The sequence below is a fragment of the Salvelinus sp. IW2-2015 genome, linkage group LG11 (genome assembly GCF_002910315.2).
Source record: "Salvelinus sp. IW2-2015 linkage group LG11, ASM291031v2, whole genome shotgun sequence".
In the NCBI taxonomy this organism is placed as follows: Eukaryota; Metazoa; Chordata; class Actinopteri; order Salmoniformes; family Salmonidae; genus Salvelinus; species Salvelinus sp. IW2-2015.
In genome coordinates, this window is record NC_036851.1 from 25,070,114 (window position 1) to 25,202,597 (window position 132,484).

The window sequence follows — 132,484 nt, forward strand, 5'->3', positions numbered from 1 at the left end:
TCGGTTTTAGCGCGCAACTGTGGCCCGGCCCGCCAGCAGGAGTCCGCTGGAGGCGCGAATGGAGACAAGGAATACCCTACCGCCAAAACCCTCCCTAAAACCCGGACGGACGCTATGGGCACCAATTGTGCGTCGGCCCCACCGGACCTCCCGGTCGCGGCCCGGCTGCGACAGAGCGCTGGGCGCGAACCCCAGAGACTCTGGTGGCGGGCAGCTAAGCACTGCGATGCAGTGCCTAGACCACTGCGCCACCGGGAAGGAGGAGAAGAGACAGTTAGTGTGGTATGTCAGTGGAGGCTGGCTGGGGGAGTAATGGAGGTAATAAGAATGGTAATCAAAATGTTTTTTATATGGTTTGATTCCAATTCAACTCCATTCCAGAATTAACAACGGGCCCCATTTCAGCCATTAGTTATAAAGCCATCCTCCTCTCAGCAGCCTCCAGCTGGTGTGTGTGGTGCGCAACAGGTACCCCTGCTTAAATGCACCAGCGTGCGCATGAATTCTGAGCCAAGAGGAAATGTTTACATTCCCATCATACCTCTCCTTCTCTCTCTCTCTCTCTTCTCTCCTCTCTCTCTCTCTCCTCCTTCCCCCCCCCCCTTTTATTTCCCCTTTTTTTTTTTTTTTTTTTTTTCCTTTTTTTTTTTTTTCTCCTTCCCGTCATCCTCTCTCTTTCTCTCTCTCTCCGTCTCTCTTCCCTCCCCTCTCTCTCGTTCCTCTCCTCTCTCTCTTCCGTCTCTCCTCTCTCTCTCTCTTCTGCTCTCTCTCTCTACTCTCTCTCTCTCACACACCACAGCACACACACAGTCACACTCCACACAATAAAAGCAACTCCTCCATTCTAACAAACTCAGTTGTCGCCTCTCCACGCACTACTCCCAATTTCTCATGTCAAAGTGGCATTTTGACACACACACATCTTAATTTTGAATAGATTGGGATTCCCCTGAATGGTGTGTTTGGGAAGTGTGCATCTCTGCCTCTCGACATAAGTCCTTGAATGGCTCATTTAATACACATGCAATCACAATGTCAAACCTAGGTGACATACCAACGCAAAGGCGTTATGCACACACTCATAGACACAGACATGATCACATAACTGGCTGACCCAACAAATGCAAAGCACACTTTCAAAAAGACAAAGATAAAAAAACACAGCACACACACCAACACTTAACACATCTAACTGACTGCACAGCTGTGGTAAAGGGAGTGCACGGTAAACACACACAAACACACACACCACCACAAACACACACCACACACAACACACACAAACACACACACACACACACCACCACAACAACACACACAACACACACACACACATACATATACTGACTGGGGGAGTTTTTTCCCCTTTTTTAAACTCTATTGGGAGTTGACGAGATGGTCTTTATGATGGTGCTTCCCGTTTAATGATTAAGCTATGTCACCACTTAATCAGAGGGTAGAGCGCAACACACACACACACACACACACACACACACACACCAACACACACACACACACACACACACACCAACACACACACACACACACACAGGGTTGGTAGGGTCATTCACTGCCTACATTTACCATGGCACAGTCAGTTCAAACAGGTACATGCTGTCCATTTTATACAAACCACAGCTTTCTTCTAAACTCTAGGGAGTCAAGGACTGATTTGTAAAGCCAATGTTAGAGCCATTTTGTATGTTAAACCAAATGTGTATAGAACTTTTTGGGGTGATTTATTATCCTATAGAAATTGTATGAAAACTGTTTTATTTATGTGGAATCTCCCTTTAATTGTTATTTCGACACCAAGTAGCCACATTCCTTTCAATCTTTTACCCAGATTTTAGCAGTGTGACGACCCACCCATTCTGTCTGCTGAATTCTTTCTCTTTGCTGTTTTCCTTAATAGGATGTCGGTGGGCAGAGCCACGAGGGTTGTCATCAAAATGGGACACACCTGGGCTCTGGTGTTTCCCGAGGATAAATACACCTTTACCCCATTCATTGAGGAGACTCTCTCCATGTAGACACACTGTATTTTTGGTTGTGGCATTTTGCACCTCTCAACACCCCTCACCATCTATGCACGCACCCACTCACTTGCACTACGGATTACTAACTACACACACCATTGTTAATTGTATATAGTTTAGTTAATAAATATATTTTTGTCATTCCTTGATCTCTTCATTGTCTCCCTTTTTATTACGGGCTACGAGCCAGTTCATGACAGCAGAGATGCAGAGAAGCATATTTAGTGTCTATAAAAAAGGAATCAACAATCAGGAGAATACAGACAGCGCAATATGTATGCTGAAAAATAGATGAGGGGTGGGGGTGGGGGGGTTCTAAGCTGACATATGGACTTGTTTTAAGGTCATATTATATGTAATTTAGCTATTTGATTCAGAATTTTAGGACCCCTTTTGGTATAAAAAAATATATACAGTACCAGTCAAAAGGGTTTTCCTTAATTTTTTACTATTTTCTACATTGTAGAATAATAGTGAAGACATCAAAACTATGAAATAACACATATGGAATCATGTAGTAACCAGAAAAGTATATATTTAGTAGTAACCAAATCAAAATATATTTTATATTTGAGTTTCTTCACAGTAGCCACCCTTTTCCTTGATGACAGCTTTGCACACTCTTGGCATTTTTTCAACAAGTGGTGTAAAGTACTTAAGTAAAAATACTTTAAAGTACTACTTAAGTTGTTTTTTTGTGTAGCTGTACTTTACTTTTACTTTACTACATTCCTAAAGAAAATATTATACTTTTTACTCCATACATTTTCCCTGACACCCAAAAGTACTCGTTACATTTTGAATGCTTGGCACACTTATCAAGAGAACATCCCTTCTCATCCCTTGCCTCTGATCTGGCAGACTCATTAAACACAAATGCTTCATTTGTAAATTATGTCTGAGTGTTGGAGTGTGCCCATGGCTATCGGAAAATAAAAAATAAAATGGTGCCATCTGGTTTGCTTAATATAAGACATTTGAAATTATTTTTACTTTTATTTTTGATACTTAAGTATATTAAACCAAATACTTTAAGACTTTTACTCAAGTAATGTTTTACTTGAGTCATTTTCTATTAGGGTATCTGTACTTTTACTCGAGTATGACAAATGGGTACTTTTTCCATCAATGCTCTCAACCAGCTTCACCTGGAATGCTTTTCCAACGGTCTTGAAGGAGTTCCCACATATGCTGAGCACTTGTTGTCTGCTTTTCCTTCACTCTGCGGTCCAACTCATCTCAAACCATCTCGATTGGGTTGAGGTCGGGTGATTGTGGAGGCCAGGTCAACTGATGCAGCACTCCATCAATCTCCTCCTTGGTCAAATAACCCTTACACAGCCTGGAGGTGTGTTGGGTCATTGTCCTGTTGAAAAACAAATGATAGTCCCACTAAGCGCAAACCAGATTGGATGGCGTATCGCTGCAGAATTCTGTGGTAGCCATACTGGTTAAGTGTGCCTTGAATTCTAAATAAATCAGAGAGTGTCACCAGCAAAGCACCTCCTCCTCCATGCTTCACGTGGGAACTTCACGGAGATAATCCGTTCACCTACTCTGCATCTCACTAAGACACAGTATCAAAAAATCTCAAATTTGGACTCGTCAAACCAAAGGACAGATTGCCACCAGTCTAATGTCCATTGCTCATGTTTCTTTGCCCAAGCAAGTCTTTTCTTATTGGTGTCCTTTAGTAGTGGTTTCTTTGCAGCAATGCGACTATGAATGCCTGATTCACGCAGTCTCCTCTGACCAGTTAATGTTGAGATGTGTCTGTTACTTGAACTTTGTGAACCATTTATTTGGGCTGCAAATTTCTGAGGCTGGTAACTCTAATGAACTTTTCCTCTGCAGCAAAGGTAACTCTGGGTCTTCCTTTCCTGTGGCGGTCCTCATGAGAGCCAGTTTCATCATAACGCTTAATGGTTTTTGTGACTGCACTTGAAGAAACTTTCAAAGTTTTTGGCATTTTCCGCATTGACTGACCTTCATGTCTTAAAGTAATGATGGACTGTCGTTTCTCTTTGCTTATTTGATCTGTTCTTGCCATAATATGGACTTGGTCTTTTACCAAATAGGGCTATCTTCTGTATACTACCCCTACCTTGTCACAACACAACTGATAGGCTCAAACGCATTAAGAAGGAAAGAAATTCCACATATTATCTTTGAACAAGGCACACCTGTTAATTGAAATGCATTCCAGATGACTACCTCAAGAAGCTGGTTGAGAGAATGCCAAGAGTGTGCAAAGCTGTCATCAAGGCAAAGGGTGGCTACTTTGAAGAATCTCACACTTTTTTGGTTACTACATGATTCCATATGTGTTATAGTTTTGATGTCTTCACTATTATTCTACAATGTAGAAAATAGTAAAAATAATGAAAAACCCTTGAATGAGTAGGTGTGTCCAAACTTTTGACTGGTACTGTATATAAAAAAAATATTTGATAAAATATTGAATTTGGCCTTTACTTCTACACGCCATAGAAACACATTGAATAACACATTCATAAATGTCAAAAAGCACAGTCAAAAAACGTATCATAAGGTTTTGAAGTGTCTCTGTCCTATATCTAGAATATATCTTGTAGCTTTTTTTTACACATATTTACAGTAGCACCCCTCCAGACCATCCCCCCAGCCCAGCCAGGTCACCCGTGATACAAGTGAGTATTCGACGTCCATCCATGTCTGAGGACGTTGGGAGATGACGTGGAAACCGGGCACAAGGGGCAACAGTGAACGCTGTTACCTTCAAGTAGGTTTCGGTTTTACTAGGGCATTGTGGACGTGGATGGGGATCTGCCTCTGCCTCTGCCTCTGCCTCTGAAACCAAAGGTTGCAAGTTCAAATCCAGTTTTTGAGATTTTGTTTTAACCCTGTACCAAACCTTAACCCTTACCGTAACCATTCAGAGTTAATGCCTAACCTTAAGATTTCAGAGTTAATGCTTAACCTTAACCTTAACCTTAACCTTAAACACTTCAAAATTTGACGTTTGCAACAACTTTAAAATGTGATGTTTGAGAAACATGGATGAACGTCTAATTCTGACATGAGACTGTGAGAGCTAGTTGCCCAGCCATCCTCACATACTTTGTGGCCCCTCAAGTTTTGGTGGTGCATGAAACCCCTGCTTGTAAGGTTTCTAAAGGAAGTGGCTTATTAGAATGTTGGGACATTGTTTTAAGCCACTGTAGCCACTGCTAATAGGTCACCAGACTGAACTATCCAGGTTTACAGGGTAAAGACAAACTAACCACAGTGGTTTCACACAAGATTAGCATGCAATTTCACGTACAATCATATCTGAGCTGGGTATGACAATGCAGACAAATATATGTCTAATGCATAGCTAATCAACAAGTCTTTTACACAATACAACACTTCAAAACAAACATCGTGTCTGTAAACATGTTATAAGGCTGTCCTATTGTGTATCAAGGCATGCTAATGTTATACAAAGCATCTGCCAAGCTATGTTGGCCATCTGGACCTTACAGAGCTCTGGACTTTTATAGGGACCCCTTTTCACTAGTTCCTCTGTATGCCTTTATGTCCTGTGCCCCCCCTCTTACCCCATGGATAGCCCATGCTCTCTCTCTCTTTCTCTCTCCAACTCTCTTTTTTACTCTTCTTTAACACACTCTGCCATTTCAACTTGAACTAACTTCTTCCTCCTTTTCCTTCTGTCTCCTGTCTGTCTCTTTTATTTTTCTCCTATCTATCCTGAACCTGCCAGAATGGGGATCCCACCTCACCCACACACTCTGCTTCAGAAGGGCTCCAACCCAACATGCACTGCTTAACCTCCATCTCCCTCTCTTTCCCTTTCTTACCCCCCTCTACCCCCCCTCCCCTCTTACCCCCCTCCCCTTTGTTTTCTTGTTGGTTTCAGTGATTTAAGTGTAATGACATTTATGAGCTTCATTCAGTTCAGTCCCAGTCTCATGTCTCTCGCATGCCGTATGTGCTGATTTAAGGCCGCTCCTATAGGAGAGAGTCCCAATACAGGATCAGTGATCTAGATGGACAAGGAAAGGAAGCAAGTTAAAGACATTCTCCGGTACTTTGTATACTTTTTAGCTTGTAGTTCTGAAAGTATCACTCACGAGCCAAAAGTGGTCCCTGAAAATTGGTACTACATCACATACATTATATCAAGATTTCAGCACCACGTCATTGTTATTGTTCTCGCTCTCTGCTGTCTGTGCGTCATGTGCCTCTTGCTAGCTGTCACTCAAATGGTGAGGGGCTGAAGATCATTGGTTGAACTCGAATTGCTAGGGGGCTGGCCCTTGTGGGAAAATGTAGGGAAAATGGCATTGGACCGCTTCCAGAAAAACAGTTGCTTTAAAATTTAGGTTTTAGGTAAGACAATAATTCTGCTCATACTGTAGATTATGCATGTATGAACAACCCATTGACACACCCAGTCCACAGTGGGAGTTTTGAAAAATACTTAGTAGTCGCTAAAGTTCCGGAGTGTGTCTTTAAGGCAGAAGGGACACAATCAACAAGTTCCCTCTCACACACACCCTCAACACACTGTGTAAGAATCTCCGACCTTGACATGACACAGTTTGCTGAAACACGGAGGGCATCAGAATGCGGTCGGTGTCTTGGAGTGAGTGTGTGTATTACGATGTGTGTTGGGATGTGTGTGTGTATTTGGGCATTGGCATTCTCCCAGGTTTGGGTCAGTGCACAGATATAGGGGCTCTGACTGAGGGAGGGAGAGAGAGGGGAGTGGGAGGGCAGCTATAGGGTCATTGTAACAACTTCAAATAATAAGCATGTGGTCGGTGGATGAGGGAGTCTGCGATTGTGTGGGTGTGTGTGTGTGTGTGTGTGTGTGTGTGTGTGTGTGTGTGTGTGTGTGTGTGTGTGTGTGTGTGTGTGTGTGTGTGTGTGTGTGTGTGTGTGAGGTCTGGGTGAGTGACCACGTGAGTGTTTGTGCATATCTTGAACTATTGTTGAACTCAGTGGGCCATATGGTAGTGGACACAAAGACTTAACTCAAACCCATTAATAGACAGCAATAGTATGACGTCTTTTTGTAAGCACTAACGGAGGCTAACTTCGCCATGGCTTGGTGTTCAGACCTATGGAGAAATGAATGGGTTTTTTGAGGGTTTTTAAAAAACGCCGAAAATAAGTTTAGTGGTATACACAGGTTTAGGAGATCTTATACAGTACATTTTGTTCTAATTTATGAGGTAATCTTCATCAGCGAATTTTGAAGCATTTATGACACAAAACAAGCACATAAGACACATGAAGGCTTCATAATTCATAAAGGTCATGTTAACTGACTGATATTATCTCATAGAACAAAACTTTTATAAGATTCCCTAAGCCTGTGTTAACCTCAGACCTTATTTTGGCCGTTTTTCCAAAAACCATATAAAAAAAACACATTTATTTCCCCGCAGGCTTTGACCAACGAGCCATGGCTAACTCATTTCCATTTTTTAGGACTAGCAGCTAGCGAGCTCTATACTGTTAACCCTTACCCTAACTCCACCCCTTAAAGGTGAACCTCAGGCCACATCTCCTACACCTCCATCTTCTGCTCTTCACAACAACAACACACACACACACACACACACACACACACACACACCACACACACACACACACACACACACACACACACACACACACACAACACACACACACACACACACACACACACACACACACCACACACACACACACCACACACACACACACACACACACTGCTCGTTCTTCTTTCCCCATCTCTTCTCCATCCCCATGCCCCCCTTCTTCTACTCCCTCTCCTCCACCCCTTCCTCCATTTTACCTCTTCGTTTGTCTCCCGTCCTTTCATTTGCAGCCCAGGCCTTTTCACCTTAAACAGACAGCAGCTGTGTGGTGAGGGCTTAGAGCCACTGCAGGCCTGAATGGACTGTTACTCTCAACTGGGTTGGACAAAGATGTGCTTCCCCAGCAACACATCAGCTACAAATTTGCCTCCAGGCTCTGGGTTCTGCAGGGGGAGAGACCTGTGTGTGTGTGCATGTTCCAGGCTGGGGGATCCTTTCATGTCTACCAACAGTGATGGGGTGGGGCTAAGGGGAGGGGCTAGAATTTTTTGGGGACCACTGGTCTGCTACAGTATGAGTTGACAGCTGGGAGTCACCAGGTTTAAACCCCCCAGCTTCTCTCTGACAGGTAAGGGTTAACAGGCTGAAGGGGGTTTGCCTTTCCCTGTGGGTGGGCATGGTGTGTGTGTTTGTACGTGTGTGTGTACGTGTGTTTGTTTGTTTGTTTGTGTACATGCATTCGGGAGTGTGTGTGGGGGAGTGTCTGTGATCTGAACTGTAGCCCATCCCTGTACAGTAATGTGATTATCTTCTCAGAATGAGCCCTGAGGCTGGGATTTTACTGGCTGAATCTTCCCTCGCTAGCACTATGGGACACCTCCTTCCTTCTTCACTCTCTCTTTTTCCACTTGCCTCGTTCTTTTTTTTCTTTCTTCTTTTTCTTTACCCCTTTATTATTATTTTTTAATATTTATTTTTTACCCTTTTTTTTTTTTTTTTTTTTTTTTTTTCTTTTCTTTCTTCTCTTTCTCTTCTTTCTTTCTTTTTTTCTTTCTTTCTTTCTTTCTTTCTTCTTTCTTCTTTCTTTCTTTCTTTTTCTTTCTTTCTTTCTTTTCTTTCTTTCTTTCTTTCTTTCTTTCTTTCTTTCTTCGGACAACTCTCACCTCATTACCCCTTGAGAGAATCATTCATTGATGGGACATGCATTGCACTGTAATTCCCTAACCGCACTAAGTCACAACTGATTAAACCATGATTACCATATTAGCTGCCATTGGATCACCAATGGTGATTTTACTTACAGATCTGTGATCTCACTTAGCTCTCAGTCAGACTGTCAGAGATTAAAGGGAATTGCTCTGATGAATGTAGTTCAGTAAACCCCACAATCCAGGTAAAGAGAGAGACAGAGAGACTGAGAGATGGAGTTAGACAGAGAAAGGTATATGGAGCCCACTGCATGTCTTCAACTTGTCCATATTAAAATAGGTCATTCCGTTGATCTTGTCTTCGTGTGAGTGTGTGCTTTTGAGTGTGTGTGTGTGTGTGTGTGTGTGTGTGTGTGTTGTGTGTGTGTGAGTGTGTGTGTGTGTGTGTGTGTGTGTGTGTTGTGTGTGTGTGTGTGTGTGTGTGGTGTGTGTGTGTGTGTGTGTGTGTGTGTGTGTGTGTGTGTGTGTTGTGTGTGTGTGTGTGTGTGTGGTGTGTGTGTGTGTGTGTGTGTGTGTGTGTGTGTGTGTGTGTGTGTGTGTTCCTCTCTCTGAGATGCCAGATAGCAGAGTGTCTGTGATTATCAGGGGATGTAATACTGTAGATGTAGGCCACAGTAGCCCGGACCAGACTTCTGACATCACCCACTAGATGGCCTGCCAGACACAACAACAGTAAACAACACTACAGTAAACAGGCCAGGCAGACGGACAGATGTCCTGATCACTGGAGGGAGGTCACAAAACAGAAACAACTCCATATTTCAGTCATTTAGCAGACACTCTTATCCAATTAGGGTCAAGTACCTTGTTCAAGGGCACATCAACAGATTGTTCACCTAGTTGGCTCAGGGATATGAACCAGTAACCTTTTAGTTTACTGGCCCAATGCGCTTAACCACTAGGCTAATTCCTATAAAAATATAAACAGGATGGATTTGCTATAACTGATTCCAGACTCTTAATAAACCCATATTCAACTTCAGCTTCCTTTACAAAGCATAAAAATATAAACATTTGATTAAAGCGTGTCTAACGTCACATTGAATCTGAAACTGAAATTGAGCTGTAGAAAAGGAACTCCACAGGCATACTTTTAGAAGTAAAGACAAAAGTGTCGCTGAGTCAAGGAACAATGAATGCCTTTACCGCAGCCAAGTGACTCACCTCTCACAGACTTTTATATTAGTTACAGCCAGTGTGTTCGTGTGTGTGTAAGGTGTGCCTCTCTCATCTTATGACCCTAGCACTATAGGGATTTTTTTCCTGGTAAGGTTCATTCCATTGGTGGTATGTTACAGCAAACACATTAAGGCTGAAATTAGAGTAGGTTGTGTGTGTGAGTGAGTGTGTGTGTGTGTGTGTGTGTGTGTGTGCACTCATGCACATGCATGTTGTAGCTGTCAGGTATGTGATGAGTAGACATGAGGGTGAGGAAAGGTATTTCCGCTCAGAGGTGCTTGTGTCCTCTGGGATTCAGTGGAAGTGGGAGAATGTGTGTCTTACGTTTAGCTGAAAGAACGTGTTAAGTTTAGCTGAAAGAACGTGTTAAGTTTAGCTGAAAGAACGTGTTAAGTTTAGCTGAAAGTGTGTGTGTCTCTGTGTGTATATGTGTGTTGATTGGGTGACAGTGAGTGTTGGCATGTGTCTCTCTGATGTGTTTGGTTATCAGGTGTCCTGTCAGATTGTCGCACCCTGTGACTAATACACAGGTTGTAGCACTGAAACAGAAAACCTCATGACTCAATTAGCTCTATTCTCTTTCTTTGAATGGAGGGACACCATCTCTGTGTGTCACACATTTAGCAAACAGGACACTATGAGATCCAGGTCTGTTATCCAATACACAACACACACACACCATGCCCATAGGGGGCACAGGGGCTTGTGCCCCCTCGGACTTGTCCTGTTTAAAAATGTTTTTGTTGTTTCTCTGTAATACTACTAGCCACCTCGCAATTTTATGAAGTTGGCTTTAGCCAGCCCAGATAGGTTCCCAATCTCCCAACCTCATAAGTAGCTACTAAGGAGCTTTTACCAAGATTTTAGCAGAGATGCAGGGAAGCACATTTAATTTATTTACAGTTTTTTCCAACTGCTTACACACGTTTTACACACGTCTCCTTTTTTCAAAACTCTACACACAATTCCCAAAACTGCACACACAAAATGCAAAATGCCTCACATCTCCTTCAAAATGTAACACTGCATTCAAAATGCCATAAACACATGTCAGAATGAAGCATTTGCATCAAATGGCAAACACTGCTTTCATAATAGTACATTTTTGGATATACCATGTAAACACTGTTGTTCTAAATCTAAAGCTCTTTGGTCTTTCATAGGCTTATATCTACATTTCAATACAATGTTCTACAGTGAAGTATCGATGCCTGAGAGGGTAACAAGTACACTGTAAACACCAATGCAATGTAGAAACAGAAAATATTTATTAGGCCAAACATTACTGTTGTATACAGTACCATACAACAAACCATAAACATATGTAACCAAAAGTATAATTTTAGAATACTGTAAAGAATACAATTGTGTGTGTGTCCCGGGGGGCAGTCCAGGAATTGGTAGGGGGGGGGGTCAGTCACCAGTGCCAAGCTACGCTTCATCTCTTCTCCGGCCTGGGTCTGGCCACAATACTTTGTCCACATCACAAGATACGTTTTCTCTTGCCAAACATCGAGGGAAGTATCTCCTAGCATGGCGTATCCAACCTTGGACAGAGGCAACCTCTATGTCCCCACATGCGTCCTCCATTGCCTGGAGAAGCGGCATGCGGGCATAGGGTTGGCGATCATACACTTTCCAGCGCCAGGCTGAGAAGAATTCCTCTATGGGATTTAGAAAAGGTGAATATGGGGGTAGGTACAAAACTACAAATTGTGGATGGGTGGCAAACCAGTTTTGGACCAGAACAGCCTGGTGAAAACTAACATTGTCCCATAAAACCACAAATCTAGCAGGCTCCTGATCTGGATCAGGGACAAGCACTGTGTAAATTGCATCCAGACAAGTGAGCATATGGCCGGTGTTGTACATTGTGTGGCATTGTGTGGCATTGTGATGGAGGACCCCGTTTTGAGTGATGGCAGCACACATAGTTATATTACCCCCGCGCTGTCCAGGGACATTGGTAATTGCCCTCTGTCCTATTACATTTCTTCCGCGGCGCCTGGTTTTGGTGAGGTTGAAGCCAACCTCATCCACATAAATAAATGAATGGCGAATTACATGGGCATCCAGCTCCAATACTCTCTGTAACAGACAAAAAGGATATACAGATGAGTAAATATGGTATGTCTGAAGTACTGGAAGTAGTGTTGCATACATACCTCTACAAAGTCATGTCGCATATTCTTGACTCTGTCAGAGTTTCTCTCAAATKGCACCTTGTAAAGTTGTTTCATCGTCACTCGGTGCCGTTGGAGGATGCGTTGTATGGTCGACAGGCTTACAGCATTGATGTTGTTAAATATGGTGTCATTATTCAAGATATGCTCTCTTATCTCTCGAATCCTAATTGCATTGTTGGCCAAAACCATATTTATAATTGCAGTCTCTTGTACATCTGTAAACAAGCGTCCTCGTCCTCCATGATGTCTTTGCCTTTCCACTCTGTACAGAAATCAAACAGAGTATGTGTTCAGCATAGGAAAAAATGTAGTACAGCATGATAACCAACCTCATTCATTCAATGCAGTGCAGTAAATGGATGACTTAGAGTTACAAATGTTTATGCAATACTATGCAGTCATACGTATTTTACAGTACATTACTGTAATGCTAAAATAGTCATTAGATAGTTGCATACCTGTTCTCATTTCTGAAGGTTCGAATTATGGACGCCACTGTAAATCGACTCAAGTTGGGCTGGACTCTCAGTCCAGCCTCTCTCATGATCAAACCGTGGTTGATCACATGATCAACAAGTGTTGCCCTAATCTCATCAGAGATGGCTCTCCTTCCTTCTCTTCTTTGCCCTCGTCCTCTTCTTCCTCTTCCTCTCCCTCCTACTCCTCTTGCTCTCTGTCCATTGTTGGCATCCATTGTTCAAAACAGGTCATCTGACCTTTGACCTATTTATAGGCCTATACTACAGTAAAGCAGTGATTGGTTAGTGATCAGTTAAGCTATTAGTGTTTGCACATGTGAGGAGTGTGTGTGTGACCAGGTGAATAAGTGTAGCATTTTGATTGGTTGTGTTTGGAAAAGGAAAGCAAGTCACTTCCTGTTAGATTTTTGTGTTTTAGGTAGAGAATTGTGTGTAGTGTTTTGAAAAACGTGTTTTATGCAATTGACAACTGAGTCAAAGGCTGAGAAATAGCTTATGGTTTTGGATATTTGGTGTGTAGTTTTGCACTTTGAGTGAGAGGTTTCAAAAATCGTGTGACATGAAAAGGTTTTGTGTGTAAGCAGTTGGAAAAAACTGATAATAAGAACCATCAGTCAGGAGGATACAGACAACTCAAGAGGTATATTTAGATATGCAGAAAAATATACATATACAGTACCAGTCAAAAGTTTGGACACACCTACTCATTCAAGGGTTTTCTTTATTTTTACTATTTTCTACATTGTAGAATAATAGTGAAGACATCAAAACTATGAAATAACACATATGGAATCATGTAGTAACCAAAAAAGTGTTAAATAAATCAAAATAAAGGGTATATTTGTGATTCTTCAAAGTAGCCACCCTTTGCCTTGATGACAGCTTTGCACACTCTTGGCGTTCTCTCAACCAGCTTCATGAGTACAGTAGGTCACCTAGAATGCATTTCAATGTGCCTCGTTAAAAGTTAATTTGTGGAATTTCTTTCCTTCTTAATTCGTTTGAGCCAATCAGTTGTGTTGTGACAAGGCAGGGGTAGTATAGAGAAGATAGCCCTATTTGGAAAAAGTCCATATGTGTTATAGTTTTGATGTCTTCACTAATATTCTACAACGTAGAAAATAGTAAAATAATGAAAAATCCTTGAATGAGTAGGTGTGTCCAAAATGTTGACTGGTACTAATAATATATATATATATATATATATATATATAATATATATATTATATGTACCAGTGTTGACTGGTATGTTGACTGGTGCTAATAATATATATTTATAATATATATATATATACACTGCTCAAAAAAATAAAGGGAACACTTAAACAATACAATGTAACTCCAAGTCAATCACACTTCTGTGAAATCAAACTGTCCACTTAGGAAGCAACACTGATTGACAATACATTTCACATGCTGTTGTGCAAATGGAATAGACAACAGGGGAAATATAGGCAATTAGCAAGACACTCCCAATAAAAGGAGTGGTTCGCAGGGTTGCCACAGGACCCACTTTTTCAGTTCCTTATGCTTCCTGGCTGAGATGTTTGGTCACTTTGGAATGGTGGCGGTGGCTTTCACTCTAGTGTAGCATGAGACGGAGTCTACAACCCAACACAAGTGGCCTCAGTAGTGCAGCTCAATCCAGGAGGCACATCAATGCGAGCTGTGCTAAGAAGTTTTGCTGTGTCTGTCAGCGTAGTGTCCAAGCTGGAGGCACCAGGAGACAGGCCAGTACATCAGGAGACGTGGAGGAGGCCGTAGGAAGGGCAACAAAACCCAGCAGCAGGACCGCTACCTCACCTTTGTGCAAGGTAGAGCAGGAGGAGCACTGCCGAAGCACTGCAAAATGACCTCCAGCAGGCCTAAAATGTGGCATGTGTCTGCTCAAACGGTCAGAGAACAGACTCATGAGGTGGTATGAGGGCCCGACGTCCACAGGTGGGGGTTGTGCTTACAGCCCAACAACCGTTGCAAGGACGTGTGGCAATTTGCCAGAGAACACCAGATGGCAAATTCGCCACTGGCGCCCTGTGCTCTTCAACAGATGAAAGCAGGTTCACACTGAGCAACATGTGACAGAAGTGACAGAGTCTGGAGACGCCGTGGAGAACGTTCTGCTGCCTGCAACACATCCTCAGCATGACCGGTTTGGCGGTGGGGTCAGTCTCATGGTGTGGGGTGCATTTCTTTGGGGGGCCGCACAGCTACCTCTGTGCTCGCCAGAGGTAGCCTGGACTGCCATTAGGTACCGAGATGAGATCCTCAGACCCCTTGTGAGACCATATGCTGGTGCGGTTGGCCCTGGGTCCTCCTAATGTAAGACAATGCTAGACCTCATGTGGCTGGAGTGTGTCAGCAGTTCCTGCCAAGAGGAAGGCAATTGATCTATGGACTGGCCCGTCCGTCCCCAGACCTGAATCCAATTGAGCACATCTGGGACATCATGTCTCGGCTCCATCCACCAACGCCACGTTGCACCACAGACTGTCCAGCGAGTTGGCGGATGCTTTAGTCCAGGTCTGGAGGAGATCCCTCAGTAGACATCCGCACCTCATCAGGGATGCACCCAGGCGTTGTAGGGAGGTCAGAGGCACGTGAGAGCCACACACACTACTGAGCCTCATTTGACTTTGTTTTGGGACATTACTCAAAGTTGGATCAGCCTGTAGTGTGGTTTTCCACTTTAATTTTGAGTGTGACTCCAAATCCAGACCTCCATGGGTTGATAAATTTGATTTCCATTGATACTTTTTGTGTGATTTTGTTGTCAGCACATTCAACTATGTAAAGAAAAAAATATTTAATAAGAATATTTCATTCATTCAGATCTAGGATGTTATTTTAGTGTTCCCTTAATTTTTTTGAGCAGTGTATATTGGACACACCTACTCATATATATATATATATATATACCTGAAACAGCTTTTTCCTGCAATCAGGAAAAAGCTGTTTCAGGTATTTGAAGAAAAAAAAAATCGCAACTTTAAGGAAGGGGGTACCCCCCCCAGCCACCCACACCTACTTTGTGCCCCCTCAAATTGCCGGGTGCATGACGCCAATGCGCACACACACAGACACACATACAGTATACACACACAGTTAGCTCTGCGCGGGTGGAGCCTAATTGTGTCTTGAAGGATTTCACCACCCGAGTCCTGGCGCGCACAACACAACACACACACTTTGCTGTTGAGGGTGATAGAAGTCTTCACGCAATGTGAAGACACGACTTGGATGCAAAATATCTAATATACGACGAAACGTTAGAGCATTATACGGCCTACGTGAGTTCGATGGTGTATTTTAATCATATTAGATATATACCTGCGTTTTAGTGGAAAGTTTGGGATCTCTCGCTCTAAGTGAATGAACTGGGAAAGCACTGTATTACAACTTGGATGAACAGGTTCTCTCCTCGCGCCCCGGGACATGTTTTATTGGTGTTGGGTAGGGAATTATTTTATCATATAATTAGGTGGCAAAACACCTCGCCTCCACCATGAAGAGCTCAAGAGGTACAGTAGCGACGCCATCTTTCCAGTCCTCTCCAAGGGCTGCGCGGCAGAGCGAGTGGCTGCGGAGCGCTCTGGCCCACCATCACTGCCCCGACCCCGGCGTGGAGAACGAAATAGTGGTCCTGGCCACGGGGATTGACCAGTACCTCCAGGAGGTGTTTCACCACTTGGTTTACCCCAAACAAGACGACGTGGTCTCGGCAGAGGACTTCACTGTGCTTTGCTCAGTGCTGGGGCTTACCGGAGAGGAAAGTGAGACAAGAGATGGAGAGGAGGGAGATGATGATGAGGAGGGTCAAGGTATTTGCTCGGGGCTCCCTCGCGAGCTGGCCTTTAGGGACTTCCATTCGCGGCTATGCGGTTATTTCCGCGTCCGAGAGCGCGATGGAACTGGACCTGGGGTCATGCGCCTCCCAGTTACAGAGGAGACAGAGCACATTGAGCGCGAGATCCGGCTTCGGTGGCCGCGGGTCAGGCGAAGGAAATGTGTCAGTTTCGACCTCACAAGAGAACAAACCGGGAGGAGGCCCGTGCCCAAGGCGCACAACCGTGAAACGGGTTCATCAGAACTACATCATAAAACAGGTAAGCAATTGGCTATAGCATATGAACTGGACTCTAAAATGTCTGAACTGTTATGGTTGCAGGTTCAAACTCTGCTGTGCTCCAGCTGCCCTCACCCCTCAATTGCTACACTGTCTGCTGAGCTCACTCATTAGGAAGGATTCCTCATGCGTTATCTCCAATTGAGGATACTAACACCATTCCTTATGAACAATCCTCATCTCTCCCACCTCTAGGCCAGACAGAAACAGAGTGTGTGGCTCTGAGGGAGCTGGTTGAGGACCTGCGCTCTGCTCTACAGGGCAGTGATGCTCGCTGCCTGGCTCTGGAAGTCGCATTACGACGACAGAGGGGCCCAGCCAGGCTTACCATGCACCACTCCAATGTAGCGACTTCAAACACACATACACCCTCAAACATACCAATTCCAAATGCCCAGGGACGAGAGAGGGGTGCACCTAACCCCCCAAAAGAAGTGATCCCAAATCCAAACCCCCAGGGCCGAGGGTGCGGGGTGGGGGAAGAGAGGGTAGCAGGGAGACGGGGCTCCAAAGACCCTATCCTCAGGGAGCTGCAGCTGATTCGCTCCTCACGTGACGGACAGCTGGAGGAGGCAATCAGGTTCAACCAGCGGCTGGAGGAGGAGCTTGGCTGGGCATATGGGGAGGCTCGCAGGCTGGAGGCGGTGGAGTCTCGTCTACGGCAGGAGAACGCTGAGATCAGGTTGGTTTTGGTTGACTGATTTGTTTGTTGATTGATTAATGGAATGCCTGGTTGATTGGTTTGTTGACTGATTGATTGTTTGATTGACAGGCGGAGAACAGAAGAGGCGAGGGAGGCTCTCAGAGAGGGGCTCAAGAAGGTGAGACTGATCCAGAAACAGGCTCAGGACGTCCCTCAGCTCCAGAGCAGAGTCACACAGCTGGAAACAGACATTCAAGAGTACAGGTAGGTTATACAACATCCCCGTCCCCGTCCCCAAGTCTAGGCCTGGAGGTCCACACAGGGGGCTGAATAAATGGGATTATGTTTGGTTAATATTCACCTCTATATCACATCACTGTAGCCTATATCACCAACAGCAACAACATAGCAACAATCCAGCTTAGGTTCTGTCCTCTATACTGCTGATACAGTATATTAACCACATAAACGGCAAAGTATTATTAATTGAGGACACATTTATGACTGTGTTGAAATGTAAAGTAGTCATTAGTGGGGTAAGTCATTGGCCCTGCCTCTCTCTGGTAGTGGTATCTGCAGTGGTTTAACAGCTTGGCTAACAGTGTGAAGCTGTAATGCTCTCACCGCGAAACATAAGAGACCTTTACTACTGTAGTGTACACACTCACACTCACCAGCAACGTGCACAAACAGTAATATTTGACCCATACTGTGCCTAACCTTTGACCTCTCAGATCACAGTGCACCTGCAGAGGAAGCCACGCCTCACCGCCTCGAGAGCCCATGGACGACACCTGCCTCCAGCGAGCGGTGGAGGGGAGAGCTGCCTCGGACGAGGAAGAGGAAGAGAGGGAGAGGAGGAAGGAGGAGAGGGAGGAAGGACAGTGCTGCCTTTTGGAGGTGAAAAGGCTCATCAACAGACTGCACAACTGTGGTAAAGGGTGTGGCAGGACACACAACACAACACACCACCACAACAACACACACACAACACACACAACACACACACACACACACACACACACACACACACACACACACACACACACACACACACCTGTAGCTGACTCTCTTCTCCTCTTCAGGTGTCAGAATACAACAGCCCACCACTTGCTACTCTCCCAGAACCTCCTCCTTGACAACCAGAACAATCTCCATGGCAATGACCTCCTCACGATCCCCAGGGGGCGGAGCCGCAGAGGTCACACTTATCAGGAGGAGAGGGAGACCGAGTTAGAGAAGGTGAGAGAGAACTAGAGGGGTTCTTAGGGCCAATTCCATTTTTATTTAGCTCCCTCCAGAGAGAAAGAAAAAAAGTAAGACTTGGAATTGATCCTGGAACATATAGAGAACTAGTGGCCAGTGGGAGGCAGTTATAGATACATTTCCTTGTTTACCATATCTGAAGTATTCAGCAGATGGTGTCTGTGAGAGTACTTTAGATACAACTAATACTGTTTTAGCTCTATTCAAGCAGACTAATGGAAGCCTGTCTGGCACAGCTCACTATCCATTTTTTATTGTGTATATTATTATTTCTTCATTGACTGACTTCTGCTTTTTCTCTCTTTCTCTCAATTCAATTCCATTAAATTTGCTTTATTTGCATGATGTAACAATGTACATATATTGCCAAAGCTTACTTTGGAGATTTACAATATTAACATTCTCTCTCGCGCGCTGTCAGAGGCATGAGGAGGTGGAGGGGTTGAGGTTGGAGGTTCAGATGGTGGAGACAGAGAGAGTACGTCTGTCACTTTTGGAGGAGAAACTGACAGACACACTAACACTGCTACTGCAGCTACGCATCAAGGTACACATATACTGTATACACAAGCAAGAACAGTAAACACAAACAGATCCTCGGAACATTCTGATTGTTTGTTATACCAGCTTTTCTAGTTCTGGAGTGCCACCTAGTGGTATAGTGTGTGTAAAGACCTGTGTATGAGTCAAGCCTTTCCCACGCTGACATTTCTCGCTCATCCTCTCTGGGCAGGGTGTCTCTCGTAGGTCTCTGGGGAAGATGCTGATGGACACTCTGGATGTCTGCAGCAAGAGTGGACATAGCCCATCCCATGTGCTGCAGGTGGTCAATGCCTTCTGTGCCCAGCTTTCGTCCAATGAGCTGCTGCAAGATGGGGTAGGAGTGGGAGGGGAAGGTGGCTGGGTAGGAGGAGAGGCACGAGTATCTGTGTCTACAAGCCAGAGACCCTCAAGCACCGCCAAACCCCTTGCGCATCTCCTGTTTAGACAACACACAACCCTCTCTTCTCACCAAACTCCCCAACTCCCCTCCATGAACACTACATAACTGGTCTACAGCTACAGTACACTCCTAAACCTCCTTCTGATTATGCTACTATACCACTTCCTCTTGTATACCACTTCCTCTTGTATACCACTTCCTCTTGTATACCACTTCCTCTTGTGTACCACGTCCTCTTGTGTACCACGTCCTCTTGTGTACCACTTCCTCTTGTATACCACTTCCTCTTGTGTACCACGTCCTCTTGTGTACCACGTCCTCTTGTGTACCACATCCTCTTGTATACCACGTCCTCTTGTGTACCACGTCCTCTTGTGTACCACATCCTCTTGTGTACCACGTCCTCTTGTGTACCACATCCTCTTGTATACCACGTCCTCTTGTGTACCACGTCCTCTTATAAAGGGAAAGGTAAAGGGGGGTACCTAGTCAGTTGTCCAACGGAATGTATTCAACTGAAATGTGTCTTCCGCATTTAACCCAACCCCTCTGAATCAGAGAGGTGCGGGGGCCTGCTTTAATCGACATCAACGTCTTCGGCATATACCACTTCCCCAGGAGTAGGCCTAGCTATGATTGTATATATGAGAGGAAGATACTACAGGTTCATCTCTGTTGCTCTGGGGCTATAACAGTTTCTGTCTGTGTACTGCTATATGTACACAGCAGATTTAGCCTTTCATCTCTGTATATCTATTCTGTTGTGTTTGTTACTAACATGGCACTTATGACACAATCATGATTATTTATGCACATTTATATATTCATATTTATACTAATGGGACAAGTTTGATTAGCTATGTATTATGTTTTTGTCTTTCTGTGTCATTTGACATGTTTTGTTAGTTTAGTTTAAAGCTTTGTAGAGGAGCACACTAGTGTGATGACTGTGTGATGACTGTGTATGTATGTCTTCTGATTGTACATTAGATACACTGCTTACTCTACATCAGGTACAGTACTTTATACTCTATTCATTATTTATCAAATCTCTCATTGAGATTACACATCTTTTCACATGAGGGACCCAGGAGCCCTGATTTATAAACATGTAACATTCTAATTATTGCAGTTATTGTAGAGGACAATTAATACATGAATTAATAAAACCTCATAAAATGTGCATATAGTACTATACTATAAGTGTTTTTTTTCTCTATACAAATGCATATCTACTGTGGTTGATTATAGGGACTCAACAGGTGTCTTCACAACATTCAGCTGCTACATTGTACTTAGTGCTCAATATGAGCTCAGAGTTCAGACATTTCTATCTCTCATATGACTGTGAGAACCAGAACTCAGGGTGTATGTGTGTGTCTTTGTTTGTGAAACAGCTGAAAGCACCAAACGTGAGTGTGTGAGCGAAAGACAGAGGTATAAAGCTACTCTGACCTTTGTATGATATCCGAGCAAGGCCACTCATATCCATGATACATTTACATTGTATCCTCAGAAAGGCATAACCGCACCTGACACACATACTTGACGTCCAGCTCTTAGGTTCTCTTAATTCAGGTATAGCCCCCCATACAATCACACACATAGTGACTCACAGTAGACTACAGCAATACAGAAGAGTGGTACAAAATAATATAGTCCTTTATTTCCAGCAATTTATAAAGTCCTGCAGATTGTGAACCCCACTACAGTTACAGGGTTACAGAGGGGGACAGCAGGGGGAGCACACAGTTCCAAATACAGTGTATGTGTGTGTGTTTGTGTGTGTAACCAATATATCTGTATGGACATTTTGTGCTAGTAGTGTGTGTGTGTGTGTGTGTGTGTCTGGGAGGTGGGAGGTGGGGGTTGAGGAATGGGGTTATAGAGAAATGATCCATCCGTTATACCTCTGTGTTGTCTGACCACTAGACTGTTCTAGTCAGAGCCTTCTGTTTACAATATCCATCTATTCATTTATGTTCTCAATTGAAGGTTCTGGCCTTAGTGATTCCCAAACACCGCAGCCATTGCAACCATGCAGCCTCTCTCATAGACTATTTATTCATTCATTACATTACAACATCAAATCAAGGTATGTCAGTTATTAATAAAAGCTAATTAGAGAGATTCTACTCTGTGGTGAGCCTAGCTCCTGATTGGTTACTATGTGTTGAGCTTGGCTCCTGATAGGTTAAGGCCTTCTATGTTTGTGTCCCTGCCCGAGGGCAGGGGATGTAAGGTGTGTGAGGTTCATCAGATATTAGGCACCCACACTGTTGTTTGTTAGCCTAGGCGCTAATCTACCGTGGCAGCGCTGAAGCTCTACTGGCTGGATACAACCCCAAAAAAGGACGAACAAAAAAATAAAATGAGAAACAATTACAAAAACAGTGACACAGAACCGAGACAAAATTAAATGAAAAATAAACACCTTATTTATAGAATAAATATAGTATATACAATTTGCTTTGTGTGCATCTAAAAATAAATAGACAAAGCATTCCTTCCCCCTGGAGGAGTATTCACAACCTCTTATCCGTACTGGGGCAGAACGCTGGCACAGGTTCAGTAAGGCAGCAGAGAGAACCCAGGTTCTAGATCCAGGGTTCCGCTTCAAGAATACAGAGGACAGGTTTTAGAATAGAATCTTGGATACAGGCTCTAGAATCCAGAAGGTATGTATTCTATAATTATGGACACAGGTTCTAGAATCAAGAAAATACAAATTCTAGAATCTAGAAAACACAGGTTCTACATTAGAATCTTGGATACAGGTTCTATAATCTAGATGAAGCGAATAGTGAACAGCCTCTATCACTATCAGCACTGTCTCATATTCACTCATATGACAATGTCGCCCTCTGGTGCCTGTGTGTGTATATTACAGTACCTTCCAACAGTGACACTATACCCCACTGGGGCTGCCTCAATCATAAACATGACATAATCGCTCTCTAACACTTAAGATCACAGAAGGGTTAAGAAAAATTATGAAGTTAAAGAATACATCTAATAACGGACACAACTTCCACTTTGTAAAATGTGTCAAACCTAAGAAAGATACATTATCTTTTAAAGAGAAGGAAACTTAACTCATAATGCACAAGTTTTGCATATTCATGTTATGTGCCCTGCACATGCACTCTGCTGGCCCCTTAAAACAACATATAAATTGAACACCAGATAACAAAGCATCAGATGATAACACATGCATTTCACCATCAAGCTGGGCTCTGCTGCTTACGAGAATTAGAGTGTCTATACTGACAGTATGTAAATGTAATTATTATAGGAGGGCATTTTGAAGCATGGCATCTATGTGGCAGATATTGTAGGTCAGCTGCACAGTGTGTATGTACAATGCACAACAGACATTAAGGAAGTGTGGTAGTCAGCATGGACAGGCCTTGAGTTGCTTCAACTCAAGAAGATCGTTGATGTTGTTTGTACCATTGGAGAAAGCTTGAGAGGACAGAAAGAGAGAGCGAGCTGTTTGCATGATATTCCTAAGCAGGCAATATTGGTTTGACAATTCCTCCCTCAACATCCTGTCTTTCCTCACTAACTAATGAAGCCCATTAAAGCCTTCTAATCAGAACATACCAAACAGGTCTTGTCACTACAGCATTAGGCAACAGCGTGATCAAGTGGATAACTTTCACCACCCTATAACATATGCTCCTAAGTCCTTGCACTAGATAGGATGTCACCTGGAATGGCCTCTGTCTCAATAAGCACTCTGTCCCTACCCTCTCTGACCCCCCTCTAGCCTCCCAGTAAGGCCACTCTAACCTCAGTGAATCCAGTGATAAGCAGAGTTTTGTGTGTGTGTGTAACCAACAGGCTGCCACAAACAGATGGCCAGCCTGACAAACAAAGCACAATTTTCTGTCTAAGTGTTTGTGTGAAAACAAAGAAGAAACAAATTTAATTGAAGAAATGTCACAATCGTAGCCCTTTAGGAGGATTTAGGGGAGAACAACGAGGTGTTGAAACCTTGCTATTGAGCGTTGAGGCCTCAAGGACCACTAAGGACATGGTTGGCAAGAATTGGGGTTGACTTTAATTCAAGAAACAACCCTCCAACTGAGTGTGAAACATAATGTGGCACCTGACCGTACAATCTGGCACCTCCTTGGTGACCTATGAAACATAATGTGGCACCTGACTGAACGATCTGGCACCTCCTTGGTGACCTATGAAACATAATGTGCAACCTGACCGTATGATCGGGCACCTCCTTGTGACCTATGAAACATAATGTGGCACCTGACCGTATGATCTGGCACCTCCTTGGTGACCTATGAAACATAATGTGGCACCTGACCGTACCATCTGGCAGGACCTATGTCCATGGACTAGGTTGAGGTTGCCTCTAACCACTGATACAGGGTCAGTTATGTTTTCATCCCTCCCCAATGGTTAAGGTTAGGATTTGGGGAGGGTAAACTGATTCTAGATCTGTGCTTAAGGGCAACTTCTACCCAGAGTTGTTCAAACTTCCTGTTTCTGTTCAGGTTAGTGTTCAGACATTCTTTGACAGGGTTGGGGGGTTGTTACCTAAGCAGATTCAGGTCTCTACATTCTCGTTTGGGCCCCTGTGGAGCTGCCCCCACTGAATCACTACTCTCAAGGCAAGGCTAATTGAAAGGGTCCCTTAAAAATGTATTCATCTCTTTATACGTATAGCACTTGGTGATTAAGCATTTTAGGCTTGTGTGAGTTTTTTTTGCTGTCTGTCTGTCTTAATTTCAAGTCTTTAAGATTGATCTCATCTTTACAAATGCTGCCAATGTGACTGGCCCAAGGGAGAATGTCCCCATTGAAAATAATGAGGATTCACCCGCCCAACGGTAAAACAGATATAGATTCATATCAAATTCACTATTAACAAAAATAATCATAATCATCGTCATCATAATAACAATAAAAACAATAGTAGTAGAACTCTTATTTAGTCAAATAAAGAAAAAATGGCATAGTCTGTGACCCAGGGGGAGGGGTTTGGGGGGAGATTGGAGGTCAAGGGGTCAGGGTTGAGGTCTGGGTCTGAAAGTCATTCAGTTGTTCCGATGTCCAGAGGGAGATACTGTACAGTTCAGTTGTTCAGGTTGTTTCCGGTGAGCCGGAATTGATGCTGTGTATGTATGCTGTCCAGGTGTGTGTGTTCAGTCTCCCACGTCAGTGTCTCTGTCTCCAATGAGCCAGAGGACATGGAAGCAGAGGGCCAGGAAGCCGGTCCCCAGCAGATCTCCCAGGGCCGTCAAGTAAGGAATAGAGAAGTTATCAGGGTTCATCCCCCTACTCCACATCCAGTGGACCATCCAGTCAGCCAGGTACAACAGGATCAACACCTAGAGACAGAGAGGGAGAGTCGTGAGGGTGTGTGAATGTGTGTGGGGGTGTGAGTGTTTGTGTGAGTGTGTGTGTGTACCTGCAGTAATGCAGCAGCCATGTAGAAGGCTATGAAGATGGATGTTAGCGTGGTGTGTCCTCCCTGCATGGAGTTGATGGTGTAGAGGAAGACCAGGTGACCTGGAGCAACCAGGAGGAAGAGCACCCGTGCCGAACGAGAGTTCACATCTGGGAAAGAGAGAGAGAGTAATCAATTAAGTCAATATCAGTCAATATTGTACCTTTTTATAAAACAAATCAATACTCACTGGAACCAAAGAAGGAGGTGCAGGGGGTGGGGCATTTCCTGGGGTTGGGGTCAGGGTCTCCCATGGGGATACCATTCATGTGCAGATAGGTGGAGATTCTACTGGCCTGCACCGCTACCAGGTTACCTCCCACACCTGGCATACACACAATACAGCACACATATCAGACAGACATAGTGTACAGGGCATTCGGGAAAGTATTCAGACCCCTTGATTTTTTCCACATTTTGTTACATTAGAGCCTTATTCAAAAATTGATTAAATAAAACATTTCCTCATCAATCTACACACAATACCCCATAATGACAAAGTGAAAGGTAACAAGCCTATCTCTGAGCTTTTTAACCCATTTCTCCTCTCTCACGCTCTTCTAAATTTACATCAACAACATAGCTCAGGCAGTAGGAAGCTCTCTCATCCATTTATATGCAGATGATACAGTCTTATACTCAGCTGGCCACCACCCGGATTTTGTGTTAAACGCTCTACAACAAAACTTTCTTAGTGTCCAACAAGCTTTCTCTGCCCTTAACCTTGTTCTGAACACCTTTAAAACAAAGGTCATGTGGTTTGGTAAGAAGAATGCCCCTCTCCCCACCGGTGTGATTACTACCGCTGAGGGTTTAGAGCTTGAGGTAGTCACCTCATATAAGTACTTGGGAGTATGGCTAGACGGTACACTGTCCTTCTCTCAGCACAAATCAAAGCTGCAAGCTAAGGTTAAATCTAGACTTGGTTTCCTCTATCGTAATCACTCCTCTTTCACCCCAGCTACCAAATTAACCCTGATTCAGATGACCATCCTACCCATGCTAGATTACGGAGACATAATTTATAGATCGGCAGGTAAGGGTGTTCTCGAGCGGCTAGATGTTCTTTACTGCGACCTGTACGCTCTCGTTGGCTGGCCCTCGCTTCATACTCGTCGCCAAACCCACTGGCTCCAGGTCATCTACAAGACCCTGCTAGGTAAAGTCCCCCCTTATCTCAGCTCGCTGGTCACCATAGCAGCACCCACCTGTAGCACGCGCTCCAGCAGGTATATCTCTCTGGTCACCCCCAAAACCAATTCTTCCTTTGGCCGCCTCTCCTTCCAGTTCTCTGCTGCCAATGACTGGAACGAACTACAAAAATCTCTGAAACTGGAAACACTTATCTCTCTCACTAGCTTTAAGCACCAGCTGTCAGAGCAGCTCACAGATTACTGCACCTGTACATAGTCCATCTATAATTTAGCCCAAACAACTACCTCTTTCCCTACTGTATTATTCATTTATTTATTTTGCTCCTTTGCACCCCATTATTTCTATCTCTACTTTGCGCATTCTTCCACTGCAAATCAACCATTCCTGTGTTTTACTTGCTATATTGTATTTACTTCGCCACCATGGCCTTTTTTTTTGCCTTCACCTCCCTTATCTCACCTCACTTGCTCACATTGTATATAGACTTATTTTTCTATTGTATTATTGACTGTATGTTTATTTTACTCCATGTGTAACTCTGTGTTGTTGTATGTGTCGAACTGCTTTGCTTTATCTTGGCCAGGTCGCAATTGTAAATGAGAACTTGTTCTCAACTTGTCTACCTGGTTAAATAAAGGTAAAAAAAAACAACAACAAAAAACATTCGGCCATCAGATTTGCCACCAATGCTCCTTACAGGACACATCACTGCACTCTATACTCCTCTGTAAACTGGTCATCTCTATATACCCGTCGTAAGACCCACTGGTTGATGCTTATTTATAAAACCCTCTTAGGCCTCACTACCCCCTATCTGAGATATCTACTGCAGCCCTCATCCTCCACATACAACACCCGTTCTGCCAGTCACATTCTGTTAAATGTCCCAAAAGCACACATATCCCTGGTTCGCTCGTCTTTTCAGTTCGCTGCAGCTAGCGACTGGAACGAGCTGCAATAAACACTCAAACTGGACAGTTTTATCTCAATCTCTTCATTCAAAGACTCAATCATGGACACTCTTATTGACAGTTGTGGCTGCTTTGCGTGATGTATTGTTGTCTCTACCTTCTTGCCCTTGGTGCTGTTGTCTGTGCCCAATAATGTTTGTACCCTGTTGTCATGTGTTGCTGCTATGCTATGTTGTTGTCTTAGGTCTCTCTTTATGTAGTGTTGTGTTGTCTCTCTTGTAGTGATGTGTGTTTTGTCCTATATTTTTATTTAATTTATTTTTAATCCCATCCCCCATCCCCGCAGAAGGCTTTTGCCTTTTGGTAGTCCGTCATTTTAAATAAGAATTTGTTCTTAACTGACTTGCCTAGTTACAGTAAATAAAGGTAAAATAAAACAATCCTTGATGAAAACCTACTCCAGAGCACTCAGGACCTCAGACTGGGGGGAAGGTTCAGCTTCCAACAAGACAACGACCCTAAGCACACAGCCAAGACAACGCAGGAGTGGCTTCTGGACAATTTTCTGAATGTCCTTGAGTGGCCCAGCCAGAGCCCGGACATGAACCCGATCGAAAATCTTTGGGGAGACCTGAAAATACAGCAGCGGCGCTCCCCACCCAACCTGACAGAGCTTGAGAGGATCTGCAGAGAAGAATAGGAGAAACTCCCCAAATACAGGTGTGCCAAACTTGTAGCGTCATACCCAAGAAGACTTGAGGCTGTAATTGCTGCCAAAGGTGCTTCAACAAAGTACTGAGTAAAGGGTCTGAATACTTATGTATATTACATTTAAAAAATGTGCTAACATTTCTAGAAACTGTTATTATGGGGTATTGTCTATAGATTGATGAGGATTATAAAAATAAAAAAAATCAATTTTAGAGTAAGGATGTAACATAACAAAATGTGGAAAAAGTCAAGGGGTCTAAATACTTTCCAAATTCACTGTATCAGTGGTTGTGTATCAGTGGTTGTGTGCAGAGTATTCAGTGCCAGGAGAGAGTTTTACCGTTGATAACAGGAGTGAAGACAGCCATGCCAGCGAAGTTGGGGTTGGACACGGTCTTATCTAGGATCAGACCCCCAACACTGAGGAGAGCACAGAGGAGGGGAGGTGAAACACAGGACAGACACAGGTGAGAGATGAGAGGTAGGTGAAACAGGTAGGAAAACAGTGACACAGATGAGAGGAAGTGAAACAGGTAGGAGAACAGTGACACAGATGAGAGATAGGTGAAAAATAGGTAGGAGAACAGTGACACAGATGAGAGGAAGGTGAGACAGGTAGGAGAAGAGTGACTCAGATGAGAGAAAGGTGAGACAGGTAGGAGAACAGTGACACAGATGAGAGGTAGGTAAAACAGGTAGGAGAAGAGTGACTCAGATGAGAGATAGGTGAAAAAGGTAGGAGAACAGTGACACAGATGAGAGGTAGGTAAAACAGGTAGGAGAAGTGTGACTCAGATGAGAGGAAGGTGAGACAGGTAGGAGAAGAGTGACTCAGATGAGAGGAAGGTGAGACAGGTAGGAGAACAGTGACACAGGTGAGAGAGAGGAGAGACATATGTCTTGCACCTGCTGATTGCCATGGCAATGATGACAGGTTCCCAGCCTGAGTAGAGCACCTCTCTGGTGGAGGGGATCCTCCGAGCGATCAGCACCCACAGAGGGGTCAGCGCCACAAACACAGCACACACCAACGGGTTGGCATAGTCGTTAAACTCTATAAGAGAACACACACAGGAGTCAGCATCCTTGTTACGCTATACACACACACACACACACACTTCATCAGCTCAATATAAAAACGGTTATCAACGCATGGTACACAACGCTGTTTGTGAATGGGAAATGTGTTATTACTCTTCCAACATGAGTGTTTCCATCTTTTTATATGTGATGGTGAGGTCAATGAGGTGTGGTGTGAAAAACATGTTATTCTGCATCACACGTCACAGGGTTTGTTGACAGTGAAAACACTATCACTGAACTAACAGTAGATGGCATAGTTGTGGGGTCACACACTCCTACCACTGTGAGGTTAGTGGTGGAATCAAACCTCAAGTAGGCCTATGTTAAAATAAGATCCCTTCTATTAGTGTCAAGCCAGGAAGGGTCGAATTAAAGTGTTTCCATTGGGACTTTCACTGCCTGAAAAGGCCGTTCAGATACTCAGCCATACTCACACCCTGGGGTGAGACAGATAAGTATAATGCAGAGTGGGTGTTGGTGAGATGTGTGTCTGAGTGTGTCTGTATCTCAAGCATGTGTTCTATTTAGTTCTGTGATCTCAAGTGTCTGTGTGTGTGTGTGTGTGTGTGTGTGTGTGTACCCAGCTCCTTGTACAGTCCTGTGCTGATGCCAGCCAGCAGAGAGAGGGTGATCAGATCTCCCAGACTGGCAGCGATGGGCGTGGCCACATTGTCAGGGTTGATGCCCACCTTCCTGGATGCGATGATTACACCAATCATAATGATCCCTGCAGACAGAAGGAGGGGCTTAATGTTAAACTCACCAATCATAATCAGCTTTATGGAAATGTGTAACATATAATGTCCATTTTCATTTGATCACAGTTTAACCAGTGTTAAATCGTATCTGGGGTTACTATGTGCATATGAACAATTACAGTCTGAAAAATGTTTACAGTATTATTTATATAGTTATTCTTCTAGTGGTACCTAGTATCAGAGAAGCGATGAATGCGGTTGCCACACTGGAGGCACACAACAGGATAGCATGTCCCAGTCTAAAGTTCCCTTCTGGGATCCAGCCAAAGATCACTGCGGCGATGGACGCCAGGAACCCTACTACCGTGGCCTGGACCTGGGAGAAGGCAGAGAGAGAAGGGGTACTGTAAACTATACTGTACGTGTGTGTCACTGTAGTAAAGGTCTCCTCGACCTGAGGAGGATTAGTGTGTGTGTGTGAGTGAGTGAGTACTGTACTGTAACCCCCTGGTGAGCTGACCCAGCACACAGTGACCCCCTCTAGCAGGTTATGTGACTGACGGGGATCCAAAGTGCTGGGGTTAGGGGGCTTCCAGGATCCAGTCCAATATTACACATAAGAGCACTTGTATATCTGACTGTGTCCAATTATGGTAACAAAATGTCACCTTACCAGGACACACTGTGATTGGACTTATTTTGTTATTTTTTATGTCGGTGTTCCATCATTCCATGCACATGTTTTGTTTCAGAATGTGTTGAATGGTTTTCTGTTTCACAGTGTTCCATGCAGGTGTGGTGGGATGTTATAGTGTTCCATGTGCAAAAGAAACGCACACCTGTTTAGGCGAGGTGCTGGCTAGCGGAGTAGAACACTTGAAAAAGAAAAGGAGAGCCGCACACTCTAGGAGCTCAGATGCAATAATTGAATAACCCATTGACCAACGTTTCGACAGACAAGCTGTATTCATCAGGGCATAATGACGAAGACAGTTTGTCTGTCGAAACGTTGGTTATTAGGATATTAAATTATTGCATCTGAGCTCCTAGAGTGTGCGGCTCTCCTTTTCTTTCATAGAGTGTTCCTTACCTGGATGAGGGCGAGGTTTCCAACGATCATCTTCCACATGTCCTTGGCTGAGTCCATCTGACCAATATTAGCCTGCAGAGAGAGACGCAGGAGACCGTAAGAGAACGCAACACAACTATAACACAGATTACAATGAGACCAAGACCACAGCACTCAACTATGTCTGACTGGCCACGGTTTGAAAAGAGGAAAAGTAACCAGAATCATGATGTGTCAAAAGCTGAGAATCTGTACAATTGAGTATGTATACATGTACATGAAAACGTGTGTGTGTGCGCACTGTGTCATAGGCCCCAGGTTCTGTCAGAACAATCAGGTTTCAGTTCTCCTGACAAAGAAGCTCTGAACCCCTCCACCCTGCGGCCGACTCCACTTATCTCATCTCTCTGTACACTCCCACCCACCCACACCCACCCACCCACCCACCACCCACCCACACACACACACACACACACACACACACACACACACACACACACCTCTCTCATTCATGGTCTCAAGCATCAAGTGGCTGTCCAACAGAGGCACAGTGTGTGTCAGAGGCTATGAGCCTAATGACCACTCTGCTCAGAGGCGTGTGTGTGTCTGTATCTGTGTCTGTCAGTGAAAGAGGAAGGCTGAGCCTTCAGGGGCCGTGTTTCAAACCCATGTGTACAGAGAAAGATGAGTGGAGTCGGCTGCATGGTGGATAAGGGGGTGCAAGGCAGGGAGATAAGAGACAGGGCAGGTCACACTACACTACACACACTAGCCACCCAAACAATAAAGAAACCATACGCTCACACACACACACACATACACCACTGACGGCGTGATGATGGCAGCAAGCGTTCAGCCAGAATAGGCCACAATGTCACGTAGCCTTTAGCCTTGGTTGTTTTTCGGTTGGTGTGTGTTTTCCCAGGTGTTGAAGGCTATGAGCTGGTGGTGAGATAAGGCAGTGTCTAAGGGTTTAGTGTGTGACAGTAAATGACGGTAGCTAGCTACCCCGCTATCTTTTTGTTAGCCTAGCACTCATCCCTCTTTTAGGCCGAGAGAGAAAGAGAGCAGGAATAGCAGATATTATGTTTATTATGAACATTTATATTAAACCATGCAAATAATGGATGTCAGAGAGTAGCCTACAGCAGGCTGGCTCTAGACACTATGTGGTAGCTAATGCGGTAATGTCAGCCTGCCGTCATCCACTAAATATGATTATTCCAATAGTCAATTAGGCTCAAACGCAAGGATCACAGAGAGTCACGAAAACAACTGTTTGTAGAAAGGAGAGAGAGAGAGAGAGTGTGAGTTTAGCCCAAATTCTCCTCAACCCCTAAACAAAAACAACCATTTTCAGCAGACCAAAATAAGAAAGAAGACAGAGATGTGGTCATGTGGATGGCATTCTGCCTAAATTTTTCCTTGATAGGCGCATTAGGAAACTTACAGTGATCTTAATCTGTTGATAATTAGTTATTCCGTGTAAAGAAATGTGGCCGACTGGAGCCAGCCAAGATCCTCCAAGAAAAACCAAACAAATACATACACAGTTCATCTGCCAGATCATACACGATCAAGTCACCTGGCTGCCACCAAGTCGCAACAGCAAGGAAAGCAGTAAAGTAAGACTTTGCTACATAAAAAATGCATCCATCCTTCCTCCTTCCAGTCCTGGAATGGGGGTTACCCAACATAGCAATATCTGGGAGCCCTACACTCAATTCACCTGCATCACAAGTCAAAAGTCAGGACAAGAAAGAACTGGAAAAGCTTATCACATTCTGCTGTGTTTGTCAGCCTGTTTTCCCACAAGCCAATGGAAGGAATGTGTGGATTGATGTGCTTAATAGCAGCAGTGAGCTACTAATTCTAGTTACTACATAGTTCTAGGAATACATTCTTAGAAAAAAGGGTTTCCAAAAGGGTTATTTGGCTGTCCCCATAGGATAACCCTTTATGGTTCCAGGTAGAACCCTGTTGGGTTCCATGTAGAACCCTCTGTGGAAAGGGTTCTACATCTAACCCAAAAGGGTACTTCCTGGAACCAAAAAGTGTCCTTTAAAGGGTTCTCCCACGGCCGGCTATAGCCTTTTGGGCTAGAGCTTTTAGATCCCCCACCTTGCGGCAAAACATTTTAGTGGCCCCCCTCTTGATGGTGGAGAGAAATGTATTTTTTTCAAGGTTAATTTCCTGCAATTCTACACATTTTGCCATGGGGCGTAGAGAAAATGTTGCAGTTTTAAAGCAATTTTTATGCTCTTCTACTCATTTTGCCATGGGGCAGAGATAATTTTTTTTGCAATTACAAATGTGCACTTCCTGTAATTCTACACATTTTGTAATGACTAATGCCATGTTATAGAATATCTGAATGACTAACAAAATCAATGGGGGCCCACTGGAGGTCAAGGCCCCTGGGCACGTTCCCTGCGTGCCTGGTCGGTATTTGGCCATGATTACTTCAAGTTTAGATAGCTGGACCTTCACACTTAGACTTTTCGCAAAATACCCTGGGCTACACATATTACAGCAATGTAAAGTTGCGAACTTGTCACGTCTCGACCGCTACCTCGTACAACACTCGCCCGACAGTTGCCCCCCTTTAAGCAGCAAAGTGTAAACAGAATTATTTCGTTAAGCCAACACTCTTACAGTAAAAATTGTAATAGCAGAGCAATGTTTTAAAAAAAGCTGAAATGTAGACATTTTCCTTATATTTGAAACTTGTTTTATTGAATTACCTGTAATTGTAGTAACAGCCTGTTGCATTCTGAGATTATCACCGTAGCTTTAAATCTCAATTTTTTTTTCTTTGCTTGACTGTATTGAGCCACCAGGCAAGAAGCAACTCCCAAGGGAATTATCAATGTTTTCAGTCTCTATTTGCTTTTACCTCATACAATGACTTCTATGATATTGATAAAAATTGAGCTGTGGACCAAGAATGTTGCATTGCCAGCTACAACGAAAGGTAAGGCAATGATTTAATGTAAATTCAAAAGTAGATATCTCTTTCGCCACACCACTCCTCAGACTCTCCTTCATCTCTCGTAGTGTGAATATGGCCTAACTACCAATCAACATTTTTTAGTTGACATGACTAATTGAGTGACTGTCAGTGACTGATATAAGAGAAAAACTGCTGATGCACAACCATATTTTAAATTGCACCTGGTGTATTGTACTATTCTTACTCTCAATAGTAAGTTGTCTGTCGGCCCTGCATTAAAGACCAAAATTGTTTATATTTTTTTAATTTCACCTTTATTTAACCAGGTAGGCCAGTTGAGAACAAGTTCTCATTTACAACTGCGACCTGGCCAAGATAAAGCAAAGCAGTGCGACAAAAACAACAACACAGAGTTACACATAAACAAACGTACAGTCAATAACACAATAGTAAAGAAAAATAGAAAAATCTATGTAAAGTGTGTGTAAATGTAGAATAGTAGGGAGGTAGGCAATAAATAGGCCATAGAGGCAAAATAATTACAATTTAGCATTAATACTGGAATGATAGATGTGCAGATGATGATGTGCAAGTAGAGATACTGGTGTGCAAAAGAGCAAGAGGGTAAGTAAAAATATGGGGATGAGGTAGTTGGGTGTGCTATTTACAGATTGGCTGTATACAGGTACAGTGATCGGTAAGCTGCTGACAGCTGATGCTTAAAGTTAGAGAGGGAGATATAAGAACCCAGCTTCAGAGATTTTTGCAATTTGTTCCAGTCATTGGCAGCAGGAAAGGCGGCAAAAGTAAGTGTTGGCTCTGGGGATGACCAGTGAGATATACCTGCTGGAGCGCGTGCTACGGGTGGGTGTTGCTATGGTGACCAGTGAGCTGAGATAAGACAGGCTTTACCTAGCAAAGACTTATAGATGACCTGGAGCCAGTGGGTTTGGCGAGGGCCAGCCAACGAGAGCATACAGGTCGCAGAAGTGGGTAGTATATGGGGCATTGGTGACAAAACGGATGGCACTGTGATAGACTGCATCCAATTTGCTGAGTAGAGTGTTGGAGGCTATTTTGTAAATGGCATCGCAAAAGTCAAGGATCGGTAGGATAGTCAGTTTTATGAGGGTATGTTTGGCAGGATGAGTGAAGGAGGTTTTGTTGCGAAATAGGAAGCCAATTTTAGATTTACTTTTGGATTGGAGATGCTTAATGTGCGTCTGGAAGGAGAGTTTACAGTCTAACCAGACACCTAGGTATTTGTAGTTGTCCACATATTCTAAGTCAGAACCATCCAGAGTAGTGATGCTAGACGGGCGGGCAGATGCGGGCAGCGATCGGTTGAAGAGCATGCATTTAGTTTTACTTGCATTTAAGAGCAGTTGGAGGCCACGGAAGGAGAGTTGTATGGCATTGAAGCTCATCTGGAGGTTTGTTAATACAGTGTCCAAAGAAGGGCCAGAAGTATACAGAATGGTGTCGCCTGCGTAGAGGTGTATCAGAGAATCACCAGCAGCAAGAGCAACATCATTGATGTATACAGAGAAAAGAGTCGGCCCGAGAATTGAACCCTGTGGCACACCCATAGAGACTGCCAGAGGTTTGGACAACAGGCCCTCCGATTTGACACCCTGAACTCTGCCTGAGAAGTAGTTGGTGAACCAGGTGAGGCAGTAATTTGAGAAGCCAAGGCTATTGAGTCTGCTGATAAGAATGCGGTGATTAACAGAGGCAAAAGCCTTGGCCAGGTCAATGAAGACGGCTGCACAGTACTGTCTTTTATCGATGGCGGTTATAATATTATTTAGGACCTTGAGCGTGGCTGAGGTGCATCCATGACCAGCTCGGAAACCAGATTGCATAGTGGAGAAGGTACGGTGGGATTCAAAATGGTCGGTGATCTGTTTATTAACTTGGCTTTCAAAGATTTTTAGAAAGGCAGGGCAGGATGGATATAGGTCTATAACAGTTTGGGTCTAGAGTGTCTCCCCCTTTGAAGAGGGGGATGACCGCGGCAGCTTTCCAATCTTTGGGGATCTCAGACAATACAAAACTATTTTGGCAGATCATTTTAGAAGGAGAGGGTCCAGATTGTCTAGCCCAGCTTATTCGTAGGACCCAGATTTGCAGCTCTTTCAGAACATCAGCTGTCTGGATTTGGGTGAAGGAGACGCGGGGGGGGCTTGGGCAAGTTGCAGGGGGTGCTGAGATGTTGGCCGGGGTAGGGGTAGCCAGGTGGAAAGCATGGCCAGCTGTAGAAAAATGCTTATTGAAATTATCGATTATTGTGGATTTTCAGTGGTGACAGTGTTTCCTATCCTCAGTGCAGTGGGCAGCTGGGAGGAGGTGCTCTTATTCTCCATGGACTTTACAGTGTCCCAATAGTTTTTGGAATTAGTGCTACAGGAAGCAAATTTCTGTTTGAAAATGCTAGCCATAGCCTTCCTGAGTATATTGGTTCCTGACTTCCCTGAAAAGTTGCATTCGATGCCAATGCAAAACGCCACAGGTTGTTTTTGTGCTGGTCAAGTCTGGGGTGAACCAAGGGCTATATCTGTTCTTAGTTCTACATTTTTTGAATGGGGCATGCTTATTTAAGATGGAGAGGAAAGCACTTTTGAAGAGCAACCAGGGATCCTCTACTGACGGGATGAGGTTAATATTCTTCCAGGATACCCGGGCCAGGTCGATTAGAAAGGCCTGCTCGATGAAGTGTTTTAGGGAGCGTTTGACAGTGATGAGGGGTGGTCGTTTGACCGCGCACCCATTATGCACGCAGGCAATGAGGCAGTGATCGCTGAGATCCTGGTTGAAGACAGCAGAGGTGTATTTAGAGGGCACATTGGTCAGGATAATATCTAAGAGGGTTAAAGGAAATTGGGAGAAATAAAAAAATATAGCAGTTTCATTTCAGGACAAAAAAAATTGACAGCTGTGCCATAACAATTGCAAAATAGTTGGGAAGAGATATTCGATGTACCGATTCCATGGTACATTGTTTATGAACTGATAAGCGAAACGACGCCGGATTCAAAATTTGAGGCGGGTCATGAGAAATCAAACTGGATGGACATCAGAAATAGATGGGAGAGGTTGAGGGTAGAAAGAGGACAGGACTAAAAACAAACAAAATATAACTTAATGTAAAATAGATTGTGTCCGTAAAATGTATATAGTGTGTATAAGCTAGAGGTAGAGGCCTAAGTGTTTTTCATTAGTTTACTCCAATTAGGGGAGTGGTAGGGTTATCGAAAGAAAAAATATATAAAAAATAATAATAATTGAGAACTTCTCTTTTTCTCTAATGAGTAGGCTTGCATTTTGATTAATTCATACAACAATCACACCTGTGCATATTATTAAATGACACTGATGTTTAAGATAAATCCATGTTATGTTGATAACTAATATTGAAAGGAGATATGAAGCAATCTAACTAGATTAGAAGGCCTAGGCTACTTCCTCCTAATGTAAGCTAAATGCATTGGACACAAATACTGGCATGTGATAAAGGATAACATGTCCAATATAATTATATAAATGGATATCAAACAAGAATATACACTCAGTGTACAGTTTATTAGGTACACCACCCTGTTCACAAAAATGCTTCGCCACGTGGCCGTGGCTTGGTATATAAAGCGTGCAGACAGGCATCGAGGCATTCAATTACTGTTTGATTGAACGTTAGAATGGACAAAACGAGTGACCTAAGCGACTTTAAGCGTGGGTGCCAGGCGCGTGGGTTCCAGTTTCTCAGAAATGGCCGGCCTCCTGTGTCTAGGGTTTATAGAGAATGGTGCAACAAACAAAACACATCCAGTCAGAGGCAGTTCTGTGGGGAAAAACAGGCCGTTGATGAGCGGTCGAAGGAGAATGGCAAGAATCGTTCAAGCTAACAGGCAGTCCACAAACAGACAAATAACAGTACAACAGTGGTGTGCAGAACGGCATCTCGGAACGCACAACTCATCGGTCCTTGTCACGGATGGCCTATTGCACCAGATAACCACACCGGGTTCCACTCCTAAAACAGGAAAAAGTGGCTCCAGTGGGCAAGCGATCACCAACACTGGACAATTGAGGAGTGGAAAAACATTGCCTGGTCTGACAAATCCCGCATGCTGATGGCAGAGTCCGAATTTGACATAAGCAGCAGGAGTCCATGGCCCCATCCTGCCTGGTGTCAACGGTACAGGCTGGTGGCGGTGGTGTAAGAGTGTGGTGAATGCTTTTCTGGCACACGTTAGGTCCCTTGATACTGAAGAATTCAGGCTGTTCTGGAGGCAAAGGTGGGTCCGACCAGTTACTAGATGGATGTACCTAATAAACTGGCCACTGAGTGTCTATTCAATTAAACAAATACAGCATTGTAATAGTATTGATGCCTTTGTCTCCTTACAGGGGATTAGACAGATGATCTGCGGTCACCAGATGCCCAAGCCTCAAAACCAGAAACATGTGGAGACATCAACATTTGTAATTTGAATAAATGTTAAAACATTTATTGGTTTTCTTGTATCTGTGCATGAGTCCTTAAAACCCAGTCCATTGTACAAAATAAGTCATTCCCAAGTGAGGGACAGGGAGATTAACCTCCAACATTCATAAACTTGTTTGGTACATGAGGACAAATTCAATTAATTGTGGTCTAAATTGAAGACTTGCACACAGTGCAATCCCCTGGGACAGAAATCACATCTGTATTTTAGAATGAGCTTCATAAATTACAATGTCCTGACAAATCTGGATGATAAACAATAACATGGGTAATTCGGACTATTTCTATCTAACATTGTGATGTTACACACTCCTAAATAATATCCTGGGATATGGTGATTATCCTGGTGGCTGGGAGGTTCCCGAGAAGTTCTTTACATCTGCAGGGTGTCAGGGTGAGATGTCCTTCAACCTGGAACAAGCAGACACAAGGGGGAAGAAATGAACCTCACTGCTCAAATTTCAGTGCTGGTTCAAGTTGCTGAAGCCGCAACAATGTCCCTCACTTAGGAATGACTTATTAATGTACAATCGTTTTGTTAACAGTTTTGCATATTTTTTCAGGCTTGGTAAAGTTGTTAAAAGTAAGAGTAGAATAACTTAGTGTAATGATTCTCCTCTTCGTCTGAGGAGGAGTAGGAAAAGTCGGACCAATGTGCAGCGTGGTAAGTGTCCATAATTAGATTTTTAATAAATCAACATGAACACGGAACAAAAATAACAAAAAACACGAACAAACAACCGAAACAGTTCTGTATGGTGGAACACAGACACAGAAAATAACTACCCACAACCCATAGTGAGAAAACCGGCTACCTAAGTATGATTCTCAATCAGAGACAACGATCGACAGCTGCCTCTGATTGAGGACCATACCAGGCCACACACAGAAATACAAACATAGAAAAAACAACATAGAATGCCCACCCCAGCTCACGCCCTGACCAAACACAGAAATAGACAACCTAGACATAAAACATAGAAACATACAAAGCAAACTATGGTCAGAACGTGACACTTAGCCTCTAATTTTAACTAGTAACACCAACCAATGTTGCAACACAATATTGGAAGGGAAGGTGGCAAGATAAAGTTAGCTAACATTAGATAGGTAAAAAGACAGTGTATGCAGCTAGTTAGCAAAACAGAATGCACAAATAACTAGGCTGGCTAGCAAGCCTAGATTGAACAGAACACATCTAGCTGCATTTCCTAAGTCTTTCATCAGATGTTGTTAAAATATATTCCGTTCAAATGAATCGGCAGGACTGTTTTCTCCTGCCGAGCCAATGCAATGGAGTGAAATGCGATTAGGTGCCCACTTCAGTCCCTGAAAACAAATGGAAGAAAACAATTTGTTACATGTGTTCAGCTGGCTAGCAAATTCACCATTTCATGATTTTAAAACTGTACGGGTCTTCACAATTGACACATTGCTGAATCTATGATTAGTTAGTTTAGTTGTTCATCTCTAAACAGCCAATAAGCAGAATGAAATTGCCTGCTAGCTAGCTATCACATCCGACATGTTAGCTAACTTGACAACGGGCTGATAAACAACAGTTACTCAATTTTTGAATTCAAAATTCATATGAAAGTTTGTACATAATTTGGTTAATAAATAAACGTTATACTTACATTTTGAAGTTATTCCTTATTCTTCTGGAAAATGTTATCCCAAGCAGGGACTTCTGTCTGCCATTATTTTTTTGTTTTTGTTTTGAAAGTATATTGGAAAGTTTCTTAGTAGCAAGCTAACTTTTTAGTTTGGATCCCATGACACATTTGGCATCAGTTGCTGGGACTGCTACACTGTCCAGTGATCCTGCCAACCAAGGCCGGGTCTGAGGAGCTATTTGGCGTAGCAGCTAGCCTAGCTGCTAGCTAGCTGCCTATCAAGCTAGCAGGGTTTGTTGAGGGCTTGAACACAGCCCGCAACGTGGTTAGCCATTGTGGCTGGGACCGCGGATTGTCCCGGGTTTGTGGCTGTCTAGATCCCTGCTGTTTGTTTTGTTCAATGTTCCCTGTGACCTACCCTGTCGGAACTTCAAAGCCGGCGGGAGTACTGTTGAGGACAGTGCTGTCTCTATATGACAGGTGAAGATTATTTTAAATGAACAAAATTAGTTCCACAAGAAGTTGTTACAACAACAATAAAATAGCTTCAAGTGTTTTGTCCAAATACTGGTCGATTCAACTAATAAAAAGAATGAACGACCTGACCAGAGAGGTCCAGGACCTGAAGAACCGTTTGCATTTCTCCCAGGGTCAGCTCGATGAGGTGAAACAGGAGAACGGCAAGATTTCGGCAATCTGTAAGTAATTGAGAGAGGACATCAGTTCTGTGAGTGAATCCATGATAACAATGACGGATACATCTCGAGGGACAATCAAGGCAAAACAACGGAATTGCAAAATCCTGAGATTCTGAGACCTAGACGGAGTCTGAGGACAAAGTGAGGGAAATGATCTGAGAAATTGATGATGGACCCCTGGAAGATTGAGGTGGAGCCTGCCTACAGGACTGGAAAACCCACCACCGGCCCAGGTGACAGGCCTAGGCCAATAGTGGTCAAGTTCCTGAGGTTCAAGGACAAGGTAGCTGTTATGGAAAGAGCCAAGAACTTGAGAGGAACGTACATATTCCTCAACGAGGACTATCCTGAAGCTGTGCGCCAGAAGAGGAAAGAACTTATCCCAGCCATGAAAGCTCCCAGAGCGCGTTGGGACATTGCTTACATCTGCTATGACAGGCTCATTGTCCACCCTCCCTCCCAGAAGCCTGGAAGGGATGAGAGAGCCAATCCTATGGGTTTGTTGCTTCAATCCCGCCTCACACACACACACACACACACAAACACACACAAACACACACACACACACACACACCAATTGATTAATGGAGAGCTGAATGTATATATATTTTTTTGCCTTGTTTGCTCTTTTCCATATTATGTTTATCTCTAATAAGCTACCAAGGAAAGGGCTGAACATAGCCCATATTATTATATGTGACCTTAGAAATAAGGTTCATGAAATCAATTACTTTAAAAAAAAATTCTTTATTGAATATCCGAAACATACAATATACTTGCAGTGAAGCCGCTAAACAACTACATCATACCAGTCATCCAACAGATTCCCAATCAGAGCGACACACACACATCCAGGGTCAATGCCCTGCTCAAAGGCACGTTGACAGATCTCCCAACAGGCCAAAAAACGTGAACCCGAACCCTCCAAGATCCCCCACAGTTCCCCAATAGCTGTCCCTCAAACATTCGAGACCTCTCCCACAGCCCCCCCCCCCCCAAGAAGAACAATATAAATAAAAAATACCATTAATTCCATTCCCCACCCCCAAGAACCCCCCAATGCACCATCAACCAAGAGAATGAACTAAAGAGAAAAAAGAAAAAGACAGAAGAAAGTAGCAAACAACAATGCAATTTTTTTTAATTAATAAAATGTATTTTAAACATAGGACATCAAGGACAACTAAAATCTTAACAGCAATGCCAACTGTATATGTTTGTGTGCATGTCTGGCACTATTACATGTATGTGTGTTCTTGTATGCGTTTATTTGAATGAGAGTGTGTGTTTATGCATGTGTACAAACACCTGCACGGCATCAGCCTCAGGCAAACCGGCATTAGTTGTAAAAACACTGCCCCTCAGTGTCATTCAAACATACTTTTTATTATGCTTAATTTAGACTTAAAAAAACAAAACTTTTATCTTTTACCATCATTTTATCTCCCGCACAGCAACTCCACACCCACTCCAATTCCACATCCCAACCCTCAGCTTCCCTCAGCCCATCCCATCTATCTCTGCTGGCCACCCACTTCGGGTTTCTACGCAACACATATCTTTCAACTTTGCTGTGATGTTTAACGTACAATTTCAATCTATCTGATCAAATAGAATCCACAGATTGCGAGTTGAAGATAAATACTTTTACTAAGAGTATTAGTATATTAGTAACTGACTGACCCGGTCTCTCCAGATCTCCTAACAGCACTATTTCTAGGGTAGATTTTAGATCAAAGCTACACATTTTCAGCTATTCCTGAACCTGAACCTGAGACCAGAAACAGGCTAACTGAGAGCAATACCAAAATAAATGGTCTATTGATTCTGTATCCTCACAACAAAATCTGCGGAGCTTCGATGATTTTATGCCCCAAATATTCAACATTTTGTTGGTGGAAAGAATTCTATATAATAATTTTTGCTGAAAAGCACGAAGTCTTGAATCTTGCGTTGTTTTATATATCAACTCATACCATGGAATTGGTACATCAAAAATCTCTTTTGCAATCTGTATGGCACAGTTGTCAACATCCTGGTCCTCAAATGAAACTGGTATACTTTCCTATTTATGCTATTTTTATTCCTCCGCTAGTTTTGATCCTTTATATTGGGCACACAGACCAGTTCCCTACCTCCTCCCGCTGCCACCTACCTCCTCCATTTTTGGGGTAATGTTGTAATCAATTGGTTGTACTCTTGGATTGAGCAGACATTCCCGTACAATTCTGATAACTCCATGAAGGACATAACTCTACCATTCTTCCAATTTACAATATCATTTAAGAACAAAATACCCTTTTCAAACATCTTTCCCATAAATACAGGTATTTTATCAACCAGCACATTTGAGTTCAGCCATAATATTTGTTCTATCTTTTCAGGAGGATGAAATTGAAATTGTAGTCAGCTCTGCAATGCTTGTTTGAAAAAGAGAGATACTTTGAAAAAAGTATAATTTTCAATTAATCAAAAATGAGAATCAATCTGCACAAAGGCAAAAAGGCCAATTTTAAACAATGGATGAGCTTTTCTTAGTAATCTACTTGAGAACCATTTAGGGTTCAAGTAAAACTTTTGAATAAGTGAAGCTTTTAGAGAGAGGCTTAGTGCTTTTATATTTAATAATCTCAACCCACCCAACTCATATTTATTATATAGATAGGCACGTTTTATTTTGTCTGGTTCAGCGTCCAAGATAAAATATTTTTGCTCATAAGATTTGAAAAACATCTCATCAGGAGTAGGCAGCACTATAAGTAAGTGTAACGGCTTTCGTTGGCGGCAGGAGAGGAGGACCAAGGTGCAGCGTGGTAAGTGGTCATATTTTTTAAAATAAAATACGAAAACACTTGACAAACAACAAAAACGACAAACGAACAGTCCTGAAAGGTGAAACAAAACACAAAACAGGAAACAACCACCCACAAACAAAAGTGGGAAAACAGGCTACCTAAATATGGCTCCCAATCAGAGACAACGATAGACAGCTGCCTCTAATTGGGAACCACACAAGGGCAAACACACAGAAACAGAAAACCTAGACCTACAACATAGAATACCCAGACATAGAATACCCACCCACATCACACCCTGACCAAACTAAAAATAGAAACATACAAAGCAATCTACAGTCAGGGCGTGACAGTAAGTAAGTAAACTGAGATATGACTAAGGAGTTAATCCATAAATAGACAGGTATTTACCTCTCCATGGTTGCAGGATCTTGACTACTTTTACACGTTTTCTATTGAAATTCCTTGTGGAGAGCTTATTTATATATTTTGTGATTTAAATACCAAGTATATCTACTTCACCATCAGCCCATTTTATAGGTAAACTGCAGGGTAATGTAAAAGTTGTATTTTTTAAAGATCTAATACATATTATTGAACACTCATAATTAGGTTTTAGTCCAGAGAGTACAGAAAAGGTATCTAGATATTCAATGAGACATTGCAGGGATCTAGCTTGAGGACTTAATATAAAACTTGAGTCATCGGCATACAGTTGAAGTTGGAAGTTTACATACACTTAGGTTGGAGTCATTAAAACTCGTTTCACAATTCCAGTGGGTCAGAAGTTTACATACACTAAGTTGACTGAGCCTTTAAACAGCTTGGAAAATTACAGAAAATGATGCCATGGCTTTAGAAGCTTCTGATAGGCTAAGCCAGACTACGGTTTGCAACTGCACATGGGGACAAAGATCGTACTTTTTGGAGAAATGTTCTCTGGTCTGATGAAACAAATATAGAACTGTTTGGTCATAATGACCATCGTATTGTTTGGAGGAAAAAGGGGAAGGCTTGCAAGCCGAAGAACACCATCCCAAACATGAAGCACAGGGGTGGCAGCATCATGTTGTGGGGGTGCTTTGCTGCAGGAGGGACTGGTGTTCTTCACAAAATAGATGGCATCATAAGGGAGGAAAATGATGTGGATATATTGAAGCAACATCTCAAGACATCAGTCAGGAAGTTAAAGCTTGGGCGCAAATGGGTCTTCCAAATGGACAATGACCCCAAGCATACTTCCAAAGTTGTGGCAAAATGGCTTAAGGACAACAAAGTCAAGGTATTGGAGTGGCCATCACAAAGCCCTGACCTCAATCCCATGGAAAATTTGTGGGCAGAACTGAAAAAGCATGTGCGAGCAAGGAGGCCTATAAACCTGACTCAGTTACACCAGCTCTGTCAGGAGGAATGGGCCAAAATTCACCCAACTTATTGTGGGAAGATTGTGGAATGCTACCCAAAACGTTTGACCCAAGCAATGCTACCAAGTACTAATTGAGTGCATACAAACTTCTGACCCACTGGGAATGTGATGAAGGAAATACAAGCTGAAATAAATCATTCTCTCTACTATTATTCTGACATTTCACATTCTTAAAATAAAGTATTGATCCTAACTGACCTAAAACTGGGATTTTTTACTAGGATTAAATGCTAGGAATTGTGAAAAACCGAGTTTAAATGTATTTGGCAAAGGTGTATGTAAACTTCCGACTTCAACTGTACATGGTCACCTTTGTTTTTAAGCCTTGGATTTCTAATCCTCTATTTTTGTTATTGGATCTGATTTTAATAGCTAGCATTTTGGTGGCCATAACAAATAGATAAGGTGACAGCAGACACCCTTGTTTACTCCTCTTTTCAATTCAACACTTTCTGAGAATTAGCCATTATTTACTATATTACACCTGGGGTTGCTATACATTATTTTTACACATTTTATAAGAGAATTACCGAAATTGAAAAAATCCAGGCATTTATAAATAAAATCCAGTCTTACTTTATCAAATGCCTTTTCAAAATCCACTATAAATACCAGGCCTGGCTTCTTAGACGTTTCATGATGTTCTATTATTTCTAGTAGTTGTCTTATATTATCTCCAATGTACTGTCCATGTAAAAAACCTGTCTGATCAGGATGAACAATACCTCGTAAAACCCTTTTAATTCTGAGTGCTATGCACTTCGCTAGTATTCTTGCATCACAACATTGAAGTGTAAGGGGCCTCCAGTTTTTTAGATACACTGGGTCTTTATATTTGCCATCTGGGTCTTGTTTTAATAATAGAGAAATCAGACCTTCCTGCGGAGTACCTGACAGACTACAATTTCTATAGTAGTTAAAACAATCTAACAATGGAGCTTTTAGTATATCAAAAAAGGCTCTACCTCTACCGGTATGTCATCAAGCCCTGGGGTTTTTCCAGACTGAAAGGATTTAATAGCCTCAAAGTTATTCATCTGTAATTTGGCCTTCGCACAGATCTTTCTGTACTTTGTTAATTTTCAATTTTTTATATTATTTGGAAAGAATTCCTTACCGTAATCTTCATTCAGTGGGAGAGGATGAGACGGAAAAGAGAATGTCTGCCTAAAATAATTAGCTTTGTCACGTTCCTGACCTATTTCTGTTAGTTTGTTGTATGTGTTAGTTGGTCAGGACGTGAGTTTGGGTGGGCATTCTATGTTGTCTGTTTCTATGTTGGTTTAAGGGTTGCCTGGTATGGCTCTCAATTAGAGGCAGGGTTTTGGCGTTCCTCTAATTGAGAGTCATATTTAGGTAGGTTGTTTCACAGTGTTCGTTGTGGGTGGTTGTCTCCCGTTTCAGTGTTTGTCGCACCATACGGGACTGTTCGGTATGTTTGTACATCGTCATTTTTTTGTAGTCTATTTTTCCCTGTTCGTGCGTTCTTCATGTTTTATTGTAAGTTCGTAGGTCTAGGTTTGTCTACACATTCGTTTTGTTATTTTGTTAGTTAATTCAAGTCTAGTTCGTTTTCTGTCTTAGTTGTTTGGTCGTGTCTTTATTAAATCATGTCATTTCACAAAGCTGCGCCTTGGTTCAATCACTACTCCTCCTCTTCGGTTGAAGAGGAGGAGGACTACCGTAACAAGCTTCCTCTTTTAAAATATAATTCGGAGAATCATAGATGAGTCTGTCTTCAGTAACGAGTTTCTGGAAATTATTTTTGTTAGCATTCCTGTACTGGAGATTCAGGAAGACTTTTGTGCATTTTTCTCCATATTCCATCCAGTTTTCTTTATTTTTGTAATAAATTACATTAGATCGTTATTGAAAAAGTTCCTCAAGTTGTTTTGTTTTTCCTCTAACTTATTTTGTATCGCTGTAGTATCGTTTTTATTGCTATCTACCTGTACTATTAGTTCATGGATTTTCCCATGTTAATCTTGTCTCTTTAGCCAGAAACTGCTTTTATATTATTGATGAATATTGAGTTGAATGACCTCTAAAGGTACATTTAAAGGTATCCCAAACAATAAGGGGATTTGCTGAACCTATATTATACTGGAAAAATTCAGTTATAAATTATTTTGTCATAGTTAAAAATAAGTTGTCCTCCAGTAAACTATTTCCAATATCCCCGTCCACGTGGAAAATCTATAAGAGTTATGTGAATGACAATTTGATGATGATCTGAACGCATTCTGTCTCCTATTAAAACTTTTTTAACCTTTGACGCAAGAGAGAAAGAGACAAGAAAGTAGTCAAGACGACTAGCATGATTAAGTCTCCTCCATGTATATCTCACTAGGTTGGGGTTTTTTAGTCTCCAAATATCCACTATTTCTAATGTGTCCATAATATTTGTGATTTCCTTAAGGGCACGGTGATGATAGTTTGTAGAGTGATTACCTTTACGGTCCATTGAGGTACTTAACACTGTGTTATAGTCTCCTACCATAATGATTTGATAATTTGTTGCCTGTAAGTTTAATAAATTGGTTTAAATGTTTTCGAAGAAGTAATTATCATTCTGATTTGGACCATATAGATTAACGAGCAAAATCTATTTTTCATCAACTTTCATATTCAAAAGGATCCACCTTCCGTGCGAATCATTCCTGACTATTTGCACATTCAGATCAAAATTTGTATGAATTAATATCATCACACCTTTTGAGTTCCTTTGTCCATGACAGAAAATTATTTCACCACCCCATTCGTTTTTCCACGCAACTTCATCTAAGGATGTAGAGTGAGTTTCCTGTAAACAGTATATGTTATATTCCTTTTCTTTTAGCCATGTAAAGACTGATGATCTTTTTTTATAATCTGCTAAACCGTTACAATTATAACTGGCTATACTTATTTCACCCCTTACCATGACTAGATACTATTCTCAGTCTAAATTGACCATAATTAGTGCTTGTAAAGTTACTGCCATCAGAGGTATTATGACGGTCAAAATTAGAGCTTTCAAATGTCTGATATTTAGAATTCGAGAAATAGGTTCTAGCAATATTTGTTTTATTCCCTTGCCTGTTTGCCTGTGAGCCAATGCCAGATGTTAGAAAATTGAGACAAGATATTATGTGTATAGTAAATCTGAGTAGGTTGATGTGTATGATATTGGATGTGATTTAGTGAGAGTGTGTATGATGTCTGTATAAGAGTAAGACTATAATGTGTGATGTCCAAATAAATAATAACTCTGCCAATTTGCATGGTTGCGTGTCTATGTGTGTAACATGTAGTGCGTATAGCCTTAATATTCATGATGATAATTGTAATCCATATCGTATCAACGTCGTAGTTTCCATAGCAATTGACGTTTCACATGATCATGAAAGAGACCTTGCATTACTCTAGAGACGGCTTCACTACAGTACAAATGTATTCCGTACAATATGTTATTATTCCCCAATGCCCCTATTCTGATATCTTCCCCTGGCTTGTTGTAAACATATATAAACTTGTAGACAAATACATAAGATAGACAAACAATAAAGACATTAAATTATAAAACAGTTCTCGACAATAGAGAGAGAGAGAAGAGAAGAGAAAAGAGAGAAAGAGAGAGTGAGATAAGAGAGCGAGATCAGGTGTGTATGTATAAATCCGTATGTGTAAGCAAGCATGAAATTGAGTACGTGTGTGTTTATATCCACTTCATAGTGTTCAGATATTTTTACAGTTCCCATACTTTCTTTTTTTCGTAACCTGAAGTCCCTGTAGAATTTAGTACAGCCATGGTGTTATGGAGCTGTCTCGGAATAGCTGTCCATCTATAAAGAGTTTGTCCACAATGAAAAAGGCACTCTTACCCTTCTCCCTTTGTTTCATTTGTACCAGATACAGTCTCTTACAACCATTGTTTATCTCCCTTGGAAATTGGTAATTGAGACCGAAGTTGGTCCCTTAAAGCTCCCTTCCCCTGCTTTTGATCAGCTCCTTTTGTTGGTGGTGTTCACATTTTGCGATGATCGGTCGGGGACTCTTGGTCTTGTCACTCTGAGCTCAGTCTGTGTACTCGGTGGAAAGCCACCTTGTTTACAGTCTCTATAGGAAGTTTCAAGGTGGATTGCACGAATTCTCTGATCGCGCCCTCTGGATTATTGGATGCGTCCTCAGGAATCACAGAATTTTGGGGGATTTTCATGCATGCTACAACTTTCTATGTCTAGTAGCGACTCCTTCATCACCCTGTTTTCCCTGAGTAGACAATCCATGTTGGAATCGTGGATTTTTACCTTGGCTGTGAGTGTCTTGTGTTCTCCTTGGAGTGAGAATTTCACTTTGGCTAAACTCCAAACTCCCCCTCAGCCCTGCTACCTCCTCACACAACTTTTCCAGTGTTGCATGGATTCCAGCCAGAGCACTAGCTTCTACTTCAACGGTAAGTAAATCGTCCGTGTCTGTAGATTAATCTGTTTTTCTTTTTTTTCCAGGTTAAAGTTCTTTTGTGAGGTAGTTGGATCTTTCCATGATCGAGTATGTTGTTCCTCCATAGCGTAAAGCTGTTGATACTCGTCGATTTCCCTCAGGATCTCCTTAGTATCCAGGTTGGCTCTTTACAACAACCAGTTGCTTTATGAAAAGATAACAATGAGTCTTTCCCACGACGACGACAGGTGTCTGTCATACAGCCAGCTAGCACTCGCGGAATCCACACAAAAAAATGGAACACAAACTTGCATTCCCAGCTGTAAAGGCTAACCGCGTCATGGAATCCTTAGCAACAAAACTTTAGTTCTGATTAAAATCGATTTAATGATTAAAAATATATATATAAACAACAAACCGAGTGTAGACAGTACAATGTTTTGTTACGCACTCTGATGACGTGTATGCGGCTCTAAACGTTTGGTCTTTCTAGAGACCCCCCCAAAAATCTACTTGCTAACATGAGATAACATTCATATATTAGCCATTTCTGAGACTCACTTAGATAATTAATTTGATGATACAGCAGTAGCAATACAAGGATATAACATCTATAGAAGAGACAGAAACGCTTATGGGGGAGGTGTTGCTTAATATATATATATTCAGAGCCATATCCCTGTAATACTAAGAGAAGATCTTATGTCAAGTGTTATGAATTGTTGTGGTTGCAGGTTCACTTGGCACATCTAAACAATTTTCTTTTGGGGGTGTTGCTATAGGCCACCAAGTGCTAACAGTCAGTATCAAAATAATATGTGTGAAATGCTTGATAGTGTATGTGATGTAAACAGAGAGGTCTAGTTTCTTGGGGACCTGAATATTGACTGGTTTTCATCAAGCTGTCCACTGAAGAGGAAGCATCTCACTGTAACCAGTGCCTGTAATCTGGTTCAGGTTATTAATCAACCTACCAGGGTGTTTACAAACATTACAGAGACAAGATTATCCACATGTATCGATCACATTTTTACTAATACTGTAGAACTTTGTTCTAAAGCTGTATCCGTACCCATTGGATGCGGTGATCACAATATTGTGGCTATATCCAGGAAGGCCAAAGTTTCAAAAGCTGGGTCTAAAATAGTGTAGAAGAGATCATACAAAATATTTTGCTGTGACTCTTATGTGGGTGAAGTTAAAAATATTTGTTGGTCTGATGTGATTAATAAGGAGCATCCAGACGCTGCACTTGATGAATTTATGAAATTGCTTCTTCCAATTATTGATAAACATGCACCTGTTAAGAAACTGACTGTTAGGCTCCATGGATTGATGAGGAATTTAAAAACGGGATGGTTGAAAGAGATGGGGCAAAGGTTTGACTAATAAGTCCGGCTGCACGACTTACTGCAAATTGAGAAATGATGTGACTAAACTCAACAACAAAAAAGAAGAAACTGTATTATGAAGCCAAGATCAATTATATAAAAAACTTGAGTAGTTTAAATGAAATTATGGGCAGAAAGACAAATTCAAGTCCATATTTTATCGAATCAGATGGCGTATTCATCACAAAACCATTTGATATTGCCAATTATTTGAATGATTACTTCATTGGCAAAGTGGGCAAACTTAGGCAGGAAATGCCAACAACGAACAGTGAGCCATCGTATTCTTGCATAAAAAAAAAAAATAATGAAAGAAAGAAAAGTTACTGCAAGTTTGAACAGAGCGGCACGTCTTCCTCGTCATTGTAACCAGAGGGCTGATATAAATACTATGCAGCCAGTCTCTCTTGGCTAAGAGTTGAGGAGAGACTGACTGCATCACTTCTTCTTTTTATAAGAAACATTAACATGTTGGTAAATCCCAAATAGTTTGCATAGTCAACTTACACACAGCTCTGACACACACACACTTACCCCACCAGACATGCCACCATATCTGGAGGTATTTTCACAGTCCCCAAATCCAGAACAAATTCAAGAAAGCGTACAGTATTACATAGAGCCATTGTTGCAAGGAACTCCATTCCATCTCATATTGCTCAAATGAATAGCAAATAAATAAATAAATACAATTATTGAAGTTGTTCTGTCCTTGACCTGTTCTTGTCTATTAATGTTATTTATTAAGTAATGTTTCATGTTTTGTGTACCCCAGGAAGAGTAGCTCTTTAAGGAATACCTAGGATAGGATAAAGTAATCCTTCTAACCCCCCCCCCCCCCTTAAAAGAGTTAGATGCACTATTGTAAGTGGTTGTTCCACTGGATATCATAAGGTGAATGCACCAATTTGTAAGTCGCTCTGGATAAGAGCGTCTGCTAAATGACTTAAATGTAAATGTAAATGTAGCTGCTGCTTTTGCAACAGCTAATGGGGATCCTAATAAAATACCAAATACCTGGCGCAGGATACATGGGATTGGGTCATGGCAATTTTGACATCCTGCCTACAAATTCTGCCTCAAAAGGCAGCAGCATTATATCTGATGTCTCGTTAAACAATCAATACGCACTAAATTCACCCGCACAGCTGATCTCAATTGCAACCATTATTGGTCACCCCATTACCGATCTCTAAAAGATGATGTCGGTGTCCTGCTTGCAACAAAAGTCTTTCATGGCTGCCCTCTAATTGGTATTTTCATCGCAACAACTTAGTCAATTTTGAACAGGCTAAGGGCGATTTATGTATTTGACAAGCATTCCGTGCAATAGAAATAAAGTATTTAATTGTTTACCACAGCAAATCTACTGTTAGTGTAATGTACTGACTAATTATTTTATTTGTTTCCTATTTATGTTAAACAAGTGTCTGGTACGGTCAGATTTAAAAAAATCAAGATCGGGGGTAAAATAACCCTGGACTGTCCATATTTGAAATGTATAACTACATCAAATCAATCAGGTGATTGAGTTACTTGTGCCAAAAGGGCGTGGGGACAGAATCAAACCCACGCTGAGACGTTAGGCCTATATGTGTGCACTGAAGGCAGCGGCCCTAACCACTAGACCACCCCAGGCCACAATTGAACAACATTGACAGTTCATTCGTAACCTTAGGATCCACTAGACCCCTCAAACTCTACTCTGGATCTCGAAGCCAGTTCCACTGCATTTTTCTATTGTTCCCCTCTAATCAGGGAATGATTTAGACCTGGGACTCCAGGTGTGTGCAAATATCAGGTAAAATAGACAACCAGCAGGCTCCGGACTTCGTAGGGTAAGAGTTGAATACCCCTGCACTAGACACTTGTATGTAGTAGCCTAGTGGAGACAAATATCTATCTTGTGTTATTAAGCTATATAAAATGACGGTTGTTGATGTGTATGGTTGCATTTCAGATAGATTTTTGTACATTTTAATGTTTGCAGTAATAGGATCAAGGCCTAGCATTTGAGCGAGTCAGAGAGAACATTATTTTAATAGCAAGCCCTGATCCCAATTACTCAACTGCCCCCTGCATGGACAGAAAGAGAACTGCTCATTTTTAGCCACTCACGAGGGTCAGTTGAATTTCCTGATGCATCAGGAAAATTCTCTGCGACAAAAAGTGATCAAGATAAGATCCAACAGCTGTACCATGCAGGGTGTGTACTTGTACATGAAGCTGCCTCACGCTACAGAAACAGGAGGTAGGTTCCTGCTCGTATTTGCGGTTTCAGCTCGCACTAGCCAAAGGCTACTTTAATTACTTACTTTACTGTTGGAAACATCAAATTAAACTCGCTCTCATCTGGTTTCATCAAGTTTATGCTGAATGTTTCCATGATAACTATGCCAAAGTGTCACGGCCGTCAAAGAGAGGAGACCAAGGCGCAGCGTGATGTGAATACATTCTTCTTTAATAAAACGAAGAACACTTAAACAAACTAACAAAACAACAAAACGAACATGAAGCTATAATAATAATAATAATAATAATAATAAATAAATAATAATAACCCACCCAAACCTAAATGGAAAATGGCAACCTAAATAGGATCCCCAATCAGAGACAACGATAACAGCTGCCTCTGATTGGGAACCAATTCAGGCCACCATAAACCTACATTACCTAGACATACAAAATCCCCATAGATAAACAAAAACCCTAGACAAGACAAAAACACACATACCGCCCCTCGTCACACCCTGACCTGACCAAAATAATACAGAAAATATAGAAAACTAAGGTCAGGGCGTGACAGTACCCACCTCCAAAGTGCGGACTCCGGCCGCAAAAACCTGAACCTATAGGGAAGGGTCTGGGTGGGCATTTCTCCGCGGTGGCGGCTCTGGTGAGGGACGTAGACCCCGCCTCCACCTCTGGTTGGCCCACTTAGGTGGCGCCTCTAGAGTGGGGACCCTCGCCGCCGACCCCGGACTGGGACTCTCTAGCGGCGGGCCCCGACTGGGGACCCTCGTAGCGGGCTCCGACTGGGAGCGTCTCTGGAAGCCCGCGCTGAAGGGCGCCCTCTGGAAGCTCCGGACTGAAGGCGCCCTCTGGAAGCTCCGGACTGAAGGGGCGCCCTCTGGAAGCTCCGGACTGAAGGGCGCCCTCTGGAAGCCTCCCGCGGACTGGAAGGGTGCCTCTGGAAGCTCGCGGCTGGAGGCCCCCGTCGAGGATTCGTGCCATGTCCCACCCTGGAGGCTTCGCCATGGATCATCACTGGAGGCTTCTTGCCATGACTCCTCACTGGAGGCCTTTGTGCCATGGATTACCACTGGAGGATTCTTGCCATGGATCATCACTGGAGGCTTCTTGCCATGGATCATCACTGGAGGCTTCGTGCCATGGATCACCACTGGAGCTTCGTGCCATGGATCACCACTGGAGGCTTCGTGCCATGGATCACCACTGGAGGCTTCTTGCCATGGATCATCACTGGAGGCTTCTTGCCATGGATCATCACTGAGGCTTCGTGCCATGGATCACCACTGGAGGCTCTCTCTGCATGGATCACCACTGGAGGCTTCGTGCCATGGATCACCACTGGAGGCTTCTTGCCATGGATCATCACTGTGAGGCTTCTTGCCATGGATCATCACTGGAGTGGAGAGACACACAGGAGGCCTGGCTCTGGGAGCAGGTACAGGACTCACCAGGCTGGGGAGACATGCAGGAGGGTTAGTTCTTAGCACAGGCACAGGACTCACCAGGCTGGGGAGACATGCAGGAGCCTTGTCCTTGGCCGAGGCACCGGATACACTGGGCCGTGGAGCGCCACTGGAGTTCTCGAGCACAGAGCCTGCACAACCCGTCCTGGCTGGATGGTGACTTTGGCCTGCACGTGCGGGGCGCAGGCACAGGATGCACTGGGCTGTGCAGACGCACTGGAGACACAGTGCCCAGAGCCGGCGCAGGATATCCTGGGCCGTAGAGACGTACGGAGGTCTGGAGAGCAGGGCTGGCACAATCCTTCCTGCTGGATGCTCACCCTAGCCCGGCAGATGCGGGGAGCTGGGATGTAGCGCACCGGGCTAAGAACGCGTACTGGAGACACCGTGCGCTCCACCGCTTAACACGGTGCCTGACCAGTACGACGCCCGACACGGTAAGCACGGGAGTTGGCTCAGGTCTCCAACCTGACTCAGCCACCACACTCCCCGTGTGCCGCTGCCCCCCCCCCCCCCCCATTTTTTGGGGGGGGGGGCTTTCTCCGGGCTTCCTTGCCAGCCCTGTTCCCTCATAACGCCGGGCTTCCCTTTTCCTGCTGCCTCCGCTCTCCTGGGTGCCCCCACCTGTTCCCATGGAGGCGATCCCTTGCCGTCCAGGATGTCCTCCCATGTCCAGTCCTCTCTTCCACGCTGCTTGGTCCTTTGTGGTGGGTAGTTCTGTCACGGCCGTCAAAGAGAGGAGACCAAGGTGCAGCGTGATGTGAATACATTCTTCTTTAATAAACGAAGAACACTTATTAAACAAACTAACAAAACAACAAAACGAACGTGCAGCTATAATAACAGAGTGCTGACATGCAACAACTACAGATAGACAACTACCCACAAAACCTAAATGGAAAATGGCAACCTAAATAGGATCCCCAATCAGAGACAACGATAAACAGCTGCCTCTGATTGGGAACCAATTCAGGCCACCATAAACCTACATTACCTAGATATACAAAATCCCCATAGATAACAAAAACCCTAGACAAGACAAAAACACACATACCCACCCTCGTCACACCCTGACCTGACCAAAATAATACAGAAAATATAGAAAACTAAGGTCAGGGCGTGACACAAAGCCCCTTCATACACTGAGGTGAGTGTGCGTTAAGGACAATCAGCAATTGATACATCAATTTTTAGACTTATAAATGAATTATATTTAACCATTGATTCTTGCAGAATATTACTTATAAATAAAAATGCCTCATGAGCTTAGTTCAACTGTCGTACCCCATCGGAACCCAAAATATGAGCTGTTTTACTACAATGTTTGTAAACAAAGTAAATGAAAGCAAACACTGTATTAGATAAAAAACATGGTTAAAACTAATTTTGATATCATGGATGGTCAGTCCTTGCATCCATAGCTCTGTCTTGGAATTTGAGAGTGGTTACATTTCTCCAGCCCCATCCCCCCTACTATATACCGAAACAGTGTTGTTGTTTCAACTTCTGATTGCTGCTTTACCTGTGATTAATGTTTGTTCACCTGTAGCCCTCATCAGTCAAACTCTCTATTGTGCTCCAACAGGCTGTTTTGGTATTTTATTAGGATCCCTATTAGCTGTTGCAAAAGCAGCAGCTACTCTTCCTGGGGTCCACACAAAACATGAAACATAATACAGAATGACATAATACATCATTAGACAAGAACAGCTCAAGGACAGAACTATATACATTTTTAAAAAGGCACACATAGCCTTCATATCAATGCATACACACAAACTATCTAGGTCAAATAGGGGAGAGGCGTTGTGTACCACGAGGTGTTGCTTTATCTGTTTTTTGAAACCAGGTTTGCTGTTTATTTGAGCAAAAGGAGATGGAAGGAAGTTCCATGCAATAAGGGCTCTATATAATACAGTACGTTTTCTTGAATTTGTTCTGGATTTGGGGACTGTGAAAATACCTCCAGATATGGTGGCATGTCTGGTGGGGTAAGTGTGTGTGTGTCAGAGCTGTGTGTAAGTTGACTATGCAAACAATTTGGAATTTTCAACACATTAATATTTCTTATAAAAATAAGTGATGCAGCCAGTCTCTCCTCAACTCTTAGCCAAGAGAGACCGGCATGCATAGTATTAATATTAGCCCTCTGATTACAATTACAATCTGGGCCAGCTGCAGCTTAACAAGGTCTTTCCTTGCTGCACTGGACCACACGACTGGACAAAAATCAGGATTAGACAAAACTAGAGTCTGCAGAACTTGCTTTTTGGAGTGTGGTGTCAAAAAAGCAGAGCATCTCTTTATTATGGCTAGACATCTCCCCATCTTTGCAACCACTGAATAGCAAACTGTTGTTTGTGTTTTGACCATGACAGTTTACAATCTGAGGTAACGCCAAGTAATTTAGTTTCCTCAACTTGTTCAACAGCCACACCATTCATTACCAGATTCAGCTGAGGTCTAGCACTTAAGGAATGATTTGTACCAAATACAATGCTCTTCGTTTTAGAGATGTTCAGGACCAGTTTATTACTGGCCACCCATTCCAAAACAGACTGCAACTCTTTGTTAAGGGTTTCAGTGACTTCATTAGCTGTGGTTGCTGATGCGTATATGGTTGAATCATCAGCATATATGGACACACATGCTTTGTTTAATGCCAGTGGCAGGTCATTGGTAAAAATAGAAAAAGAGTAGAGGGCCTAGAGAGCTGCCCTGCGGTACACCACACTTTACATGTTTGACATTAGAGACGCTTCCATTAAAGAAAACCCTTTAAGTTATATTAGATAGATAGCTCTGAATCCAAGATATGGCTGAAAAGCCATACACTTACGTTTTCCACAACAACAATAATATCAAAGGCTGCACTGAAATCAGTAGAGTCAGCTGGCTATAGAATCAGCTACCATCCTCCGTAGCTTTCCATCTAAGTTGTCAATGCCAGGAGGTTTGTCATTATTGATCGTTAACAACAAACAAAAAAATCCACCTTTTCCACACTAACTTCAAACTTGCACTGCTTTTGCACTGTATCAATCCATGGAGCCTTAACAGTTCTAACAGTCAGTTTCTTAACAGGTGCATGTTAATCAATAATTGGAAGAAGCAATTTCATAAATTCATCAAGTGCAGTGTCTGGATGCTCCTCATTAATCACATCAGACCAACAAATATTTTTTACATAATCCACATAAAAGTCACAGCAAAATATTTGGTATGATCTCTTATACACTATACACAATCATGTTGATATTAGTCATACTGATTTATCTGACTGGAATATTACAATAACATTATGGTTTCTAGAGTTCCACTCTGTTCCTCCTGATGTTGAGAAATTACTGAATACGCACACACCCCACACACACACACAAGCATACATGTCCACACATGTCCACACAAGCACCTACACACGCACAACACACACACACTCACCGCTGTGGACAGTCTGGAAGCCAGTGTCATCTCCAGGTTGCCCTTTAACCCCAGCAGCGCTGGGACCAGGATGAAGACCTCCGTCACCTCTGTAAACACCGTCCAGTGCTGCAAAGCAAGAACACAACACACAGTTACACAACAAAACAATACAACACGCTGTCAACTACACATCAGGTTCCTGAATGCTCTTAATATTTACATTCAAACAAAAATAACCTTCAATTCAATTATCATGATAAAACAGTTATCGTGATACAGTTATTACTGAGTTATTATGATACAGAATCGTATTACGTTCTCAACCCAACAGCATATCACATTGGGCATTTCTGAGGTCGAAAATGTCTTGTTGACATTGAGTTTCAACTTGATTCAGTCTGAAACCTGATCTCTGCCTTTTCTCAGTGACATGCTATCTGTTCAGATCGTGTTGGAATCATAATCATATTCACTCTGGAGAGGAGCAAGGTCATTTTGACCTTACACTGTAACCATTCACCACCCTCTTTCTGTCACTTCTCTCTCCCTCTCTTCTCTAAACATCCACCCACTCCTTATCTATCCCTCTCCTCTCTCTCTTCCCCTGCCCTTTCTTGCCGTTCTCCCTTTCTTCAACAACACTATAATAAAACACTGTAACAAGATTTATTTTATTGATATCACCTTTCATACAGTACTTGCAGCCCACATTGTTTTTACTGTAACCCTCCATCTGCCTGCTAGCTCTTGTGCGGAGGCAGAGAGCTAGCAGGCAGATTGGCAAAGAGGAAGAGAGTATTTAAATGCCTCTGTTACCTCTCCACAGTGAACGACTTTGCCCCAGACTAAGTCAGCCAGGAGCAAGGTCAGCTAAATCTAAAGGGTAATTTAGATATGCTGTAGGGCCTGGGATGGGAGACATCAGAGAAAATGAATAAATTACAAATGCTCACGCTCACGCAGCTGAGTTGCTGTAGAATCAAATGGAAATTCACAGTTGATGACTCTGTGGTCCTGGAGCTGATTACTGGCTGATTACTGGTCTCTATGAGTCCCTGAACTGATGACTGTGGTAAAGTGCCTCTCTGATGTTTCTCCATTAGCCCAGTGCAGTGGCAGGAGCAGCAAAGTGGAACAGAGGATAGACTGGGCTAGTGCATAAGGATGAGGATGATTTTGGGGTACACGGCTAAGGAATGACTGGGTTAGACTCACTACTAGGTTGGGGAAGTGGTACAAGCTGGGGATTGGAGCTGGAGTATAAGGCTGGCGACATTAATCCATCAACTGAGAAAGCGCTTGCCTTCAGAGTCAGTCCCACCTGCCCCCAGCACTTGCAGCTCATCTCTCAGCCCACAGCTAAATCAATACTGAGAAGGCTGTAGGGGAGAGGAATAACAGCTAGATAACGTTATCCTGCCTACAGATCCCTACAGTGAGAAATAGCAGTGTTTCATCAGCAGTCTGGGTGGAGGTGATAGCACTGTTAACCTCCTCTCTGTCTGTCAGCAGCCTGGGCTCTTTAAAACGGTTGACTCTACAGGGACCCCACCACCCCACCTTCTGGCCCTCTCCCACCCCAGCTCTGGTTAGCCAACCACCCTAACCCACTTCTCTCTCTCTTCTATTAAACTACCTCTTTCATCCCTCCCTTTTCCTTTCCCAACTTTCACCCTGTCCTCCTCTCTCTACTCTCCAGCTGTTATATATGTTGTTGTCTCCAATGGAACAGTGGAGACCAGCCATCAACACCTCACCCCCCAACGACCAGCCCCAGTTCTGCAAACTCTGTGGCCAGTCAGTCAGTATCATGGTGTATCAAGAGGAAAGGAACGCAGCCCCGTTTGCCCAGTGTTGCTCATGTGGAGTGTTTCCTCTGGAAATGTTATTAGCAGTGGGAGGAGGGGGTTCACCGGGCATGCCCCCCCACAATAATTATTTTGTAGAAGATCTGGTGACCTTTTAAAAGGATATTCTTCCCATTATTTTGGTTTGTGGGCCCCCTAAAGCTGCCGAGCATATGAACATGTTGTAAGCCATGGCAAAATGCAAAATGTTTTGAATGACAGGAAATTAGCTTTAAAACTGCAAAAAAAAATTGACTTTGCACAGGTTCAACACTGCTTGCGAGCTGGGGGTTGAGGGGGAGGGGGGAGCGTTGAGGTGGTTGGGTGATACTTGACTAGTACAGTGTTGAGACTTGACTAGGTGAGGGGTGAGGTCAGAAGAGAAGGAATTACAAAAGTTCCTAATATGTATTGCGAACCAGTGACGGGCTTGCTGTCTCTCTGGGTCTGACTAGCACGCTGTCTCGAGGACAGTGCACTGTTTCGTACACAGGCAGGTTTGGCTGTCACAGTGGCACAAAGAGCTAAATAACCTTTAGAACGGTGTTGCACCCAAACAGAGCTAAATAACATGTAGAACGGTGTTGTACCCAAACAGAGCTAAATAACATTTAGAACGGTGTTGCACCCAAACAGAGCTAAATAACAATGTAGAACGGTGTTGACCAAACAGAGCTAAATAACATGTAGAACGGTGTTGTACCCAAACAGAGCTAAATAACATGTAGAACGGTGTTGTAACCCAAACAGAGCTAAATAACATGTAGAACGGTGTTGTACCCAAACAGAGCTAAATAACATGTAGAACGGTGTTGTACCCAACCAGAGCAAATAACATGTAGAAGGTGTTGTACCAAACAAGAGCTAAATAACATTTAGAACGGTGTTGTACCAAACAGAGCTAAATAACATTTAGAACGGTGTTGTACCCAAACAGAGCTAAATAACCTTAGAACGGTGTTGTACCAAACAGAGCTAATAAATTAGAACGGTGTTGTACCCAAACAGAGCTAAATAACATTTAGAACGGTGTTGTACCCAAACAGAGCTAAAATAACATTTAGAACGGTGTTGTACCCAAACAGAGCTAAATAACATGTAGAAGGTGTTGTACCCAAACAGAGCTAAATAACATTTAGAACGTGGTTTGCACCCAAACAGAGCTAAATAACATTTAGAACGGTGTTGTACCCAAACAGAAGCTAAATAACATTAGAACGGTGTTGCACCCAAACAGAGCTAAAATAACCTTAGAAGGGTTGTACCCAAAACAGAGCTAAATAACATGTAGAATGGTGTTGTACCCAAACAGAGCTAAATAACCTTTAGAACGGTGTTGTACCCAAACAGAGCTAAATAACATGTAGAATGGTGTTGTACCCAAACAGAGCTAAATACATGTAGAATGGTGTTGTACCCAAACAGAGCTAATAACATGTGAATGGTGTTGTACCCAAACAGAGCTAAATAACATGTAGAACTGGTGTTGTACCAAAACAGAGCTAAATAACATGTAGAATGGTGTTGTACCCAAACGAGCTAAATAACATGTAGAATGGTGTTGTACCCAAACAGAGCTAAATAACATGTAGAACGGTGTTTGCACCAACAGAGCTAAAATACATTTAGAACGGTGTGTACCCAAACAGAGCTAAATAACATGTAGAAACGGTGTTGTGCCCAGACAGAAGCTAAAATACATGTAAACGGTGTTGCACCCAAACTAGAGCTAAATAACATTTAGAACGGTGTTGTGCCCAAACAGAGCTAAATAACATGTAGAACGGTGTTGCACCCAAACAGAGCTAAATAACATGTAGAACGGTGTTGTGCACAGACAGATTATCAAAAGTACTGCATGTTTGGTAGAAATACTATGATGTTAAAAAATGTATTATATTTAAAAACATTGCAGATTTTACCATGGCGCAGTTCGACAGCTAAATGAATGCAGCAGAAACACTGCTCATATGAAACTGCTGTGTATATATGTACACTTTGTACAGGCAGGATTCCAAACCCAGCAGCATAAAACACCAACACAGTTGATGACTGTGCAGTGGCACCAATGGTTGGAACACATATGACATTACAGGCAGTCACACTGATGGCACACAGCAGTGTTTCTCCTAGATTATTTTCCTAGGGGGGAGCCCCTGGGCCAATAATGCTGGTTGCTAACAACAAAAATATTCAATTTAAATTAATTGACACTGAATGCTTTCAGGCAGACAGCCACAAATCTTGGAGGGGAAGGGGGACCATGCCTAAGTAATGTTAAGGGAAAATTTTTGTCATAGCAACTCACATTATGTCAGTGACCTCCAATACTGAAGAGTACAAAGAATGTTCCTGAAAGTTCTAAAGCCTCCGATGGACACTAAGTGAAAGATTAGCCTAGGCTTCAAATCAAATCAAATTTTATTTGTCACATACACATGGTTAGCAGATGTTAATGCGAGTGTAGGGAAATGCTTGTGCTTCTAGCTCCGTCAGCGCAGTAATATCTAACAAGTAATCTAATAATTCACAACAACTACCTTATACACACAAATGTCAAGGGATGGAATTAGAAAATGTACATATAATTATATGGATGAGCGATGGCCGTGCGGCATATGCAAGATGCAATAGACGGTATGAAATACAGTATATACAAGTGAGATGAGTAATGTAGGATATGTAAACATTATTAAAGTGGCATTATTTAAAGTGACTAGTGACACCTTTATTAAATCCATTTATTAAAGTGACCAGTGATTTGGGTCGGTATGTTGGCAGCAGCCTCTCTATGTTAGCAATGGCTGTTTAACAGTCTGATGGCCTTGAGATAGAAGCTGTTTTTCAGTCTCTCGGCCCCAGCTTTGATGCACCTGTACTGACAGCGTGGTAAACAGGCAGTGGCTCGGGTGGTTGTTGTCGATGATCTTTTTGACCTTCCTGTGACATCGGGTGCTGTAGGTGTCCTGGACGGCAGGTAGTTTGCCCCCGGTGATGCGTTGTGCAGACCGCACAACCACACCCTCTGGAGAGCCTTGAGGTTGAGGGCGGTGCAGTTGCCGTACCAGATAGTGATACAGCTCGACAGGATGCTCTCGATTGTGCATCTGTAAAAGTTTGTGAGGGTTTTAGGTGACAAGCCACATTTCTTCAGCCTCCTAAGGTTGAAGAGGCGCTGTTGTGCCTTCTTCACCACACTGTCTGTGTGGGTGGACCATTTTAGTTTGTCCGTGATGTGTACGCCGAGGAACTTTCCACCTTCTCCACTACTGTCCCGTCGATGTGGATAGGGGGGTGCTCCCTCTGCTGTTTCCTGACGTACACAATCATCTCCTTTGTTTTGTTGATGTTGAGTGAGAGGTTGTTTTCCTGACACCACACGCCGAGTGCCCTCACCTCCTCCCTGTAGGCTGTCTCGTTGTTGTTGGTAATCAAGCCCACTACTGTTGTGTCGTCTGCAAACTTGATGATTGAGTTGGAGGCACACATGGCCATGCAGTCATGGGTGAACAGGGAGTACACACCCTTGTGGGGCCCAGTGTTGAGGATCAGCGAAGTGGAGATGTTGTTTCCTACCCTCACCACCTGGGGGCGGCCCGTCAGAAAGTCCTGGACCCAATTGCACAGGACGGGGTTGAGACCCAGAGCCTTAAGCTTAATGATGAGCTTGGAGGGTACTATGGTGTTGAATGCTGAGCTGTAGTCAATGAACAGCATTCTATATACTGTACTCTATACCATCTACTGCATCTTGCCTATGCCATTCGGCCATCACTCATTTATATATTTTTATGTACATATTCGTATTAATTCCTATAAGGTAGTTGTTGTGAAATTGTTAGGTTATATTACTTGTTAGATATTACTGCATGGTCGGAAATAGAAGCACAAGCATTTCGCTATACTTGCATTAACACCTGCTAACCATGTGTATGTGACAAATACATTTCATTTGAAGAGGACAAAGAAGGTGTTTAACTTGTCCGGAAGCAAGACATCGTTGACCGTGACATGGCTGGTTTTCTTTTTGTAGTCCGTAATTGACTCTGCCACATATGTCTCGTGTCTGAGCCGTTGTGTTGCGACTGCATTTTGTCCCTATACCGACATTTCGCTTGTTTGATTGCCTTGCGGAGGGAATAACTAAACTGTTTATATTCAGCCATATTCCCCGACCTCTTTCCATGGCTGAATGCGGTGGTTCGCGCTTTTAAGTTTTGCGCGAATTCCGCCTTGTATACACAGTTTCTGGTTGGGGTAAGTTTTAATAGTCACAGTGGGTATAACATCTCCAATGCAATTCCTAATAAACTCACTCATTGAGTTAGCGTATAAATCGATGTTACTGTCTGAGGCTTCCCGGAACATTTTCCATCCCACATGATCAAAACAATCTTGAAGCGTGGATTCCGATTGGTCAGACCAGCGCTGAATGGTTCTAGTCACGGGTACATCCTGTTTGAGTTTCTGCCTATAGGACGGTATGAGCAAGATGGAGTCGTGGTCGGATTTGCCGAAGGGAGGTGGGGGAGGTCCTTGTATGCATCGTGAAAGTTAGAGTAGCAGTGGTCCAGTGTTTTGCTCGAGCAGGTATTACAGTCAATGTGCTGGTCGAATTTAGGTAGCATTGTTCTCAAATTAGCTTTGTTAAAATCCCAAGCTACAATAAATGCAGCCTCAGGATATATGGTTTCCAGTTTACATAGAGTCCAGTGAAGTTCTTTCAGGGCCGTCGAGGTATCTGCTTGGGGGGCGGAGGGGGAAGAGAATTCTCAATCAAAGAGAATTCTCTCGGTAGATAATGCGGTCGGCATTTGATTGTAAGGAATTCTAGGTCAGGTGAACAAAAGGACTTCAGTTCCTGTATGTTGTTATTGTTACACCATGAGTCGTTAATCATGAGGCATACACCCCTGCCCTTCTTACCAGAGAGATGTTTGTTTCTGTTGGCGCGACGCATGAAGAAACCCGTTGGCTGTACCGACTCTGACAACATATCCCGAGTGAGCCATGTTTCCGTGAAACAGAGAATGTTACAATCTCTGAAAGGCAACTCGTGACCTAATTTCATCCACCTTGTTGTCTAGAGACTGGACATTGGCGACAAATATGCTCAGAAGCGGTGGGTGGTGTGCTCGCCTTCTAAGTCGAACCAAGAGGCCGCTCCGTCTGCCTCTCCTGCGGTGACAACGTTGTTTTGGGTCAGCCTCTGGGATTAGATCCAATGTCCAAGGAGGAGGTCCGAACAAAGGATCCCTTTCTGGAAATGATTTTCCTGGTCATAATGTTGGTAAGTTGACGTTGCTCTTATATCCAATAGTTTTTCCCGGCTGTATGTAATAACACTTATGATTTTCTGGGCTAACAATGTAAAAAATAATACATAAAAAAACAAATTACTGCATAGTTTCCTAAGGACTTGAAGAAAGGCGACCATCTCTGTCGGCGCCATCTTGTTGAGCATTTTTTCAGCCACTCAATAGCAGGCTAACCCACTAAAACATTCAAACTCAATCAGACACTAACAAGCTAGCCATACACTCTCAGATAAAGGGTACGGTTAGGGTAAAGTATTGTTCCATGGGGCACAAAAAGATCAAAATATACACAATGTACCTTCAGAGGTACACATATGATCTCACATGGTACTGTTCGGTACCTTTTATGGTACATGTGCAGATAACCTAGTAGAATGGTACAGTACATTTGTGTGACACTAAAGAGCTGTAATTAATATTGTAGCAAACTTAACCCAACACTGAGCAACCTTGTCACGTGGTACGGACCTCTTGGTGTAATGGTTAAGGTCTGGCTGGACCCAGGTTCGAGTCCCGGTCGGGGCTACCCCACAAATTCATTCCATTGGTATCAGAAGTTGGATGGCGGAGAGGCGTATACTGTACATGTGAGGGACTTGATATAGAGAAGAGGTACATTTTTGCCACTTAAAAGGAACAAATGGTACACTATTGTCTCTTTTAAGGTGCAAACTGCAAGGGTACAACTATGCGCCTGTAACTAATGGTAAAATGGTACCACTACACTCGGCACCACTACAGTGATAAGCATTTGTACAATTCTGTACCTTTTTTTTCTGAGTGTATGCCAGTCAACGATTGACAGGATGTAGCATTGTTAGTAGGCTATTCCACAGTGTAGCACTTAAAAGGGGGATTTGGATGGTTAGAAAATGCACATTAATCAACTTCTGAGCATTTTTTTGTATTACCTTTGGGAGGATTGTGGCAGATGAATCAGTATTAGTTGGGTAACATAGATAAATAAAGATGTTTTATTTACATAATATGCTTATGTGAGATACTTGTCATTAGAATGTATCTTTTTGGACTATAATGTTGGCAGTTGCACTTTTTTCTTAGCTGGGGCTCAGTCATTTGGGGCCCAGAGAGGGTAGAGGTCAGGCTTGTCTTTTACATGTTTCTGGTGCTATGCAGAATATCCGAAAGGGAAGAGGACAGGATGGAACATTGTTTTCATATGTGAATGTATCTGTTAAACCATGTGAAGGGATGGCGTGATTAAGGGGGAACCAATTACTTGTCTCTACAATGTCTGTGAGCAAGTCACTCCCCTCAGTGAGCTTGTCCAGGAGTGGGGTCAAGAGGGTGTTTACTTGAGATGGGAGTATCTAGAGTTGACAATTGATATATGCCATTGGATGAGTTGGTGTTTTTGTACTATGAAGTACCAGGAATGAGTTTAGAACCTCGTCTTAGAGACCAAACTGAACGATAATTTATAGCGAATGCTATCTGGCTATGGGATACTCCTCTCTCAAGTATAAGTCTTTCTTTATGAACTGTTCCTAATATCTGTGGTTCGTCATGTAAGTTGAGAGGGGTGTATCTTGGCTATAAAAGATCTTTGTATTCATCTGTAGGGACTCTCAGAATTCATTACAGACACTGAATTGATCTGAGAGTCAAAGGGCTATTGTAAAGCTCATATTATTAAAGATGAAGTTTAACTTCTTTGGGATAGGGGGCAGCATTTTCACTTTTGGATGAATTGGTGCCCAAATTGAACGGCCTCCTACTCTGTCCCAGATCATAATATATGCATATTATTATTACTATTTGATAGAAAACACTCTGAAGTTTCTAAAACTGTTTGAATTATATCTGTGAGTATAACAGAACTCATATGGCAGGCAAACTTCCAAACAGGAAGTGAAAAATCTGAAATGGGTCGATGTGAAAGTCATCGCCTATTCAAATCTCCGTCATTTATGGATCTGTATGCACTTCATACGCCTTCCACTAGATGTCAACAGTCAGTAGAACGTTGAATGAAGCCTATAGCATGATGTGGAGCCGGATGGGAGCTATTGGAGTGACTGGTCTGGCAGATTTCGTTCAATTGCGCAAGTGTTTGGACACGTGTACTACACATGCTAGCCAAAGTTGCTAATTCGACAGAAGTAATGGACATTATAAAACAAAACAACGATTTATTGTGGAACTAGGATTCCTGGCACTGCATTCTGATGAAGGTCATCAAGGGTAAGGGAATATTTAATGATGTCATTTCGTACTTCTGTTGACTCCAACATGGCGGAGAATGGCTGAGTGCCGTCTCAGATTATTGCATGGTGTGCTTTTTACTAAAGTTATTAAAAAGTGTTAAACAATTCAGAATATATGTTATATTCTTCAAAGTAGACACCCTTGATGACAGCTTTGCACATCCTTGACATTCTCTCAACCAGCTTCACCTGGAATACTTTTCCAACAGTCTTGAAGGAGTTAACCACATATGCTGAGCACTTGTTGGCTGCTTTTCCTTCACTGTGCAGTCCAACTCATTCCAAACCATCTCAATTGGGTTGAAGTCGGGTGATTGTGGAGGCCAGGTCATCTGATGCAGCACTCCATCACTCTCCTTCTTGGTCAAATATCCCTTACACAGCCTGGAGGTGTGTTGTGTCATTGTCCTGTTGAAAAACAAATGAAAGTCCCGCTAAGCGCAAACCAGATGGGACGGTGTATATCTGCAGAATGCTATGGTAGTCATGCTGGTTAAGTGTGCTTTAAAATCTAAATAAATCACAGACAGTGTCACCAGCAAAGCACCATTACACCTTCTTCACCTTCTTCTTCCATGCTTCACGGTGGGAACCACACATGCAGAGATCATCCGTTCACCTACTCTGCGTCTCACAAAGACAGGGCTGGTTGGAACCAAAAATCTCAAATTTGGACTCATCAGACCAAAGGACAGATTTCCACCGGTCTAATCTCCATTGCTCGTGTTTCTTGGGCGAAGCAAGTCTCTTCTTCTCATTGGTGTCCTTTAATAGTGGTTTCTTTGCAGCAATTTGACCATGAAGGCCTGATTCATGTAGTCTCCTTTGAACAGTTGATGTTGAGATGTGTCTTACTTGAACTCTGTGCATTTATTTGGGCTGCAATTTCTGAGGCTCTGCAGCAGAGGTAACTCTGGGTCTTCCTTTCCTGTGGTGGTCCTCATGAGAGCCAGTTTCATCAAAGTGCTTGATGTTTTTTTGCGACTGCACTTGAAGAAACGTTCAAAGTTCTTGCAATTTTCCGCATTGACTGACCTTCATGTCTTAAAGTAATAATGGACTTTTCCTGTCTCTTTACTTATTTGAGCTGTCCCATCTCCACAGAGGAACTCTGGAGCGCTGTCAGAGTAACCATTGGGTTCTTGGTCACCTCCCTGACTAAGGCCCTTCTCCCCTGATTGCTCAGTTTGGCCAGGAGGCCAGATCTAGGAAGAGTCTTTGTGGTTCCAAACTTCTTCCATTTAAGAATAATGGGGGCCACTATGTTCTTGGGGACCTTCAATGCTGCAGAAATGTTTTGCTACCCTTCCACAGATCTGTGCCCCGATACAATCCTGTCTCGGAGCTCTACGGACAATTCTTTCGACCTCATTGCTTGGTTTTTGCTCTGACATGCACTGTCAACTGTGGGACCTTATATAGACAGGTGTGTGCCTTTCCAAATCATATTGAATCAATTGAATTTACCACAGGTGGACTCCAATAAAGTTGTAGAAACATCTCAAGGATGATCAATGGAAAATGGAAGCACCTGAGCTCAATTTGCACCTGAGTCTCATAGCAAAGGGTATGAATAACTTATGTAAATAGGGTATCTGTTTTATATTTGTAATAAATTTGCAAACATTACTAAAAACTTGTTTTTGTTTTGTCATTATAGTATTGTGTGTAGATTGATGAGGATTTTTTATTTATTTAATCCACTTTAGAAAATTTTGCTGTAACGTAACAAAATGTGGAAAAAGTCAAGGGGTCTGAATACTTTCCAAATGCACTCTATGTGATAAGAGCCTAGCAGATTATATCTGTGGATCAATGAAATGACTGAGAGATGACATAGAGATTTTATTTTTATTCACTTCTGTGGATAATACGACCAGACTACAAAAAGAGAGACAGCTGGAAGCCAGTATGATTTTCCAGATTATTAGAATAAACCAGATCCACAGGGGACCAAGTCCACGCTCTGGTTTCACACTGGCTCCTGTAGAAACCTGGCAACTGGATGTGGTTGTCCCAAAATGTCCTCCTGTGGGGGGAGAGAGTTAGCTGGTTTCAGGCTTTTGTGTTGATTGTGAATTCCTGTTTACTGTTTCCTGTATTTTTAGATTGTTTGTCTGTTTTTGAGGCGCTGAGACTGAACCAATGTCTTGCCTCGCGGTTTTATTTTGGTCATCTGCATGTCATCCGACGCCACAGTGTGGGGATGACAGACAGACGGATAAGAGACAGACAAACAGATAGGAGAAATCATACAAAGCAACAAACAAGTTACCCCACATTTTTACACTATATAAACTGTGAATGTCAATCAACTGTGGCTGAGACATTATCTGGTGTGGAGTGCTCTCTCTCTCTACTGGAAGCATGTCCAGCATGTCCAACATCAAAACAACCATTGCACCTGTCTTGACCTTTGACATTCGTAGGAATGTCATAAATCACATCTAACGAAGAACAAATCTGTGAACTGACCTACAGTAAGTGTCAATTTCAGAGGGTGTGAAAGTCTCAATTTCAGAAGACCATTTCAGCAGGCGCACTGCTCCTGTGGTTTGAGATTGACAGACAATATTGGGACACTGCGTCCTCGGGTTTGGGATTGACAGACAGTATTGGGACACTGCGTCCTCAGGTTTGGGATTGACAGACAGTATTGGAACACACTGATCTCAGGTTGGGGATTGACAGACAGTATTGGGACACTGCGTCCTCAGGTTTGGGATTAACAGACAGTATTGGGACACTGTTCTGCAATGTCAGCTAGAGTCCCTTCCTTCTCAATACTGTCCTGTGTTGTCTTTCCTGTGTGACAATGTAGGAATGGGGCCAGAGACAGGGTGTGTGTGTGTAGTGAGGAGGAAACTAAGGGAAGTTAAATAGATGGGTCACATTTCACACAGAGATTGGGGCTCCTGTGTTGCACAGCGGTCTAAGGCACTGCATCTCAGTGCTAGAGGTGTCACTACAGACCCTGGTTTGATTCCAGGCTGTATCACAACCGGCCGTGATTGGGAGTCCCATAGGGCGGCGCACAAATTGGCCCAGCGTCGTCCAGGTTTTGCCGGGGTAGGCCGTCATAGTAAATAAGAATTTGTTCTTAACTGACTTGCCTAGTTAAATAAAGGTTAAATAAAAAAAATAAAAAAATAAAAAATGATCGAGAACGCTGTGGAGAACGCATACATGCATCACCCTGGGCAACCATTCCTTACTCCAGCAGCTGAGCTGAGGGGCAACACACACACATTGAGAGGAAGAGGTATTTTGCATGTACCATACATCTGAGTCAGGGAGATAGAGATAAAGAGAGGAAGAGAGCAGGGTAATTGCCTCCTGCGAGGGCAGAAGGGGATTAGCTGTTAGCTGAGTTAGCAGTGTGTCAGGGGAGGGGAATTACAATGTGATAGAACCTACTAGAAAGGCTTCTAGAATCAATCACTATATTGAAGACATTGTCATTATCTATTATTTATCTTCACACAGGAAATGATATCACCTTCTCTTTTCTTTATCGTCATAGCTGTTGTTATTAACTCTTTAATAGGGTGAAAATAATTCAGTATTTAGCAGGGAAGTTCAGAGAACTACAGATGAATCAGCATGCTATGATTGAATGCGAAAATGAGAGGTAGACTGACAGGAAAAGAGAGAACGTCCTGGTTAGAGGGCAGGATATGGGTAACCGCATAAGAGTGCAGGCTATTAACCACAGTGAGGCACTAATCTGTCCTTATAACAACAGTTATAACCCCAGAACCAGAGTGGTGAGCACTTTCTTTCTCTTCACCCTCTTGCTCTCTGTGTGTTCCTCCCTCTCTCCCTCTCTCTTTCTTCAGAGTTCCTGGGTTACACTATGTTGGCATCAAAATGGGCAGTCAGTGCCAGCACTTGGTCTCCAAGCAACCAGACACCTCCAGCTTTATCTGTAGCAGAGGCTGACCTTAAAGAAATATATGACCTGTCAGGCGCCCAGGACTGTATTTTTACACTGCCAGTACAGCAAAAAACACGGTAACACACACGTATTGGCAGAAACATTACACAGTAAACTCTCACACATACAATCATGCACTAGTGTGCATGCTTGCATGCACACCACATGCACACAGACCAACAAATATCCACATATTATAATAATAATATACTGTATATCCAAACCCAGTTTACACCAGGCAAGTCAACAGGAAAGTGTGAAGAATTCTATTAAATTGTTTCCCCTGTGGCTCTCAGAACCCAGCGGTGCTCTGGCTGTAGACTGTTGTTTGTCTCCTGGTTACAGTCAGCTACAGTGGCTGAAATAAACATTATATTTTACAGCTGCATGCTCATACTATACTCTGTTCGAGGTGTTATTATATTCTATTATATGCTATTCTATTCTTCTATTCTGCTCAGCTCCATTCTATCAGAAAATAGAACCATGAGGATCTACTTATGTGTTTGAGTCTGCCTCAGCAGTATTCACAGATACAGTTGAAGTCGGAAGTTTACATACACTTAGGTTGGAGTCATTAAAACTAGTTTTTCAACCATTCCACAAATTTCTTGTGAACAAACTTCAGTTTTGGCAAGTCGGTTAGGATATCTACTTTGTGCATGACACAAGTAATTTTTCCAATAATTGTTTACAGACAGATTATTTCACTTATAACTCACTGTATCACAATTCCAGTGGGACAGAGTTGACTGTGCCTTTAATCAGCTTGGAAAATTCCAGAAAATTATGTCGTAGCTTTAGAAGCTTCTGATAGGCTAACTGTCATAATTTGAGTCATGTGTACTTGTGGATGTATTTCAAGGCCTAACTTTCAAACTCAGTGCCTCTTTGCTTGACATCATGGGAAAATCAAAAGAAATCAGCCAAGACCTCAGGAAAAAAATTGTAGACCTCCACAAGTCTGGTTCATCCTTGGGAGCAATTTCCAAACGCCTGAGGGAACCACAAACAATAGTACGCAATTATAAACACCATGGGACCACACAGCTGTCATACTGCTCAGGAAGGAGATGCCTTCTGTCTCCTAGAGATGAACGTACTTTGGTGTGAAAAGTGCAAATCAATCCCAGAACAAGATGCTTCTGAAGATGCTGGAGGAAACAGGTACAAAAGTATCTATATCCACAGTAAAACAAGTCCTATATCGACATAACCTGAAAGGCCGCTCAGCAAGGAAGAAGCCACTGCTCCAAAACCGCCACAAAAAAGCCAGACGGTTTGCAACTGCACATGGGGACAAAGATCGTACTTTTTGGAGAAATGTCCTCTGGTCTTATGAAACAAAAATAGAACTGTATGGCCATAATGACCATCATTATGTTTGGAGGAAAAAGGGGGATGCTTGCAAGTCGAAGAACACCATCCCAACCGTGAAGCACGGGGGTGGCAGCATCATGTTGTGGGGGTGCTTTGCTGCAGGAGGGACTGGCGCACTTCACAAAATAGATGGCATCATGAGGCAGGAAAATTATGTGGATATATTGAAGCAACATCTCAAGACATCAGTCAGGAAGATAAAGCTTGGTCGCAAATGGGTCTTTCAAATGGACAATGACGCCAAGCATACTTCCAAAKTTGTGGCAAAATGGSTTAAGGACAACAARGTCAAGGTATTGGAGTGGCCATCACAAAGCCCTGACCTCAATCCTATAGAAAATKTGTGGGCAGAACTGAAAAAGYGTGTGCGAGCAAGGAGGCCTACAAACCTGACTCAGTTACACCAGCTCTGTCAGGAGGAATGGGCCAAAATTCACCCAACTTATTGTGGGAAGCTTGTGGAAGGCTACCCGAAAGGTTTGACCCAAGTTAAACAATTTAAAGGCAATGCTACCAAATACTAATTGAGTGTATGTAAACTTCTGACCCACTAGGAATGTGATGAAAGAAATAAAAGCTGAAATAAATAATTCTCTCTACTATTATTTTGACATTTCACATTCTTAAAATAAAGTGGTGATCCTAACTGACCTAAGACAGCGCATTTTTATTAGGATTAAATATCAGAAATTGTGAAAAACTGAGTTTAAATGTATTTGGCTAAGGTGTATGTAAACTTCCGACTTCAAATGTATGTCAGATAAATAAACAGATAAGTCTTCATTTAACTGTCCAGCTGTCCTCTTTCTACCCCCCTCCACCCCAACTCCCCCTTAGCCACGCTAGCCTCGCCCTCAAGTGGGTGCTAACAAGCCAGCAAGCTTAGCTACAGAAGGTAGTGCTACGTATCAACAGCCATTCTCAGCCAATTCAGTAGGGGTTGGAAGCTATGGCAAGCTTGGATTGATTCCTTGCGTCGCGACATTACGGAGGATTTCAATAAAGTTCAGCTTTCTCCAACTTTAGTTCCGCCCGGTTCAGCTCCCTCGCCCATGCTCGCAATGCTCAACGGTACCCCCGCCCATTCCGCTTCTCTCGCTATCCTTCCATTAAAAGTGAATGGCTTCCGATGTTTCACCGCGTGATACCAATTGCTAAAGTAAATGGGGTATAAGTGGTGTAATATATTATGTAAATACCCCATATTCTCTGATGACCTCCCATTCTGTCCATACTCAGAGCTGAGATATCACATTGGCTGGCAGAGCAGTGATTGACATGTACAGGGCCAATCAGTTGACAGACCACTTCATTTAAACATGCCCAAGACTCACCCTTTAGTAGTCTTCATCACATGATGTGACCTCGCTAAGAAGAAGTTGTACCTTGATGACCACAGCGAAAGCCAAACATGTATGTGCTTTAGTTTGGGGTTTGTTATGCAGACTAATATAATAATATATGCGACTAGATCAGTCAGACAGCCAACCGTGTCCATTCCTCCCTTCATAAGGTCAAAACGTCCTCCCACCCTCTGCCAGTAAAAAGCCTTCTCCAGTACTTTCTATACTTTTTAGCCAGCAGTTCTGAAGTAGTGTTCACGAGCTAAAAGTGGTCCCTGAAAATGTCACATGTGCAGATATGTGCACCAAGTCATTGCTCTCTCTCTCTCTACCTTGTGTGCATCATTTGCCCCTTGCTAGCTGTCACTCATATGGCGAGGGGCTGAAGCTCATTGGTTGAACTCAAATTGCTAGGGGGCTGGCCCACATGGGGGAAGATTTAGTGATAATGGTGCAGCACAGCTTCTAAAAAAACAGTTGCTTTCAAACTAGGGATTTCATGGCTAATTGAGGTAAGACAGTAATTCGGCTCATATATTATGCATGTATGAAGAACACATTGACACATCCAGCCCAAAGTAGGAGGTTTAATAAAGACTTAGTAGTCGCAAAAGTTCTGGAGCATGTCTTAACATGACTAGCAAAATGCTGAAGACTGATTCCTTATTGTCTTTGACGGGACTGGGACTAAGGTGAGTAGAGGGTGGAGGAGGTAGCATAAACACATTACAGTACAGCTACTGGCACAAGCAAGGCAAGTGTTGTCTGTAGCCTACAGGTGGAACAGAACTCAATGCCTCAACATTCTGTTTCTGAGTCCATACTGCAGAACTAAGACGTTACATTATATTGACCAGATACTCCATTGGCTGCTCTAACAATGAAAAGAAATGTCTTCAAAAATGGAAGGCAGTCGGGAGGAAACAAAATCAGGTGGGACCATTCTAGCAAATGAGAGGGCAGATATGCGTGTGAACAACCACAATGGTCCTTGCAATGCAGTATCCTTGGGACATCCCCACCCCATTGAAGTTTAAATTTAAAAAGGTTAAGGTACGAGTTAGAGGTAGGTTCAGGTAAGGGTTATGGTTAGGATAGGGGTTAAGGTTAGGATATCAGTACACTCGTAACAACTTAAAAACAACATTAAAAAAACTATATTCGACAAAATAAAGCTCACGTAGCAAATAAGCCATTTGATTTTTCGTTGACCAAATTCGACACTCATTGACCTCCATACTAAAACTCCTTGCTTGGTTAATGGAAAAACCACCACCTGCTGGAGAATACAGATTTTCAGTTATCCCTCTCACTTTGCCTCTTCCTCTCTCTGCAGAATCAGATAGAATCAATATGTTCAGGAGTTTTGGTCTGACGACCATGGACCGATCACCTGACCCAAAATAAATTGGTGTGAATCAAAACAGTTTCTCCTCACCTGAACAATGTCCAGCACCATGCCCGCCGCCACCGTCCCGAACCCGGCCAGCAGGAACGGCAAGACCACCTGGAGGCCGATGGAGAAGGAGGTCTCTTTTAACGGCGCTGGTGGCTCTGGGCTCTGGTCAGTGCTTATGTCGTCGCTCTCGTTGCTCTGGCTGGCATTCTCCAGGAGAGCGTCCTCCTCGCGCTGGCCCTTGGCATTCACCCTGCAGTCTATCACCACTATCTCCCGGCCTTCATCTCCCGGTTCACCAGACCTGTCCGTGAAGGATGTCACTTCCGTGAGCTCATACTCGCCCCTCTCCTCCGGTCTCATCTCCTCCGGTCTCATCTCCTCCGGTCTCATCTCCTCCGGTCTCATCTCCTCGGGGTCATCTGTGAGGATGGCCGGGTGAACAGAGCCGTTGGAGTGGAGGTACACCGGTGGCACCACTTTCTTCATTTCTATCGCCCCGGATGACATGTCGGTGTCCGGCGGTTTGTCTTGTTCTTTCGACCAAAGTACCATGCGGAAGCGTTTGGGGACAGTAGACTGAATTACAAATATAGGCTATGGTAAAAAGGTGTGGGATGGTTGGTTTAGATTTCCCTTGATCGGTTTTTAATAACCTGATCTCACAAATGAATTTATCCCATTAAAGAATGCTGGTGAGTGGCACTCAGGTGTGGTCATGAACGCAAAATTAAGTGGTAAAAAACGTTTTGAAAGCGCAACTAAGCTCCTGCAAAGGCAGGTGTGAGTAGCTGCTCTCCCCCAGGCGTGTGTGAGAATTTGCCGGTGCTTCGGGAGAAGCTGGAGTATGTCCTCCATTCACTGCGTAGGCACGGTAGGCAGATGTATAGAAGAATGAAACATAATGATATATTTTTTAAAAGAGAGCAAAAACAAACAAACTAATGTTTATCTGGTCAACAACGACTGGTAACCAACAAGTCTTGAAAAGTTGGTATGAAAAAGTACATGAAGTATTGCAGGTCCAGCTAGTAGCCTGAAGTTATTTTCATAAAGTCATCCAAGAGCGCAGACCAGTCCTGCACGCGCTCTGACCGTCCTTTCAGACTAGCTCGCGCCAGACGGTGTCCTGGGCTGGGAAGGTCTCACCTTTCACCAAGTGGCTATTTTATGAGGAGTATTTAAAGGTCTGCAGCACAAGGATAGAGTTACGGAGCAGCACTACAGGAGAACACTTCCCCTCAGCGCTCTGGCTGCTGTTTACCTAAAAGAGAAGAAAAGAATAATAACTTTTAAGAATAGGCTATATGTTCTGTCTCTTTCACAGGGAACATCTCATCAGCTTTTAGCTTTTTTTGTAGCCAAGCTTATAAATGCGCATTATTGAGCACAAATGGCTGTCATGGAATGGACATGGCAATACTGGATTTATTTGGTATAGGCACTGGTTGGAATACTTATGTTTATGATATCCTACTAAATGATGAGACATACATTTTTGGGGTTATTTGCCTAAGTATGTTATTCTCAAACACATTATGTCCATCAAGGGAAAGTATATAGCCACAGTGTTACCTAATTCCACAATGGCATCCTTTCTTGACATTATCATGTTATATGGATAGACCAGGGCTCTCCAAACCTGTTCCTGGAGAGCTACCCTCCTGTCGGTTTTATTCAAGACCAAGTGTAAATAATCTGATTCAGTTTATGAACCAGCTAATTATTAGAATCAGGTGTTCTAGAATAGGGTTGGAGTGAAAATCTACAAGACGGTAGCGCTCCAGAAACAGAAGCTGAGTTGAGGAAGGGGTAGGATGTTACCCGTTAAAAAAGCAGCGTGTTGCGCCAACAACCCTCCACGCTATCCTCGGACTATGTTTGGCGTTATGAAGCGGGGTCACCTATGGAAGCGTTTACAAACGGTTTCATACAGCGCCAAACATCTAAATTCCTCTGGCCGGCTACAAATAATTATCCAATAGCCGAGGTGTAGGCTACATTCTCTAATGCTGATTCTCCCCCCGCATGTTACGACGTCAGATACTCTCCTGCGTTAGTGCGCATTTAGGTTTCCCCCCTGGTCCTGAAACAATCCTCTGTTTAGTAGTCAAGACCAATACCCCGCCGCCCAACACGGCAAGGCGTAAATTAGTACAAGCTTGGTCGTGGATGAATAGGGGGAAGGAACCCTTCTGTGAGTTTGTGATAATGCCGACACGACCGTTGAATTAAATTATAGATCGTGGGGATTTTTTGTTCTCCAAATATAGCCAGCCCCCCACATGTAGCCCAGCTATGTATAATGAAATAATTCAGGCAATTTACGTAACAGGTAGACTAGTAATAACATAACGGTAACATGAGGCAGGGATTATTCTCTAAAGTGGCAATGACAAAAAACAACGATTCCCTTCTTCACAGAGAAAGAGGGGCGGGATAGAAAGAGCAGCGAGGAATACAATAGGAAAATAGCCTGAAGTGAAAAGCATCCGTCCAATATGTCTGGATCGATACCAGCAGATCAGGTATAACAGACAGTTCTTTACCTAAAACGCAGAGGTCCACAGAGGAGACGAGAGAACAGACACAGAACAGAGCGCACTGCTGAACGCCTCAAAACGGTTGTCTCATATCCTGCACTCCGTTATAATGTGTGCTGCAGCCTGATGCGTGTGTGCCGGTATGCATGCCTTGTGTACGGTAACGGCCCGTACCTGGCTTAATCGTTAACCCCACACGGTTAAGGCTGTCACTTCCGACCCGTCACATTGTCCCATTTAGAACCCCGCGAGCCGCTACATACGCATAAAGCAATCTCATGGCATAGGAAGTCACAAGGCTGGTCCACCAGAGATGACGTGAGCGCGTGCGCGTGATAGCCCCCTGTGATTAGTCACGGTTGAGCCAGCCGCATTTATGTCCGATAAGCACGCGCGTGAATTGAACTGTCCCAGCTCTCTCTGTCTCTGTGTGTGTGTGTGTGTGTGTGTGTGTGTGTGTGTGTGTGTGTGTGTGTGTGTGTGTGTGTGTGTGTGTGTGTGTGTGTGTGTTGAAATGCGTGCCCATGACGTGGCATAGGCCAGCTACAGTGCCCCTACTTATTTAGGCTACCAGACTGGAAAATTAATTGGATTTTAATTGAACGATATCAGAGTTGTGATGGTTATAGCCTGGATTCTTCAGTGTAGCTGAAGTGGACTTTCAGGTAACTCATTCACCAATAAGTCCTTATATAACCTTATTGCTTGTCACATCACCCCACCATGCTCATTCAGAAGCACACTTAGCCATGCAGGTTGAGGATGATATTCTTATAGCCTTAATTAAAGCCTTACATTTTGTATGTATGTATTAATTTGTGGGTGTCCTTCAGCCATTTCCTATGATATGTTATGAATTACAAGTCATATGATATGTTACAGATTTGTGAAATGTGCGATTTGTACTAATTTGAAAAACATACTATATGTTACGAATTTGCAAAAAATATGATATGTTATGAATTTTAACTAGGTGGCTAAAGTTAGCTATCTGGCTAACGTTAGCTAGGCTAGGGATTAGGGTTAGGAGTTAGGGTTACATTTATGAGTTAGGTTAAAGGGTTAACCCCTTTAGCTAACCTTTCCCCTAACCCTTACCTTAACCCCTTTAGCTAACCTTTCCCCTAACCCTTACCTTAACCCATTTAGCTAACCTTTCCCCTAACCCTTACCTTAACCCCTTTAGCTAACCTTTCCCCTAACCCTTACCTTAAGGTTAGGGTTAGGGGAAAGGTTAGCTAAAGGGGTTAAGGTAAGGGTTAGGGGAAAGGTTAGCTAAAGGGGTTAAGGTTAGGTTAGGAAAGGTTAGCTAAAAGGGTTAGGTTAGGGTTAGGGGAAAGGTTAGCTTAAGGGTAAGGTTAGGGTTTAGGGGGAAGGTGGTAGCTAAAGGGGTTTAAGGTTAGGGTTAGGGGAAAGGTTAGCTAAAGGGTTAAGGTTAGGGTTAGGGAAAGGTTAGCTAAAGGTGTAAGGTTAGGGTTAGGGGAAAGGTTAGCTAAAGGGGTTAAGGTTAGGGTTAGGGAAAAGGTTAGCTAAAGGGGTTAAGGTAAGGGTTAGGGGAAAGGTTAGCTAAAGGGGTTAAGGTTAGGGTTAGGGAAAGGCTTAGCTAAAGGGGTTAAGGTTAGGGTTAGGGGAAAGGTTAGCTAAAGGGGTTAAGGTAAGGGTTAGGGAAAGGCTTAGCTAAAAGAGTTACGGTTAGGGTAGTTGCTAAGAAGTAGTAAGTAGTTGAAAAGTTGCTAATTAGCTAAAATGCTAAAGTTGTACGTGTTGACATTCGAACTCACAACCTTTGGGTTGCTAGACGTTCGCATTATACGCCCACTTCGGCCAACTACCCAACTTCTGTTTTTGCCGTAAGTAACCATCTGTCTCATATAACCATACCAAATGGAATATATCATTCTAATTTGAGTGTTCCGGATTTACTTTTACTATGTTAGTTCGAGTCTATGATAACAGGCTGAGCATAGTGCAGCAACTTTTGGGAAGCGCAGTTGCCCCAAACTGATTGAAGACATTGGTTATGTTTTTCTGATCATAGATCTGTGTAGCAGACAGTGTGTAATCCCATTGGTAGGGTTTGATTTCTGTATAAACAAGTTGAAGATGGGAAACCGTGTGTGAGAGAGAGAGACTATACATCGGCCTAAACATCAGCGCCACAGGTAACTTCCACAAAGCTGTGAATTATCTGAGAGACAAGGCAAGAAGGGCCTTCTATGCCATCAAAAGGAATATACAATTTGACATACCAATTAGGATCCCATTGCCCTTTATGGTTGTGAGGTCTAGGGTGCGCTCAACAGCCAAGAATTCACAAAATGGGACAAACACCAAATTGAGACTCTGCATGCAGAATTCTGCAAAGATATCCTCAGTGTACAATGTAAAACACCAAATAATGCATGCAGAGCAGAATTCGGCCGATACCTGCTAATTATCAAAATCCAGAAAAGAGCCGTTAAATTCAACAACCACCTAAAAGGAAGCGATTCCCAAACCTTCCATAACAAAGCCATCACCTACAGAGAAATTAATCTGGAGAAGAGCCCCCTAAGCAAGCTTGTCCTGGGGCTCTGTTCACAAACAGAAACAGACCCCACAGAGCCCCAGGACAGCAACACAATTAGACCCAAACAAATCATGAGAAAACAAAAAGATAATTACTTGACACTATGGAAAGAATTTACAAAAATACAAAGCAAACTAGAATACTATTTGGCAATAAACAGAGAGTACACAGTGGCAGAATACCTGACCACTGGGACTGACCAAAAAATAAGTAAAAATCTCTGACTTTGTACAGACTCAGTGAGCATAGTCTTGCTATTGAGAAAGGCTGCAGAAAGCAGACCTGGCTCTCAAGAGAAGACAGGCTATGTGCACAATGTCCACAAAATGAGGTGGAAACTGAGCTGCACTTCCTAACCTCCTGCCAAATGTATGACCATATTAGAGACACATATTTCCCTCAGATTACACAGATCCACAAAGAATTTGAAAACAAATCCAATTTTGATAAACTCCCATATCTACTGGGTGAAATACCACAGTGTGCAATCACAGCAGCAAGATGTGTGACCTGTTGCCACAAGAAAAGGGCAACCAGTGAAGAACAAACACCATTATAAATACAACCAATATTTATGTTTATTTATTTTCCCTTTTGAACTTGAACTATTTGCACATCATTACATCACTATATATAGACATATGACATTGTAAATGTCTTTATTCTTTTGGAACTTTTATGAGTGTAATGTTTACTGTTAATTTTAAATCGTTTATTTCACTTTTGTTTATTATCTATTTCATTTGCTTTGGCAATGTAAACATACAGTAAGTTTCCCATGCCTTAAATTAGAAAGAGACTGTACCTCCTTTCTGAGGATGTTACAGTGGTGATGGCTATTGGACTTTCTATCATGCACCATGAGAGCCTGTTTGTAGACAGACTGAATCGGCTTTAATGTTGTACATTAAGCTTGGGCCCAACTAATCAAGCAGTATGTTAAGTGGGGGAAGATCATAGCATTGAAGTACATTTTTGCTGCCTGTGTAGTCAAACAATTTTGTATATGAGAAATTAGCCAGGTTGAATTTGGTTATTTGGGTTACCATTTTCACCTGCTTTTTGAAAGGGAGATTATATGATTCCAAGGTACTTAAAAACGCGATACCACCTGGAGCTTCTCCCCTGACACATAGACGTCTGGCTCAGTAGCATCAGTTGCCCTCTTTGTGAAGAATATACAGAATGCTTTTTTCACATTGCGGTGCAAACATGAGTCACTTAGCCACTTTGTAACATTGACAATTGCTGCAGTGAGTTCTTGTGCAGCTTGCTGTTTGCTCTTTGCATGCGCATTAAACACTGTATCGTCTGCATACATTTGTACTTTAGACCCAGTACAAACAGAAGATAAGAGCATGAATGTGCAGGCTGAACAGGAGGGGCCCCAGTGATGACCCCTGGGGCACACCCACATCATAGCTGAGGGTGCGCGACATCTCACTGCATTTCATTGGGCGCATCTCATTGGGTGACAGCTCATTGCATCTCATTGGGCGACATCTTATTGCATGTACAAGATTAACCACCACACCTCTGTGTAGTGTGCATGCATTTGAAAAGCATAGATAAGAAGGTAGCAGGGTGTCACTGTGGTTTGTGTGATGGCTGCTAGAGATTCAGATTCAGAGTTTTTAATCGTCACATGTACAAGGTTGAAGTTGTGATTGCAGGGTACAGTGAAAATCTCAGGCTCCGAGCTACAAAATGCAGGACAAAGTGAAGTAAAACAATGAAAATGGTAATAAAAAAGCAACAACATAAATAGCACTATATACGTCATAACAACTGTGTCAGTGATGAATAAATAAATGTCTATTGGGGTGGAGGCAGAGTAAAGACTGTTGATGGGGTGGGGGTGTCATAGGAGGAGCAGCATGACCATTGAGGGGGTGTGGGGGCCAAGTGAAATAAAAACAATAACAATTATAGTGGGGGGTAGGAGCAGGTAGCTGACAAGTGGTGGACCGTTCAGCAGCCTGATTGTCTGAGGGTAGAAACTATTGGCCAGTCTTCCAGTTTTTGTCTTGTTGCTCCCGGACTGCCCGTGTCTGAGTGATTGAAGCGTGGAGAACAGGGAATGGCTTGGGTGGCTGGGGTCCCTGTTGATCTTGGCCTTCCTGCGACACCTGTTGTTGTAGGTGTCCTGTAGGGCAGGCAGTGTGCACCCAGTGGTGCGTTCGACTGAACATATCACCCTCTGAAGCACCTTGCGGTGGTGGAGTTGCCTACCAGCCTGTGATGCAGCCCAACAGTATGCTCTCGATGCAGCTCCTGTATAACACTATGAGGGCCCTCGGTGACAGGCCAAATTTCTTCAGCATCATGAAGAAATTCGGCCTGCTAGGGGATACATCCTTGTTTGTCATCATGACACATCAATTACCTCTGCTAACACTGCCAGGCTAGATGTTCCCTCTGTGCAGTGTGTGTGTGTGTGAGATAGAGATGATACTTTATTGTCTGCTTGTGCAGAATTTCCCCTTGCATTGCATGTTCCACGTCACACATATATAACACAGGTGTGTGTCCTCAGAAGATGGCTGATCCTTTGTCCGAGTCTGTTGTCTGTATCCAGGTGTGCTGTGCTCTGGGAGGACTCTGTTCTATTGTGGTGTGTAGGTGCAAGTGCTGGGTGGGGCTGACTGACTGGCTCTGAGAAGGGTCGGTTGTGTGACCTTTCTCACAATGATAGGGCTGTACGAGATAACCCTGTCAAAAAGACTAGCCGTGCCCAAGACCAGAAAAAACACATTGCTTAATCGGAATCTATGGCGGGCTGAGGTGAGTGGGACAAGTGCCAGGGAGGAGGAAGGGAGAACAAAGTAATGAATTGTGTAATACTGGTATTTAACTATTTATTACACAATTCATCACTTTGCTCTCCATTCCTCCTCCCCGCCACATGTGGAAATATCCTACTGTACATTTGTTTGAGTGCCTCCATGTTTTTCTATTTCTACAAAATGTACTACATTTTTATTCCATTCAGCAAATTTAATGTCATTATTCCATTGTATTATTCTTATCATGCAGCATTGTTGAGAGTGAACCTGCAAGAAGGCATTTCATTGTACTGTGCACCATATGTATCCTGTGTATACAAATACACTTGACTTGGGACAGCGGCACAGTCTAGACATGCTGAACTGACCTGAAGAGCAGTGAGACTAACATTTATGTGGCAGTTCTGAGTTGTGACATTCTTCTAAAAATGGTGTGTCTCTCATACAGAAATTAAACTTCAACGTGTGGGTCAATCAATGGTGCGGGTGTATCCGGAGCAAATGTGCGTCTGTAGGCTCCAGTCAGTCAAGTAGATTTTCATTAGAGTGTATTCAGGCGTCTGGGGGGCCTGATAGGCCTACGTAACACACATTTGAATCCTTGCAGGAATGCAAAAAATATGGAAACTCACAGGGTTCCCCTTAATCGTCACATTTAAGAGGATTCAGCTTTGGATTTAGACCATGATATTTTTTCATACTGGAATTATGGTCACATTCTCACATTTCTGAGCATTCATCAGAGCCCCATTCGTGAAATTCTGAATTTGGATGTTAGGTATATGGTAGAGTAGAGTAGATCTGATTGTATTGGGAAATATAGGCCATTTGTTAGTCAGCACGACAAAGAAGGCACTAAAATTCACATTAATTAAGGTTCACATGGTTACAAATGAATTGCCAGAAAGTTGTCTCTGTCTGGAGTTCCAGCAGACTTGGGTCACAGGAAGTCAGTGTAAGCTGTCAGAACAGACACAGAGAAAATGGAAAGATGTGACCCAAGTCAGTCTGTTAACCAGTCATTATAACTACTGGCGGTATGTGGGGGTTTTCTTTCTTGGCAGCCTCCATTGCAAAAACTCACGCCATCCCTCTGTCTGTCTGTCTGCCCGGTTACACTGGTGTATGGATCTTTGTTTTAGTATAAATACACTGAACAAAAATATAAACGCAACATGTAAAGTGTTGGTCCCATGTTTCATGTGCTGAAATAAAAGATCCCAGAAATGTTCCATAATCACAAAAAGTGTATTTCTCTCATTGTGTGCATAAATTTGTTTACATAACTATTAGTGAGCATTTCTCCTTTGCCAAGATAATACATTCACCTGACAGGTGTGGCTTATCAATAAATTGTTTAAACAGCATGATCATTACACAGGTGCACCTTGTACTGGGGACAATAAAAGCCCACTAAAATGTTCAGATTTGTCACACAACACAATGCCACAGATGTCTCAAGTTTTGATGGAGTGTGCAATTGGCATGCTTACTGCAAGAATGTCCACAGAGATATCCAGAGAACTGAATATTCATTTCTCTACCATAAGCCACCTTAAACGTCATTTTAGCGAATTTGGCAGTACGTCGAACCGGCCTCACAACCGCAGACCACGTGTTTGGCATCGTGTGGGCGAGTAGTTTTCTGATGTCAATGTTGTGAATAGAGTGCCAATGGTGGCGGTGGGGTTATGGTATGGGCAGGTATAAGCTATGGACAACGAACACATTTGCATTTTATCGATGGCAATTTGAATGCACAGAGGTACCGTGACGAGATCCTGAGGCCCATTGTCATGTCTTTCATCCGCCTCAATCACCTCAGGTTTCAGCATGATAATGCACAGCCTTACGTTGCAAGGATCTGTACACAATTCCTGGAAGCTGAAAATGTCCCAGTTCTTCCATGGCCTGCACACTCACCAGACATGTCACCCATTGAGCATGTTTGGGATGCTCTGGTTCAACGTGTACGACAGTGTGTTCCAGTTCCCACCAATATCCAGCAACTTCGCACAGCCATTGAAGAAGTGTGGGATAACATTCCACAGTCCACAATCAACAGCCTGATCAACTCTATGCGAAGGAAAGGTGTTGTGCTGCATGGGGTTAATGGTGGTCACACCTATCAATCAATCAATCAAATGTATTTGTTAAGCCCTTCTTACATCAGCTGATGTCACAAAGTGCTGTACAGAAACCCAGCATAAAACCCCAAACAGCAAGCAATGCAGGTGTAGAAGCACGGTGGCTAGGAAAAACTCCCTAGAAAGGCCAGAACCTAGGAAGAAACCTAGAGAGGAATCAGGCTATGAGGGTTGGCCAGTCCTCTTCTGGCTGTGCCAGGTGGTGATTATAACAGAACATGGCCAAGATGTTCAAATGTTCATAGATGACCAGCAGGGTCAAATAATAATCACAGTGGTTGTAGAGGGTGCAACAGGTCAGCACCTCAGGAGTAAATGTCAGTTGGCTTTTCATAGCCGATCATTCAGAGTATCTCTACCGCTCCTGCTGTCTCTAGAAAGTTGAAAACAGCAGGTCTGGGACAGGTAGCACGTCCGGTAAACAGGTCAGGGTTCCATAGCCGCAGGCAGAAAAGTTGAAACTGGAGCAGCAGCACGACCAGGTGGACTGGGGACAGCAAGGAGTCATCAAGCCAGGTAGTCCTGAGGCATGGTCCTAGAGCTCAGGTCCTCCGAGAGAGAGAAAGAAAGAAAGAAAGAGAGAAAAAGAGAGAGAATTAGAGAGAGCATACTTAAATTCACACAGGACACCAGATAAGACAGGATAAATACTCAAGATATACAGACTGACCCTAGCGCCCCGACACATAAACTATTTCAGCATAGATACTGGAGGCTGAGACAGGAGGGGTCGGGAGACACTGTGGCCCCGTCCTACGATACCCCCGGACAGGGCCAAATAGGCAGGATATAACCCCACCCACTTTGCCAAAGCACAGCCCCCACACCTTTAGAGGAACATCTTCAACCACCAACTTACCATCCTGAGACAAGGCCGAGTATAGACCACAAAGATCTCCCCCACAGCCCAACTCAAGGGGAGGCGCCAACTCAGACAGGAAGATCACGTCAGTGACTCAACCCACTCAAGTGACGCACACCTCCTAGGGATGGTATGGAAGAGCACCAGTAAGCCAGTGACTCAGCCACTGTAATAGGGTTTGAGGCAGAGAATCCCAGTGGAGAGAGGGGAACCGGTCAGGCAGAGACAGCAAGGGCAGTTCGTTGCTCCAGAGCATTTCCGTTCACCTTCACACTCCTGGGCCAGACTGCACTCAGTCATAGGACCTACTGAAGAGATGAGTCTTCAATAAAGACTTAAAGGTCGAGACCGAGTCTGCGTCTCTCACATGGATAGGCAGACCATTCCATAAAAATGGAGCTCCATAGGAAAAAGCCCTGCCTCCAGCTGTTTGCTTAGAAATTCTAGGGACAATAAGGAGGCCTGCGTCTTGTGACCGTAGCATACGTGTAGGTATGTACGGCAGGACCAAATCGGAAAGATAGGTAGGAGCAAGCCCATGTAATGTTTTGTAGGTTAGCAGTAAAACCTTGAATTCAGTCTTTGCCTTAACAGGAAGCCAGTGTAGAGAGGCTAGCACTGGAGTAATATGATCACATTTCTGGGTTCTAGTCAAGATTCTAGCAGCCATGTTTAGCACTAACTGAAGTTTATTTAGGTCTTTATCCGGGTAGCCGGAAAGTAGAGCATTGCAGTAGTCTAACCTAGAAGTGACAAAAGCATGGGTTCATTTTTCTGCATAATTTTTGGACAGAAAGTTTCTGATTTTTGCAATGTTACGTAGATGGAAAAAAGCCATTACACCAGATACTGACTGGTTTTCTGATAAATGCCACCTACCTTTTTTTATGGTATCTGTGACCAACATTCCCAGTCGTGTGAAATCCGTAGATTAGTGCCTAAATTATTTATTTCAATTGACTGATTTGAACTGTAACTCAGTCAAATCTTTGAAATTGTTGCATGTTGCATTTATATTTTTATTCAGTATAGAATGCCATTTGCTGCCAAAGAGGACAGCAGTGGAGGCTGCTGAGGGGAGGACGACTCATAATAATGGGTGGAATGGAGTCAATGGAATGGTATAAATCACATCAAACACGTAGTTCCTATGTGGTTGATACCATTCCATTAACTTCCTTCTAGTCTTTATTATGAGCCGTCCCCCCTCAGCAGCCTCCACTTTAGGACAGAAATGGGTAACCAAAGTGGATAGTGAGACTGCAGAGATGCATGGTGTTGGCACTGTTTGTGGGGGGGGGGGGGTCTGGTTGGGCAGTAGGGGTGCTCAGAGGGTTAATGATTCTCTTCCCTCTTTTTCCTCCCCTCTTTTCTCCAACAGGAAGTGAGGTGGCAACAGGACACAAAAGTGCTCACCCCGGCAACACTTCAAGAGAGCGCTTCTCCATAGCAACTGTGTGGCAGCCTATGCCAGTTCTGTCCCTGCGGTTCTTTGAGCCCAGAAGAATGTCAGGAGAGATTTGGAACTTTCGCTTGGGCTTGGATGAATAGCTGTCCATCGACTATCCCCTCCCCCCTCCACTATTTCCTTTAGTTGAGAGGCCTAAACAAGCAACTTCAACCGTCAGGTTTATGGGTCTTAATGCTTTTGTCTGACACCGCATTACTCTGGCTGAAAATACTTACTTGTGCTCTTTCAAAGTTTTGATAATGTAGGACTGTGTGCTTCACTAACTTTGTTGAAAGGTAATTCAATTGAATCATTCAATAGGATTGACTAGAAAATGTGTGCTATTAGGGACATAGCACAAAACACTACACAAATTGAATGCAAATTGAATGTACATTAAAAAAAATGTCCAGTACATATAATACAAATCTGAACACTACATTTGCACCATCTGCAACTATAGGGCTTTCCAGAGGGTGGTGTCCAACGCATCACCAGGGGCACACTGTCTGCCCTCCAGGACATCTACAGCACCGGGTGTCACAGGAAGTCCAAGAAGATCATCAAGGACCTCAGCCACCTGAGCCACGGCTTGTTCACTTCGCAACCATCTAGAAGGCAGAGACAGTACAGGTGCATAAAAGCTGGGAAAGAGAGACAGAAGCTGTTTTTCTATCTCCAGGCCATCAGATTGTTAAACAGTCACCACTAGCCAGCCTCCGCACAGTACCCTGCCCTGAACCTTAGTCACTGTTCTAGCCGGCTACCACCCGGCACTCCACCCTGCACCTTGGAGTCATTGAACACTGGCCACTTTGATAATGTTTACATACTATTTCGCCCACTTTAAAATGTATATAGTGCATTCTAGTCATGTCTCAGGTGAGAGCAAAATTACAAGATTATGTTATGATACTGTTTATGCACCGAATGGTTGTTTTATGCAGTAGAGTAGGGTTCTTAGAACTCTCTCTTCCTTTCTGAGTGAACTGAGAGGAGTATTTTGAAGCTTTGGCCGGCAACCGATTAAGTGATGGCTTGGTGATAAAAACCAAACAGCCACATTCCATTCTATGATTAGTGGTGCATGACAGAGATAGCCTGAAGGAATAGAACAAACATTTCATTGTTCTCATCCTTGTATCTGAGAAACTTAGCCTGGAGGAGTAAAATAGTACCCCCGTGCAGATAATGACAGGATGAACCCAGAGTGGCTTATGATGCCCCTTGGTCTGCACGGGAGGGGTGGACCAGCCATTACTAAGCATGCTTAGTGTCAGCTACATAAAATAAACAGCATTGTCTGTAATGTATTTTTTTTATTGCTAGGTATTACGGCACTGTTGGAGCTAGAAACACAAATATTTTGCTGCGATAACATCTGCAAATCTGTACGCGATGAAAAACAGATTTGATTTTACTTAAAAGCTATCATACTAACAGCATAATTTCAAGGAACCCAGGCCACATCATCACCGACCACAGTACAGTAACTGACAGATCTGGAAATCGGTCAGTCAGGACGGAAACTTGGATAGTGGTTGTCAGAAAGGTACAGTAGAGTTATGTCAGAAACCTACACAGTGACCATAATGAATATCTACGTTGGACGACATCACTCATTCACCCCAAACTCACTGACCAATAAATGATGCAGCTTATCAACCACACATCAACCTGCATCATGTAACATGTTAGAGAGTAACAGGGAACCTTACCCATTAACCACCACGTGACTCTTGACCTTAGTGGATGAGGACACACTCTGCCCTCACTCACAATGTCCTCTCATCTGTTTATCCTCAGGGAATAGAACTCGATGTTGCATAACTGTAAGATGACTGGTGACTGGCAGGTATCTCTGTATCTGACCTGTGTGAAAGGATCAGGCCTGTGCTGCCATGTACCATGCAGATGTAAACAGAGGGCAGGGACAGGGCAGGGACAGGGCAGGGACAGGGCAGGGACAGGACAAGGACAGGACAGGAAGGGAGATGAGCTGCTGCTTCAGCTTTTCCTGTTAGAAAGTTCAGACCACAGAGATGTAACCTACCAGTAAATGTTGATCTAGCAGGTCCCACACTATGTTCTGTAGCCAACTCAGGTGGGATGATGTACATACACTACTGTATATTGTTTACTGGAAACTAATTTAACAATTTTAGATTAAGTTGTGTGGAAAAAGGACTGGGTGGGGTGAAATATACTTCTCCCATGGGCTTAAAGGGGTGATGAAATGAATTAACAATTTTGATCCGAATGTGAAAATAGTCCAAACAGATTTGCAAGGTAGATGGATTATTTTAAATATGTTATTGGACCATAACTAGATTTGGCTCATTAATCTATGCAGTCTGTGGTGGCTAATTTCTTTACTATCAAATGAGGATGCACTTATCACACAAGTTAGAGTTATACTTAAACTAAATCTTTATTCACTTATTAATAAGAGAGCAGGTCAATACAACAAACACATATAAAGTGAATCGATTGAGTGCTCTACGATAATGATGGCTGGTCGACAAATCACCCTCTGTTGATTTGTTGAGAGCCCCGAGACAAAAGGTCAAAGGTCTTTTATAGCCAAGATACACCCATTTCAACCTACATGACGAACAACAGATGTATAGAATGGGTCACAAGGTTAAGATTTGTATGAAAGATACTTATAATTCACAGCAGACAATATCTGCTGTAAAAACTGTTATCTTTGTGCAGAGACCAGGGTCTGGCCCTGGGGTCATCTCTCCCTGGTACCTCTATAGAACAGAAACATTAACTCATGCTCTGGAATGCGGTCTCTTTAGATTTTATCACCCAAAAGACATTGTAAATCTGTCAGTGTTATCTCTCAGAGACCCATCCTCAGTAGAACACACACAGATGAACGTTAAAACAACCCCTTACTCTGTTGCATAAAACAACCATTTGATCCAATAAAAGTATTATAACAATCTTGTAATTTCCACCATAAGTCCAAATAAGTATGATACACGCTTCTTTGAAAATACATATAATAATTTATCAAGCCTACATGCAATACAAGACTCTGATTATGAGGGGAGATAATACGGTTTTAAATACCTCAATGGACCGTAAAGGAAATCCCACTACAGACTATCACCCTCATGTACTTAAGGAAATCACGAATATCACGGATATATTGGAACTAGTGGTTACATGGAGGCTTAAATAACCTGACAGTGAGATATACATGGTGGAGGCTCAATCAAGCTAGTCGTCTTGACTACTTGGCACCAAAAGTTAAGTGTTGATGGGGGACAGAATGCGGTTGGACCATCAACAAATGGGCATATACATTACTCTTACAGAATTTCCACATGGGCGAAGATATTGGAAATGTAATCAAAGCCTATTGGATGACAACTTGTTTTTAACAAGGACAGAAGAATTATAATTAACTTTTTCCTACATAACATAGGTACAACAGATCCGCTTATTGTACGGGACACATTTAAATGGGTGGCAGGGGCGGCAGGTAGACTAGTGGTTAGAGCGTTGGACTAGTAACCGAAAGGTTGCAAGATCGAATCCCCGAGCTGACAAGGTCAAAATCTGTCGTTCTGTCCCCGAACAAGGCAGTTAACTGTTCCTAGGCCGTCATTGAAAATAAGAACTTGTTCTTAACTGACTTGCCTAGTTAAATAAAGGTAAAATGTGCCTTTAGAGGCCATGGAATTCAATACTCATCTTTAAAACAAAAGCAATTTAGGTCAACAGAGTTCATATTAACAAAGGAGAGAGCGGGGCTAACAGTATAGATCAAAAGTATTAAAATCTGTACCATAGAGGCACAGAATAAATTTGAAGGGGAAAAAAAACTGGAGGAACTTATTCCAGAAACATCAATTGTAATATAATATATAAAAAAAGCAAACTGGATGTAATATGGGGAAAATGCACCTAATTATTTTTTAATCTTCGACATAGAAATGCTACCAAGAAGAATTTACTGAAACTTGTTACAAATGGAGACACCCATGATTCACCAAACAATATTTTGAAAGAGTGCAAAGTCCTTGAAGCATATGTTTTCATTTCAGTCTCCTCTGTCTCCACTAACTGAAGTTAATTGTAAGGATTTTTTTCTATTAACAATCTAAAATTAACAGGTATACAGAAATACTCATGTGAAGGCCAATCTACAGAGGAGGAACTTCTTGATACAATGAAAGCCTTTAAATTTAGGAAAACTCCAGGACAGGATGGCATACCAGTTGAGATATATCAAAACTTTTTTTAATATACTCAGAGGACATATTTTAACCACTTTATTAAAATGTTAAATTATCAGATACTCAACAAGATTTGATTTCACCATTACTGAAACAGGACCCAGGTGGTAAATAAACTCAGCAAAAAAATGATGTCCTCTCACTGTCAAATGCGTTTATTTTCAGCAAACTTAACATGTGTAAATATCTGTATAAACATAAGATTCAACAACTGAGACATAAATTGAACAAGTTCCACAGACATGTGACTAACAGAAATGGAATAATGTGTCCCTGAACAAAGGGGGGGTCAAAATCAAAAGTAACAGTATCTGGTGTGGCCACCAGCTGCATTAAGTACTGCAGCGCATCTCCTCCTCATGGACTGCACCAGATTTGCCAGTTCTTGCTGTGAGATGTTACCCCACACTTCCACCAAGGCACCTGCAAGTTCCCGGACATTTCTGGGGGGAATGGCCCAAGCCCTCACCCTCTGATCCAACAAGTCCCAGACGTGATCAATGGGATTGAGATCCGGACTCTTCACTGGCCATGGCAGAACACTGACATTCCTGTCTTGCAGGAAATCACGCACAGAACGAGCAGTATGACTGGTGGCATTGTCATGCTGGAGGGTCATGTCAGGATGAGCCTGCAGGAAGGGTACCATATGAGGGAGGAGGATGTCTTCCCTGTAACGCACAGCGTTGAGATTGCCTGCAATGACAACAAGCTCAGTCCGATGAAGTTGTGACACACCGCCCCAGACCATGACGGACCCTCCACCTCCAAATCGATCCCGCTCCAGAGTACAGGCCTCGGTGTAACGTTCATTCCTTGGACGATAAATGCGAATCCGTCCATCCCCCCTGGTGAGACAAAACCGCGACTAGTCAGTGAAGGGCACTTTTTGCCAGTCCTTTCTGGTCCAGTGATGGTGGGTTTGTGCCCATAGGTGACGTTGTCCTCTGGTGAGGACCAGCCTTACAACAGGCCTACAAGCCCTCAGTCCAGCCTCTCTCAGCCTATTGCGGACAGTCTGAGCACTGATGGAGTGATTGTACGTTCCTGGTGTAACTCAGGCAGTTGTTGTTGCCATCCTGTACCTGTCCCGCAGGTGTGATGTTCGGATGTACCGATCCTGTGCAGGTGTTGTTACACGTGGTCTGCCACTGCGAAGACAATCAGCTGTCCGTCCTGTCTCTCTGTTGCGCTGTTTTAGGCATCTCACTGTACGGACATTGCAATTTATTGCCCTGGCCACATCTGCAGTCCTCATGCCTCCTTGCAGCATGCCTAAGGCACGTTCACGCAGATGAGCAGGGATCCTGGGCATCTTTCTTTTGGTGTTTTTCAGAGTCAGTAGAAAGGCCTCTTTAGTGTCCTAAGTTTTCATAACTGTGACCTTAATTGCCTTCCGTCTGTAAGCTGTTAGTGTCTTAACGACCGTTCCACAGGTGCATGTTCATTAATTGTTTATGGTTCATTGAACAAGCATGGGAAACAGTGTTTAAACCCTTTACAATGAAGGTCTGAAGTTATTTGGATTTTGCTAATTATCTTTGAAAGACAGGGTCCTGGAAAAGGGACGTATTTATTTTGCTGAGTTCATAAAGATCGAGTCATTTAAAAAAAAAATTGAGGCTTCTTACACTTCAGTGTTGTGATGCAAAAAATTTAGCATAATGCATAGCCCATAGAATTAAAAAAGGTATGGTCGGATATTATCGATCCTAATCAGGTGTAAAAAAGTAAATAATGTTTTCTTCTCCGGAAGTATTACTATCGTGCGTAAAACAATGTTCTCCACGATAGGCATATCTATTTACAGCCATCGAAATGTTAGCCATTAAAATCAGATCCAACAATAATATCAAGGGGATAGAAATCCAGGGATTTAAAACAAAAAAGGTGTCATTGTATACTGAGTCATGTTATTTTAAATCCACAATTTGGATCCCTCCACAGCCTCAGAGGAACAACAATTTTTCTAACCTCTCTGGATTAAAACCAAATTGTGATGTGTACTATATTACGTACTAGATCACAAAAAACAAAACTTTTACATTACCATGTAGTTTACCAATAAAATGGTCTGATGGTGAAGTGGACATACTCAGTATTCATATCCCAAAATAAATTTTCACTACAATAAGACAGTTAACAAAAATAGATACAATCTTTACCATGGAAAGGAAAATACCTGTCTATTTGTAGGGGTGGAGGGAGAAAAAAAATAAAATCGCCCGGATTAACTCTTGTCATGTCCCCAGATTACCAATTTGCGTATGGCCCTGCTGACACCCAACAACTTGTTTAAATTATATGAAAAAAAAGAAAAAAAATCCACTTTATTTGGGACAGCAAGCCAGACAATTTAAATAGGCCTATTTATATAATGAATATGAATTCAGATGGCAGAAATGATTACATATTAAAGCATTAGACCTTAAAAGGTTTGTCATACATAAACTACATTTAAATCCGAATTAGTAGGACTTGCTCACCCAGCATTCAAAAATGGCCTTTGCTCTTCAATCAGATTACAACCTCTCACTTTAGGTTATTTGAAAATTAAATATCCACCATATCCCTATTTTTAAAACAAGGCGTAGAAAGTCGGTTGCAATTTCGGTTTAAACCACCAGAAAAGAGAGAACAAATATTATGGTTAAACATTTCTGGATAAAAAGAAAAAGTATAATCTGTGTAAATTATATCATCAATAGGACTGGTGGAGTTATTGTCTAACATGCAGCAAAAAAAATAAATGGAAATGTCTGCTCTATCCAAAATTACAAACTAAAAGCAGCATTACTGCAACAATGGAATGAAGCAAGTGGAACAGGGAGAAAGTAATCTGTCAGCCCTGCATTAAAGACCAACATTAGTTAAAGAAAATTACTAAAGAAAAAGTATACCAGTTTAATTTAAGAACCATACAGATTGCAAAATAGCTGGGAAGAGATTCGATGTACCGATTCCGTAGCACATTGTTTATGAACAGATACGCAGAACATAAAAAAATATTTTTCAATTATACAAAATTCATGCAACTAATAGATTTATATACAGTACCAGTCAAATGTTGACAAACATATTCATTCAAGGGTTTCTATTTATTTTTACTATTTTCTACATTGTAAAATAATAGTGAAGACACCAAAACTATGAAATAACATATGGAATCATGTGGTAACCAAAAAAGTGTTAAACAAATCAAAATATATTTTAGATTCTTCAAAGTAGCCACCCTTTGCATTGATGACAGCTTTGCACACTCTTGGCATTCTTTCAACCAGCTTAACCTGGAATGCTTTTCCAACAGTCTTGAAGGAGTTCCCAAATATGCGGAGCAATTGTTAGCGGCTTTTCCTTCACTGTGTGGTCCAACTCATCCCAAAACAACTCAATTGGGTTGAGGTCGGTTGAATGTGGAGGCAAGGTCATCTGATGCAGCACTCCATCTCTCCTTCTTGGTCATATATCCCTGACACAGCCTGGAGGTGTGTTGGGTCATTGTCCAGTTTAAAAACAAAATGATAGGGCCTCCCGGGTGGCGCAGTGGTCTAGGGCACTGCATCGCAGCGCTAGCTGTGCCACCAGAGTCTCTGGGTTCGCGCCCAGGCTCTGTCGCAGCCGGCCGCGACCGGGAGGTCTGTGGGGCGACGCACAATTGGCCTAGCGTCGTCCGGGTTAGGGAGGGTTTGGCCGGTAGGGATATCCTTGTCTCATCGCGCTCCAGCGACTCCTGTGGCGGGCCGGGCGCAGTGCGCGCTAACCAAGGGGGGCGGGTGCACGGTGTTTCCTCCGACACATTGGTGCGGCTGGCTTCCGGGTTGGAGGCGCGCTGTGTTAAGAAGCAGTGCGGCTTGGTTGGGTTGTGCTTCGGAGGACGCACGACTTTCGTCTCTCCCGAGCCCGTACGGGAGTTGTAGCGATGAGACAAGATAGTAATTACTAGCGATTGGATACCACGAAAATTGGGAAGAAAAGGAGGTAATTTATTTAAAAAATAAAAAATAAATAAAAAATGATAGTCCCACTAAGCGCAAACCAGATGGGATGGCGTATCGCTGCAGAATGCTGTGGTAGCCATGCTGGTTAAGTGTGCCTTGAATTCTAAATAAATCACTGACAGTCGCCAGCAAAGCACCCCCACGCTTCACGGTGTGAACCACACATGCAGAGATCCATTCACGTACTCTGTGTCTCACAAAGACACGGCAGTTGGAACCAAAAATCTCATTTGGACTGATCAGATTTACACCTGTCTAATGTCCATTTCTCATGTTTCTTGTCCCAAGCAAGTCTCTTATTGGTGTCCTTTAGTAGTGCTATGACAAAACATACAAAAATGTGTCAACTCCTGCAGCTCTGTACATAGTCAATGGTAGGCTTCGAAGAGACTCCTATGGTACGTACACCACCATCCCTCAGCAGTAGTACTGTAGATTACTTTATCACTGCCCTCTAACAAGAGTCTCTCAGAGCATTCACCATCATCCCACTAACATCCCCATCAGAACACAGCAAAAATCAGTCTACCTGAATGGAGCAATAGTCAAACGAGGCAAAGCCAAAGGAACTGCACAATATTCAGAAATGCTATAGATGGAATTAAAGTAGTGTAGAAATCTACCAAAAAACAATTAGGCAACAACAAATTCAATCCCTTTTTAGACAACTCCTTGGACAAAAAATTTCACTGTATTAGTGAAGGTGTAAACTTGGCAGTAGAAAGCCATAACAGTATATTTCACCTTTCAGCCTATCAAATCTAAAAACTGTAAGTGGACAACCTAAGAAAATTAACAACAATGACAAATGGTTTGATGAAGAATGCAAAAACCTAAGAAAGAAATTGAGAAACCTATCCAACCACAAATAGAGACCCAGAAAACCTGAGTCTACACCTTCACTATGGTGAATCACTAAAACAATACAGAAATACACTACGGAAAAAGTAGTAAAAAATCAGAAATCAGCTCAATGTAATTGAAGAATACATAGAATCTAAGCACTTCTGGGAAAATTGTAAAACACGAAGAGTTATCTATCCAACACGGAGATGTATGGATAAACCACTTCTACAAACTTTTTGGCTCTATAAACAGCAAAAACATATACATGATCAATTACAAATCAGCTATTAAAGACTACCAGAACCCACTGGATTCTCCAAATACATAGAATGAACAGGACAAAAACAAACCCTCCAACCCAATAAGTGGTGTTGATGGTATCCTACATGAAATGATAAAATATACAGACCACAATTTCCAATTGGCTATACTTAAACGCCTTATCATCCTCAGCTCTGACATCTTCCCCAATATTTGGAACAAAGGACTGATCACCCCAAATCCACAAAAGTGGAGACAAATTTGACCCCAATAACTACCGTGGGATATGCATCAACAGCAGCCTTGGGAAAATCATCTGCATCATTAACAGCAGACTTGTACATTTCCTCAGTGAAAACAATATACTGAGCAAATGTCAATTTGCCCTTTAATCCAAATAACCGTACGACAGATTATGTATTCACCCTGCACAACCTAATTGACAAACAAACCGAAACAAAGGCAAAGTCTTCATGATTTGTTTACTTCAAAAAAGCTTGACTCAATTTGGCATGAGGGTCTGCTATACAAATTGATGAAAAGTGGTGTTGGGGGAAAACATACGACATAAAATCCATAACAATTGTGTGGTTAAAATTAGCAACAACAAAAAGAATTCCACAGGGCCGTGGGGTGAGACAGGGATGCAGCTTAAGCCCCACCCACTTCAACATATCAACGAATAGGCAAGGGCACTAGAACAGTCTGTAGCACCTGGCCTCACCCTACTAGAAGCTTAAGTCAAATGTGTACTGTTTGCTGATCTGGTGCTTCTGTCCCCAACCAAGGTGGGACTACACTAACACCTAGATCTTCTGCACAGATTCTGTCAGACCTGGGCCTTGACAGTAAATCTCAGTAAGACAAAAATGGTGTTCCAAAAAAGGTCATTGGACCACAAATACAAATGTCATCTAGACAATGTTAACCTAGAGCACACAAAAAACCGACATACCTCAGAGCTTAAACATCAGCACCACATGTAACTTCCACAAAACTGTGACCGATCAGAGACAAGGCTAGAAGGGCCTTCTATGCTATCAAAAAGGAACAAAAAATTTGACATACCAATTTGGATCTGGCTAAAAATACTTGAATCAGTTACAGAACCCATTGCCCTTTATGGTTGTGAGGTCTGGGGTCCACTCACCAACCAAGAATTCACAAAATGGGACAAACACCAAAGTGAGACTGCATGCAGAATTCTGCAAAAAATATCCTGTGTACAACGTAAATCACCAAATAATGCATGCAGAGCAGAGTTAGGCCGATACCTGCAAATGATCGAAATCCAGAAGAGACGTTGAATTCCACAACCACCTAAATGGAAGCGATTCCTAAACCTTCCATAACAAAGCCTTGACCTACAGAAAAAATTACCTGGAGAAGAGCCCCGCTAAGTAAGCTTGTCCTGGGCCTCTGTTCACAAACAGACCCCACAGAGCCCCAGGACAGCAACACAATTAGACCAAACCAAATCATGAGAAAACAAATATAATACTTGACACAATGGAAAGAATTTACAACAAAAAAACAGAGCCAACTAGAATGCTCTTTGGCCATAAACAGTAAGTCCACAGTGGCAGAATACCTTACCGCTGTAAATGACCCAAAATTAAGGAAAGCTTTGACTATGTACAGACTCCGCATAGTCTTGCTATTGAGAAAGGCCGCAGAAAGCCTGTCTTCTCGAGCCAGGTCTGCTGTGTGCACACTGCCCACAAAATGAGTTGGAAACTGAGCTGCACTTCCTAACCTCTTGCCAAATGTATGACCAGAGACATATTTCCCTCAGATTACAAAGAATTTGAAAAAACAAATCAAATTTTGATAAACTCCCATATCTATTGGGCGCAGTGAAGAACACCATTGTAAATACAACCCATATTTGTTTTCCCTTTTGTAATTGAACTATTTGCATATCATTACAACACTATATAAACATGACATTGGACACGTTATTTTGGAACTGTTGACTTCATCCATGTCACCTGCTTTGGCAATGTAAACATGTTTCCCTTGCAAATTAAGCACCTTGAATTGAAAGATCTGAGTGAGAGCGAGCAAGGTTAGGCAGGGCGGAGAGCCTTCATGACACAGAAGAGCAGTCTCAGTTGAGTGACCGGTCTTAATTAAAGCCTAACTGGTTAGGGTCAAGAAGATCATTCTGAGAGAGATAACGAGAAAGTTGACTAGAGACAGCACGCTCAAGTGTTTTGGAAAGAAAAGAAAGGGATACAAGTCTATAGTTGTTGACTTCAGATGAGTTGAGTGTTGGTTTCTTGAGGGGAGCGACTCGTGCAACTTTGAAGTCAGAGGGGACACAGCCAGTGTTCAGGGATGAGTTGATGATGTAAGTGAGGAATGGGAGAGGGTCTCCAGAGATGGTCTGTAGAAGGGAGGAGGGGATGGGATTGAATGGGAAGGTTGTCGGGCAGCCAGACCTCACTAGTCACAGGATTTCATCTGGAGAGAGAGGGGAGAAAGAGGTCAAGGCGTAGGGTAGTTATGCAAGTGAGACCAGTGGACTTTAGGCTGAGTGAATGAGTAGCAGATGTCGTCAACCTTCTTTTCAAAGTGGTTGACAGTTGTCCGAAGGGGGGAAGGATTAAGGAGGGAGGAGAAAATGGAAAAGAGTCCCAGGTTTAGAGGCAGATGCTTGAAATTTAGAGTGGTAGAAAGTGGCTTTATCAACAGATACAGAGGAAGAGAAAGTAGAGAGGGCAGAGTGAAAGGATGATCAGTCCTCCGATAGTTTTCCTCCATTTTCACTCAGCTGCCCGCAGCCCTGTTCTGTAGGCTCGCATTGAGTCACTTAGCCACAGAGCAGGAGGGGAGGGCCGAGCTGGCCGGGAGGAAAGGGCCCAGTGCGAGTCATAGGATGCAGAAAGGGAGGAGAGTAGGGTCGAAGAGGCAAAATCAGGAGAGGATTTAGCAGAAGGGAGAGATGATAGGATAGAAGAGGAGAGAGTAGTGGGAGAGAGAGTGAAGATTGCATGGCACAACTATCTGGGTAGGGGCTGAGTGGTTAGGATTGGAGGAAAGGGAGACAGAAAAGGAAACAAAGTAGTGATCWGGGGGGGGGGGGGTTGCAGTGAGATTAGTCAGGGAGGAGCCTCTAGTAAAGATTAGGTCAAGTGTATTGCCTGCCTTGTGTGATTTGGAGGGGATTGGGGAAGGCAGACATCGGGAGGTTGAAGTTGCCAAGAACGAAGAGCAGTGAGCCATTGTCAGAAAATTAGCTTAATCAAGGTGTCAAGCTCATTGAGGAACTCTCCATCTATCACCTGATTGGTGATAGATGACAATAATGTTAAGCTTGAGTGACAGCATGGAATTCAAGTGAGGAGATGGACTGGAGAGAGGGAGAAAAGAGAATCTCCACTTAGGAGAAATGAGTAGACCTGTGCCACCACCACAACGACGACCAGATGCTCTCAGACTATGAGAGAACATTGTCAGATGAAGAGCAGCAGATTTCTCTGGGTTGATCCATGTCCTTGTCAGGGCCAAAAAGTCACCGGACTGAAGGGCAGCATATGCTGAGATGAAGTCGGCGTTCTTGACCGCAGGTCAGCAGTTCCAAATGCTGCCAGAGACATGGAATTCCACATGGGTTGTGCGTACAGGGTACACTAAATTAGAAGGGTTGCAACCAACGGGTGGGGAGGCTCTGTAAAGCCTACAGGGAGCAGTGCGAACAGGTTTAGAAAACAGTTGCCAAAGTTACAAAAAGAGCAAATATTTGATCTGAAAATAACTTGGTAAGATACTCAAGTGAGAGAGTGGTGGTAGGGAGCCTTCCTCAAACAACGCCAAAGAACAGTCTTCGTTTTGCAACAAAACTGACATAGCCTCCGCTTATAGCTACCGCTGCGAAACCAAGGGAGACTAAAGTACTAACACTAATTGCTAATTGCCAAGCAGAGGTGGAGAGCACGCCTCCCTGTATTAATTGCTGATTTCCTAGGAGAAGTGAAGCCACACCCCCTCCAACACAGCCACTGATTACCAAAACAGCCTGTTGGAAGCAGTCAATAACAAAGAGTTAAACATGCCACTAATCTGAGCTGAAAGTGGATGTCTGTCCATCCTAATAAGCTCTCTCCCTCTCTCTCTCTCTCTCTCTCTCTCTCTGCTGCAGGGCAAGGCCATAGAGACAGGCCTAACTGAGTTAATAATGTGGGAAAAGCAGAGGGGAGAATACACTTGCCACAGAGAACAGCCAACCTCTCCCCTCAGAATGCAATTAACCCATTTGACAGTGGTGATTCATATAGGATGTTTGTGGTGTGTGTATGTGTCTGGCAGCTCAGCCTGTGAGCAGGGCAAAGAGGGGTCATGGGGCAAATGTAGACCCAAAATGGACAACGGAAGTCATCATGCACAGGAAGTCTTGGTTACAGCATTAGAATCAATTGAAGCAACGTTTCCATTCACAACAAATCTCCTCCGTGGTAGATGAACAGAAAAAATACTATTTGGAAGAATGTTAATGTGATTGATGCGTATAACATGAGGCCATGTTTACGTCAACTGTTCACGATACATTCTACAACTCCACTTGGCGCCAACGTCGCCTATTTTTCTCACCTTAGTGAGGAAGGAGTATCATTTAAAGACAAGTGTTTCAGAGCACAGTGTGTATCCATGTATAAATCCACTGTATCATTGACTTTGAGGGGGAAGGTTCAGAACTGAGCGTGTGTTTGCATAGTTATTGTGAGGCTTTGATCTATGGCTATACTGTGAAAAAAAGACTGTTGAACAAAAAGATAAGTACACCATAAAGAGTCAGCCAGCCTGTTCAATATGTTTGGGTCAATTCTGTCCTAGAGAAGAATCATATTCCTCAGTTTATAGCTTATGTGTTGTGTTTAATTGTCATCTAGTGGTGAAGAGTGAGATTACAAGGCAATTTTCAACACCAACTATGCCCAGCAGAGGCTGAAAATAATTTTGGTATTTGGTACACTACATGACCAATGTAGACACCTGCTCGTCGAACATCTCATTCCAAAATCATTGGCATTAATATTGACTGGCCTGCACAGGGCTCTGTGCAGGCCAGTCAAGTTCTTCCACACCAATCTCGACAAACCATTTCTGTATGATCCTCACTTTGTGCAAGGGGACATTGTCATACTGAAACAGGAAATGGCCTTCCCCAAACTGTTGTCACAAAGTTGGAAGCACAGAATCGCCTAGAACATCATTGTATGCGGCGGCGTTAAGATTTACGTTCACAGCCTCCTGGGTGGCGCAGTGGTCTAAGGCACTGATGCAAGCTGTGCCACCAGAGATTCTGGGTTCGAGCCTAGGCTCTGTCGCAGCCGGCCTGTCAATTGCAATTGCTGTTCTCTGGAGTGATACTTCAAAATGATGGACTTTATGGAACAAATCAGTAATTTATTGTCGAACTGGGATTCCTGGGAGTGCATTCTGATGAAGATCATCAAAGGTAAGTGAATATTTATCATGTTATTTCTAACTTCTGTTGACTCCAACATGGCGGGTATTTCTTTGGCTGGATTGGGCTCTGAGCGCCGTACTCAGATTATGCTTTTTCAGTAAAGTTTTTTTGAAATCTGACACAGCGGTGTCTTTTTGATACTGTCGCAAAGCTAACTAAAAAGCAGCATGCCCCAAGAGAGGATGGCTTTCACTTCAGCAGTAATAAATTCATGAACTTCTTTGAGGAAAAGATCATGATCATTAAAAAGCAAATTACGGACTCCTCTTTAAATCTGCGTATTCCTCCAAAGCTCAGTTGTCCTGAGTCTGCACAACTCTGCCAGGACCTAGGATCAAGAGAGACACTCAAGTGTTTTAGTACTAAATCTCTTGACACAATGATGAAACTAATCATGACCTCTAAACCTTCAAGCTGCATACTGGACCCTATTCCAACTAAACTACTGAAAGAGCTGCTTCCTGTGCTTGGCCCTCCTATGTTGAACATAATAAACAGCTCTCTATCCACCGGATGTGTACCAAACTCACTAAAATTGGCAGTAATAAAGCCTCTCTTGAAAAAGCCAAACCTTGACCCAGAAAATATAAAAAACTATCGGCCTATATCGAATCTTCCATTCCTCTCAAAATAAAAATAAAAAGCTGTCACTGCCTTCCTGAAGACAAACAATCAAACAAACAGTCTGGTTTTAGACCACATCATAGCACTGAGACTGCACTTGTGAAGGTGGTAAATGACCTTTTAATGGCGTCAGACCGAGGCTCTGCATCTGTACTCGTGCTCCTAGACCTTAGTGCTGCTTTTGATACCATTGATCACCACATTCTTTTGGAGAGATTGGAAACCCAAATTGGTCTACACGGACAAGTTCTGGCCTGGTTTAGATCTTATCTGTCGGAAAGATATCAGTTTGTCTCTGTGAATGGTTTGTCCTCTGACAAATCCACTGTAAATTTCGGTGTTCCTCAAGGTTCCGTTTTAGGACCACTATTGTTTTCACTATATATTTGACCTCTTTGGGATGTCATTCGAAAACATAATGTTAACTTTCACTGCTATGCGGATGACACACAGCTGTACATTTCAATGAAACACGGTGAAGCCCCAAAATTGGCCTCACTAGAAGCCTGTGTTTCAGACATAAGGAAGTGGCTGGCTGCAAACTTTCTACTTTTAAACTCGGACAAAACAGAGATACTTGTTCTAGGTCCCAAGAAACAAAGAGATCTTCTGTTGAATCTGACAATTAATCTTGATGGTTGTACAGTCGTCTCAAATAAAACTGTGAAGGACCTCGGCGTCACTCTGGACCCTGATCTCTCTTTTGACGAACATATCAAGACTGTTTCAAGGACAGCTTTTTTCCATCTACGTAACATTGCAAAAATCAGAAACTTTCTGTCCAATAATGATGCAGAAAAATGAATCCATGCTTTTGTTACTTCTAGGTTAGACTACTGCAATGCTCTACTTTCCGGCTACCCGGATAAAGCACTAAATAAACTTCAGTTAGGGCTAAATATGGCTGCTAGAATCATGACTAGAACCAAAAGATTTGATCACATTACTCCAGTGCTAGCCTCCCTACACTGGCTTCCTGTTAAGGCAAGGGCTGATTTCATGGTTTTACTGCTAACCTACAAAGCATTACATGGGCTTGCTCCTACCTATCTTTCCGATTTGGTCCTGCCGTACATACCTACACGTACGCTACGGTCACAAGACGCAGGCCTCCTAATTGTCCCTAGAATTTCTAAGCAAACAGCTGGAGGCAGGGCTTTCTCCTATAGAGCTCCATTTTTATGGAATGGTATAACTACCCATGTGAGAGACGCAGACTCGGTCTCAACCTTTAAGTCTTTACTGAAGACTCATCTCTTCAGTAGGTCATATGATTGAGTGTAGTCTGGCCCAGGAGTGTGAAGGTGAACGGAAAGGCTCTGGAGCAACGAACCGCCCTTGCTGTCTCTGCCTGGTCGGTTCCCCTCTCTCCACTGGGATTCTTTGCCTCTAACCCTATTACAGGCGCTGAGTCACTGGCTTACTGGTGTTCTTCCATGCCGTCCCTAGGAGGGATGCGTCACTTGAGTGGGTTGAGTCACTGACGTGATCTTCCTGTCTGGATTGTCGTCCCCACTTGGGTTGTGCCGTGGCGTAGATCTTTGTGGGCTATACTCGGCCTTGTCTCAGGATGGTAAGTTGGTGGTTGAAGATATCCCTCTAGTGGTGTGGGGGCTGTGCTTTGGCAAAGTGGGTGGGTTTATATCCTGCCTGTTTGGCCCTGTTTGGGGGTATCATCGGATGGGGCCACAGTGTCTCCTGACCCCTCCTGTCTCAGCCTCCAGTATTTATGCTGCAGTAGTTTATGTGTCGGGGTGCTAGGTCAGTCTGTTATATCTGGAGTACTTCTCCTGTCTTATCCGGTGTCCTGTGTGAATTTAAGTATGCTCTCTCTAATTCTCTCTTTCTCTCTTTCTTTCTTTCTCTCTCTCGGAGGACCTGAGCCCTAGGACCATGCCTCAGGACTACCTGGCATGATGACTCCTTGCTGTCCCCAGTCCACCTGGCCGTGCTGCTGCTCCAGTTTCAATTGTTCTGCCTGCAGCTATGGAACCCTGACCTGTTCACCGGACGTGTAAACCTGTCCCAGACCTGCTGTTTTCAACTCTCTAGAGACAGCAGGAGCGGTAGAGATACTCTCAATGATCGGCTATGAAAAGCCAACTGACATTTACTCCTGAGGTKCTGACTTGTTGCACCCTCGACAACTACTGTGATTATTATTATTTGACCATGCTGGTCATTTATGAACATTTGAACATCTTGGCCATGTTCTGTTATAATCCCCACCCGGCACAGCCAGAAGAGCTGTGTACATAATCTCCGCTGGGAGTGTCCAGATGGATCCCAGGAAGGTGAGGGCGGTGGTGGATTGGCCCCAGCCTACGTCCATGGTGCAGCTGCAACGTTTCCTGGGGTTCACCAACTTTTATCGCTGCTTTACCCGGGATTACAGCCCCCTGGCTTACCCCGTCAGCACTCACCTCTCCCAAGGTTCCGTTCACGTGGTCCCCTGCTGCTGACCGGGCGTTCCGGGACCTCACCCACTGCATCACCACTGCTCCCATCTTGGTTCATCCTGATTCCCATCAGTTCGTGGTGGAGAACGATGCTTCTGATGTAGGAGTGGGGGTGGTCCTGTACCAGCGTTCTGCCCCGGACCTGAAGCTACTTCCCTGCACCTTCTTCTCCCACCGCCTCAACGCCACAGAGAAAAACTACGATGTGGGGAATCGTGATCTTCTCGCAGTGAAGATGGTGTTGGAGGAATGGAGGCACTGGCTGGAAGGGGCAGAGCATCCGTTCATTGTATGGACCGACCACAAAAACCTGGAGTATCTCCGCACAGCCAAATGCCTCAACTCCAGGCAAGGCAGATGGGCCCTCCTGTTCACACGGTTCAACTTCTCCCTCTCATATCGGCCGGGATCCAAGAATGTCAAGCCGGATGTACTGTCTCACCGCTATAGCCCCACGGCTATTACCCCGGAGCCCGAGACCATTGTGCCCACCTTGTGCCTGGCGACGGCACTCAGCTGGGGTATAGAGAAGCAGGTCCGGGAAGCGCAGGGTTCCCAGCCAAACCCCAGTGTCCCTGACGTCTCTCATTTGTCGCCGCTTGCACGGTTTGTGCACAAAACAAGACTCCCCTACTCCGGCTCGTTTCCTCCAACCTCTGCCTGTCCCTCATCGTCCCTGGTCTCACATCTCCCTGGGCTTTGTCACGGGGCTTCCCCCATCTGATTGCAACACCGCCATCTTGACGGTGGTGGATCGGTTTTCCAAAGCCGCCCATTTTATTCCTATCCCCAAACTACCCTCTGCCAAAGAGATGGCCCAGCTCATGGTGCAGCACGTCTTTCAGATCCATGGACTACTAGCCGACATGGTCTCTGACCGGGGACCCCAGTTCCCGTCCCGGTTCTGGAAGGCGTTCTACACCCTCATTGGGTCGTCGGCTAGCCTGTCCTCCGGGTTCCACCCCCAGTCCAAAGGCCAGTCAGAGCGAGCCAACCAGGACCTAGAGACTACTCTGCACTGCCTGGTCTCCGCCAACCCCACCACCTGGAGCTGGTGTGGGATGAATATGCCCGCAACACCCTTCCCTGCTCTGCCACGGGCCTATCTCCTGAGTGTTCCCTGGGGTATCAGACCCGCTCTTCCCTGAGCAGGAAGAAGAGGTCGGCATACCTTCTGGCCAGATGTTTGTCCGCCGCTGTCGTCGTACCTGGAGGAGAGTCCGCTCAGCCCTCCTCAAGACCACCTCCAGGCATCGACGACAAACAGATCGCCACCGGACCCCGGCTCTCCGGTATCGTCTTGGGCAGAAGGTATGGCTGTCCACCCGGGATCTGCCCCTCCGGGTGGAATCCCACAAACTATACCTTCGGTTTATCGGCCCGTTTCCCATCTCCAAAATCATTAACCCCTCTGCTGTTCGTCTTCTGTTGCCCCGGACCCTTCATATACATCCTACCTTTCATATGTCCAGATTTAAACCCATGTCTCACAGCCCTTTGTCTCCTGTTTACTTCGACACTGCACCTGGGTCTTACCTTCAAACCTGATAATATGGTTGAATATCATCATACACTACCGGTCAAAAGTTTTAGCACACCTACTCATTCAAGGTTTTTTCTTTATTTTTACTATTTTCTGCATTGTAGAATAATTGTGAAGACATTAACACTATGAAATAACACATATGGAATCATGAAGTAACCAAAAAAGTGTTAAACAAAGATTCTTCAAATTAGCCACCCTCTGCCTTGATGATAGCTTTGCACACTCTCTCAACCAGCTTCATGAGGAATATATTTTATATTTGAGATTCTTCAAAGTAGCCACCCTTTGCTGAGGGTACCAAAAAATACTGCAGATATTTTTTGGTACCCTCTCCCAGATCTGTGCCTCGACACAGTTCTGTCTCGGAGCTCTACGGACAATTTCTTCAACCTCATGGCTTGGTTTTTGCTCTGACATGCACTGTCAACTGTAGACCTTATATAAACAGGTGTGTCTTTCCAAATCATATCCAATCAACTGAATTTACCACAGGTGGACTCCAATCAAGTTGTAGAAACATCTCAAGGATGATCAATGGAAACAGGATGCACCTGAGCTCAATTTTGAGTCTCAGAGCAAAGGGTCTGAATACTTATGTATGTATACTTATACTTATGTATAAGATATTTCTGTTTATATATGTTTAATACATTTGCAAACATTTCTAAAACCCTGTTTTTGCTTTGTCATTATGAGGTATTGTGTGTAGGTTGATGAGCGCAAAAAAAACTATTTAATCCATTTTAGAATAAGACTGTAATGTAACGAAATGTGGAATAAGTCAAGGTGTCTGAATACTTTCCGAATTCACTGTAACTCTGAATCCATGATATGGCAGAGGATGAAAAGTTTCCTTAACAACAGGTTATGGTCAATAATATAAAAGGCTGCACTGAAATCTAACAGTACAGAATAAGAATGAAAGAAGAATGATATAGAAGAATACTACATACAGGTAGGAAGTGGATGCACTCCATGGAATTATTTTGTTAAGCTTCTTTTGTTTTATTTTCTAATCAAGTTAGAAGAATACCTCATTGAACCCATACTTACTGTAGAAGTATTCATCCAGTAGTTTGTGCTTTTTAAAAACATCCTGAGAATGAAGCTATTCATTAATACATTTTCACATTAATCAATTGTCAATACACAGTGCACTAATTACAAACCAAAACAGATTAACCGAAAACCAGTATTGCAGGTATCATGAGTATAACATATATTTTTTAAATGGGGATGTTAAAAAGAGCAGTCTCCGCAACAGATCTTAAATAGGATTAAAGAACCTACACCATTTGGTATATACTCTAAACCAGACATTACATGATTAACCTTCTCATTGACAAATTTATAAAAGTATGATATCACACCTATATAATTCCTATTGCCATAGCAATCCATAGGCAACCCATTCAAATATGTGGGTTTCAGTGGAGGCTGCTGAGGGGAGGATGGCTCATAATAATGGCTGGAATGGAGTAAATGGAATGGTATCATGGTTGTGTTTGATACCAATACATTCAGTCCATTCCAGCCATTCCAGTCCTCCCCTCAGCAGCCTCCATCAGTGGGTATAGTCAACTCCTGATGATTGCACACTCTGTTTCAGTAGTGCAGTTAATTCATATACATTATTTTGACTTGCTCCAGATATCTGCATGCTATGTCTGCATGCATGCTATATGCACACTCCAGTTAAGTGTATGCCTTCATTCTAGTCCAAGCCACTGCATACTGTACTGTATGTCAGGAGTTGACTAATTTAGGTCTTAGAGATGGGTGTACACTAACATGTCACTTGCATCTACAGTAACGAATATCAAACTGTTGACAAACTGCACACATTTCATACACAACAAATAAACAGTATTTATCTAAGTAACAATACAAAATGTATTACCTTGCTCTAGTCTTTACTCCCTGTTAAGATCACATCTATATGTCCAGTTTAAAACGTTTAAGGCAAGGCAAGCAGTAAGTCTACAACAATAGATGCAAAAGTAAAAAAATATTGAATATCTTGAGAATCTCTATTGGGAGATCACACACAGTGAAGAGGAATCTTTTCATTACTAAAACTCTTCTGAATAACTTATTTACAGAGAAAGCCAGCTCCTCATGTGTGTAGAACAGGGATGTGCAACTGGCTGCCTTTTTTGTAGAATACACAAGGCGCAATTTCGAAATGTGGTTGTGCACATGTGGGTACGCAGACCCGCGAGTAACTACGGCCCCTCATGATGAGTTCAGGTTTTTAGTGGGCCCCACGCCCATCAAAGTTGGCCATCCCTGGTGTAGAATATCTTGTACGATGTGAGTCAGTATGGTGATAATTGGGATCTATTCTCTGTGTGTGTAGCCTGTGTGGTATAAGTTCTCTCACTGTGTGTTGGAGTTGAGTGTGTATAGACAACCCAGCAGAGGGCACTGTTCTGTGTTTGTGGCATTATTTCCCCATCCTTTCTATTCCTCTGTAGATCTTAGGAAACATATTGCACTTGTTCCAGACCAGCTGCCATTATGAAAGCACTGGAACCACTGATCTTGAATAGAATGTTCTAGAATTCAGAATCTTCTTGTGGTCATCCTGCTGTCAATCATCCTGTAAGGGTCGTGTCCTCTAGCCTACAGACACTCCTCTTTCACATACAGGATCTCATGGGCTGAACTAGGGACCTTAAAGACAGTTAGACAGAGACAGATAGTAAATGACGTGTGTGTGTGTGTGTGACAACAAGCACAGCAATATTCCAGCACCTGGTTGACTCCTCCCACCACCAGCAAGCGGTCCCTGATGACGATGGACGAGGCAGAGCATCGCGCCATTGCCATGGGAGCCAGTCTCTCCCACTTCCTCTTCTGAGGGTGGAAGGCTTCCACAGTGTCCAGAACTGAAGGCTGGTGACCTGGGGACCATGCACGGTCATCATACGGTGTTCATACAGTCAATATACAGTGCATTCGAAAGTACATTATTCAGACCCCTTGACTTTTTCCACATTTGCTACGTTACAGCCTAATTCTAAAATGGATAACATTTTTGTTTTTTCTCCAATCTACACACAATACCCCATAATGACAAAGCAAGAACCTTTTTTGACTATTTTCTACATTGTAGAATAATAGTGAAGACATCAAAACTATGAAATAACACATATGGAATCATGTAGTAACCAAAAAAGTGTTAAACAAATCAAAATATACTTTATATTTGAGATTCTTCAAAGTAGCCACCCTTTGCCTTGATGACAGCTTTGCACACTCTTGGCATTCTCTCAACCATATTCATGAGGTAGTCACCTGGAATGCAATTCCATTAACAGGTGTACCTTGTTAAAAGTTCATTTGTGAAATTTCTTTCCTTAATGCATTTGAGCCAATCAGTTGTGTTGTGACAAGGTAGGGGTGGTATACAGAAGATATTTGGTAAAAGACCAAGTTCATTTATGACAATAACAGCTCAAATAAGCAAAGAGAAACGACAGTCCATCATTACTTTAAGACATGAAGGTTAGTCAATTTGGAAAATTTCAAGAACTTTGAATGTTTCTTCAAGTTCAGTCACAAAAACCATCAAGCGTTATGATGAAACTGGCTCTCACGAGGACCGCCACAGGAAAGGAAGACCCAGAGTTACCTCTGCTGCAGAGGATACATTTGTTAGATTTAACTGCACCTCAGATTGCAGCCCAAATAAATGCTTCACAAAGTTCAAGTAACAGACAAATCTCAACATCAACTTTTCAGAGGAGACCGTGTGAATCAGGCCTTCATGGTCTAATTGCTGCAAAGAAATCACTACCAAAGGACACCAATAAGAAGAAGATACTTGCTTGGGCCAAGAAACACGAGCAATGGACATTAGACCAGTGGAAATCAGTCCTTTGGTCTGATGAGTCCAAATTGGAGATTTTTGGTTCCAACCACCGTGTCTTTGTGAGACGCAGAGTTGGTGAACGGATGATCTCTGCATGTGTGGTTCCCACCGTCAAGCATTGAGGAGGAGGTGTGATGGTGTGGGGGTGCTTTACTGGTGACACCGTCAGTGATTTATTTAGAATTCAAGGCAAACTTAACCAGCATGGCTACCACAGCATTCTGCTGCGATACGCCATCCCATCTGGTTTGCGCTTAGTGGGACTATCATTTGTTCAACACGACAATGACCCAAAACACACCTCCAGGCTGTGTAAGGGCTATTTGACCAAGAAAGAGAGTGATGGAGTGCTGTGTCAGATGACCTGGCCTCCACAATCACCCAACCTCAACCCAATTGAGATGGTTTGGGATGAGTTGACCGCAAAGTGAAGGAAAAATAGCCAACAAGTGCTTAGCATATGTGGGAACTACTTCAAAACTGTTGGAAAAGCATTCCTCATGAAGCTGGTTGAGAGAATGCCAAGAGTGTGCAAAGCTGTCATCAAGGCAAAGGGTGGCTACTTTGAAGAATCTTTGTTTAACACTTTTTTGGTTACTACATGATTCCATGTGTTATTTCATCGTTTTGATGTCTTCACTATTATTCTACAATGCAGAAAATAGTGAAAATAAATAAAAACCCTTGAATGAGTCGGTGTGTGTCCAAACTTTTGACTGGTACTGTAAGTATTCAGACCCATTACTCAGCACTTTGGCAGCGATTACGGCCTAGAGTCTTCTTGGATATGACTCTACAAGTTTGGCACAACTGTATCTGGGGAGTTTCTCCCATTCTTCTCTGCAGATCCTCACAAGCTCTGTCAGGTTGGATGGGCAGCGTCGCTGCAGAGGTATTTTCTGGTCTCTCCAGTGATGTTCAATCAGGTTCAAGTCCAGGCTCTGGCTGGGCCACTCAAGGACATTCAGAGACTTGTTCTGAAACCACTCCTGCGTTGTCTTGGCTGTGTGCTCAGGGTCTTTGTCCAGTTGGAAGGTGAACCTTCGCCCCAGTCTGAGGTCCTGAGCGCTCTGGAGCAGGTTTTCATCAAGGATCTCTCTGTACTTTGCCCCGTTCCTCTTTCCCTCGGTCATGACTAGTCTCCCAGTCCCTGTCGCTGAAAAACATGCCCATAGCACGATGCTGCCACCACAATGCTTCACCGTGGAGATGGTGCCACGTTACCTCCAGGCCTTCAATCTTCAATCTTCCTTCAATCTTGGTTTCATCAGACCAGATAATCTTGTTTCTCATGTTCTGAGAGTCCTGTCAAGCGGGCTGTCATGTGCCTTTTACTGACGAGTGGCTTCCGTCTGGCCACTCTACCATAAAGGCCTGATTGGTGGAGTGCTGCAGAGATGATTGTCCTTCTGGAAGGTTCTCCCATCTCCACAGAGGAACTCTGGAGCTCTGTCAGAGTGAACATCGGGTTCTTGCTCACCTCCCTGACCTTTTTTGGTACCCTTCCCCAGATCTGTGCCTCGACACAATCCTGTCTCGGCGCTCTATGGACAATTCCTTCGACCTCATGGCTTGGTCTTTGCTCTGACATGCACTGTCAACTTTTGGACCTTATATAGACCGGTGTGTGCCAATGATCAATGGAAACAAGATGCACCTAAGCTCAATTTTCAAGTCTCATAGTAAAGCGTCTAAATACTTATGTAAATAAGGTATTTCTGTTATTTCGTTTTTTTATAAAATAGCAAAAGTTTCTAAAAACCTGTTTGACTTTGTTAACATGGGGTATTGTATGTAGATTGATGAGGATTTTTATTTATTTTATTTAATCCATTTTTCAATAAGGCTGTAGCGTAACAAAATGTGGAAAAAGTCTAAGGGGTCTGAATACTCTCCGAATGCACTGTATGGTCAACACACATTGTCATGACCAACTAACGTTCAAGAAAAACACACATATATGAGCACATATACACACACATTCACACTCCCTCACCGAGTCCTCCTGCTACGACCATCCTGCCCCTGAGGAAAGACGAGGCAAAGTCAGCCCTCTTAGTCTTCATGGCCACAGTGTCCTCTGACTTCAACCACAACCCTGGAGGGAGACAGGAGAGGACGATGCCAGAGTGTGTGTGTGTGTGTGTGTGTGTGTGTGTGTGTGTGTGTGTGTGTGTGTTGTGTGGTGTTGTGTGTTGTGTGTGTGTGTGTGTGTGTGTGTGTGTGTGTGTGCGTGCAAGTGTAAACCACATTTTAATGAGGGTAGGGGAGGCAGGGAAGTGTGTGTACAATCAACTTTGACCACTGCATAAAACTCCAGCAAGGTGACAATTAGATTTTTTCCATTTGTTTTTGAATTCTGCAAGTTACAATTTGGTGTGTGCCTGAATGCTGGTGGCACCACAACTCAATAAGAAATACTGTGCGCACCTTGAATACAAATGTCCACACACACACACACCAAGCTACCAGGTCATGGCCCCAGATATTGGAAATAAGAAAATAGGGTCCATTTCCTGTAAAACCATCCAATCTGAACACTTCAATTGATTCAAAGGAGAAAAACTAGTTATTTTCCTCCTGCAGTCTGGCAGGGGATGACTATTACAGTAAATTGGCATATTATTTACACTTCTACTTAGGCAAACATTTGTGCTGCTAAAGACAGTGAAACTATTTCAGAGAAACAGCGACTAGGGAGATTTTTTGGTTTTTCAAAGACTCTTTTAAAGCTTTTATGTTGTCTGTAAGAAACCCAAGCCTGCGTGAGTTTAGTGTCTCTGACTTCACAATCAGCTCCACAGAGAGAGAGAGAGGAAGAGAAATACAGAGGGAGAGAGAGAGAGACATAGAGACGAAAACATAACCAGAGCAGATAAAAGCACTTTGTTAATGAACTGTTGCCAATCCAGCCCATATTTGAGCTTGAAAGGGAATAAGGCAGAGCACAGCTGGCGACGGGCACACTGCTCTGCGACTCACTGCCAGGGCCTTTGTTGTTGAAGTGTTGGCTGGCTGGCACTCTCAGGGGCTTCCTCCAAATAACTTTAGAAAACATATCATATTCAGCACTAAGTTCCCTTTTTCCTTCAGATTCAGAGGGAGGGGCACACACTAACACACTAGCGGAAGAAAGGTTCAGAGAGTTTAGTTAGTCTACTGCAGATAGCTGAACTAGAAGGGACTGGAGATATTGCAGTTGTGTAGTTAATGTATGTGCTGGGCTGTGTGTGAGTGTATCTTGTATACAGAGAGTGTGCATTGGTGTGATGTATTTTCTACAGTTTTGTAGAGGCTTTGGTAGTCAGTGGATTTCCATTGAACAGATCATGATGAGCTACAGTCAGACAGACATGGAGAACACAATTCAGGATACTAGAAAATTCGGTGCTCTACTTTGTTATGAGTTATGTCATATTACACAATGTCTGTCTTTGTATATTGGAGTAATTTTAATATTCTACTTTTATCAATGTAATCTACACTCAGTGGACAGTTTTTTATTAGGTACACCCATCTAGTATCGGGTCGGACCCCCCTTTGCCTCCAGAACAGCCCAAATTCTTTGGGGCAAGAAAACATTGCTCAATTGGTATCAAGGTACTTAATGTGTGCCAGGAAAACATTCCATACACCATTACACCACCACCACCAGCCTGTGCCGTTGACACAAGGCAGGATGGGGCCATGGACTCATGCTGCTTACGCCAAATCCTGACTCTGCCATCAGCATGGCGCAACAGGAACCGGGATTCATTGGACCAAGCGATGTTTTTCCACTCCTCAATAGGAGTAGAACCTGGTATGGTCTGCAATAGCCCATCCGTGACAAGGACTGGCGAGTTGTGCGTTCTGAGATGCCGTTCTGCACACCACTATTCTGCGCCGTTATTTGCCTGCCTGTTAGCTTGCACGATTCTTGTCATTTTCCTTCGACATCTCATTAACAAGCTGTTTTCTCCCACAGGACTGCCTTGTTGCTGCTATTTTGCACACACATTTTCTGTCAACATTCTCAAAACATTCTCTCAAGACATTGAATTCTAGGTCAATCCAGAGCCATATATTCAGATATCTAAATAAATGGCTCTGGGTAAATCTAACAATGAGTGAGCTACAGAGTATAATATCCCAGTGTGAGAGTTGCAGACAGCATGACCATCTGTGGAGGAAGGCAGATAATAACGCAATCTGTTTCTGAATCCTGTAATTTAAACACCCTCCCTCCTCACTGTAGCTCATCTCCCATCTCATCTCCACTTAGATTAGATTGGGAGGGGGAGTGAATGGGCCTTATTGTTTACTGTTTGTGTGTGAGTGATCAGTGTGTGTGTGTGAGGGCCTTATTTGTGTGTGTGTGTGTGTGTGAGGAGGAAGGTATGGAGGAAGGTAGAGTAAATGTCTGTCTGATATCTCTGGAGTAAAACCCAGCCAGCCTGCCAGCTGGGCAGACAGACATTCTCACCGTGGTGTTAGATTAGTATTCAGACTCCCACTGCTTCTTTCATTTGGAATCGACTGGTAAAAATAGAAGAATCCAAATGCGTGACAAAACACCCTATTGTTTGAAATGACTTATCGATTTTTTTTACCTGGGTATGTGTCACGCTCGCTATGCTCAAACTCCCTGTCATAAATCAATCAAGGCGCAGCGTGCATGTCGTTCCACATCTTTTAATAGGAGTGAAAAACTTAACCAACAAAACAAACAGGTAAACAGCAAAGACCGTGACGCAACTGAGGTGCACACAAACACACACGGAAAATAATAATTACCCACACATTAGGTGGGGAAAAAGGCTGCCTAAGTATGATTCTCAATCAGAGACAACGATAGACAGCTGTCCCTGATTGAGAACCATACCCGGCCAAAACATAGAAATACAGAAACCTAGAAAACCAAACATAGAATGCCCACCGCACATCACACCCTGACCTAACCAAATAGAGAAATAAAACGTCTCTCTAAGGTCAGGGCGTGACAGTATGGCTCTTACTTTTCTCTTCCTGGTCTCTTTTCAATTTGACCATTTGATATTCATTTTCTGTAAGACGGAAGATAAGTCGTTTTTCCAGGGGTATGAGGTGTGTGTGTGTGTATGTGTGCAGCATGCAGCTAGCTTTTATTTGGAGAGAAATATAACTTTATTGTGTACCTGGAGAGGAAATCAGTGCACTTAAATGCATATGTATGTGTTTTGTGTATGTGTTTTTTTTGTGGTTCTTACCCTGGTTAGTATCAAAGATGTTGACATTCTTGGTGAACTTGGAGCTCTGGTGGCCCCCTCCCTTCCTTAGCCCCCCCAGCAGACACAGCCTCCCCGAACTGTCCCAGAACACGCCACCATACGAACGTTTACACGGCATGTTGGGTAGTGTACTCCAGGAGCGTGTCTCTGAATCAAATACCTCAAAGACCTTCAATGTGCGCTTACACTGACGCCCACCTAAAGAGAACACACACACACTTAGTATACACATTACACGTGCAAACACGCACACAAGCGTGAACAGACACCCAAACACGCACACCCTTTCCTTACCTGCCACGTAGATCTTGTTGCCCAGTAGGTGTGCTGTAGCATCATATCGCGGTGTGGGCATAGGGGGCAGTAGTGCCCACACATTCTTCCTCAGGTCATACTGCTGTAGTATACTACGAGGGAGCAGGTCTGAACCCATACCACCCACTGCCAACGCACGCCCATCTACAGAGAAGGGTGAGAGAGAGAGAGAGAGAGAGAGAGAGAGAGAGAGAGAGAGAGAGAGAGAGAAGAGAGAGAGAGAGGAGAGAGAGAGAGAGAGAGGAGAGAGAGAGAGAGAGAGAGAGAGAAGAGAGAGAGAGAGAGAGAGAGAGAGAGAGAGAAGAGAGAGAGGGAAGTGAAGAGAGAGGGGAGGAGGGTGAGAAACTGAGCCATTAACATGGATCTGGCCATGTCAGAATGCAAAGTATATATGTCCTTGTGTCACCTCCCACCCTACACACTTTTCACAAACAACGACCACCCCCCCTACACACCTTTCACAACGACGGCCACCCCCACACTACAACCTTTCACAGCGACAGCCACCCCTACCCAACACACCTTTTCAGTGACGGCCACCCCCATCAGTGCTTCTCTGAGGGCTCCTCTTCCTCCACCTCCCTCCTCTGTGTTGTACACTTCCACCACCTTGAGAGGGCGCTGGTCCTCCCCACACACACCCACCACCAGGATCTGCTTGCCCAGCACCGCCACCGGCCGCACCCGCCCGAGGGGTGGGCATGGGGGGCAAGCTCAGCCACTGTCCCCTGAAAACAACAAAAAAGTGTAATTAATTACATGGTCGATTAGTCCTGTGTAAATGTTTGAACCGATGCGTTCTGCGTTTAATCCTGTGTGTTTGTGTGCGTGTGCGTCTCGGTGTTTGTATGTTGTGGTGGGTTGTGGTGTGTTGTGGGTTGTGTGTTTGTGTGTGTGTGTGTGTGTGTGTGTGTGTGGTGTGTATGTGTGTGTGTGTGCGTGCGTGCGTCGCGTGTGTGTGTGTATGCTCCAACCTACCTCTGGAGAGTAGAGTTCCAGGGCTGGGGAGGGCCTCCCTGCAGCATCACAGCCCCCGCATGTACATCTGCCCCCCCTACCTCCGCCAGGGAGTGGTAGACACGCCCGCTGGGCAGCCGAGCCAGGCTCTGCCAGTGGAACTCCAAGGCCGAGGGCACAGACATCTATATCTCGGCCCAGGGAGGGGAAGGGTTGCTGGGGGAGAGGTGGGTCCAGGAAACCAGAGATGGAGGTGGACAGGGTTAGCACCCCTGGGTATAGTGCCGTGTCAACGGGAAGAGTCGAGAGAGTGGTGTTGTCAGGAGATCTAGAGAACTAGGTGGAAGACCAGAGAGAGCGGATGGAGCAAGGTCAGCAAAGCCCAACCGGAGGCTCTTCCCTTGGACCTAGGTCCTGGAGGAAATGAGAAGGAAGGATGATTAGTATGGAACAGGAAAGACAATGTAATATAATCGAATAGAAGAGTACTTATCTAAGTTCCCACTGACTCAGAATAATATGGTCATTTAGCAGATGCTTCTAATCAAAGCAACCTACAGCTATTTACTATTTAATAAATTGGGCCTTTGGCTGTGTGTGTGTGTGTGTGTGTGTGTCATGGCCCTCTTTAGCTGTGTACACAATCAGGATGAATTGGGCTTTACAAGCAGAGCAAAACATCCATCAGTAACCAGGCAACCAGCCTTCCCTTCCCCACATCCCCCTCCCTCTTCCTCCTCTCTCTCCGTGTCTAGTTCTTGCCTGTAACCTATTTCTTCTACCCACACAGACAGTGTGACTGAGCAGCAGCAGCCGCATGGTGGATCAGCTCAGTGTTCTCTCATAGTCCGAGAGCATCTGGTCGTCACAATGGGGGCACAGAACTACTCGTTTCTCCTGAGTGGATATTTTTTATTTTCTCCCTCACTCACCTGTCCATCTCCTCATTTGAATTCCATGCTGTCACTGTCACTCGTACCTTGGAGACCACCCTCTTGACTGCCTTCAAGTAATTTCTTTCCAACTCTGTTTCCCCTTCTTGCCTATTTTGACCTCACCCTTTGCCAGTCCCCTCCCACTTACAAGGCTGGCAATATGCTTGACCTCATCTTTACAAGATGCTGTTCGCCTACTAATCCTTCGCACTACTTTCCTTTTCTGTCTCCCTTTCCTCCAACCCTACCCAGATGGTCATGCACCATGTCGCAATCTTCACTCTCTCTCTCCCACTACTTTCTCCTCTTCCTATCATCCTATCATCTCTCCCTTCTGCTAAATCCTTCTCCCTCCTCTCTCCTGATTCTGCCTCTTCAACCCTACTCTCATCGCTTCCCGCATCCTATGACTCGCACTGTCCCCTTTCCTCCTACCCATCTTGGCCCTCCCCTCCTGAAACATTGTCTGAGTGTCTCACTGCTTACAGAACAGGGTTGCGGGCAGCTGAGCGAAAATGGAGGGAAACTACATTTCCAGAGGACCTATCATCCTTCCACTCCCTCCTCTCGACCTTCTGTTGCTCTGTATGCACTTTGTATTACTCTAAATTATAACCTTCTGTCTCTAACCGAGAAAACTATTTTCCACCTTCTCCTCCCTCCTTAAACCTCCGTCCCTCCCTTTCCCTCCTCCCTGTCTGCGGACGACTTTGTCAACCTCTTTGAAAAGAAGTTTAACGACATCTGCTCCTCATTCACTCAGCCTATTGAATCCACTGTTCACTCTCACACAGAACTACCCTGCGCCTTGACCTCTTTCTCCCCTCTCTCTGCAGATTAAATCTTGCGACTAGCGAGGTCCGTCCACCCATGAACCTGCCCACTTGACCCCATCACCTCTTCCCTTCCCTGGAGACCTTCTCCCATTCCTCACTTTCCTCATCAACTTATCCCTGACCACTGGCAGTCATTCCCCTTTTTAAGAAACCAACACTCTGACTCAAATTACAGACCGGTATTCCTTCCTTCTTTTCAAAACACTTGAGCATGCTGTATTTGATCATCTCTCTCGCTATCGCTCTCAGAACAACGTTCTTGACCATAACCAGTCAGGCTTCAAGATGGGTCACTCAACCGAGACTGCTCTTCTCTGTGTCACACAGGCTCTTCATACTGCCAAAGCGGACTCTCTCTCCTCTGTTCTCATCCTCCTAAATATCTCCATTGCCTTCGACACTGTGAACCATCAGATCCTCCTCTCCACCCTCTCAGGGCTGGGTGTCTCAGGTTCTGCACACTCTTGGATTGCATTCTACCTGGCAGGCCGCTCCTACCAGGTGTAGTGGAGAGGATCTGTGTCTGCACCACGTACTCTCATAACTGGTGTCCCCCAGGGCTTGGTTCTAGGCACTCTCCTCCTCTCTATACACCAAGACACTCAGCTCTGTCATATTCTCACATGATATCTCCTATCATTGCTATGCGGATGATCCTCAACTACTTTTCTCCTTCCCCCTTGTGACACTCAGGTGGCGACATGCATCTCTGTGTGCCTGGCAGATATCTCAGCTTGGATGTCGGCCTACCACTTCAAGCTCAACAGACAAGAAGAAGCTGCTCTTCCTCCTGGGGAAGGCCTGCCTGCTCAAAGACCTCTCCATCATGGTTGACAACTCCACGGTGTCCCCCTCCCAGAGTTAAAAAAGCCTTGGCATGACCCTGGACAACATGTTCTCTGCAAACATCAAAGCAGTGACTCGGTCCTGCATGTTCATGCTCTACAACATTCGTAGGGTATGACCATACCTCACAGAGGAAGGGCCACAGGTCCTAATCCAGGCACATGACATCTCCGGTCTGGACAACTGCAACTCTAGCACCACGTTCTGCCAACTCTGGTCTCTTGGCCCTTCTACACCTAAAGCTAGGACAGCAGAGTCCCTGCCCATCTTCTGAAAACATCTGAAACCCTAGCTTTTCAAAGAACATCTTAAATAAGAGCATCTGCTACAGTAAATTACTACAAAGTCAAATGTAAATGACGTAAGAGTCCACAGCTAAAACCCTGGTAGCCACAGGATCACTTACAAAATACCTATTTCTACTGAGCAGTGACAACCCATTAACACCCCCACACATCACACTGAGAGTGTGGCTGGGTAATATAAAACATGGATATCATTAGGCTTCATTGACAAAAAGCCTTTAGTAGACGAAGTGCTTGGGTCCACATCACTCAAACATAATTGGCTTATTTCAGTATGTATTTTTTTTCCTGCGAGGGAACTTGTGTGAGTTTGGCACATTCAACAATGGAAGTTTAGTTAGTCAATCTCTCAATCAATCAAATGTATTTATAAAGCCCTTTTTACATCAGCCAATGTCACAAAGTGCTATACAGAAACCCAGCCTAAAACACCAAACAGCAATCAATGCAGATGTAGAAGCACGGTGGCTATGAAAAACTTCCTAGAAAGGCCAGAACCTAGGAAGAAACCTAGAGAGGAACCAGGCTCTGAGGGGTGGTCAGTCCTCTTCTGGCTGTGCCGGGTGGAGATTATAACAGAACATGGCCAAGATGTTCAAACGTTCATAGATGACCAGCAGGGTCAAATAATAATAATCACAGTGGTTGTAGAGGGTGCAACAGGTCAGCACCTTAGGAGTAAATGTCAGTTGGCTTTTCATAGCCAAGCATTCAGAGTTTGGGACAGCAGGTGCAGTAGAGAGACAGAGTCGAAAACAGCAGGTCCGGGACAAGGTAGCACGTCCGGTGAACAGGTCAAGGTTCCATAGCCGCAGGCAGAACAGTTGGAACTGCAGCAGCGACCAGGTAGACTGGGGACAGCAAGGAGTCATCGGGCCAGGTAGTCCTGAGGCATGGTCCTAGATAAGACAGGATAATTACACCAGATATAACAGACTGACCCTAGCCCCCCGACACAAACTATTTCAGCATAGATACTGGAGGCTGAGACAGGAGGGGTCGGGAGACACCGTGGCCCTGTCCGACGATACCCCCGGTCAGGGCCAACCAGGCAGGATATAACCCCACCCACCTTGCCAAAGCACAGCCCCAACACCACTAAAAGGATATCCGCAAACCACCAACTTACTACTCTGAGACCAGGCTGATTATAGGACCTACTGAAGAGATGAGTCTTCAATAAAGACTTCAAGGTTGAGACCAAGTCTGCGTCTCTCACATGGATAGGCAGACCATTCCATAAAAATGAAGCTCTATAGGAGAAAGCCCTGCATCCGGCTGTTTGCTAAGAAATTCGATGGACAATAGGGAGGCCTGTGTCTTGTGACCGTAGTGTACATGTAGGTATGTACAGCAGGACCAAAACCATGTCACACTTTGTTTAGCAATCTCTCTCTCGCTCTCTCTGCAGACAAATAAAAGGAAGGATGCATGCACAAAGAGAATAAAGAAAGATCGATGCTTCTTTTAGAAAAAAAAATATTCTCCACTATGTAACTTTTGAGGGCAAGAGTGGGTTACCATAGAAACAGTGACACGTTCTGGAGTTGCGAGGCCAAGGTACAGATGGCCAGCCAGCCAGTATATTACTTGGTTTGGTTTTAATCATGGATTAAAGAAGGAAAGCATAACAGCAAATAAAAGCTGTGGTGTTGTTCTCCACTCTGACCCCGGCAGGCAGAGTCTTGTTAGTGAGACACAATTGCTTTCTCCTGGCGTGCCTTGCAGAGCGTATTAATTGCAATCAGTAACCGATTTGCTTCGCCACGTCTTTTTTTAAATGAACTGCTTGAACAGCTTGAGATCAACAGTAGTCCCACCAGAACCCAAGGAAGTCATTCACAATCAGCATGTCTTTTCATACTTTTAATTAGTTAGTTAGTCTCCTTCAATCCCTATATAGGCACGAGTCGGCTGCCAACTTTAGTTATAATGTAATCCTCAGCAAAGCTATTAGTCCATCTTTCAAATACAAGCAGCTTGGTTTGATCGTGGTGATGGCGTACTCCCGAAGGTCTCCCTATTGTCTCTCCTCTCTCTCCCACTCCATCTGTCCCTTATCGCTCCCCCTTTTTACTCTCTCTCTCTCTCTCTCTCTCTACAGGGTGAAAACAGCCAAGCAAGGGATTGTTTAACGACTAACATTTAATTAGCCTGCAGTATTCAAATAGTGCTTTACTCCCCACACCTCAGAACCACTGCAGTGTGAGCAGTGGAGTCAGGGCAAGGGGTGTGTATGTGTGTGTGTGTGTGTGTGTGTGCTGTCTCTTATACACATCTAGATGTGTATAAGAGACAGGTGTGAGCAGTGGAGTCAGGGCAAGGGGTGTGTATGTGTGTGTGTGTGTGTGTGTGTGTGTGTGTGTGTGTGTGTGTGTGTGTGTGTGTGTGTGTGTGTGTGTGTGTGTGTGTGTGTGTGTGTGTGTGTGTGTGTGTGTGTGTGTAGTAGTCAGGGTTTTTTGTAGCAGGTCTTAATCCTGCTCTAATAGCAGTGTTCACGCTGGGGTAGGCTTAAGTAAACTGACACCCAGGAGAGCCACTCATTGCTAACGTTATAAAACTGCTGGTCATTCAGTGTAAATACAGTCCAACACAGCTTTATTCCACTCATACAAGACTGTTCACAATAAGGTTGATGACTCATGCCTAACACATTTAAATAACAGTACTGACCCCATTAGACCAACTCCCAGACAGAGACCAGAGGAGGATAGAATCAAACCTACGTTAAAACTGGTTATGTATTACCTTTTCATACATTACTCCTCACAGCAGTTTTACCATAGTGATTTACCAGCTTGAGGGTTTGCTATACTGCAGTATACTGCTCATGCTATTATTCTTTGTTTACACAGCTTTAGTACAGTACATTTCAGGGAGGCAGTCTCTCACAGCGTCATACCACCCTGAAGGCTAACGTTACAGCCTATTACACGTTGAAGACCAAGAGCAAGAAGAACATTCTCCCTACAGGCCCAAATATAGAAATTAGAAAATCTCATCGTCACTTCTCATCATTAAAAAAGTTGATTAGAAGAATTTCATACTCTGTTCTGATTGCATTCATTAGCATCAGCAATGCTCTCCTGCTTTCTGACAAAATAAATGGTGCCTGCCTTGTGCCTCGCTGTTGTTGTTGTCTATGAACATTACAATAACAACAATATTGATGTTTGATTTAGTTTAAATGGCTCCGCTGTTGATGGGACGCAGTTCCCTTTCCTTCACAACATGTTGTACAGTATGAATGTACCGACATCATCACACACAGTAACACATTAACTAACAGTGACAGATGTTGACTCTCAGCTACATCTTCCTATTTGTAACAGACAAATGCATCTCTTGGAGCTGCTCTACTCCGAGCTTAGTGGTCCTGGAGATCTACAGGGTGTGCAGGCTTTTGTTACAGCCAAACACTACCACACAGCAATAGAGAGAGTCAAGACCAGGCAGTTGAGTATTTGAGTCAGGCGCGTTAGTGGTGCTGGACTAAAGGACCAAGGTTGAAGAATAGCTGATTGTAAGGTTGTGTGCAGGGGCCAGGCCACTGAGTGACTATACACATCCCTCATTAAATCTAACCTCTCTCTCTCGCTCTCTCAGGGGGTTTGACCCGATGACCAATATCTGATGACTGATACACCGATACTGATGGTTAATACACAGTAGCAACGCTGAGAGGAGGCTCAGGTAATGCCTTGAATTGAATGTCAGTTCTCTCCACTACACTGCTACTGCTCTTTCTCTCTCTCATACATCTTAATTTCTTATGAGCAATTAACAGCCCCACAGCTCTATCTAAATAAATGAATATGGGTTTCAGAACACAGGACCAGGGAGAAGAGAGTTGTGATAGATTGTTGGCAGAGTTGGAGGAATAGTTGGCCAAGTAAGTATCTAATCTCTCTCTGTTAAAAGGCTAATGTCTGTCTCGCCCTCCTGGCATCGCTTGTGTGTGTGTGTGTTTGTATGCTATCTGCATGTGAGTAAACAGCTGCTGTAAAAGCAGACCAATAGTTTCCATAGCAACCCAGCAGCGTACATACAGGCAGCACAAACGGATACAAGGCGGTGTGGCAGTTAGAAATGAAAACATCAAAAACTTAGAATGTCTCCATATCGGCCAATTAACAGACTTACGGCCGATTACATTGCAATCCACGAGGAGACTGCATGGTAGGCTGACCACCTGTTACGCGAGTGCAGCATCAAAAGGACCTGGTGGCTGCAAGGAGCCAAGGTAAATTGCTAGCTAGCATTAAACTTATAAAAAACAATCAATCTTAACATAATCACTAGTTAACTACACATGGTTGATGATATTACTAGTTTAACTAGCTTGTCCTGCTTTGCATATAATCAATGCGGTGCCTGTTAATTTATCTTCGAATCACAGCCTACTTCAACTTCGCCAAACTGGTGATGATTTAACAAAAGCGCATTCTCGAAAATAGAACAATCGTTGCACCAATGTACCTAACCATAAACATCAATGCCTTTCTTAAAATCAATACACAAGTATATTTTTAAAAACCTGTATATTTAGTTAAAATAAATTCATGTTAGCAGGCAATATTAACTAGGGAAACTGTGTCACTTCTCTTGCGTTCAGTGTAAGCAGTCAGGGTATATGCAGCAGTTTGGGCTGCCTGGCTCGTTGCGAACTGTGTGAAGACCATTTCTTCCTAACAAAGACCATCATTAATTTGCCAGAATTTTACATAATTATGACATAACATTGAAGGTTGTGCAATGTAACAGCAATATTTAGACTTAGGGTTGCCACCCGTTCGATAAAATACGGAATGGTACCGTATTTCACTGAAAGAATAAACGTTTTGTTTTCGAAATGATCGTTTCTGGATTTGACCATATTAATGACCTAAGGCACGTATTTCTGTGTGTTTATTATATTATAATTAAGTCTATGATTTGATATTTGATAGAGCAGTCTGACTGAGCGGTGGTCGGCAGCAGCAGGCTGGTAAGCATTCATTCAAACAGCACTTTCCTGCGTTTGCCAGCAGCTCTTAGCAATGCTTGAAGCACAGCGCTGTTTATGACTTCAAGCCTATCAACTCCCAAGATTAGGCTGGCAATACTATAGTGCCTATAAGAACATCCAATAGTCAAAGGTATGTGAAATACAAATGGTATAGAGAGAAATAGTTCTATAATTCCTATAATAACTACAACCTAAAACTTCTTAACTGGGAATATTGAAGACTCATATGTTCTCATGTTCTGAGGAAGGAACTTAAACGTTAGCTTTTTTACATGGCACATATTGTGCTTTTACACTGTGTTTTTGCATTATTTAAACCAAATTGAACATGTTTCATTATTTATTTGAGATTAAATAGATTATATTTATGTATTATATTAAGTTAAAATAGAAGTGTTCATTGTTCATTCAGTATTGTTGTAAWTGTCATTATTACAAATATATATATAAAAATGTCCGATTACTCGGTATCGGCTTTTTTTTGTCCTCCAATAATCGGTAACGGTATCGGCATTGAAAAATCATAATCGGTCGACCTCTAGAATAAACTGTATGCATGTAGGTATCAAGGCATAAAATGGAGGATACATACTTTAGGCATTCTGTTATGTAAGCCATTGGACGGTATACTCAATTGAGACATATTGCACATTACCCCCTGGGAACAAACACGCATACACACTTGGAGACATACGGACACTCTGTACACTGGCTGCTGTGAAAGAGCCCCATTAGAATGACTTTATCCAACGTGGCAGCCTGGAGAAGGCATGAGTGCAGACAGAGAGAGCAAAAAGAAGGAAAGAGAGATGAGGAGAGTATTGAGGAGAAGTGGGATAAAGGAGAGAGTTTTGCTGAGGTAGGGAAAGAGAGAGATTATTGAGAGAGCAATAAAGAACAAGTAGAGTTATTGATGGTTGGGGAGCCTGGGACACAATCCCTAGGGTTTTATACTTAATTACTAGTGCGTGTGTGTGTGTGTGTGTGTGAGAGAAAGAAACGAGAGCCTACAGGACCAGGTCTCCCTATTTAATTTCTCTGTCAGCAGAACTGGACTCCCTTGTGTCACTCTCTGCTGTGCTGACTGGGCCAGTGAGATGGGGGGAGCAGAAGAGGTGGGAGAGAGGGAGGCAGGGAGCAGGAGAGGGGCGAGGGGGTAGGGGACTGCCAAGGCTCCCCAGCAGTGAGAGGTAGCAGACTGACAGGCCAGAGATGGCAAGAAATGGCATTGAGCTTATATTAATTAATTTACCATAAATACCACAGAGTAGCTCATTGCACAATGCACAAGCCCACTGATCTATAGGGTTTTTATGATTGTAAGTAATCAATAAGTGCTGAGAGGACAGGAGGAGGAGAGAAGGAGGAGAGATGAGAAGAAAAGAGAGAAGGGGATTTCAGTATATATTCAGCTCAGTGTCCCAGATCTCTCAGCCTTGCTCCTAGTTGTATAGCGTGCGATTGGGCTGGGGGTGAGACATTCTGACAGCATAAGAAACAGATGACATTTCAGACAGAATAATGCATGAGTCATTATTCATTATCTTCAGCGTCATTCTCCTCATCACTACCACAAGCACAGTCATCATCATCATTATCATGACCAACAACAACAACCACCACAACAACACTATCATCATCATCATCATCACAATCCTCATCATCATCTTACCACTTGTAAAAATATCAAGTTAGAACATAAAAATAGATAATAGATGTACCACCATGAATAATAGGCTTATAATCTACTGAATGTATTGCACACTTTTAGCTGTTTTGTATTAAGGTGCATCATGATGACCGAAAGTCTTTCAATACTCACATAGTTCAAACTGATCTCATCCCCAGGGTAATTGAGCATAAGCGGAAGTGTCTGGTGATGCCACATGCATATCATGTCGGAAAGACAGAAATGTCCGACTTGCTAACCTAGGCGGAAGATTCGGATCCTGAGTTTCACTCTTGGGTGTAACCAGAATCAACCAATAGGAAGTTCTACGTAAATAACTTACGTTCATTTTAACTCGGACGTCCAGAGTTTCCGACATGATCTGAACACGGCATAAATTCAAACAGAAGATTTATGAACAAGATCAATATTTGAGGCCTTGTATGATCAAATCGAATGACAATGTATCCAGTCAGCGCAATATACACTGAGGTATGTAAAAATCAACGTTAGGGATGCTAATAACTTTGTTGTTTCTGTAGCCTACAATATCCATTCCACGTTGTTTTATTTACGCCGTAATTCGTCTGAATGACACAGCCAACCAAAAATAAATGACTGGTATACTGAAACCACGTTTTGTATGTAGTAAGGCTATTATTAGGAACAGGAAGACCCCACATACAATAAGAGGCTGTAGAGCCGAGAGGTGCGCTCACACTCCCCAGAGAAGTTGATCACAAAGCGGACGCGGCGCACAAAACGATCGGTCGGTCACATTAAAAGCAAGAATATTTATATTAATCCTTCTCAGTTACATTACGATCTTCACGCGGTCCAGGTGCTCCCATGCCTTCTATCCGTCGGCGTTTCCCCTGGCCAGGCTGAGAGATGGAGAGAGGTTTCAGTGCAATAAGCCACTCAAGTAGCCTAATAGACACACCCTCTCTCTTCTATCCTCGCTGCGAAACGGGCAGGCTCTTGTGGTACCGCACTCTTAAAAAAACATTTTCAAACAAACCCAGCTACTTCCATCCATCGTCATTATGTGGGTCACACTTGAATTATACATTTCTGCCTTCACCGTAGCCTACTAATTGTCATTCATACATTAACTGTGGAAATCGGAAAGAGACTGTGCTGTACCGAGAACCCACATCGCACTTTGACACACTTTTATGCATTTAAATTTTAAGTAGTTTTGCATAAAAAGTAAATTACTGACATTTATTGCCTTCAGTCGACTCAACTCAAATCACTGCATTAATATTTTATAGTGAGTACATAGCTCTGCAGAATTCTGTCAATACAATTGTATATCTAATATTCCTTTTGTTTGTGTTTGTCATTTAACTCAACTTTTTCTGTCAATGTCTATGTATCAGTGCCATTGAATTAACTCGTTTAGATCTATCATAATGTCCTCTGTAGGCACATTTTATGGCCTGGAATGCCATACACCAAAGCAGGCCTACACCATGAAGCTCAAAGCTTTTCTCATAACTTCACTTTTGTTCATCTATATATTTTTTTATTTTTTTTAGCCAGGTAGGCAAGTTGAGAACAAGTTCTCATATACAACTGCGACCTGGCCAAGATAAAGCAAAGCAGTGCGACAGAAACAACACAGAGTTACACATGAATAAACAAACATACAGTCAATAACACAATAGAAAAGGCTATATACAGTGTGTGCAAATGAAGTAAGATTAGGGAGGTAAGGCAATAAATAGGCCATAGTGGCAAAATAATTGCAATTTAGCAATTAAACACTGGAGTGATAGATGTGCAGAAGATGATTGTGCAAGTAGAGATAGTGGGGTGCAAAGGAGCAAAAAAAAAAAAGAACAATATGGGAATGAGGTAGATGGGTGGTCTATTTACAATGGGCTATGTACAGGTGCAATGATCTGTAAGCTGCTCTGACAGCTGATGCTTAAAGTTAGTGAGGGAGATATGAGTCTCCAGCTTCAGTGATTTTTGCAATTCGTTCCAGTCATTGGCAGCAGAGAACTGGAAGGAAAGGCGGCCAAAGGAGGAGTTGGCTTTGGGGGTGACCAGCTGAAATATACCTGCTGGAGCGTGTTCTACGGATGGGTGCTGCTATGACCAGTGACCAGTGGTGACCAGTGAGCTGAGATAAGGCGGGGCTTTACCTAGCAAAGACTTATAGATGACCTGGAGCCAGTGGGTTTGGCAACGAATATGAAGTGAGGGCCAGCCAACGAGAGCATACAGGTCACAGTGGTGGGCAGTATATGGGGCTTTGGTGACGAAACGGATGGCACTGTGATAGACTGCATCCAATTTGCTGAGTAGAGTGTTGGAGCTAAACAGAAAACAACTACACAAACACAGGTGGGAACAGGCTACCTAAGTATGGTTCTCAATCAGAGACAACGATTGACAGCTGCCTCTGATTGGGAACCATACCAGGCCAAACACATAGAAATACAACACACAGAACAAAATAGAATGCCCACCCCAACTCACGCCTGACCAACCGATATAAGAGACATAAAAAGGAAAACCTGAACCTATAGGGGAGGGTCTGGGTGGGCATTTCACCGCGGTGGCGGCTCTGGTGCGAGACGTAACCCCGCTCCACCTCTGGCTTGGCCCACTTAGGTGGCGCCTCTAGAGCGGAGACCCCGCCGCCGGACCCCGGACTGGGGACCCTCGCAGCGGGCCCTGGACAGGAGGGAGACTCTGCTGCTCCGGACAGGAGGGAGACTCTGGCTGCTCCGGACAGGAGGGAGACTCTGGCTGCTCGGACAGGAGGGAGACTCTGGCGGCTCCGGAACAGGAGGGAGACTCTGGCGGCTCCGGACAGGAGGAAGACTCTGGCGGATCCGGACGAGGAGGGGGGCGTCGCTGGAGGCTCCGGACTGAACGCCCTTCTTTGGAGGCCTCGTGCCATAACTCCTCACTGGAGGTTTCGTGCCATGGATCCTCACTGGAGGCTTCGTGCCATGGATCCTCACTGGAGGCTTCGTGCCATGGATCATCACTGGAGGCTTCTTGCCATGTATCATCACTGGAGGCTTCGTGCCATGGATCATCACTGGATGCTTCGTGCCATGGATCATCACTGGAGGCTTTGTGCCATGGATCATCACTGGAGGCTTGTGCCTGGAATCATCACTGAGGCTTCTTGCCATGGATCATCACTGGAGGCTTCGTGCCATGGATCATCACTGGAGGCTTCGTGCCATGGATCATCACTGGAGGCTTCTTGCCATGGATCATCACTGGAGGCTTCGTGCCATGGATCACACTGGAGGCTTCTTGCCATGGATCACCACTTGAGTGGAGAGACCACACAGGAGGCCTGGCTCTGGAAGAAGGCACAGGACTCACCAGGCTGGGGAGACATATAGGAGGGTTAATTCTGGGCCCATGCCACAGGACTCACCAGGCTGGGGAGACATGCAGGAGGCCTTGTCCTTGGCGAGAGGCACCGGATACACTGGGCCGTGGAGGCGCACTGGCGGTCTCGAGCGCAAATCTGGCCCCACCCGTTCTGGCTGGATGCCAGCTTCCACCCGGCAAATGCGGGACGCTGGCACCGAGACACCGGCCTGTGGATGCTCGGTCGAGACACAGTGCGCATCACCCCATAGCACGGGGCCTGACTAGTCACATGCTCGCCCGGTAAGAACGGGAGTGGGCTCAGGTCTCCAACCTGACTCCGCCACACTCCCCGTGTCCCCCTCACAAATTGTTTTTGGGGCTGCCTCTCGGCTTCCTTGCCAGCCGTGTTCCCTCATACCGCTGGTTCCTTTCTCCTGCTGCTCCGCTCTCCTGGCTGCCTCACCTGTTCCCATGTGAGGCGATCCCTTGCCGTCCAGAATGTCCTCCCATGTCCAGTCCTCTCTTCCACGCTGCTTAGTCTGTTGGTGGTGGGTAGTTCTGTCACGAACGTCGTCGAGAGAAGGAGAAGAGGACCAAGGTGCAGTGTGGTAAGTGTACATATTAACTTTTAATAAATACTAACACTTGAACAAAAACAACAAAACGACAAACGAACAGTTCTGCAAGGTGCACTACACTAAACAGAAAACAACTACCCACAAACACAGGTGGGAACAGGCTACCTAAGTATGGTTCTCAATCAGAGACAACGATTGACAGCTGCCTCTGATTGGGAACCATACCAGGCCAAACACATAGAAATACAACACACAGAACAAAACATAGAATGCCCACCCCAACTCACGCCCTGACCAACCGATATAGAGACATAAAAAAGGAAACCCTGAACCTATAGGGGAGGGTCTGGGTGAGGAATTTCACCGCGGTGGCGGCTCTGGTGCGAGACGTAGACCCCGCTCCACCTCTGGCTTGCCCACTTAGGTGGCGCCTCTAGAGCGGAGACCCCGCCGCCGACCCGGACTGGGGACCCTCGCAGCGGGCCGACAGGAGGGAGACTCTGGCTGCTCCGGACAGGAGGGAGACTCTGGCTGCTCCACGGACAGGAAGGGAGACTCTGGCTGCTCCGGACAGGAAGGGAAGACTCTGGCTGCTCCGGACAGGAAGGGAGACTCTGGCTGCTCCGGACAGAGGGAGACTCTGGCTGTCCGGACAGGAGGGAAGACTCTGGCGGCTCCGGACAGGAGGGAGACTCTGGCGATCCGGACAGGAAAGCGACGCTGGAGCTCGGACTGGAGGGCGTCGCTGGAGGCTCCGGACTAGAGGGCGTCGCTGAAGGCTCCGGACTAGAGGGCGTCGCTGGAGCTCCGGACTGACGGCTTTCTTGGAGGCCTCAGTGCCAATACTCCTCACTGGAGGTTTCGTGCGCATGGATCCTCACTGGAGGCTTCGTGCCATGGATCCTCACTGGAGGCTTCGTGCCATGGATCATCACTGGAGGCTTCTTGCCATGTATCATCACTGGAGGCTTCGTGCCATGGATCATCACTGGATGCTTCGTGCCATGGATCATCACTGGAGGCTTTGTGCCATGGATCATCACTGGAGGCTTTGTGCCATGGATCACACTGGAGGCTTCTTGCCATGGATCATCACTGGAGGCTTCGTGCCATGGATCATCACTGGAGGCTTCGTGCATGGATCATCAGCTGGAGGCTTCTTGCCATGGATCATCACTGGAGCTTCGTGCCATGGATCACCACTGGAGGCTTCTTGCCATGGATCACCACTTGAGTGGAGGACACACAGGAGGCCTGGCTCTGGAGAAGGCACAGGACTCACCAGGCTGGGGAGACATATAGGAGGGTTAATTTGGGCCCATGCACAGGACTCACCAGCTGGGGAGACATGCAGGAGCCTTGTCCTTGGCCGAGGCACCGGATACACTGGGCCGTGGAGGCGCACTTGGCGGTCTCGTAGCGCAAATCTGGCCCCACCCGTTCTGGCTGATGCCAGCTTCCACCCGGCAAAATGCGGGACGCTGGCACGCGAGCACACCGGCCTGTGGATGCTCGGTCGAGACACAGTGCGCATCACCCCATAGCACGGGGCTGACTAGTCACAATGCTCGCCCCGGTAAGACGGGAGTGGGCTCGGG

At 43.6% G+C, this 132,484-nt stretch overlaps 3 protein-coding genes across 5 annotated transcripts; 1 reads left to right on the top strand and 2 right to left on the bottom strand.

Moving 5' to 3' along the window:
- The first annotated feature begins 15,824 nt into the window (after positions 1–15,824).
- si:ch211-112f3.4 (EF-hand and coiled-coil domain-containing protein 1) lies at positions 15,825–20,824 on the top strand. The gene is given in 8 exon segments (XM_023996512.2): positions 15,825–16,769; positions 16,985–17,471; positions 17,562–17,696; positions 18,167–18,373; positions 18,518–18,674; positions 19,120–19,245; positions 19,432–19,653; positions 19,655–20,824. Coding segments are annotated over 8 exon segments (2,016 nt in total). The 5' UTR covers positions 15,825–16,168; the 3' UTR covers positions 19,736–20,824.
- A 463-nt stretch (positions 20,825–21,287) lies between these two features.
- On the bottom strand, positions 21,288–77,998 carry LOC111970031 (solute carrier family 41 member 1). Of its 3 annotated transcripts, none has more exons than XM_023996514.2 (11): positions 77,855–77,998; positions 75,180–76,401; positions 57,707–57,814; positions 30,766–30,837; positions 29,907–30,051; positions 29,558–29,704; positions 28,801–28,948; positions 28,235–28,314; positions 25,308–25,442; positions 25,079–25,227; positions 21,288–24,998 (listed from the first exon to the last, which is right to left on the bottom strand). In XM_023996514.2, exons 2-11 carry the CDS (start codon positions 75,690–75,692, stop codon positions 24,813–24,815), a joined length of 1,683 nt encoding a protein of 560 aa, XP_023852282.1. In that variant the 5' UTR covers positions 75,693–76,401; positions 77,855–77,998; the 3' UTR covers positions 21,288–24,812. The 3 variants fall into 3 exon arrangements, with proteins under 3 accessions (XP_023852282.1, XP_023852281.1, XP_023852283.1); XM_023996513.2 differs by having other exon boundaries at positions 77,687–77,998; XM_023996515.2 differs by lacking the exons at positions 75,180–76,401; positions 77,855–77,998 and adding an exon at positions 73,733–73,928.
- A 29,533-nt stretch (positions 77,999–107,531) lies between these two features.
- On the bottom strand, positions 107,532–116,538 carry klhdc8a (kelch domain containing 8A). Its single transcript, XM_023997399.2, has 5 exons — positions 116,378–116,538; positions 116,063–116,281; positions 112,831–112,932; positions 109,715–109,863; positions 107,532–109,633 (listed from the first exon to the last, which is right to left on the bottom strand). Exons 1-5 carry the CDS (start codon positions 116,514–116,516, stop codon positions 109,583–109,585), a joined length of 660 nt encoding a protein of 219 aa, XP_023853167.2. The 5' UTR covers positions 116,517–116,538; the 3' UTR covers positions 107,532–109,582.
- Between the last annotated feature and the right edge of the window lie 15,946 nt (positions 116,539–132,484).

Bases quoted from the DNA above. Each gene is read 5' to 3' on its own strand.
- LOC111970031 (XM_023996514.2), bottom strand. From the start codon at position 75,692: ATGGTACTTTGGTCGAAAGAACAAGACAAACCGCCGGACACCGACATG. The intron at 30,838-57,706 runs GTGAGTGTGTGT...CTCTCTCTGCAG, and splicing joins CTTCCAGACTGTCCACAGCG to GCTAATATTGGTCAGATGGA. The intron at 24,999-25,078 runs GTACACACACAC...CTCTGTCTCTAG, and splicing joins TGGCTGCTGCATTACTGCAG to GTGTTGATCCTGTTGTACCT.
- klhdc8a (XM_023997399.2), bottom strand. From the start codon at position 116,516: ATGGGTTCAGACCTGCTCCCTCGTAGTATACTACAGCAGTATGACCTG. The intron at 116,282-116,377 runs GTAAGGAAAGGG...TGTTCTCTTTAG, and splicing joins CAACAAGATCTACGTGGCAG to GTGGGCGTCAGTGTAAGCGC. The intron at 109,634-109,714 runs GTGCTGGAATAT...ACTGTCTTTAAG, and splicing joins TGGTGGGAGGAGTCAACCAG to GTCCCTAGTTCAGCCCATGA.